The 133,606-nt window shown below is 44.0% G+C and overlaps 3 protein-coding genes across 9 annotated transcripts; 2 read left to right on the plus strand and 1 right to left on the minus strand.

Moving 5' to 3' along the window:
• Positions 1–35,775: 35,775 nt before the first annotated feature.
• ndufaf6 (NADH:ubiquinone oxidoreductase complex assembly factor 6) lies at positions 35,776–53,324 on the minus strand. Of its 5 annotated transcripts, XM_056286302.1 has the most exons (10): positions 53,164–53,324; positions 52,948–53,067; positions 52,433–52,532; positions 51,142–51,264; positions 50,306–50,362; positions 48,640–48,742; positions 47,374–47,507; positions 41,010–41,111; positions 39,662–39,718; positions 35,776–36,433 (listed from the first exon to the last, which is right to left on the minus strand). In XM_056286302.1, exons 2-10 carry the CDS (start codon positions 52,959–52,961, stop codon positions 36,305–36,307), a joined length of 819 nt encoding a protein of 272 aa, XP_056142277.1. In that variant the 5' UTR covers positions 52,962–53,067; positions 53,164–53,324; the 3' UTR covers positions 35,776–36,304. The 5 variants fall into 5 exon arrangements, with proteins under 5 accessions (XP_056142277.1, XP_056142276.1, XP_056142278.1 ...); XM_056286301.1 differs by lacking the exon at positions 53,164–53,324 and having other exon boundaries at positions 52,948–53,154; XM_056286303.1 differs by lacking the exon at positions 53,164–53,324 and having other exon boundaries at positions 52,429–52,532; positions 52,948–53,083.
• A 128-nt stretch (positions 53,325–53,452) lies between these two features.
• Positions 53,453–98,468, plus strand: nagpa (N-acetylglucosamine-1-phosphodiester alpha-N-acetylglucosaminidase). 2 transcript variants are annotated; one of them, XM_056286596.1, is made up of 12 exons: positions 53,453–53,582; positions 62,356–62,561; positions 63,378–63,645; positions 67,605–67,744; positions 70,040–70,148; positions 74,170–74,298; positions 74,927–75,132; positions 77,465–77,512; positions 78,162–78,290; positions 79,746–79,877; positions 94,023–94,104; positions 96,172–98,468. In XM_056286596.1, the coding sequence occupies exons 1-12, from the start codon at positions 53,500–53,502 to the stop codon at positions 96,452–96,454; spliced, it is 1,815 nt and encodes a 604-aa protein (XP_056142571.1). In that variant the 5' UTR covers positions 53,453–53,499; the 3' UTR covers positions 96,455–98,468. The 2 variants fall into 2 exon arrangements, with proteins under 2 accessions (XP_056142571.1, XP_056142572.1); XM_056286597.1 differs by lacking the exons at positions 94,023–94,104; positions 96,172–98,468 and adding an exon at positions 86,484–86,924.
• An 11,330-nt stretch (positions 98,469–109,798) lies between these two features.
• On the plus strand, positions 109,799–125,004 carry tp53inp1 (tumor protein p53 inducible nuclear protein 1). 2 transcript variants are annotated; one of them, XM_056285804.1, is made up of 4 exons: positions 109,799–110,339; positions 113,084–113,457; positions 118,743–119,226; positions 121,409–125,004. In XM_056285804.1, exons 2-4 carry the CDS (start codon positions 113,334–113,336, stop codon positions 121,656–121,658), a joined length of 858 nt encoding a protein of 285 aa, XP_056141779.1. In that variant the 5' UTR covers positions 109,799–110,339; positions 113,084–113,333; the 3' UTR covers positions 121,659–125,004. The 2 variants fall into 2 exon arrangements, with proteins under 2 accessions (XP_056141779.1, XP_056141780.1); XM_056285805.1 differs by lacking the exon at positions 109,799–110,339 and adding an exon at positions 110,392–111,500 and having other exon boundaries at positions 113,115–113,457.
• Positions 125,005–133,606: the final 8,602 nt, after the last annotated feature.

Raw genomic sequence — 133,606 nt, forward strand, 5'->3', positions numbered from 1 at the left:
CTTACCTTCTTTATACCAACATCTGACAAATGCCTACAATGGATGCATCAGCAACCCAGAAACCTGCCCTGAATGGCTCACAACTGGTACCACCTACCTACTTTCCAAAACAGAAGACACCAAAAGCCCTACAAACTATCGTCCCATCACATGTCTCCCTACAACCTACAAGATCTTAACATCCATCATCACTGGGAGAGTTTACAAACACCTGGAAGAAAAAAACCTACTTCGCATAGAACAAAAAGGGTGTCAAAAAGGGAGCTATGGCTGCAAAGACCAGCTTTTAATAAATGAGGCCATCATTACAGAAGTAAAAACGAGGAAGAAAAATCTGACAACAGCCTGGATAGACTATAAGAAGGCATTCGACTCTGTACCCCATGACTGGATACTAAAATGTCTTGAAATCTACAAAATATCACCAATCCTTATCCAGTTCCTAACAGCAAATATGGATCAGTGGAAAACAGCCCTTGTTTTAAAATGCACAGACGGGACGTTACATTCAAGGCAGATCAACATCAATAGCGGCATATTTCAAGGTGACTCTATTTCTCCTCTCCTCTTTTGCATAGCTCTTACTCCACTATCCTCCCTCCTGAACAACACCAGCTATGGTTATACTACAGGGTCATGCACTATTAACCATCTAGTCTACATGGATGACCTGAAAACCTTTACCAAGAATAACCAAGAACAAACTGGCCTTTTGACCATCGTAAAAGGCTTCAGTGATGACATCAAAATGAGTTTGGACTAGACAAATGTGCCAAAGCTACATTCAGAAAAGGAAAACTTACCACCACTGAAAACATCCAAATTGACCTAGACACCACCATCCAAGACCTAGAACAAGAAGGCACAAGTAGCAACAGCAAAAACAACAACAACAGAGTCAAGGTCCTGGCCATGATTCCTACCACCCACTGTCAGCAGCCACAGCCCTCCACAGTGTAGATGAGTATGAACCCAGAGGTCCAGGTCAGCACCTGTATCAGCGCCATATCTCCTCCAGTCACCCCGAGGAATCATCAGCCACCAACACTCACACCTCCCTGTCCTAGCAGCCCCAGCATTATACAACAGACCCCCAGTACCACTCCCATCCTCACCCCACACCCAACAGCTTAAGAAGCACCCACACACTTCCTACAGCTATCCTCCACCTGAGCTCTGGCCCAGTAATTCAATGTAATGGAGCCAGCACACTGACTCAGCAACAGGAACTCCTGGTTAACTTCAAGGTCCTTCATCAAGCAGAGGAGCAGATGAAGTCGGACGCAGCGGTTCAGCAACCTCCACTTCCTCCACTCCCTCAATTCCCTCCAGCACCTCGGACAGTTCCCCGCTCTCATGTGCAATAGCAAGCAGCCTCAGGCCCCCTCCGAAGCCAGCCAGGGGCCCCAAAACCTGAGCAAGCACCCCACCATGTCCTATGCTAGTGCCCTACGCGCCCCGCCCAAGCCCCGAGCTGTTTGGCCCAAACAGGTTAAAAAAGAACAGCGACCCACTGTCCCTCTTACAAGAGTTGAGTATTGGAAGTTCAAACGGTAGCAGTGGATATGTGTCACCGCCCCAATTTAATCCCAAAGTATGTAATGACTGATGAGGATATAAAAAAAAAGAAAAAATCGCAAAACTTTCACCAAAATCAGGGAATAGCATGAAGTGATTTTACAAATTGTTTCTATTTATCGTTTTTTTTTGGGGGGGGGGGTTTCCCCCCTGTGATGGCCTGGCGGCCTATCCAGGGTGTCTCCCCGCCTGCCGGCCATGACTGCTGTGACAGGTGTTGTGTATGTGAGTACCGTGTTTTGCTGTTTTTACGATTACGACAGTTGACAGCTTTACGGGAGTGTGCGTTGGGAAGTAAGGAAATGTTATGTTGCATTGAACTACTGTGTGGATGTCCAGTTTTGTTGTCGGCTCACTGAATATAACATTAGCGAAGCGAGATGGCGGAGTTTAGTCGAACGCCGCCGGCACCGTTCTTGGCTGTGCCCGGCGACCCTCCCGTCTCGTGGACCGCCTGGTTGGATAGTTCTGACACTTATCTGGACGCTATGAACTTTTCCGACATCACCGACAAGCGGAAGACAGCAATACTCCGCCACTGCCTCGGCCAGGAGGGACAGAGGTTATGTAAAACAATTTCAGGAACCGTTTCCCCGGTTGCCTCCTACGCAGACGTGGTCCGGTTGCTCCCTCCACGACCATTTCGCTGGTAAGCAGCAGTTCCAGCAACGCCGATACCGCCTGAGGAAAAGAGCCCAGCTGCCTGGTGAGTCGGTCACAAGCTACGTGGCCAACCTGAGGGAGCTAGCGGGCCATTGCAGCTACGGTGAGCTGCGTGATGAAACGGTCAGAGACCAGCTAATTTGTGGGACGTTGTGTGACAAGACGAGGGAGAAACTGCTTTTGGAATCAGACGAGTTGGCACTTCAGCACGCGGTCAACATAGCGCTCCAGGTCGAGTCAGCTCTAGATGCGCCTCTATGTTAACTAATAACCCGCCGCGCAGCCAGAATTGTGTGCGCTGGTCACGTCCTTCTCTGCACATAGCGTGGATTGGGACAGTGATATTCTCTTGCAGCAGACACACAGGCAACTTAACAGGCGGTGTTGTGGCAATTGTGGGGCTAGCTCTCACAATACTAGGGCGCCGAACTGCCCGGCTTGGGGACAGAGATGCAAGAACTGTAACACATTTAATAATTTTCCCAAAATGTGCTGCTCAGCCCCTGCTAGTAACACTGTTCAGGGCAAGTCCCCAGCGAACCCATCTGACCACACTGTGATTCAGCATGTTTCCAACTACCATGTTGTATTCAAATCCTGCACCGTGCAGCTAGGGGAAGAAGGCTTATCTCTACTATTAGGCTGGTTCTGCAGTTTCGATGCTCAACCTTAACACTTATAATTATAAGTTTTTTGCTCATATGCCACTTAAACCACCCTTCACTTACCTGTGTGGTTACGGCAGCTCTAAGATCACAGTAGTCTAGGCACTCTCCAGCTCCCTGTGCACTACGGCACCACTCACCTGCCATCCTTCACATTCCAGATCTCCAAGAGGGGCGCTAACATCGGCCTTGACCTATTCACTGGGTTGGGCTTCTCCCTGCATGACGACAATGGGGCAGCTATACTTCAGGTCACCACCACGTGGCAGCCAGATGGCCTGCACTCTTTGATGGACTGGACTGTCTAAGAACTTTTACACACAAGCCCTTGGTGAGGGATGATGTGAGCTCCGTCATCCAGCCCCTACATCGGAGCCTTTTGGCATTGCGTGAGGGTGTGACAAAAGAGCTTTAGTCACTGTTGGATGACGCCATCGTCCCAGATAAATATCCCTTGCCCATAGCTGAGGAGCTTACCACCCTATTCCACGGTTCTACAGTTTTCACGAAGCTTGACCTACGGCAAGGATATTTGCAGGTGCCTCTGCACCCTGACAGCAGGGATCTTCCATTGTTTGTAACGCACATTGGCATGTTCAGGTACGTGCGCATGTCTTTTGGTCTAAGCTCCACCCCCAGCTGCTTCCAAAAGGTCATGTCCAGAAGTCCGCGGTGGTGTAGCGGTCTAAGCATCGGCTTTGTGTCGATGCAGTTGCCCACTGGGGACTGGGGTTCGCGCCCCGGTCTCGTCAGATCCGACTATGGCCGGACTCGATGAAGCAGCAATCGTTGGCAACGCTGTCTTCGGGAGGGGGGCGGAGTCGGCTTGTGTTCGTCACGTGAATGCGTCTCTGTGTGTGTCGGAAAAAGCAGTGGTTCGGCCTGGAGTCGCCTTGTCACGAAAGTGGGGAGGCGTCTCCTTCGAGACTGCCGGCCGGAGAGATGCAGTTGGCGAACGCATGCAGTACGAGGGTGGGTGTTTGAATTAAAATAGGGATCGATTGGCCACTAAATTGGGAGAAAAAAGGGAAAAGTCAGAAATAAATTTAAACAAAAGGTCATGTCCACTGTCCTTGCTGGAATACCTGGGGTGGCAGTGTACCTCGTCCATGGCGTGGACCAACACACTCATGACGAGCGTCTCCACAGATTTTTCAGCACCCTGCTGCACCACAACCTGACCCTGAACAGTATAAAGTGCCCCTTTTCAGAACCGCATGTCAAGTTCGTGGGGTTTCGTGTCTCAGCTAGGAACATTTCTCACCTCATGTCGAACATCGAGGCCATCCACCGCATCCTGGAGCCAGCGTCAGCCTCCCAGGTGGCCTCATTCATTTTGGAATGTGCTCATTTTAGAATGAGCACATTCTAGTCTCAGCCCGTGCAAGTCACACACAAACTGGGGGCTGCCACATTCAGACCGAGTGACGGTTCACGTTGGCACGCCAGTTGCCTCAGGAAAGTGCCTGCACCTCCTCCAGTTTATACACCTGAGTCTCCTCCACATTCCACTACAGTAACCGGCCGGTCTGAGGTATTGCCAGAAGAGCCCACTCCCGACCTTCCAACTGAGCCTCAGGAGCCAGAACCAGAACCGTTCGTCAAGGCTGAGGGTCGGTCTACAGGGGTACGGACTCCCCCTGCCCACCTTAAGGATTTTGAAACCTCTTTCCATACCTAGGTCTGTTTCTCTCAGGTGAGTTAGCCTCTGGTTGAGTTATAATAATTGAGCATCTTTGTGTTACAGATTTATATAGGAGGGGGGGAATTTTGTGTATGTGAGTACCATGTTTTGGTGTTTTACGACAGTTGACACTTTTACAGGAGTGTGTGTTGGGAAGTAAAGAAATGTTATGTTGCATCGAACTACTGTGTGGACCTCCAGTTTTGTTGTCGGCTCACGGAACATAATAGGCTCCAGCATCCCCACGGTCCTGAGAGCAGGGTAAGCGGTTTGGATAATGAATGGGTGAATGGATGCAAAATAATAATAATAATCATCATCATCATCATTATTATGATTATTATTATTACATTTATGTAGCGCTTTTCTAGACACCCAAAGTGCTTCACATTGAAGGGGGTAACTCACCTCAACCACCACCAATGTGTAGCACCCACCTGGGTGATGCACAGCAGCCATTTTGCACCAAAAGGCTCACCACACATCAGCTTGAGTTGGAGAGGGAGGTATGCTGTTATTCCCCAGTCTCCTCACAGTGAGCCTATACTGAGTTTTCACAGTTGGCTAAACTCCTCTTCATATCATCTCTCCAAGTAACAGGCAATAGTTGTTTTAGGCAGATTTAATATGAAGAAGTTTGAAACTGAAAAACGGTAGAGTAAAATAATAATACATGCAGTAATACATTACTGGCAGGAAAGCAGGTAAGTACAAAGGTAAGTATGATAGTAAAAAATATACAGGTAGACGCGTGAGGTAAGTATGCGATGCCCAGTTCAACCCAACAGCATGTTTAGTCACATGGTAACAAAATGTTAGCAAATTCGAACCAATTATAGAAAATGATTAATCAAAAACATTAATATGATAATGATAAACTTACTGATAATGCCACCCAAAGGTCTGGAAACAAAAGGATGGCTGAGGATTATCTCATCTATCAAAACACAGGCTCACTCCGCTTTTTTCTGCTGAGTAGGAGGGACTTCCTCTCTGAGACTCTTCTTCTATGCTACACAGAAAGTGCAATTACTAAATTACACGCAATACCATAAACAGCCACTATGTGGCGAGAACTTAAACTTTCGATGGAAAACAGTTCCAACACAGGAGGAATCACTGAGGTTTGGTGCATTAATGTCGTGCTGCGGAACTTCCGAGTGTGTCTGTTTGCCTAAGAACTTCCGGTACAACCGGATGCTTACGTCCTACTGAATCATTAGTTAGCGGCTAACGTATCTGTCCGAAATCTTAATTTCGTCCAAAAAATTAATGAATCAAACAGGGCAAAAAGGGGTGTTCAAGTATCAACGCCGTGAATCAGGCTTCACTGAGCACCATTGTGTGCCACAGTGTGCGAATTCGGCACGCTATAATTCTCTTAAGTTTTCATTCATTCCCTAGTAACTGCAAGGAAATAGCTTAGTGGCTAGCGAAGATTCTGAGGGACTCATTTACCGTCACCAAGAGTACAAAAGTGTGTAGTCAGCATTTTGAACTGGGTGATTTCTCTGTACCAGCTACAGATTTGTTAAGGAGGCTCAATAAAGGAGCTGTTCCCACACTTTGCGTGGAATGAGTACTCCAAACCCGCACCCAGGCTAGGTGTGTGGGAGCACTGGGAGCATCCTGCTGTCGCCCCTGTGCCAGCTCTGGACTCCTCTTATAATGACCTGGATGTCAGCAGCTGCCTGCAAGAGCATGACTATTGCGTGGCTCCTAATCCTGCCGCTTTGGACGATGTCCTGGCCCAAAACGAATCAATAATGAGGAAACCAACAGAAGTGCTCCAGAAACAACTAGAGACCGTCCAGCTACAGTCCAAATTCAGCCTGAGGCAATTTGCAGGTTCTGATGAGGACATTTGGTTTTACACCAGGTATGTCTGATTTGTATCATTTCATTTAATTGCCCCTGCCAAATTAACTCACCTGTTCAGTCTCTCCAGTGCTCGCATTGTTCTACTGATGCCGTTACTCACCCTCGTAGTTATCGATGTAGCTCAAAATATACCTCTAAACCCCTTTTCTTTTTTGCTCATCTGAGCTACCGAGGAAGCACTCACAATGCAATGTACATCGTTGACCGTGATTTTAGGGAGGTCCTGCAAACAGCGAGGGTAAAACAAAGCCGTCTCTTCTTTCAACAAACCAGACCGGAAGTTGTTGTGCAAGTATTTGTACGTCGGAAGTCGAACGACGCCATCTTATACACCCAGGCTATTACATAGGGGTGGCCAGATGGATAGAGCCAGGTTGGAAATTTTGCCAGGACACCAGGGAACCCCTTACTCTTTGTTATAGGTGCCATGGGATCTTTAATGACCACAGTGAGTCAGAACCTCGGTTAACGTCTCATCCGAAGGACGGCATCTCCAACAGCACCATGTCCCCGTCACTGTACTGGGATATTGGGATTTGATATTTGTTTTTTCATTAGGGCCAGGGGGAAGACTGCCCCCTACTGGCCCACTAACACCACTTCCAGCAGCAACTAAATGTTCCCGGGCGGTCTTTCATCTGAGTACTAGCCAAGCCCATACGTGCTTAGCTTTGGTTATTTGGCAGAGCCAGGGTACATACGGGGGGGGGGGACAGTAGTGATCCACGATGGCACACCAAAGAAACACCTCTCATGTATGAGGGTATATGAGAGTTTCAGGTACCAGCAACCTCAACTAAAATAAATCACATGGACAGACGAAGAACGCATTATGGAAAATGATAGCCGAGCAATGTTTTTAAAGGACTTTTAATCAAGCGGGGAAACTTTTGTCTTTTTTTTTCAAATCTTCAGGAGTTGAATGCATGTTGACGGTATCAAAGAAGGTTGAGTCAGTTCATCTGGATCCAACGGTTATTTCAATAAACGCTGCATCCGGATGAACTGATTCAACCTTCTCTGATTTTCTTACCTGAATTATTGAGCATGCATCAAGACATGTTGGCGGCATGTTTTTCCCTTGGGCAATCTTAGTACCAAGTAAGAGCCAGCTGACTCCATGAGTGAAATGTTAAATTAACAAAAATATAATACCGTAACGAATTCGGGGACAGTCTGGGAGGTCGTCGCCACAGCCGGGAGGCGAACCCGTGCCCCCCATTCCGCAAGCGACAATGTTAACCAGTCGACTAAAGGATCCGACCCGTTAGTTAAGGACCAACGTGTCTACTTATCCATGAACGTTACACTACCCCACTCCTTTGGGAAGCGCGTCCCCGCATATCAGCTCCCTCGCGCCTCTGGGCGCATGCGCTTCCGATGACCTCACGGTCTCATCATCCCACTTCTGACACCAATGTAGCGAATTCGGGGGCAGTCGGGGAACCGCCACGGCCGGGACGCGACCCCGTGTTTCCCACTCCGCAAGCGACAACGTTAACCAGTCGACTAAAGGGTCCGACCCGTTAGTCAAGGACCAACGCGTCTACTTATCCATGCACGTTACACTACGTATGAATAGAGACTGATAATGGAAGGCTCTCGGAAAAGCGGTGGAAATAGATTTTGAGTAGTTGGTGTTTAGCGGTAATGCCTCGTCTCGGTCTGTTTTTAAACTTGGGGACTGATTTCGAGGAGAGAGGACGATTCCTGTCCGTCAGCCCGTTATCACCCACCTCAGCTTGGGAAATGGACCTTAAACATGCTTTGGAAACCGTCTTCTGTAGCACCTGTTTTTGGGTAAGATTAGCTAAAAATAAACCAGTTTTCTGGTTGAGAGATGTATTCCTCTGGCCTCTAACACAACCATCAAGCTCCTTTGGCTTGGCTAATGACAGCTTTTGTGTCCTCTCGCTTGAGGCGGAGAGGATCAGCAAGGAGTCCCCTGCATCTGGTCCAGTTAGCACGAAGATTTACACTTGTGTGGTTTCACTTCCCCTGATATTTCAAGGCAGAAACGACACACCAAAGACTTCACACACACACACACACACACACACACACACACACACACACACACACACACACACACACACACACACACACACACACACACACACACACACACACACACACACACACACACACACACACACATTCAGTGGCAGGGTACCAGCCCTTGTGACACCTTTTTCCAGCCAAAGCCTTTTCAGTTTTATTCGAAAAACATCTCACATTGCGCCTTGACTTTTCCATTATTTCATCAAGCAATCTTTCGTATTTTCATAACGTCTGGAAAGTGTAATCACAGTGCCTGGAAAATACATAAATGGCTCCTGTTGAGCCAAAGGGATCTGTGCACTTTCAGAGTAGGCCACACAATGAACTGAGCCGCACCACTAGCCTAGAAATTGCATAAACTGCTGAGAGTTGAATAGAAGATATGCGTACGTCATATCACACTAATGGACTATATTATACCCGGACATGGAGGTGTCTGAATGGGAGAAACAGTCTAATAATACTGTATTCAAAACGTTCAGCGTAAGCAGCTGTGAAGGGATCTGAGAGAACAGCCATCGTTTGGCCCAGACTAAATATTTTGTTTGGTGGATCTTTCTGAAAACGTTGAATACCTAATGTGGACTCAGGTGTGCACCAAAGTAATCAAAAAAGTGTGTGCGTGCGTGCGTGTGCGCGTGCGTGCGTGCGTGAAGAAGGAATACAAACCCTGGTTAGTAGGGTAAGGGCAGAGTGCATGTATTACTGATGTGAGTGAAATGGCAGGGGGACAATTGAAGGAAAATGTCAAATCAGAAAGAAGGTTTAGAGGAAGCTAGGGAAAGCCAGGTCGAGAGAGCCTGAGCATTTATTGTCATCCTCAAAAGAAACCTCGACAGGAATGGAGGCACTGTTTGCAGGAGTCAAACCCACAAGTATGGATAAAGCGCAGCTGGTCTTACCACAGGCCATCTTCCTCATCGTTCACAGCGACCCTCTCCCAGCCAGAGACCTTCGAGTATCTATTTTTGTCAACGTCCGACAGCCATTCTGCTGAGCCTTGTTTATCTGGTGAATACATGGTGGTTAAAGGCACTCTCCTGCTTGGCATGGATACTGTTTGGGAGCTGTCTTTTGTAACCACGGTCTCCTGTATGTAGTCTTAACCACAGAGGACAGCCACTGGGTGAGTTGGGGGGGGGGCTCCTATCCAAAGACGCCTTGATCAATCAATCAATCAAGTTGCATTTTATATAGCGCTTTTCTAACTGCAACAGCCACTCAAAGCGCTTTACGACCGTTGTTTGTTTATTTATTTTATTTTTTGACCCCCCCCCCCAATTTTTTCCTCCCGAAATGTACCTGGCCAATTACCCCACTCTCCGAGCCGTCCCGGTCACTGCTCCACCCCCTCTGCCAATCCGGGGAGGGCTGCAGGCTACCACATGCCTCCTCTGATACATGTGGAGTCGCCAGCCGCTTCTTTTCACCTGACAGTGAGGAGTTTCACCAGGGGGACGTAGCACGCGGCGTGGGAGAATCACGCTATTACCCCCAGTAAGGCTGCTGGTGTGCTTTCCAACCCCGTTATTGTTCTCTTTTTCCTGCACTCTGCGATCTAATGCCCTGTTTAGCACGACGATAGGAGGCACGCTGAAACATGATGATACAAACAGACACGTTCCTGCTGGGAATCAAACCCATTTCCGTGCTGTCTGCCTCGCTGTTGTCCATGCAAGTATTTGACAAATGACAATGACGACAATATCTGTGTGTTTCACGTGTTTGTGGTGTTTCGCCTCCTTTCTTTTTGTTGGGTCAGGAGAGAGAGAGAGAGCAGGGTGGTGCAGGGAAAGCTGCCTCCTTCTCCATGAGCCACATCAGTTGCAGGGGATTCTGCGTTGCGTGTTTACGCTGCGTTCTGGCACGCGACACACAAGCTGCAGGCAGGCGCCTCGCCTCGAAACGGAGCAAAGACACACTGAGTGAGGCCCACGGGTCTCAACATTCAAACACACAGACACACACACACACACACACAAAAGACCATCCACAGACAACAACAGCAGCAGCAACGATGAGACAATTTCAGTGAGACAGATTTCATCAACATATCCAACAAAGGAAAATGGTTTTGAAAATAAAAAGAAGCCCTTCATTGAAACAATCACAGAGCCTTTCTCAACCCGGAATAATGTTTTTGTTCTAAATTGAACACATATCTGTCACAGCATCACCCTGCCTTTAGCAGTACCAGTCCCACACGCTAGGCAGCTTCAGATGACCCCAGGCCTCGGTTGGCCCATTCTCTCTCCTCATACAAAAAAAAAAAAATCAGCGTTATTGCTCATTAACATTCAGAGAATTTTTTTTCACACTTTCATGTGTTTGATCCATTTTGTTTGACGGCCTTGCATGGTGGATTTATGGTGTAAATCTATTTGAACTGGGAGTGATTCAGCTACGAGGGCGATAATTAGCAGAGTCTGGAGATTAAACCTCAACACCTGTCAGGTGCAGGCACATGGGAACACAATCCAGCAGCCAACAGAGACTGAAGACCCGGGTCTGCACTGTTTCAATATGTGTGTTTGGTTTTAGAGAGCTCACTTTCTGGTCTAACATGGGATAAAAGCCCCTATCATCACAGTAACATCTAAACTCCACTGCCATGACTGCACTGATGACCTTCTGCCTCCCGCTGAGTCCAATTCAATTCAATTCAGTTCAATTCAATTCAATGCTTTTGTAAAACAAGCCCCAACCCCTTACCCCGTTGGTTGTAATGTTTTCTACCCCATCAGTGGTTGCTGTGCATCATAACTACCTACCCCATTGGTTTTAATAGTTCAAATGCTTTCTCCTCATTGGTTGCTGTCCACGGAAACTAGGAGCGTGGCGCGGGGCAACGTATACTGTGTGTTTTTCTTTGTTGAATCACGTTAGCAGCTGAGGAGTGCGCGACGCACGAAACAAGCTTGTACTGCTATGTATTAAACGTTTTTTCCTACATCTATATTGATATATATATATGCTAATATAGATATTATATGCTAATTATATATCTTATATATATATGTGTGTGTGTATGTATATATATATATATATATATATATATATATATATGCTAATTTGGTGGCCAGAGATGCAAGTGCAACCATAGCACAGCGTGGTAGAGTTGATAAAGGGGTTGGAGTAGGATGAATACATTATACACAGAAGGAGTTGGGGCGGGCCTCGACTTGGCCGATCAGCTCAGCTCCTCTCATACCCTTTACATGCCCTGCTGCACAGCATATTGCCATCTTTCTGATGGATGGATAGGGAAGCCTATTAGAGCAGCAATGCATTCCTCCAAGGTTAACTTGGGTGTATGATATCTGATGGCAGTAAAGTCTTCCCCTGTACTGGACTGTATCTTCCAATAATGTATTCAGTTCCTATAGATTTTGACCAAACAAAATATACACAATTCAAAGCACGCGGATCATTATTCCACAGCCTGGCTGGCATAATTTACCAATCGCCATCAGTGTTTTTCTCATTGTGCGCAAGCCCACAGAGATTGAAAATGGACATAATTTTGGAAAGTTTTTACTGATGGATGCATCCTATTCGACCAGACAGACATCGCCCTTGCCAAGTTTGATTGAATGTTTTGTGCATCCTGGTGATAAACTGTCTTCGGTTCACATCAAATTGAACAGCCACATATCAGCATTTTTTTTTTCTGACTAACTTAGTCAGAACGTTGCATTCAGTTAGTTGTTGCTGTTGGTTTAGTGATTTATTGCAACTGGGTCAGATGCATAGGCTAACATCCATTAAAACACCCTTGGATAGAGGTTCCCGTGCGCCCCCCCCCCCCAAGACTTATGATGGCACCTGCGTCTCCGCTCAGGCATGGTCTGAGCCGGCGTAGGCGTAAAGGCAATTTCAGTCCAAAGTGGACACCTAAATTGTACTGCACCTGCAGATGTGCATTAACATACCCCCAGCTATACCGCCACACGCATCTCGTTGCAGATGGGTTCCTTTCCATCCACCAAGTGGATTTAGGTGGGAACAGTTCACCTTGCACCCGAGGAAATTGCCAATCAGCCTGCGTTTGTGTCTCTGCCAGCCGTGCAGCAGCATGAGAGCAGAGCCCTGAGAGACTATAACGGTGCAACAGGGACGCCCTGTATTTACAGCAGTTGACATCCTTGTTTGTTTTTCTTCTCTTCGAACAGACCCTGTTGTCAGACGCCAGAGCAGACCTTAATTCATGACTGCGTTTACTCGTATTTTTTTCACGACAGTGAAAGTAATGCAAAGCCTGAGATGAAGATAAAGGAGTTGCCGCAAAATTCAAAGTGTTCCTCTTCCTCATTTTAATTGTCAGCCAACGTGAAAGGAGATGTGGATCTCCTTGGCAACCAATCAGATCAAATTATTTAGTCAAATTTGTTTTGTGCCTGGTGTGTAGGATTTGTGTGTGTGTGTGTGTGTGTGTGTGCGCGCGCGCGTGCGCGTGCGTGGGCGCCATTTCTTCATTTTGAACAACACATCCTCATATTTGGATATTCTTTATTGCTCTCCCGTAATTTACATCAATAATTATGTTGGTCAGGTGGAGTTTGTCCTGACGTCTCATCCCAGCCTGCAGCAAAGCTGCTCCATCAACCACACAGAAGCGAGGCATTGTGAAGACGGACAGGCACACACGTACATTCATTCATTCTCTCTCTCTCTTTCTGTCCCCCTCTCTCTGACACACACGCGTGTGTCATAGAGAAAACAGACAGGAAACAGACAGGAAAATAAACAGACTGAATTACACAGACAGACAGACAGACAGACAGACAGACAGACAGACAGACGTCTGAGCTGTGCTTTCGTGCAAGTGTGGAGCGGCTGAGCCGCCGTGCGTTAATTCAGTATGACACAAAGACGTTGTGCAGAATTAAATATTGTGTACGAAATAAATAAAGAGTGTAGACTTCCTTAATCATCCATCCAATTAAAGTCTTCATCCACATAAGCTACTTAACGGTGGGCAAACATGTCAAACCTGAAGACTGAAGCCAAGAATTAAGTTGTCACAACTTTGGTAAGAAAGGACGGCACCATCAAGGCTCTCCTTCCATCTGTACATCAGGGCACTAAAACACGGTATTTGGCTGCTAGGGGACTGGACATTTTAAAAGAAAGAAGCAAGGAAATAAAGAAAACTAATAAACAAGTCCTTACAGATCTATTGTTTTGGACCGGTTGACAAAATATAGCAAACACAATGTAGAGAGTGTGAAGCGCCGAGATTCAGCAGCGGTGTCCTAAACATGCTCATTCCGGAATTTGGTGCAATGAATAATAACGCATGTTTAATAACGCCTTCTTTCGGCTTGTTCCCCGTTTCCCAGGGGTCGCCACAGAGCATTTTACAGTTTCCATCGGTACCCTGTGAGGGCACAGCACCGATGGCGGTCCTTGTTAACCCGGGCCTTGACCGATCCGGTATGGTCTTGTCAATCCCCATGGCAAAATTTTACGTCGGATGCTCTTCCTGACAACAACTAACCCGATAGACGGGGGGGTGTTATGTCTGCACACATCGACAGTGCTGCATTTGATGTGGTGCTGTTCTGTTGTGCTGGGATCGATTGGTGATGCCTGCGGGCTCTGGGTTGTTTGATCGGGTCTGCCTGTGATGCTGTGTCAGTCTAAATAAAGAATGCAGCGCTGTGTCCTGACGTGATTTCTAAATACAATATTGGCGACGAGGATGGCTGATATCTCTCTCCCACCACCTGCCCCCTTCCTGGCATTACCTGGCGAGCCTCCGGTACCATGGACTCGCTGGCTACATAGTTTTGAAAATTACATCATCGCCTCAGGGCTCGACGACGTGAGCCAGGCTAGGAAGACGGCTCTGTTGCTACACTGCTTGGGAGCAAAGGGTCATCGTGTGCTCGGGACTCTGGGGAACGTCACAAACTTTGACGAAGCTGTGGGACTTATGAGCACCCATTTCGCTGCTCCACAGAGTGCCCTCCTTCGGCGATTTATATTCCGTCAGCGACACCAACTGCCTGGTGAGTCTGTGCGGCAGTATGTAGCTAATTTGCGAGGGCTAGCTAGCTCATGCAAGTTTGGCGCGCTTCAGGACGAGACGGTTCGCGACCAGCTAATCGAACACACCAACAACGCAAAGGTGCGTGAGACTCCTGCTGGAAAAAGACGATCTGCTGCTGTCCAGAGCAATTACCATCGCACTACAGGTTGAGGGAGCAGCTGAGTGTGCTGCTGTGCTAAATACACAGCAAGTGGCCACCTCCAGTCAAGCTGCCAACGACTCCTCCCTCTACTCACGGCTGCCCCTCGGGACGCAACCCAGCCAGAGCGAGGCGGGCGCCGACTCCACTGGGGACGTCTTGCAACTGCAACGACGGCGTTCTCGGCCCCGCCCTCAACAGTCCTGTGGTAACTGTGGGTCTCGGTCTCATGTTTCAAGGGCTCAGAACTGCCCTGCCCGTGGCCAGACATGCCGTAGCTGCGGTAAGCAAAATCCCTTTGCCAACGTCTGTCGATCTTCCCCGGCTGGGTCAGAGGGCCACACCCCCCAGTCTTCAACCGCCGTCATTCACAAGGTGAGCTCTGGGCCAGTGTCATTCAAATCATGCACAGTCAACATTAATGATGTGTGCATCCCCCTGCTGTTGGACACCGGTGCAGGTGTGTCTCTCCTGAATGTTGACACCTACAGTCAATTTTTCGGTTCACTGCCACTGTCCGCACCCTCAGCTGTCCTCTGTGGGTATGGTGACTCCAAAATCGATCTGGTTGGCTCTCTCCAAGTGACTGTCCGCTATGGAACCAAGCTGGTGCCCAATGCAGTTTTTCATGTGGCACGCCGTGGGGCCAACCTGATGGGCCTGGACCTGTTGTCCGCTCTGGGGTTCTCCCTCTTAGACACAAGGGGGGCAGCAATCCTGACTGTTGCCACACCTTGGCAGCAGAAGTGGCCATCGCTGTTTATGGGGCTGGGCTGCCTCTCCGCCTTTGCCCATCAACCTCTCCTCAACCCTGCTGTGAAATCTGTCATCCAACCACTGCGCCGCATCCCGTTGGCTCTCCGTGATGGGGTCTCCGCCGAGCTGCAACAACTGCTGGAAGCTGGCATCATTGAACCGGTGGACGCGTCACCTTGGGTCTCAAACCTCGTGGTGGCTAAGAAGAAGTCGGGGGGCCTGCGTGTCTGCGTCGATCTACGTGCAGTAAATAAGGCAGTGGTCCCTGATAAGTATCCACTGCCCACCTCAGAAGAACTCACTGCTCAGTTCTATGGCTCTGAGGTGTTCTCCAAGCTTGACCTCAGACAGGGGTACTTACAGGTGCCCCTCCACCCCAGCAGCCGAAACCTCACAGCCTTTGTGACACATGCAGGAGTGTTTCGCTACACCAGGATGCCTTTCGGTCTCAGCTGCGCCCCTAGCTGCTTCCAGAAAATCATGGTCTCCGTGCTGGCTGGCATACTGGGCGTGGCCATTTATCTGGACGATATAGTGGTACACGGGCCCACCAGTGAAATCCACGACAAGCGCCTCAACATGGTCTTCGCAGCCCTGTCCAAGCACAAGCTAACTCTCAATGCTGAGAAATGTGTCCTCTCTGTGCCAGCCATCGACTTCGTGGGGTTCCGGCTGTCAGCGAGCGGTGTAACTCCACTACAATCCAACGTGGACGCCATTCAGGCCATCCCTGAGCCCAGCTCGGCCGCCCAGGTCGCCTCCTTCCTGGGTATGACAAGTTACTACCTGAGGTTTCTTCCCCAGTACTCTGCGACCACAGCCCCCCTGCACCAGCTGCTGCGTAAGGACGAGCCATGGGTGTGGTCAAAGGCATGCAGTGATGCTGTGCGTGATCTCAAGACTCAACTGACTTCACCACCAGTGTTGGCTCACTTCGACATCTCCAGCTCCACCTTTGTGACCTGTGATGCGTCAGCCACAGCGATAGGGGCTGTGCTGTCTCAAACCCAGAACGGTGTGGAGAAGCCCATCGCCTTCGCCTCCCGTGCCCTCAACCTGACCGAGCAGCGGTACTCCGTGGGTGAGCGTGAGGCGTTAGCCTGTATCTGGGCTTGTGAAAGGTGGCACCTCTACCTCTATGGCCGCTCCTTCACCCTCAGGACAGATCACCAGGCCCTGACAGCGCTGCTGTCCACATCTGGGACAGGCCACAAACCCCTGAGGTTGCACTGCTGGTCTGACCGCCTCTGCCAGTACAACTTCAGCCTGCAGTTCACCCCAGGCAGAGACAATGTTGTCGCCGACCTGCTCTCTCGCTCTGTCTCCAGCCCCAGCTCCACAGACGGATACTGACTGTGTGGAAAAGGACATTGTCCAAATGCTACACACACCCCTTCAGGCCACTGTCTCTCTGCAGTAGCTGAGGGCAGCCTCCGAACAGGACCCTGTCCTCTCCCAGCTCCGCACCTACATCCAGAACGGCTGGCCTCACAAGGTCCCAGAGGAGCTGGCTGCGTTCGCCCGAGTCAGACAGGAGCTCTCCTGCTGGAACGACACCTGCATGGCACGTGGGTTTTGCACAGTGGTCCCAGCTGCTCTCCGTGCACGTGTTTTGAATATGGCGCATGAAGGCCACCTGGGCATTGTGAAACTGAAACAGCGCTGCCGAGACCTGGTGTGGTGGCCGGGGATAGACAGAGATATTGAGGCTCTGGTAAAGGACTGTTCTGCCTGCCTTGTGAGTGGCAAGACTGGCCACCAGGCTCCCCCACCCCTGCAACCTCTCGCCTGGCCCCCTGGGAACACCTGCAGTTGGACATTTGTGGTGAGATCCATGGAGTTCCCCACCACCAACGCTTCATGGTCGTCGCCTACGATCTACACTCAAAATGGCCTGAATTCACCACTTCCGGCACTGTGACCTCACAGATCATCATCAACTTCCTGGACTCTCTTTTCTCTCGCTGGGGCCTCCCAAAGACCATCACCACTGACAACGGCCCTCAGCTGGTCTCTGCTGAGTTCACTGCTTATCTCGAAAGCAAGGGCATCCGTCATATACGCACTGCGTACTACCACCCCCAGGCCAATGGCGGCGTTGAACGTTTTCACCAGTCACTGAAGAACGGCCTCAGAGCACACATGGCCCAAGGGTGCTCTTTCACGCAGGCCATCCGTCACACTCTGCTGCACTATTGGGCCACACAGCACTCGACCACAGGCGTCTCCCCAGCCTCTCTCATGCTAGGCCGGGAACTGTGCATGCCCCTTGACAGGCTCCGCCCCTCCACACCCCAGGCACCTCCCTCTGGGGTCAGAGCCTCAGTCACTCGTCAGCAGACGCGGATGAAGCAACGGTTTGACCAGTCAAAATGAACCAGGGTGCCAGACACCGAGTGCCAGGTCCTCTCCTCTCCAAGTCACCCGTCAGCTGGGCCCAGCCACTTACCTCCTCAGCGATGGCACTCGGTGGCACTCCAGTCGTCTACGGAAGGTGTCAGCTCCGCCACACACAGCTGGTGACACAACCTTAGCCATTCCCTCAGCATGGCGAGACGCCCCGGGGCTTCATGCAGCTCCTACACGGGCCCCAGACATTTCTGGGCCTCAGCTTCCCCTGCCTTCTCCCTCCTCACCTCGGCCTGCCCAGCCTCAGGCCGCCCCGCGACCTGTTCGCACACATTTACGCTCTGGCCACCTAGAGGACTTTGTGTCAACCTTTCATGTTTGAAATCCTGCCGGGGGGGGGGGGGGGATGTTATGTCTGCACACATCGACAGTGCTGCATTTTATGTGGTGCTGTTCTATTGTGCTGGGATCGATTGGTGATGCCTGCGGGCTCTGGGTTGTTTGATCGGGTCTGCCTGTGATGCTGTGTCAGTCAAAATAAAGAATGCAATGTAGCGGTTGTGTCGAGCGACAGCGCTGTGTCCTGACATGATTTCTAAATACAATAGGGGGGGGGTAAAGCGCTGGATGCCATCCCAGTGTTCATAGACTTGCGCCCATGGCTTTCGCCCTGTGTACACGGTTAGGAAGCTCCTGGTTGTGCGTCGTCGAGAGCGTGGCTTTCAGTGCCTGGTGGACTGGGAGGGCTACGGTCCGGAGGAGAGGTCTTGGGTCCCCGCCAGGTTCATTATGGACCTCATCAGGGATTTCCACCAACAGCATCCTGAAGATCCCGGGCCATCAGGTGCTTGTCGCCCTAATGCATGTTGCAATGAAACATGCAAAACAGTGCATATTTAATAATTATTTTGCATTAAACAGTGTCGTGTATAGCCCTAAAGCTACTGGTTGCGCACAATCTAGACCAGTGATTCCCATCAGCACTACACTGCAATTTAAAACCAGGTTTCCCATTTCTCTACGGCGAATAAACAATCATTTATGTTACGAGAGTGCATAGATGATGCACTCTTGTAACAAATTAAAAGTATTAAACAGGGCTGTCTTTTGCTGCTTCGGTACAGCTGGCTATCAGGGTCACAATGAGGAAGAACCCACAAAGCAGACTGACACAGGTAGTAAAAGCTCCAAAAAAGGTTTAATCAGGCAAGGGAGATCTATGGCACAGTCATAAGGTCGATGTGGAGGTAGCGACTCGGCATTAGACTTGTTAAAGACCTCCTTTAAATCCCAGTAGCACAAGGGAACGCCGGAAAGATCAGAGAAATCAGTCTCTTGATCTTTACTACCAACAGGAGGTGGAGCTGAAGAGCGGCTGGGGAGAACAATGTCTCTCGGGAATTTTCACAGGAGCCAAAGAAATAGGAACAGTCACTTCCATCAGGAAGTAGCGATGAGAACAATCACCTCCCCATTCAATAATCTTACCAGTAGACCAATTTATGTGAGGGTTGTGAAAGACCAGCCAGGGGTGCCCCAAAATCAGAGGCTGTTGGGGGGCCCGATAGAGGTGAAAACCAAGCTGTTCAGTGTGAACATCATCAAAAGTGAGACGAATGGGAGGTGTTAATGAGAGATCCTGCACAATAATCTGCCGTAAATAGGATCAGATAGAAGCCGAGGAGACATTCAATTTTTGGGCAAGTTCAATGTCCATAAAGTTGGCGTCAGCCCCAGAATTCGCCAGGACTGGCTGACGAAGAGTGAGGGAGACATGAGAGACACTCTGAGCACGTTTACATGCACACTAATAAACCGGTCATTATCTGATTTCTGGAGTTACCTGATTACTCAAGTAGTCATGTAAACAGCATAAACCGATATTTATAAACCATTATCGGATTATAAGAAATCGGATAAACACATCTAGTTTTTTGCCTAATTATCCGTTTATTCAGCGCATGTATACAGCTTAATCTGGTTTCTTTCGTTTTATTACATCTGCGCATGTGTAAATATCTAAAAGTGGATGTAGTTTAAAAACACAAGAAGAAGAACGTGAGCGGAAGCGGTTGCGTTAACAGCGTAAAGATGGCGAGCAGCAGCAGGAGCGGCGGGAAGCAGCATTTTTGGAGCAACGTGGGGACAAACTTCATGTTAAATGAGATGAAGGACATGGATATCCTTCATCTCTTAGATGGGAGGAAGTATCGAAATGGTGAAATCCTTAAAAAGGTGTCCACGAAAATGGCCGAGGCGGGTTTTACCAGAAGCGTGGAACAGATTCGCTGCCGCTGGAAAGCAGTTAGACTAGCTTACTACAAAGCTAAAAGCAGTTAGACTATTTTACTACAAAGCTAAAAGACATAACAACACGAGTGGGTCGGATCCAGGGACATGCCCATATTTTGATGCTCTTGAAGAACCTTTGGGTCATAGACCTTTGTCAGTGGCGTAGATGTGAGCTTTGTTGACGAGCCTGGCCAAGGGACCGATGATGAAGCCTCGTCTATATCATCACCAGGTGGGCCTGAGTAACGTTTACGTTATTAAATCTTTTGACGGAGTCAAGCCTCCCTGTCTTCCAAGAAAAACTTGGAAGACAGGGAGGCTTGACTCACCTGTCGCAGCCGTTAAGGTTTGCTTTTGGTAAATGCTTTTGCGCCTGTGTTATTCCTTCAAATTTATTCAAAGGAAGTGTATTATATGAATTTGTTTATTATTGTATATGGTATATTATTGTTTGTTATGGATCGCGTTGATTTCTGGTGTGATAGAAGCTTGGCGTGCACCTTTGCACACGGCCCGTTTGTCATTTGGGACACGTGATGTGGGACGGGAGTAGTTGGGACACTAAATGTCTTTTGACCGCTATTTAAGTTCGTTTCATGCCATGAGTGTTTTTTCCCTCCATTTCGTTGTTATGTTAATTTGGAAACAAGTTTGGAACATTTGAGTTTGTATATAAAGGTAATTATTTTTGAAGTGACGAGTGGCAAAGTTTTTGGTTTTTTTGGAAGTGGGTCAACGCTAGCCCCGTCTTCAGAGCACGCGGCTTTTATCGTGGAAAAACCGACACATTTAAAGTCAAAAGACTTTTTGGATCGAAGAAACTATGTGGATCGAAGAAAAAGTGGATTTCCTTCAAAAAGAGCCCAGTATCGGCGGAGTTGTGAGTAAGATGGTTTTCGCTCATAATATGGATTGAAGTGGAGCCGCCGAGCTCGAAATAAGTTGCAATAAGGGAGCGGCGCTTCCTATGCGCCCAATAAAAGGTGTGGATGTTTTCGCTTTCGGCCACGAGTTCTAATGCAAAGTGAATAAAATATATCGTGATCCAATGTCTGTCACTGGGAATGCGGATGAGGCACACTGATCAACAAGTGCATCGCGCAGGAGGAAGCTTTGCGTTCTAACGCGGAAACGCAATGAGCTCAATGCCTTACTGTAAACGGGAAAATAAAGACTCTATAGGTAAACATGTTGTGGCTTTCAATATTTGGCGGAGTTCATGGATTTGCAAGTGGCTGTACAAGATCTTTCAAACCAAGAGGAAAAAGAGGCGGATCATATGGATTGATATGAACCAAAATTAATCTTTTTCAGAGACTTCTTAAATGGTGTTAAAAAATGGATGGATGGGGATGAGGAGCAAGAGGAAGAAAAGGTGAATTAGCCATTGGATGGGGGATGGTGGTGGAAGAAAGTGTGTCCCAAAAAGCCTCAAGCAAGGCGCATAGCAAATCCTCCAGCAGCAAGGCCCCCAGTGCATCTTCTGCTTGTTTAAAGGCTAAAGCAGAATGTGCTGCTCTGATGGCAAAAGCTCAAGCATCGGAAATGAAGCATGCTCTGGACATGGAGGAAACCCACCTTAAGGCAAGGAAGGATAAGCTCGCCATGGAGGCTGATTTGGCTGCTGCAGAAGCCAAAATAAATGTTTTCATGGAGTCTGGATCCTTGCACACTGGGCCTGCACAACTACCACCATCATCACCAAGGATGCTAAAATCAGAAATGAAAACGCCAGAACACCAGTTGGAAATTTCTGGAACATCTACTGAGTACATAGCTCCAGCAACAACTCAAAAGGCTCAAAAACCTCAAACCTCTGAGGCAGCAAGCGTTTCCCCACCAAGCCACACCATGCAAAGCAAAATTCAAAAGCAAACACTTGAATCATTACCAAGGAGTTGGAGACTCAAATAAAAGTGAAGAAAGGGGTCTCACTGATGTCATGAGGAGACAAAATTAAATAACTGCAATGCTGGTTAAGCAACAACAATCATCTCTTCTTCCTGCCAGAGAAATTCCTGTATTTGGTGGGGATGCTCTGCAGTACTGATCATTTATCAATGCTTTTGAACAAGGAATGGAATACAAAATGGACAATGTGCAAGATAAATTGTTCTATTTGGAACAATACACAAAGGTAGCACCCAGACAATTGGTTCATAGCTTCCTGCATATGGACCCAAAGAGGGGGTTCAGAGAAGCAAAGGAGCAACCTGAATGGCACTTTGGCAATGACATGAAGCTAACAGCAACACATATGGATAAACTCCTGAATTGGCCTTCAATAAAAGCAGAGGATGGGCCAGCGTTAAGATCTTATGCGCTGTTTCTGCAGAGCTGCTTTAATACAATGAAAGAAGTCCATTTCATGGAAGAGCTGGAAACGCCATCTTACTAAAGGACAATCATATCCAAGTTGCCTTTTAAGCTTTGAGACAAGTGGAGAACCATTGTCAGTGACATTCGAGAAAACAGCAGAAGGCGAGCAAAGTTGAAAGACCTTGTTCAGTTTGTGGAAAGACAGTCACGAGTTGTTTTGGATCCCATTTTTGGTGACATACAAGACCTGACTGATAACAAAGGAATGTTAAAAGCAAAAATACCAACACAAAGACCCCCCTTAAGACCAGCCAGTGGGGGGGGGGGTAGTTTTGCTACTACTGTTGCAGCAGTGTCAGAGCATATTGAAAGCAAACCAAAGGTCAACCAAAAGGAGAAACACCAAGAATCTTCAAGCACTCTTGGGAAGCCCTGCTTATATTGCTGCTAAGGCCACACTTTGGAGTTTTGTGGAACCCTTAAGCAGAGACCCAACAAAGAGAAAGTGGAGTTCATGGGAAATAAAGGTCTGATTTGGATGTTTGGGAAAAGGGCATATGGGCAAAAATTGTAAAAACCTAATGACTTGTCAGACTTGCCATCAAAATCACCCCAGCATTCTGCACATTGACACGAAAGATAGAATGCAATCTCAGATTACCAAGATAGAATCTAGAGAATCAGCCATGTCAAGTCTCGTTTCCCTGGATGCTGGCAGCCATACTGGGGTCGGTAATAATGAATGCAAGCTGTCTATCATGCCTGTTCAATTGAAATTGTGCAAAGACACCAAAGTTGTGCAGATGTATGCTTTCCTTGACCCCGGAAGCACTGCAGCCTTTTGCACAGAGGAATTAATGGTCGAGTTAAACACCGGTGGAAAGAAAATGAAAGTTCTTCTCAAAACTATGGGTCAGGAGACATCTGTGCCCAGTTACAGGATTTCTGGAATGGAAATTATAGGGATTTACCCTATAATGATTAACCCTAGACACTTGAATAGTATTATTACGAGTCAGATGCTTTTGATTGTAACAATGTCTTACAGAACACATTTAAAAACAAGCAGCACTGTATCAGACAGCATAAAATCAAAACAAATTAGGGTAGACAATAAAAAGTTAATACAACAGATAAGTATAAAATCATCAAAATACCAAAAAAAAATCTTATTGAATTAAATAAAGGGACACCATTTATTTGAGAGGTGTGCAAATTCTACAAAGGAAAGCATGAAGGCCAATGTTGGCACAATTTCAAAATAAAATCCCAGATGGCAACTTCTAGCCTCGAATTGCTGCGGTATCAACTTGAGGAGCTGTGAATTTTCAGGACAATGTTCTATTCCCAGGCCTCAACACTCTTGCTGACAGATATTTTCTATTGGGGAGGTTGCTGATTTTGCAGAGCTGTTTAAATAAACCGCCTTTCATGTTTGACAGGTCTTAGCTGGTGCTTCCTGTTTTAAAAAAAAAAAAAATTCTGATTTTTTCCCTTTTTCTCCCAATTTAGTGGCCAATCGATCCCTATTTTAGTTCAAACTCCCACCCTCGTACTGCATGCATTCGCCAACTGCATCTCTCCGGCCAGCAGTCACGGAGGAGACGCCTCGCCACTTCCATGACAAGGCGAATCCAGGCCGAACCACTGCTTTTTCCGACAGACACAGATACGCATTCATGTGATGAACACAAGCCGACTCCGCCCCCCTCCCGAAGACAGCGTTGCCAATTATTGCTGCTTCATCGAGTCCGGCCATAGTCGGGTGCTTCCTGTTTGCGTCACAGGCGATACTTGTGTCATTTGACTTTCCATTCATTTTATCAATAGTTATTGTTTCTTTTCTCCAGCTCGTCTCCCAGAGATTTCACCAACTGCAGTAGAAGTGCCCCATCAAGAAAATTGAACCTCCCCTTCAGGACACCAATTACTTGTTCCGGAAGAAAAAAACATTTTAACAGTTGTATAACCCTCCCTGGGTCTTTCTCAGGGCTTGTTGGGGGGGGGGGGGGGCTTAATTACAGCCATGGAATTTCAGAGACAAATTTCGTCTGTCAATTGCCTGGTCTGCAGAGGACTGTCTGATACAGGAGATGAATCAAGTTTGACATCACTTTTATCTCAGGTTAGGGACTAAATTACTCAACTGCAAATCTTTTATGTCTGACGACAGCTTTACTTTGGCAGCTTCCTGTCAAAGTAAAGCTGTACTTCAGTCCGTCTCAGCCTGAGGTGTAACCGATTCTCCAAATCGGGCTATGGTTAAATGTAGCATACAAGTTAATCCCAACTATGTGCTAATAAGTACGTTCACATGCAAATGAGGAATCTGATAACTGGCAGTTATCAATTTTATGCCAATATGTCAATTATTGTGTACACGGATATTGGCAATGCAATTTCTCTGCATCATGTAGCCGCATGTACATGATTCTTTGCACAATTGCTGTATACGCTGACACATTTACCATTTCCCTTGATCTTTCTTTTTAGCATGAGCAGTGGACCTCTATCAGTGTAGTTTTATTTTTGGTGTTACTACACAAAGAGCTAACAACGCCACAGATGCCATCATCATCAGCTTGACCTCTTCGGTAGCCTGCCAGTTGTGTTTATTGTCATCAGAGAAATGCAGCTTCCCCATGACATGGGCAGTTTCACAAACCAAAAGTAAGTCCGGGGATCTTAAATGGGTTTTCAATACACTGATTAAGACCTCACCCGATTTTGGGAATCAGATAAAGGCGGTCACATGACCATTTCAATAATCTCAGTATTTACCTAATCAGGGCAAACTCAGAATACTAGTGTGCATGTAAATGCATCCAAATGACTGTTTACCTGCACACAATAACCCGATTTAGATCCTGTTGAGAGATTATTCAATTAAGCTGTTTACATTAGTTTACAGAAAACCCTTCTCCTCATATTCCCCTTTACATACAACAAGGCAGATAATGATGGATGAGCACACACCTAATCTCCCTGTATGTCCATTTCCTTTCTGTTTTTAAGGCCAAAGAAAGGATTTCTGTTGCAGCCATATTAATATTAGTAAAACTTTTAAACCTTAGAACAGTTTCAGACTTGCCCCAAGAATGCACAGTTATTATTTTGTATCTATCATTATTGAAATGACAGTTTCTCCAATACCAGATGAGTGCCAGTCTGACTGGTTGTGGTCCCTTGTCAGATGACGGAGAGAAAATTAACAAAAGTTGTCAAAATGTCCTAACAGGATTTAAATAACTCGAAAAATCATGTTAAGACCATTAATTTAATCTAATATTGGGAGTTTTGGTTGTGTAAACAGTTTCTCTGAGTACCAAGAGTGTCTGGGTTAATGTTCCAGTCAATCACTTAACCAGCACATTATACTTATTAATTATATTTATTAGTGCCTCACACTTTCGATAGTGTGTTATGTGAAATCAGCAGGGGTACCATTTAATCGTGATGGAAACTTGTGTACACATGGATTTAGATGACACAATGAAACCACAGCTGGGGTGGTAAATGGTGCTTAAGGACTCACTTTTTCCACACGTGCTTATATTTCCATCAAGCCATTTTCAGGTGAATTATGACATTGCAAAAAAGTAAAGCTACACAGTGCAGAAAAGAAAACTTGTAGCACAAAGAGAAAAAAATCAATTCCCATCGGAAGAAAAATTGATTTGTCAGTAGAGCTTGTGCAACTGTCAGGGTCAGGGATTTTGTTCCCAGTGGTACCAAATACACTAAAATATAGAGAAGGCCAGAAGGAGTTACATTGTGTCTTTGTAGATTTAGAGAAAGTATACAATAGGGTGCTGAGAGAAGAGGCGTGGTATTGTATGAGGAAGTCGGGAGTTTCAGAGAAGTATGTAGGAGTGGTGCAAGATATGTACGAGGGAAGTGTGACAAGGTGAGATGTGCGGTTGGAATGACAGATGGGTTCAAGGTGGAGGTCGGATTACATCAAGGATCAGCTCTGAGCCCTTTCTTGTTTGCAATGGTGATGGACAGGTTGACGGGCAAGATCAGGCAGGAGTCTCCATGGATGATGATGTTCGCGGAGGACATTGTGATCTGTAGCGAGAGTAGGGTGCAGGCTGAGGAGAGCCTGGAGAGGTGGAGGTATGCACTGGAGAGAAGAGGAATGAAAGTCAGTAGGAGCAAGACGGAATATTTATCCATGAACGAGAGGGAGGACAGTGGAATGGTCAGGATGCAAGGAGTGGAGGTGACGAAGGCATATGAGTTTAAATACTTGGGGTCAACTGTCCAAAGTAACGGGGAGTGCAGGAGAGAGGTGAAGAAATGAGTGCAGGCAGGGTGGAGTGGGTGGAGAAGAGTGTCAGGAGTGATTTGCGACAGAAGGGTACCAGAAAGAGTTAAAGGGAAAGTTTATAAGATGGTTGTGAGACCAGCTATGTTATATGGTTTGGAGACAGTGGCACTGATGAAAAGACAGGAGGTGGAGCTGGAGGTGGCAGAGTTGAAGACGCCAAGATTTTCATTGGGAGTGACGAAGAAGGACAGGATTAGGAATGATTATATTAGAGGGGCAGCTCAAGTTGGATGGTTTGGAGACAAAGCAAGAGAGGCAAGATTGAGATGGCTTGGACATGTGTGGAGAAGAGATGCTGGATATATTGGGAGAAGGATGCTGAATATGGAGCTGCCAGGGAAGAGAAAAAGAGGAAGGCCAAAGAGGAGGTTTATGGATGTGGTGAGGGAAGACATGCAGGTGCCTGGTGTGACAGAGGAAGATGTGGAAGAGAGGAAGAAATGGAAATGGATGATCTACTGTGGCGACCCCTAACGGGAGCAGCCGAAAGTAGTAGTAGAGGTACCAAATACACTAAAACTATTCAAAAAACAAGGTGGCTGGGAAATGATAATCTCCTGGCTTTCATCACCATAAAACAACCACTAACATAAAAGCTAAAAAGCATTTATCCACAGTAGCCCTTTAAATGTCCTTTTACTTAAATAATTCAAGATTTAGTTTATTGTCACATTATGTGTCTGCATACTGTGAAGTTTGTTAAGTTAACTTTTGGTGGTGCCTATAATACAGTTAATACGGTAGCCTGTTTTGTTAGTCACTTCTACTGCAGTCTTTGAGGTAACCCTGCTGTTAGGAGGAAGGCGCGCTGCTAGTAAAAGGCACTTGTTGAAATGTTTGGTAGGCTGTGGCCACTTGCTGTTGAGAGCGCAAATAAAACTCAGTTAAATAAGTACAGTTGTCTTATTTGAAACTAACATTGGTAGCAGAGGATGGCTGCCTCGAATGACTTCATCAAATCCCGGAGGGATTTGATGAAAAGAAGCCGTATGAAAACTGGAAAAATGAAGTGGAAATATGGAGATGGGTGACGAACTTGGACAAGAAAAAGCAAGCGTTGGCTGTGGCTCTATCGTTGACAGGTAGAGCAAGGGATACTGCTTTAGGAATAAATGTAGATCTAAATAAGGATGATGGAATGACCACTTTGATTGGGGAACTTGACAAGGTTTTTTTGAGAGAAGAGAAGGACCGGGCTTACGAAGCCTATTCTGAGTTTGATCGAATATCGAGGGAAAATGGTGTCTCGATGGTGGACTTTATTGTTGATTTTGAACAGAAATGCAACAGGATCCGTAAATTCGAGATGGTTCTGCCCGACGCTGTTTTGGCGTTTAAACTACTGGATACAGCAGGTCTTGATGTGAAAGACAAGCAACTGGCATTGACTGCATGTGGTAAGCACACTTTTGATGATATGAAGTCAGCACTGAAACGCATATTCGGAGAAAAACATGAGCAGAAGGCGGGAGCCATTAACGTGAGTCAGGATGCAGCCTACTACACAGATCAAAGAAAACCGCACCCACGAGCCCAAAGTGTGCAAGCTAGAGGACCACTCGCAGGCACAAATCCACTTGATAAGTATGGAAGACGAACAAAGTGTGGGATCTGTCAAAGCACATTCCACTGGGTGAAAGATTGCCCACATAAGAAAGAACATGTAAAGGTGACAGAAGAAAATAAATGCACAGAAGAACCTGATGAGTGTAATGTAACGCTGTTTTGTAAGGAATCGGATACGGAAATATTAATGGTTGAGGCTCTGGGATCAGCTGTCGTTGACACGGCATGCACAAGGACTGTTTGTGGTGAAAAATGGCTGAATAACTATGTAGGGCGACTAAATGAGAAAGACCTACAGAAAATAGTTAACACAGAGAGTAGCAAGCCTTTCAAGTTTGGGGATGGGCAAGTTGGACATTCGACAAAAAAGGTCAAGATACCAGCCAAGATAGGAGAAACAAAATGCTGTATAGAAACAGAAGTGGTCCCATCTGACATCCCTTTACTGCTGAGTAAAATGTCGCTAAAGAGAGCAGGAGCTGTGCTGAACTTGGAGAACGATACAGCAATAATGTTTCAGCAACCGATAGCTCTGGAGATGACCTCCTCAGGACACTACTGTCTGAACATAATGGATAATGAGTCCCCATGCGATACATATGAGAATGTGGTCCTGGCCATCACAGAGAATATGACTAAGGAACAAAAACACAACGCTTTACTGAAACTTCACAAGCAATTCGGACATGCATCAGTTGACAAACTGAAGAAGCTGCTGATAAATGCTGGAAACACTGATGATGAGAGCACTGCTATTCTAGAAGAGATAGTAGGAAAATGTGAGATATGTCTTAAGTACAGCAAACCTAAGCCCAAGCCTGCTGTTGGTCTGCCCATGGCCTCCCGATACAATGAGACTGTGGCAGTACATTTACATGAGCTAGAACCGAATGTGTGGTACCTGCACATTATCGATCACTTCACACGCTTCAGTGCGGGTGGCATTGTGACCTCAAAGAAACCAAGTGTGATAGTGAAATGCTTTGTACATTCCTGGATCAGTGTCCATGGTCCACCGGAGCGTCTCTTCAGCGACAATGGCGGCGAGTTCAATAATGAGGAAATAAGAGACATGGCAGAGAACTTCAACATCGAGATAAAGACGACTGCTGGCTATAGTCCATGGAGCAATGGCTTGCTGGAACGCCATAACCAAACGCTCACAGAGATAATGCTGAAGGTAAAACTTGACAACGGAGTTGACTGGAAAACTGCACTGGATTGGGCACTCATGGCAAAGAACACAATGCAGAACGTACATGGCTTCAGCCCACATCAGCTGGTGTTTGGACAGAATCCGAACCTTCCCTCTGTGTTAGTGGATCAGCCACCTGCTTTGGAGGGAACTACTATGAGTGCATGGGTGGGACAGCACATAACAGCATTACATGCAGCAAGGAAAGCTTTCACAGAGGCAGAGTGCTCAGAGAGAATCAGAAGAGCTCTACGAAAGCAACTTCGTCCAACAGATGAGAAGTATGAAACTGGGGACAAGGTGTTCTACAAAAGGACAGACTGTTGAGTGGAAAGGTCCTGGAGTCGTGATAGGACAAGATGGGGTGGTGATCTTTGTACGCCATGGTGGGACCTATGTCAGGGTTCATCATGCTAGGCTGCGGAAGGCTGATAAGAGTGACATAAGTGCTAGTGGGTGTCTAGAGCACCCTGGAGAGAATGTTACTGAGGGCAATATGAATGTACCTGTTACTGATAGTGATGTGGATGTTGTTAACAATGACAGTGGGAACATACTTGGTACTGATTGTGACATAAATGTTGATATGAACAGTGACGGTGAGGCTGGGGGTGTTACAGACAATGATACAGATGTCACTGAAGGTAACAATCATAAGGATAATCAACAGACAGGCATAAGGGTAGGAGCCTTCCTAGGGCTGAAAACAGGTCAAACAATCAGCTTTGTGGATAATGTAACAGGTGCGTCTCACAGAGCTAAAGTGATGGGACGAGCAGGAAAGGCTACAGGACATACATTAAAAAAAAATGAAATGCCATTTCTCCCAGCCCACAGCAGTGCAACAGAAAAGATACAAATATATATCTAAAAATTAACTAAAAACAATACAACTAAAAACATAAAAACAGAGAACAAAACAAAAAAGCACAAACAGTTAGCAACACAGTCCATTCAAGTGCAACACAGTCCATTAAAGTGCCATTTCAGTTCAATGTTGACAGCTGGTGTCTTGTCAGCAAGTGACCAGCACTGATGGAGGGGGGCGTGACCGTGGTGGGGACAGTTTGTTAATGATCCTGACTGCTTGATCCTGACTGCTTGTAGAAGCTATTTAGCATTCTGCTGGATTTAGCACAGATGCTCCTGTACTTCCTGGACGGCAAGAGGGAAAACAGGTTGTGAGAAGGGTGGTGGGGATCCATAATGATGCTGGAGGCTCTGCGAACACAGCATTGATGGTAAATCTCCAACAGGAAGGGGAGAGGAGCACAAATGATCCTGCTAGCTGTCTTCACTATCCTGTTCAGCTGGTGTTGTTTGGTCACTTTGCAGTTACTGAACCAGGGAGTGAAACTGTAGGTTAGAATGCTTTCAATGGTGCCCTGTAGAAGGTAGTGAGGGTTGGAATGGGGAGCTTGCCCTTTTAAGTCTCTGGAGGGAATGGAGCCGCTGTAGGGCCTTTTTAACGATGGCCAAGGTGTTAATGGTTGAGGTCAGGTAGTCTGCCAGATGCACTCCCAGGAACTTGATGTTACTGACCCTCTCCACAGTTGCACCATCGATGGTCAGCGGCATATGATGGTGCCTGCTGGTACTTCAGTTCAGGGGGAGGTTGTGGGATTCGCACCATGCCATTAGCTGCTCCACCTCCATCCTGTATGCAGAGTCATCATTATTGCTGACAAGACTCACTACTGTTGTATCATCTGCAAACCTTGATGAAGTGGTTGGTGTCAAATTTGGGCAGTACAGTCATGGGTTAGCACGGTGAAAAAGAGGGGACTTGTTTATTTCATGATGCATGCTCAATAATCCAAGTGTAGAGTCCCTGAAAAATTGAGTCAGTATAGAGACTTTGTTCCTCATACGGCTACACACTAGAACACACATGCAAGCAGGGAGTGGTGGCTTCTGCATTTTCCCATCCTGCTGTCTTTCCTCCAGGGGCAGCCAGGAGCAGTGGGCAGCCCTTTCCTTCGGCACCGGGGGACCAATTCCAGGTGGACATCCATGTCGTGGTGAGGGACAGGACAGGAGAGCGTACTGCATGTTTTTGAGGTTCTTTTTTATGTTGGAGCATGGGGAGAACATGCTAAGCTAACTCCACACAGAAAGGTCCCTGGCTGAGCGATAACCCACCTGAGTATGGGGAGAACATGCTGAGTACACACAGACAGCCACTGCACACTGACAGGCCTTGGGAGAACATGCAAACTCCCCCAGTGCTAACCCCATCCCAGGCAGGAATCAAACCCAGGACCTTCTTGCAGTAAGGCAACAGTGCAAGCACTGTGCCATATCTGGGCACAAGGTTTAATGGGATAAATGTTTCATCACTCATCTACAGTGGTGCTTGAAAGTTTGTGAACCCTTTAGAATTTTCATAATTCTGCATAAATATGATCTAAAACATCATCAGATTTTCACACAAGTCCTAAAAGTAGATAATGAGAACCCAATTAAACAAATGAGACAAAAATATTATATTTGGTCATTTATTTATTGAGGAAAATTATCCAATATTACATATCTGTGAGTGGCAAAAGTATGAGAACCTCTAGGATTAGCAGTTAAATTGAAGGTGAAATTAGAGTCAGGTGTTTTCAATCAGTGGGATGACAATCAGGTGTGAGTGGGTGCCCTGTTTTATTTAAAGAACAGGAATCTATCAAAGTCTGATCTTCACAACACATGTTTGTGGAAGTGTATCACGGCAAGAACAAAGGAGATTTCCGAGGATCTCAGAAAAAGCTCATCAGGCTGGAAAAGGTTACAAAACCATCTCTAAAGAGTTTGGACTCCACCAATCCAGTCAGACAGATTGTGTACAAATGGAGGAAATTCCAAACCATTGTAACCCTCCCCAGAAGTGGTCGACCATCAAAGATCACTCCAAGAGCAAGGCGTGTAATAGTCGGCTAGGTCACAAAGGAACCCAAGGTAACTTCTAAGCAACTAAACGCCTCTCTCACATTGGCTAATGTTAATGTTCATGAGTCCACCATCAGGAGAACACTGAACAACAATGGTGTGCATGGCAGGGTTGCAAGGAGAAAGCCACTGCTCTCCAAAAAGAACATTACTACCCATCTGTAGTTTGCTAAAGTTCACGTGGACAAGCCAGAAGGCTGTTGGAAAAATGTTTTGTGGATGGATGAGACCAAAACAGAACTTTTTGGTTTGAATGAGAAGTTTTATGTTTGGAGAAAGGAAAACACTGCATTCCAGCATAAGAACCTTATCCCATCTGTGAAACATGGCGGTGGTAGTCTCATGGTTTGGGCCTGTTTTGCTGCATCTGGGCCAGGATGGCTTGCCATCATTAATGAAACAATGAATTCTGAATTATACCAGCGAATTCTTAAGGAAAATGTCAGCACATCTGTCCATGAACTGAATCTCAAGAGAACGTGGGTCATGCAGCAAGACAATGACCCTAAGCACACAAGTAGTTCTACCAAAGAATGGTTAAAAGAAGAATAAAGTTACTGTTTTGGAATGGCCAAATCAAAGTCCTGACCTTAATCCAATCGAAATGTTGTGGAAGGACCTGAAGTGAGCAGTTCATGTGACGAAACCCACCAACATCCCTGAGTTGAAGCTGTTCTGTATGGAGGAATGGGCTAAAATTCCTCCAAGCCAATGTGCAGGACAGATCAACAGTTACCGGAAACGTTTAGTTGCAGTTATTGCTAGACAAGTGTATGTGTGTGTGTGGGGGGGTCACACCAGATACTGAAAGCAAAGGTTCACATACTTTGCCACTCACAGATATGTAATATTGGATAATTTTCCTTACAAGTAAATGACCAAGTATAATATCTTTGTCTCATTTGTTTAATTGGGTTCTCTTTATGTACTTTTAGGACTTGTGTGAAAATCTGATGATGTTTTAGGTCATATTTATGCAGAAATAGACATTGCTAAAGGGTTCACAAACTTTCAAGCACCACTGAAATTGACTCAGTCTCAGCTGACTGCAGGTATCCCCAACCTAGTACAAGTGGTCATTGTAATGGTCATGGCAATTTGCATGTGAAACTGAAATGAAATGAAGTGATCGTTGTTTTTGGTTGTTATGCCACCGTTTTGTTTATAAGGGTGGGGATACCTGCATACAGTTGAGACTGAAGAAGTCACATAGATGAGTGATGAAACATTTCTCCCACTAAACCTTGTGTCCAGATGAACTGATTCAACTTTTCTGGGTTTCCTCAGATAACTTTCCAGTTTGACGTCACTTCCTATGTTATTATGAATTCATGCAGTGTTAAGATTCACATCTGCCTAAAATGGCATGTATTCTTGAATTGTTTTTAATTCTACTACTTTCCCCACTCAAAGATTAAAAGGTACTTTGGATTAAAGTATTACCAAACCAACCGTACATGCACAATTTCATAGACCCGCCTACGTAAATAGAAATGACTGCTTACTCTGAAGAGGTGCTCACACTGTAATGCTACATTTCACAGACCATAATTATGAACAGGAGACAAGGTATGGCCCAATTAATGCCTCCTGTTGAGGGCCAAGTCTATTCACAATGAAATCCCTGTGTTTTGTAAAGCCAGTAAGGGTTTCCCAAGTTTGTCCATGGTAATTATCTCTGTGCTGACAAGTGTTAAATTACAGCACAGCAGAGGGAGTCTCATTAATGCCCTCCATTACGAAGTGGTCAAACCAACAGGGCATAACCTGACGGCTGCCTCCACTCTTAAAACTTTGTTTGTTTTCTGGAAAACTGGCTGCAGTTCTGTTGGCTACTGTTGAGAGCTGCCTTGTACAATCACAACAGATAAAGGAAGTTGGATTAGGATGAATACATTATAAATAGGTGGAGTTGTGCGGGCTTAGACTTGGCCAATCAAATCGGCTCCTCTCATTCCCTGTAAACATGCTGTGGTGTAGCATATTGTCATTTTCCTGATAGATGAAGAATAAAGTCTATTAGAACAGCTCCTCACTCCATCTTGGTTAACTTGGATGTATGCAATTTGGCAGCTGGAAATTCTTTCCCTGTACCGCTACCTTCTTCCAATTATATACTCCATTTCCATAGATTGTGACAAACAAAATATAAGTAATTTGAAGCAGGATGCAAGAAGATCAACATCAAACGGCCTTGCTGACATAACTTACAAAATGCCTTCAGTGTTCTCACATTGTACACAAACCTACAGAGACTGACAATGGACAATGGTTTAAGAGACTCTGACATGGGAGTGAATTTTTCCTCCTGTCCCGATCCTATGACTCAGTGAAAAAAATTCTCCTATCCTGTCCCACTCGTGGGATTTTTAGTGAAATTGATTCCTGCAGGAATCTTGTCACCCAAGGAATTCCTAACTAGACGTCAGTCTCTAGTATAGACAGTTTGTAGTACAGTGGATACATCTGTCTGGATCAGACAGACATTCACTTAGCCAAGTTAGGTTGAATTTTCCATGTGTCATGATGAGTACAAGCAGTCTTGATTCACATCAAATTCAGCAGCCCACAGAGATCTTTTTTTCTAATAACTTATTCAGAACGTTGCATTCAGTTAGTTGTTGCTGTTGGTTAAGTGATTTATTTTAGTGGAGTGAAATGCATAGGCTACCATCCATTAAAACACATTTGGATAGACATTCCCGTGCATCCTTGCCTAGACTGCTGCATGAAAATAGCTCAATGCACCCGTGTTTGTGCTTGGACTTAGCCTGAGCCACACAGGTGCAGAATTTCAGGCCAAAATAGACACCAAATTTGTACTGTGCCATCAGAAATGCATTAACACACAGCCAACTGCACCCCATCAATTTTGGTGCAGGTGGGTTCTTTAAGGACCACAAAATTACCAAATGGGCATGGGTGGGGAAAACCTTGCGCCTGGGGAAATTGCTGATCAGCCAGCGTTTGCCTTGCACCAGCCCTAAATGACAGCCCATTTGCAGTTTTCTGTTAGAAGCTGCCTCTTAAAGCACAGCTTTGTAGCGTTGGATGCTGGGAACTGCCCGACATGTCCAGCTTTTAAATGTTGGCTAATGAGCAGCTTTACCACAGCCATGGAGATAAAATTTCTTGCCCAATGGCAAATTGACAGCAGCTTTTAAAAGAACAGAGTATGTCCTTCCCATTAGACTAGCTTCTCAGGGGATTCACTATCCTAACCTCACTGTATGCCAGGATGAGTTATATGAAAATGTCACAGAGGAAAGTAGAATCACAAAAATCAAGAAGAAAAAGACTGCACTTACAAAATGAGTTTACTTCACATTAGTTTAATAACTATATTGGCAGTTTGATTATCACTTTACAACTATTGACTTCTATTATTGGTGTGTATTTTTTTGATTGCCTAAAGGTATTTTGTGCAGTTTGGTTTAGTACATGTACGCAGATGCCATATTCTAATGGATAACTGCAGAGACGTGATACTGCACCATAGCTGTGGTAGGTTCAGTACGGGTACAACATGATTCTTATGCCGTGGGAAACCTCTGTTCTCTCAGATAAGTCACCCCACCATGTCAGCACACACTCAAGGCAGTCACTGGCTGACAGTCAATATCACAGTTGACATCACCGGTCCCTTCACCTCATTTCTTTTTTTCTTTATGACTTCAGCAGCAGTGCAGCGCTCCAAAACAAGCCTGTATTCCTTCGGGGACCCAATGTTAAGGCAAGGTTTGAGGAGGATTCATCTCTCTGAACTTGAAGGCTGTAGCCTTGGGATCCTTTGTGTGAACTGAAATAAGGGAGCAGAGGGAGACTTTGCTGTCATCAGTAGCTCCTCTTCCAGGAGCGGAGGTACAGCTGGATGGGGAGGAGGGGGTTTCTGTTTTGCAGGCTTGGGTGAAACACATCGAAGTCCACCTTCCTCACTCTCTGGAGGTAGTCCTCCAACACCACCTGAGACAAGAAGACACCACAGAGGAAGAACGATAAATAGTAAGCTGTGACGCAGAATAGACCAAACATTAAAAAAAGACTCCTGTATTGAATAGGAATATACCTAATAAATAAATTTCAAAATGTAGACACAACGCATTTAAAAAGCATAATATTCTATCTACTACTTTCGGCTGCTCTCGTTAGGGGTTGCCACAGCGAATCATCCGTTTAAAAAGCATAATATAAATATGATAAACAGAAGAACACAAACAATAAAATGAGAATAAAATATTAGAAAGAGAACATTAGAAAAAAAAGCAAGTGTAAAATGAGTTTTCAAAAGCGATCTGAAAGATGAGGATGAAGAGATTAGTCTGATGTCAAAGGGATGATCACCCACAGACCTGAGTCTAGACTTTTATTAATACAAGAGGGAGCTGGCCTGAAGAGCTCAGGCTGTGCACTGACTCAAAAGGTGTTAAAAGTTCAGGTATGTCTCTCTCCGTGTCTTGAAAGACATCACTTTATTCATGAAAATCCATCCATCCATCCATTATCCAAACTGCTTATCCTGCTGTCAGGGTCTCGGGGATGCTGGAGCCTATCCCAGCAGTCAATTCTATAAAACTCAGAGGCAGCCAATTCAGCAAATCTAAAACGGGGTGATACCCATGGCAGGATATGGCCCTTGATCAAACAGATCACCGACTCAGATAGTGAGCCGATTAAGAAACTCGGAATAGACGTTGCCTATTAACATGGGGATCGCCGGTTCGAATCCCCATTACCTCCGGCTTGTCGGGCGTCCCTACAGACACAATTGGCCATGTCTGCGAGTGGGAAGCCAGATGTTGGTATGTGTCCTGGTCACTGTACTAGTGCCTCCTCTGGTTGGTCGGGGCGCCTGTTCAGGGGGGAGGGGGAACTGGGGAGAATAGCGTGATCCTCCCACATGCTATGCTCCCCTGCTTTAACTCCACCATCAGATGAAAAGAAGCAGCTGACAACTCCACATGTATCGGAGGAGGCATGTGGTAGTCTGCAGCCTTCCCCGGACCGGCAGAGGGGGTGGAGCAGTGACCGGGACAGCTCAGAAGAGTTGAGTTAGCCAAGTACAACTGGGAGAAAAAGGATGACCCCCCCCCCCCCAAAAAAAAAAGAAATTCATATAAGAAGACCTGAATTCCAAATAAAATTTCTATGACTTTCCCAAATCTTCAGAGATTTGAAGAACAAAGAAAATCAGAATTCTATATGATTTTCCCGGGACTGGGTATTTCAATTTTTGTTATTTCACAACTGTTCCAGGATTTTCAGGACCATATGAACTGGTTTACAGGAGCTTACTTGTCTGTTTCAGTTCCCACGGGGATTAAACCAAGAGACGAAGAGACTTTGGACCGTGATTCCTGCTGTTTCAGAAGCACATTGCATGCTTAAGCTGAATGCAGAATTGCTTGTTGAATTATTAAGTTTTCAGTATGGAGAGAACACGTGTGAGGCCATGAGGGGTTTCTCACGTGGGGAAACACACTGAGGTGGAATAGTGTCACTCACACACACGTGTGTGTATATGTGTGCGCACGCGCGTGTCCATGCAAATTCACAGACACTTGCTTAGTGACACCCGCACAAAGCCATACAAATAAAGTCACACAGACACTTACACACAGACACAGCAAAGTAATGCAGACCCAGGTGGCAACTTCACACTTGGGAGGACCTCTCAAAACACACACAACCACACAAGCACATATGAACGCACGCACAGTCTGACACACAAACACACACCGATTGGCGCCTTCCCAGTGTAAAAAGAAGCATAATTGCACAGTGGGAAGAGGAGTGAGAGGAGGAAGCCTTTAATGTGTAGAGATGACAGGGGAGCACAGTGCTTCTTGGTCATGTATTTATAGACAGCCCAAAGCCCACCAAGACAGCCTCACGTTTTCTGGAAACCAGGCAGGACAGGTGGAGCACAAGGGGGAGAGGCTGTTGTGATTTACATTTCTCTCTCATCTTTCTCGTTCTCGCTCAGCCTCTCTCCCCTTAGAGATTACAGCTGCTATGTAGCAGATTTCCGGCATTGTTGAAACGATTGTGTTACATCATCCCTATGCTGACTGACCCTTAGGTCTCGTAATCCTGTTTACATCTGGTATTATCACGTGACATGGATCTGTTATCTGGATAATGACCAGTCCCATCCTGTTCTTTGCATTTATTAACACCTGGTGTTTGTACACATTGTGGTTGTGTTTGATCAGATCTCATTTTTGCACATGCTAAGAAAAGCAATTGGATGGAAGGATGGCAGGTCTGTCTATTGTCATCCAAAAAATGGTCAAATGAAAGAAGCATCAATTATTTTTGTTGACTTTATTTTTTAACTTCTCAGGAACAACATGAGCAGCAAGTCGTTTGCCGAAACAGTACCCCCCCCCCTTTTTTTCTCCCCAATTGTACCCGGCCAATTACCCCACTCTTCCGAACCGTCCCAGTCGCTGCTGCTGGGTGGCACTTTCTTTCTAATGCCGACATGCTGTATGTGTTTACACCTGGCTACTACTGGATTGGATCAGATCCCAGATTTGCTAATAAACTGCAGTGGTATTAGTGCTCGCAAGTTAAACAGTCTCTGATCCATTTTCTCAGGTTAAAAATGTAACTTTGCCCTGCAGAATGGAAAGAAAAATGTTCTTGTTATTGCCTATGTTTTTCAGGGTCTTCTGATTCGATACTGCCAAAAAACTCTTTATATACGTAACTATGCTGTGACAAAGCAGATTGGTGTGACGGCTGATAAAATACAGCACATTTTTGAAAGGTTTGGGTGTTTTTAAATAGAGCACTGCTTTCAGAGGAGAAAATAATAAGTCACAGGCTTTGCAAAGCTATGTAATTTCCAGGTTTACTGGACCAACTCAAACATAACCTGGAGCCCACAGTGTGAATCCTGCAGCGATCATACTCCCCTCTGAGCTGCATTTTATGGCTTCTGCCACATTTTAGCTTTCACAATGGTGAAATCTGCCTGCATGTCACACTGCTGTGTCTGTAAATGGCACCACTTGAAGTTAAATGAACAAGCTGTGACTGTGCCCATTTTAATCAGCAATCTGAGTCAACACCCTCTCAAAATGGAAACGCGCAGTAAAGAGGATCTTTAAACATAGAAATGGTACTGAGCATCGTGTTTAGTTAAGCCAGCCCCGAGAGTGTTTTGATAGTTGTTCGGTGACCTACCGTTTGGAGAAAAGCTGGTGTGGCAGCCACTGGGACGTCCTTGCTGAATGAACGTGCCTGAGGAGATTGGGGGGAAAAAAACAAACTCAAACACACAACCCAATTAACCATTTCTGAAACAGTCCTGTTCCCTCCAAATCCTCAGCCCCCCCGACTGTCCTACAGCCCAAAATGACTCAAACCTCGCAGGGCCCCTAGACCCAAACGCCCTGCCCGAGGACCCTACAGCCTTACTAGGTCAGTATCAGTAATTGAAATTACTTCCTAATAGACACACTTCTGTGTACTAGCGTTTGTCTATGTTTTTTTTACATTTTGCACACATTTTAATCTCCAGCTGTTCTCCTTTTATCTACTTTCTTACTCATATTATTATTATTATTATTAATGTCAGAGCACAGCACTTAGTCAAATTCTCTCTCAAATGCAGATACTTGGCAAATATAAAAGATTTTGACATTAACAATTTTCCCTTTTAAACATTTTCCAATTTATGTCTTCTTTATATATTTGCATAGTCTCTGTTTTTTAAGTCTTTTTTAGATATGTGGAACAGTGGAAATTCTACAATATTATCTCCGTGGCTTGTGGGTGAGAAATTGTTCAGTAAATTGTAGGGTCAACTGTAAGGTTTGATACCCAAGATGTCAATCACTAGCAAGTTGCCCTTAAGCAAGGCACCTAATTTTTGAGAGTTGCCTACATGCATGTCAGCTACGTCTGTCACAGAGCAACAACTCTGATTAATTTCTTAATGACATTCTGAAATGAGAAATGTCTTTTTCATTCATTTGGCCAGTTATCTATGTCCTAATCTACTTTGGTCTAACAATGTATGCCGAAAAAATGTACAAAATGCGCACAGTCTTGTATTCTCACCAAAACAACCAACACGATCTGATCTTTACGATATGATCGATGATGAAATATAGGATAATTTATATGATAAATGTGATAAACGAATGTCAAATAAACGAATCTTATTAATGAAAATTATCAAATGTCATAATTTTCAATCCATGAATCAAGCTGCTTTGCCAATGTGTGTATTAATTGCCGTAAATCCGCTGCCGCCACCACCACTGCCGCTGCCAACGCAAATTGCCACAAAATAAACTCAATTTCGCAAATAAATCAAATGTTTACTTGGGTTTTTGAAATATTTTCTGAACCGTACAATCCTTGGAAAGTGCTGATTCTAAAGATACCTTTCTTTTTGTTCTACAATGAGTATTTCTGGAGTTTTAAGTGAACATACAAACATAGACTCTTGCCTTATATATATATATATAATATGTAGTAAGATAAGAGCAAAAGGTTCTGTGTTGCACTTTACTTTTGTACATACATGTTGTAGGTGCACATGGGCTTGACTGGCAATGTCATACACGACATCTCGCACATTCTTTTCCCGGCTCCCCCGGATGAAATCTTCTTGTGATGCTCCGTGCTGGTGGCAAACACACACACACACACACACACACATATGTTTGGTCCATCTGCTGTGTTGTTTAACATTGTACCACTGGTTAAACCCGATGTTTTAAAGCAGCGGGAACTGGATGAGACCAAATGGACTGTTTTCATTGACATCAACTGGGGCCATACAGCAGAATATATTATAATTTTCTTTGGGCTCTGCTGTTATTTTGTGTATTGGGGAAATTTTGCCTTTATTAGACAGGAAGGTTTAGAGTTACAGGAAGAATGGGGTTGAAAGAGAGAAAGGGGAGGACATGAAACACAAATCCCATACCAGTTTCTAATACCAACTAGTGTGGCAACATGTCCAATGCTTTTTTTCCCCATTCTTGTTGACTGTTTCTTCATGTAGGCCTGTGTATGTGTCAAGTTTACAATCCCCCCCCCCTTTTCTACCCAACTGTACTTAGCCAATTACCTCACTCTTCTGAGCCGTCCCGGTCGAACTCCACCCGCTCTGCCAATCCGGGGAGGGCTGCAGACTACCACATGCCTCCTCCGATACATGTGGAGTCACCAGCTGCTTTTTTTCACCTGACAGTGGGGAGTTTCGCCAGGGGGACGTAGCGCGTGGGAGGATCATACTAGTCCACCCAGTCTGCCCCCCCCCCGAATAGGCGCCCCGACCAACCAGAGGAGGTGCTAGTGCAGCGACTAGGACACATACCCACATCCGGCTTCCCACCCGCAAACACGACCAATTGTGCCTGTAGGGATGCCCGACCAAGCCAGAGGTAACACAGGGATTCAAACAGGACATCCCCGTGTTGGTAGGCAACAGAATAGGCTGCTATGCTACCCGGACACCCTCAGGTTTACAATCTGTCAACACCAGAAAAAGAGAGGAGTAAACCAGTGGTAAAATAGCTTTTTTAAAACAGCTGATCCATGCTTCATTGAGTTTTGCGCTGATGATGATTTTAAACTTATCTGTTGTATTAACTTTTTATTGTCTACCCTGCTTAGTTTTGATTTTATGCTGTCTGATACAGTGCTGCTTGTTTTGTTTTTTTAACTGTGTTCTGTAAGGTGTCCTTGAGTGCTCTGAAAGGCACCCACAAATAAAATGTATTATTATTACTTCTTTCACGTTCCCTGTTTTACATCCTGTAGAGCCGGGTCCAAACTATGGACCTGAGGCACTATAGGGCACAATAATAATATATGTTATTATTATTATTATTATTATTTTCAGTGAGCAGCAGTCTTTCACTGGCTATACAACTGAAAAGGTGGATACAGTACAATGGAAACATCAGATAGGGAGGAATCAAACTTCCTGACTACTGTCCTTTAGCAGAGGAAATGTCCCATTCCTTTATTCTGAATCCATCCCACACCGCAAGAACGATTTAAGAGAGAAAGGAGAAAAAACAAAAACGCCCAATATAGAAGGCTTTAAAGATATTTCCATTTGGTAAAGCATGTTCATTAAATCTACAACTGCAATCGTGCAAAAAGAAAGTCTTGAAAGGTGTGATTTGAGACCTGATGTGATAAGACCTCTTGTATTTTTGTGTCCTCACTTGTACATACACTACCGTTCAAAAGTTTGGGATCACCCAAACAATTTTGTGTTTTCCATGAAAAGTCACACTTATTCACCACCATATGTTGTGAAATGAATAGAAAATAGAGTCAAGACATTGACAAGGTTAGAAATAATGATTTGTATTTGAAATAAGATTTTTTTTACATCAAACTTTGCTTTCGTCAAAGAATCCTCCATTTGCAGCAATTACAGCATTGCAGACCTTTGGCATTCTAGCTGTTAATTTGTTGAGGTAATCTGGAGAAATTGCACCCCACGCTTCCAGAAGCAGCTCCCACAAGTTGGATTGGTTGGATGGGCACTTCTTTGAGCAGATTGAGTTTCTGGAGCATCACATTTGTGGGGTCAATTAAACGCTCAAAATGGCCAGAAAAAGAGAACTTTCATCTGAAACTCGACAGTCTATTCTTGTTCTTAGAAATGAAGGCTATTCCATGCGAGAAATTGCTAAGAAATTGAAGATTTCCTACACCGGTGTGTACTACTCCCTTCAGAGGACAGCACAAACAGGCTCTAACCAGAGTAGAAAAAGAAGTGGGAGGCCGCGTTGCACAACTGAGCAAGAAGATAAGTACATTAGAGTCTCTAGTTTGAGAAACAGACGCCTCACAGGTCCCCAACTGGCATCTTCATTAAATAGTACCTGTTAGAGCCTGTTTGTGCTGTCCTCTGAAGGGAGTAGTACACACCGGTGTAGGAAATCTTCAATTTCTTAGCAATTTCTCGCATGGAATAGCCTTCATTTCTAAGAACAAGAATAGACTGTCGAGTTTCAGATGAAAGTTCTCTTTTTCTGGCCATTTTGAGCATTTAATTGACCCTACAAATGTGATGCTCCAGAAACTCAATCTGCTCAAAGAAGTGCCCATCCAACCAATCCAACTTGTGGGAGCTGCTTCTGGAAGCGTGGGGTGCAATTTCTCCAGATTACCTCAACAAATTAACAGCTAGAATGCCAAAGGTCTGCAATGCTGTAATTGCTGCAAATGGAGGATTCTTTGACGAAAGCAAAGTTTGATGTAAAAAAAATCTTATTTCAAATACAAATCATTATTTGTAACCTTGTCAATGTCTTGACTCTATTTTCTATTCATTTCACAACATATGGTGGTGAATAAGTGTGACTTTTCATGGAAAACACGAAATTGTTTGGGTGATCCCAAACTTTTGAACGGTAGTGTATATTGACCCTAGGCTATTTTCATTGTCATTTCACTACCTTAATTTTTAAGCTCTTAACTTGGTCATTATAAAGACTAGCCATGTTTCTAGTCTAGGCTATCCAGATCTTCCATCATCTCATATGATAATACTTACAGATTTTTTTATATTCGCCTTTCTACCAAGGAAAAAAAAGGACTGCATCTACGGCATTATGTTTTTACATATATCGCACCATAAAATGCTGGCAGTGGCGATATTTTTACATCATTGTACAGGGGAGATTATCTGGAATCTGGCAATACAAGAGCCATGATGGTGGGATACTTTACGACTTAGTAACTAGAACTAATATGTGCTTAGTACCTCACTGAATCGCTGGATGAAGAATATGCTTTATTTGAAACAGATAAACATACAATACTTATATACATCCTGCACAGTTGAAAATAAGTAAGTGAAATGTAACTGTGTAAATTGGATGCAAATAACATAAAGAAAATAAAGAACAAGGGACTATATGCAGAGGTAATTTGCAGAAGTGTGATCTGTCTTCATAACGTGATTACTTCGGTATGTATAAATATGTGACTAGCATCATTGCAAAGCTCCGCATCTGTTCTTTTTCCATGTCTATGCAATGACAAGCTCACAAGTGATTCAAACAAGACTCATGGGTGTGGAGATGCACGCAGAGCTGTATGCAGATTGCAGCTAGGATTAAATTTGATGTAAATTCAAAATTATATTTCTCACAACGCTTCTTCACATAGAGATACTACTAGCATCGTTGGAAAGCTCAAGTCATGCTGTTTCATTTGATATGTGCTCTACCTCGCTGCAATAAATACTTCATAAGCGATTCAACTGAGAACAAGGGATGTGAATTTGGATGCAAATTGTGTCTGTTGGGCTCTAAGGGTTATCAGAATCAGAATACTTTATTCATCCCCGAGGGGAAATTGGGTAAATACAATTTATTAAAACTTTTTTTTGGGGGGGGGGGTTGTATGCACAGCTGAGGTTTACTTTAGTAGATGAAACCGTGAAGCTAGACAGGCAGTCAACCAGACTGAGCAAACAGGGCACCTGTCTGGGGATGACTGCACATTATGTCAGGTCAGAGCCAATGAAGAAAAAGAAAGAGAAAGCCACTTTATTTTGTCATTGTAGGTTACAATGAAATGTGTTCTCTATATCTAACCCATCCTATTGTATAGGAGCAGTGGGGAGCTGCAGCGCCCGGGGACCAACTCCAGTTCTTCTTTCCATTGCCTTGGTCAGGGACACAGACAGGAGTATTAACCCTAACATGCATGTCTTTTTGATGGTGGGAGGAAACCGGAGCACCTGGAAGAAACCCACGCAGACATAGGGAGAACATACAAACTCCACACAGAAAGGACCTGGGATGGCCTGGGGTTCGAACACAGGACCTTCTTGCTGTGAGGCAACAATGCTAACCACTGGACCACCATGCTGCTCACACGCACAAGCGAGCTGTCTGTCCAAATGAAAACAGTACTCCTTAATCTCTCCAAACATTATCCGACACCACAGCTAATATCACATATGTTAGAAGTGGGTGGGAAGTCTGCAATTATTTTAATGATGGTCTAAGATAAAATGGGAAAGTATAGTTAGACTCTATGCCTATCCAATTAGGACACCAGCAGTTGTGCTCTGTTTGGGTCCACAACGTACCTTCGGCCCAAGGCTCTAAAATAATGGGCCATTTATTTTTAACCACAGAATACAATGTGAGAAACAGCTGTGGGAGTGTTGGAGTGAGCTGGATTGGGGGGGTGGGGGTGGTTACTTCAGTGGGAACATTATGGGGTTGGGTGGGGTGCATGCTGACCTGCAGCACCACAAGGAATAAATGGGAGTGAGTGTAGAGATGGTGTAAGGGTCGGGACACATAGTACGCCCTTGCTGGTCTGGGATCTGTTTGCACCACAATCATCTGTATTCCTCACATCTTTCTGCTCCATCCTGCCTATCAATCTATTATCATATATATATATATATATATATATCAGAATCAGAATCATGTTTATTGGCCATGTACGTTAATACATACATGAAAGTTGACTCCGGTTTTGTGGCTCTCTCAGTGTACTTAACATAGAATACCAACACTACAACACAACAATCTTAAGATATATACACAAGGATTGACTTATACACGTGAAATAAGAGTTGATAAGGTGCAATGGTTCAGAGAATAATCAGAGATGCTGAAATATAAATGTTAGCAGGTTACTTACATACATGTATTTTTCTGTGTATTTTGTTAAGCTATCTATTATCTATCATATATCCATTATCTATATAAATCAATACATCTACCTTTATATATTTTTCATATCTATTGTTTATGATATATCTATCTTCTTTTACAGATTATCTGTTCTATCACTCCCTAGTGTAGCATCTATTTCTCTGTCTGTCTACAATATCAGTCTGTCTGTCGCTGTATGTCTGTTTTATCTGTTTCGAGAGTGGACAGCCATGATCCAAAATTTGCAGGTACAAAAAAAAAAAACTTATTTTTCTACCAGTTTTTTCCTTCCCTGCCAGCATCGTGCTGTCAAACATGATCATTCTGGAGACAAAAGAGAGTTTTACTCCACCATATATTGGGATGCTCTGACCTGTGACCACTTTCCTATTCGTAGATTGTTATGGCGATGAGTTTGGTTCCTCTCATCGTGAATCACACTGGATAAGAGAATCAGCTAAAGGGCCAATCCAACTTTTAATACATCAATAGTGCCCCCTTTTGTGGAAACTACAGAAGGTAACCTGAGGTAAACTTGCTGGGCAGGGAAAGTAGAAGTGGACTTCATTATTGAGTCCCTTGAAAAAATTAGATTGATGATGAGTTTGCCAACTGTCCTTGCTTAAGTAATTTAAGAACCAAACCCTTGCCTTCTGTAATGTAGCATCAGACAAACATCTGCACAGTCCCCCGCCCCCCCTTGTTTTTTATGTGGGACACATGGCCCAGAGAAAGGTTGTAGATTGTTTGCGGCGTTTGTCTTCAATGTGTCGGTGTATTAGAGGAGGACGGTTTAGTGTTGGGGCTTTGTGTTTTGCCAGATGGAAATATGTAACCATTCTTGTGCTTGAATGTGATTATAGAAATGATTTGGAAAAATATCAGCTGCCATGTCTGTATATGCTGGCGTTGTGTGTGGCTGCCGCTTCTCCCTCTTGTAGCCCCCCTTCCCATCCAACCCTGTATGTCTGTGTTATGTTTATCTGTCGTCTTGTTTCACCCCGTTTATTGTAAAGCGACTTTGAGTATTAGAAAAGCGCTATATAAGTTTAATTTATTATTATTATTATATGTAAGAGCAATCATAATGTATGTATTTACTTAATTATTCTAATCAGCTGCAACCTCGCAAAGCTCTTCTCTCCCTTTCTTTCTCTTCTCTCTATAAATACATGCACACACGCACACGCACGCACGCACACACACACACGCATGCACGATGGACTGACTTACCAGCATACAGATGTCCATGGGCAGGTAAACCTTGCGCCTGCTGCTGTGGTATGGAGTGGCTCGCAGACACGTCACAATGCCATTGGCCTTACCGATATGGCTCGCCGCATGGTCTGCATGTACATCCTTCACACCTGGGAGGGAGGGAGGTAAGGAAGGAAAGAAGGATATGCAGTCAGGTACACACACATATGTGAAAAAAAAGAGTAATAGTCTACAAAAGCAGATGTAAGGTTTGCCAAGCTTTGTAGAGGATGCAGAGTGGTGCTTGTCGCAGTAGGGGGCACATGTGGCTGTTTGGTTAACATTTTTCTTATCTCTCTACTTCAATCTATTATGTTGGGAATGGAGGTCATTTATAGGTAGTTTAATATAATCATAACAGCCATGTGGACTACTACTACTACTTTTGGCTACTCCTGTTAGAGATCGCCACAGTGGATCATCCATTTCCATCTCTTCCTGTCCTCTGCACTGTGCACTGCCCTCTGTCACGTCAGCCACCTGCATGTCCTACCTCACTACATTCATAAACCTCCTCTTTGGCCTTCCTCTTTTCCAGTTGCCTGGCAGCTCCATATTCAGCATCTTTCTCCCAATATACCCAGCATCTCTCCTCTGCACATGTCCAAGCCATCTCAATCTTGCCTCTCTTGCTTTATCTCCAAACCGTCCAACCTGAGCTGTCCCTCTAATAGTATACTCGTTCCTAATCCTGTCCTTTGTCACTCCCAATCAAAATCTTAGCATTTTCAACCCTACCACCTCCAGCTCCGCCTCGTCTCTTTTTGTCAGTGCCACTGTCTCCAAACCATATAACATAGATGGTCTCATATGTAGAGACACATAATTGTCATGTGGACTCTTCCCATAAAACGTTGATCTTTTTAACGATACTTATTCGTAAACAGTAAGACTGACGGGGTTGGGAGTTCCTTTCCCACTGAGGCGACCTATTAACATGCGCACATTCATGAAACTGTAAGGCTCTTTTTGATAAAAGCTTCCAATAAAAGCCAACAAATAACAGAATAAACTCATGCATGAGGAAACAACAAACATACCAACTTACACACAACCAAACAAAACAACACCATTACAATGACGACATCACCGAAACACACACACAAAGCCATCCATACATATCACAGCCAAGCCTACCTAACAACCAAAAACCTTTTACTTCTCAGATCCAAACACGGGTCACACACACAATTGGGCAGAAAAACAGACAGACAAACAGCAAGACAGACACACGTACCTTACCTAAACACTCCAGTAACAGGTAGAGTAAGGAGGACTGTGTGTTTTCTGAGTAGGCTTCCAGCTCCTGTAGGTTCCTGTAGGCTCTGTCATCTAAGTCCTTCTCCTGGCGGGACACACAGAAAGAGAACACACTTGATATACACAGCTTGAAGACTTCTCACCCTCTAAGTGAATCACAATATGATTTCTAACTAAATCACATCACTCTATAACTGATTATCATTCTACACTACAACTAATATCACAATCCCAGAAAGTTGAATCAGTCCATCTAGACACAACATTTAGTGGGAGGAATGTTTCATCATTCATCTAAGTGACCTCATCAGTCACGACTGACTGCACGTATCCCCAACCTTACAAACAGCACAGTTGCATAACGACCAAAACAGCTGTGTCACAATCAAAACCAGCGATCCGTCTGATATGCAAATTGCCGTGACCATTAATTAGAGTTACACTGGCCACGTGTACAATTCAGAGGGTTGGGGAATAGTTGCAATCACAGCATTGTATGATGGTAACAGATGTACTCTTAGGTTCCCCCTCGGTTCGGGGTTGGTTGTTCCCTCTTCACATAAATGGTCTCTTTGACTCCGTTTAAACCAGTGTTCCTCCCTATCAAGGATGTGCACATCCTCATCCTTGAAAGAGTGGCCACTGGCCTGTAGATGGGTGTACACAGTGGAGTCCTGGCCTGATGCATTAGCTCTTCTATGTTGTGCCATCTTCTTCACCAGAGTCTGTTTGGTTTCCCCGGTGTACAATTCATGGCAAGCCTTCCCGCACTTAACAGTGTACACAATATTGCTCTGTTTGTTCCGAGGGACCCGATCCTTGGGGGGACCAATTTCTGGTGCAGTGTGTTTTGGGGTCTGAAAGCAACTGAGACGTGGTGTTTGGAAAATATGCATCTCAACTGTGCCGACACTCCCGCCACATATGGAATCACCACTGGTTTATGCTTAGACAGCTGTTGTCCTTCTCCTCTTTGATCGGCTGTTGCACTGTTTGGGCATCTTCCTGGCTTTGACAAAGGCCCAGTTAAAATAACCACACTTAACCAGGGCCTGTTTAATGTGGGATTTCTCCCATTCCCCAGCCGCTGTGTCGGTGGGGACGTTGACAGCTCGGTGGTGTAGGGTCCTGATGACTGCTAGTTTGTGTTCCAGTGGATGATGAGTCAATCCTTAAGTACTGGTTAGTATGTGTTGGTTTACGGCAAACATCAACAATCAAATGTCCCCCATCACCAATTGCAATTTCACAGTTAAGGAAGGCTAACCTGTCGTTATGCAACTGTGCTGTTTATAACATTGGGGATGCCTGCGGTCAGCTGAGACTGACGAAGTCCCTTAGATAAGTGATGAAATGCTTCTCCCACTAAATGTTGTGTCCAGATGAACTGATTCAACTTTCTGGGATTTCCTTACCTGGATTATTGAGCATGCATCAAGACATAATATCACAATGACTGGCAACTAGACCATATTCCTTTATAGGTGAACATTATTTTGCACTAAACTAATCTCACAGTATGACCATCAACTAGACTAAACACACAGCGGCCCTGTTTATGAATGACTACACATGAAGAAAGTAAGAAGGTAAGAATGAATGAAGCAAGCAAGCTGTTTGTCCAAATGAAAAGAGTAGTCCTCCTTACTCTCTCTTCTATGATCCTCAGTAACCATCTCTTTGTCAGGTAGTGTTCCCTCACCGCCTGCAAAAACAACAATCCTGTGGTTATAGTGTGTGGCACAGTGTCATTCAGTCAGCTCAGCCTATCTGGGTACATACAAGAACTTCCCTCTGAGGGATGCTCACAAGAAATACATGCAACATAACAAAAAATTACAATGTAGAATATTTAAGAATATCTAACTGGGGTGTCCTGGTGGCTCAGTCAGTTAGATGCGTACCACATAGGCTCAGGCCTGATTGCAGCATCCCAGGTTTGATCTGGCCACAATACTTTTGCTTCTCGTCGTCCCCTACTCCTGTGTTTCCTGTCTATCTCTATGTCTGGCCTGTCAAATTAAATAAAGGCAAAAAATGCCAAAAAATACCCCAAAAGGAAAAAAAAAAGAGTAGACAGTTGAGAAAGTTAACATAGGGAACAGTAGGTCTCCTTTGTTCAACATGCAAAAAGCAAAACTAATGATTTCACAATGTGGAAAAAATATGTACTATGAAATAGTCACTTTTTTTTTCTACAGCAGAATATAAACACATCAAGTCTCATTCCAGAGAAAGCTACACAAAGTGACACTTGCTTTTACCAAACTTTTGTTCATGTGACATAATGAGTAGCCTTATAAAATAAAGTTCTTTCTTTTGTAGCCCTTTGTCTTTTCCCTCCAAAAAGCTATGTTTAAGAATATACCAATTTTTGATTAAATTCCGTCAATTTTCAATTCATTTTTTCAAATTATTTACATCGTGTTTTTCAGAAAAACTCCTTTTGATATAACATTATGAATCCTGTAGACAGCAATTTACCTTCCAGAGCTCTGTGCTGACTGGCTGCATCGGAGGCTCATCTCGATAGATCTCCCCAATGGCTGTCTTCCAGAACTGCATTCGCATTAGTCCAATGGTCTTCTGGGAAACTGAGTCCTTCACCTGGTGAAGGAACAAACACACGGGGGCGAAAGTTTGACAAGTCACTTTAAAAAGAACTGAGAGCTGTTGTCTGAAGTAGTATTCAATGCCATTTTTATTGCACAAATCAGGAGTTGTATTTCTGTTTTTCAGTTTATTCCTGCTGATCTAACAAGTGTTAAGATATATACATATACTTATTTAATACTTATTTAATATCCACCCATCCATCCATTATTCAAACTGCTTATCCTGCTCTCAGGGTCGCGGGGATGCTGGAGCCTATCCCAGCAGTCATTGGGCGGCAGGCGGGGAGACACCCTGGACAGGCTGCCAGGCCATCACAGGGCCCACACACACACACACACACACACACATTCACACCTAGGGACAATTTAGTATGGCCGATTCACCTGACCTACATGTCTTTGGACTGTGGGAGTAAACCGGAGCACCCGGCCCGGAGGAAACCCATGCAGACATGCAGAGAACATGCAAACTTCACACAAACGACGGCCCCCAAGGTTGGACTACCCCAGAGCTCTAACCCAGAACCTTCTTGCTGTGAGGGGACCGCGATAACCACTGCGCCGCCCTACTTATTTAATATATACTTATGTAATAATTTATGCATGTTTTTGCTTTAACTTGTGTAACCAATAAGTGCCTCATCGAGTGGTTATTGTAAATCTGTTATTGCTTGTCTACTCTGCCCACTAAACATCTATTGCACACCTTCTCATGCTGGAAGAAGGATCCCTCCCCTGATGCTCGTCCTCAAGTCCCCCCCCCTTTTTTTCCCTCCGAAGCAAGGTTTGGTCTGTGGAGGTTTTTTTCCCCCTTCATCCAAATCGAGGGTCTAAGGCTACATTTACAGTGTCTAAACACCTGATTCGGATTTTTTTTTTTTTTAAATATTATTTGTCCAGGATATTTACAGCAAGCAATCTGTATTTGGACTCTGTTTACATGGTCATGCATTGTCTGTTACATGCATGCAACACAAAGGTGTTGCAGGAGTCTAATGTGATTGTAAAGCCTTAGGGATTAAATTGTGATTTAGGGCTATGCAAATAAATTTTGCCCTAACAAGTAGTGGTAGTACAAGTGGGAGCAATAGTAGCGATAGCTGTAGTAATCCCACCTGAACATTATAACAAGTTCATCCTGGCTGTGCTACGATACCTGCCTGAGCCAGCTCCACGTTGAGGGCTCTAAGCGCCAAGGAGGAGCGCCTGGCCTCCTCAGGTAGGAGGAGAGAGCACACAAACCCGTCATAGTCTCTCGACCTGGAGCAAAGAGGCACAAAAACTGGATAAGAGACGAGCTCCGTCGAACAGAGCCGCAATTAAACTCACTGGTATTTGCATAAACACGAACACTATAAAACAACACATTCCGTTCCAAGTCGTCTGACCAACTTTAGTTGCATGATAGTTTTGTAATTGGGTTTATGGCTGGAAGTAGACTCTAGTTTTTAGTTTTTTTATTTCGCTTTGATTCTCAACCATATAAAGATGTCTGCATCGAAACACATGATATAAGAGCGTCATATCGTTGCTCGTGTCCACGAGTAAGTCCAAAACGACACGTAGCGATGCTAACATGTAGCACGCAAGTAACATGGGAATCGGGCACCCTTTCGTTGCCGTTAGTACATTGCTGCGAGCAATTCAACACATAAGCGAGTAGATAACCACATACCTCACAATTTCCATACAGTATTTCTCATTGTGTTGTGAATCCGCGGCTGAGTTTGCTGCCGTTCTCAGACTCTGTATTTCAGCGGGTCTTTGGAGACAAACATTATGCGGTGGTATCTTTCTATGGAGGGCGTGAAACGACACATTTCTGCAGGTTAATAATCCATACTTGCCAGATGCCATGGTCCCCACACACCAATCAGTTCATGCTACATACCCTTCAACTTTCACCCTTACTCTGTGCCACACCAATTACGTTCCTCCACTCGGTTTCCAAGTTCCGCTTGATCTTTGTAAAACTGTTAAAAAAGAGAGAAAACGGATGCATTGCAAAGCAAAGGATGACCGCCGAGTAAGAATGATACGCATGAAATTTCACAAGCCTCCCCATGAAACATTATTTCCTTGAAGACTGGTGACGGTAGAGTAAAATAAACCTGACGGGTGAACCGGTCCGGTCATGTGACTGCTCCGCTCGTGTTAATCGGATGAGGATGTGGGCGAAAGAAGGCGGACAGCCCACACCTCCAGTTTAGTTTCTAATCATCGCCATATGGAACAAATACCTGGGAAATGTCATTATTTCTGGCTCCTTTTGTGGCTCGGGGTTTGGCTTTCGGAGACCGAAAATATTGGGTAAGGCAACTTTCTTGAAGCTATGTTTGGTAGCCATTAGCCAAACCACCCAAACTTTGCCACGATATCTTGTGCAGTTTGTGTACGTCCCGTGCGTTTCCTATTTGTAAGGTTACTGCGTTTGTTTTACTGACCAACACCCTTGAAATGTTTTGTTGTTGTTGGAGTATTTAATTTTCCAAAACATGTTTTGCAATGGGCATTTCAACCACATTGATCCATCCCCATGCCTGCCTCATCAACTCAAGTCTTATCTGGGGGTTATTTGAGTGTGTGCAAAGTCCGCAAACTTTACTCTTCCGCACACACACGTCTCACAAGTCGGCCAACCGTCATCTGACCGACCAGACTTTACCCAAGAAAAGTAGAACCAGTTCTGGGATTTCTACACCTCGGTTATTGAACATGCATTGAGACATTCTGAGAGGTACATACAAATACTTTGTCGTGGCAGCTTTCTTGATCTGTTTCAGCAGCAACTTTCAGATCCTGTTACCCATGCCACACCAAAATCATGATAAACCAAGCGCCCAACGTGTCTTGTCTTTAGTATTTTGCTACCAATCTATGACGTGTCTGCTTTGCACTGTTGACAGTTTCCCATCCATCCATCCATCCATCCATCACCCGAACCGCTAATCCTGCTCTCAGGGTCGCGGGGATGCTTGAGCCTATCCCAGCAGTCATTGGGTGGCAGGCGGGGAGACACCCTGGACAGGCCGCCAGACCATCACACAGGGCCCACACCTTCATACCTTGGGACAATTTAGTATGGCCGATTCACCTGACCTACATGTCTATGGGCTGTGGGAGGTTTGACAGTTTCCGTTTACTTCGAATACGTTACTGCAGTAAAACACATTGGCCACAAGGTGGAGGAGCTGTGTCATACTCGTGTCTTTCCATCTTCCCCTTTTGGTTTTCATAAGTCAAGTCAGAAGAAAGAAAGAAAGAGAAAGAAGTCAAGAAGAGGGAATTTAGGCCATGTTTAAACACCACTCCCTATCGGGAGCAGTGCAGTGTGTATATTATGAGTCTATTATTAGCTATAATGTCATGATGCATAGAATGTTGTGTTAAGTAATCTATGATTTGTTCACGTTGAAATAATGAGAGGACTATAGCTGCATCTGTGTACAAAGACACCATTTGCTTGTAAGGCAAACGTGATAACCTCTACACTATGGAAACGGGTTTGCGATGCATGCGTAGAACAGACATTCCTCTGGGCAAGCATTTCTGCCCTGTTGATAGTAATTATATGTGCTGGATGAACAATGGTTCCATCTGAGTCATGAAGCAGCTGTTTGGATTAAAGATAACCCATGTCATATTTTAACCAGAACAATTTATCAAATTGTGTTGTTTAATTTAAATGTGAATACTCGGCGTATTCAGAGATTTTTTTTTTAATGTGAGGGTATGATTAAGCATGCTAACTACGTAGCTATAGTAATTATTTGACAGTATATGGAGTTAATCAGCAGTGCGGTGGTGCAGTGGTTAGCACAGTCGCCTCACAGCAAGAAGGTTCTGGGTTCGAACCCCGGGGTTGTCAAACCTTGGGAGTCATCCCAGGTCATCCTCTGTGTGGCGTTTGCATGTTTTCCCCATGTCTGCATGGGTTTCCCCCGGGTGCTCCGGTTTCCTCCCACAGTCCAAATACATGTAGGTCAGGTGAATCGGCCATACTAAATTGTCCCCTAGGTGTGAATGTGTCGGCCCTGTGATAGACTAGCGGCCTGTCCAGGGTGTCTCCCCACCTGCCGCCCAATGACTGCTGGGATAGGCTCCAGCATCCCGCGACCCTGTTTGGGATAAGCAGCTTGGATAATGGATGGATGGAAGTCAAGTCAAGATGTGTTTAGATGGGAAGCAACTTATAGATTTGGAAAGAAACTAACTCACTCACTAAGACATTCACATACTTACAGTTAGAAAGTCTTTCTGTACAGTTTAGGAGGGGATAAAGAAAAATTGCTTGCAGGACTCTAAAGTGTTGAGCGAGGCTTGAAAATGACAATGTAATGAGGTGGAACATACCTTTTTCCCTCCTACTATGAACCAAAAATCCTTGGTAAAATATGCCTTTATACACCTCATATTTAATGAAAATGTTTAAAACAAGACCATGTGTCCCCTGGAGACCTCTTTCAATCAAACACTGCGGGAAGTGAGCGCTGGCAAAACTACCAAGTACCTTCTCTGAGGTCCACTCTAGTATGTTCCCAGGGCCCTTTGTTCCTTCAGTCATTTTGAACTGAAAACAGCTCCATGTTCCATCAGCCCTATGTTCTCTCCACAGAAAAAGAACAATAACGTCCATACCTCTGTTACAATCATAAACATGCATAGCATATGTTCAGTAAATGATATCTGAAATGATGTTTATGGACATGCTGCTTCCAAACATACTCTCTTATTCAAACATACTTGTGTGGTACATTACAGTGAACAAGATTAAAATCTGTTCCGATATAAGGAGGCTTTAAATGGGTTTCTGCATTTTATTTTATCTCAACTTTGCAACAATCGGGTAGAATATAATGATGGATATTAGCGTGTTTAGTGATGTAATGACCCCAACTGTGACCTTAGAGACCCTGTCACAAGTCCCCTTAATGTGTTGTATTGAGGGAACATAGGGCCCTGGGTGCTAGGAGGAGATGCTCAGTAGTTGTTGTTTACACAATGAGATAAGTTTTGCAACGTAAGAAACATTCGTCCTCCTGCTTTCTCTTTATTTATATTGTAGTAATCTTTTGGCTACTCCAGCTGTCTCCATCTCTTCCTGTTCTCTGCACTGTCATCTGTCACGCCAGCCACCTGCATGTCCTCCCTCACCACATTCATAAACCTCCTCTTTGGTTTTCCTCTTTTCCTGTTGCCTGACAGCTCCATCTTCAGGATCCTTCTCCCAATATACCTACCATCTCTCCTCTGCACATGTCCTAACCATCTCATTCTCACCTGTCTTGCTTTGTCTCCAAACCATTCAACCTGAGCTGTCCCTCTAACATACTCGTTCCCAATCCTGTCCTTCATCACTCCCAGCGAAAATCTTAACATCTTCAACTCTGCCACCCCCAGCTCCGCCTCCTGTCTTTTCATCAGTGCTACCGTCTCCAAACCATACAACATAGCTGTCTCATTGCCGTCTTGTAAACCTTCCCTTTCACTCTGCCTGCACTCTCTTCTTCACCTCTCTTCCGCACTCCCCATTACTTTGAACAGTTGACCCCAAGTATTTAAAGTCCTCCATCTTCGCCACTTCTACTCCTTGCATCCCCACCATTCCGCTGACCTCCCCTTGTTCACTCATATGTATTCCGTTTGGCTTCTACTGACTTTTGTTCCTCTTCTCTCCAATGCATACTTTCACCTCTCCAAGCTCTCCTCAACCTGCTTCCTACTCTCACTACAGATCACAATGTCCTCTGTGAACATCATAGTCCATGGAGACTCCTGCCTCATCTCATCCATCAACCTGTCCATCACATTGCAAACAAGAAAGGGCTCACAGCTGATCTTTGATGTAATCCCACCTCCACCTTGAACCCATCTGTCATTCCAACCGCACACCTCACCACTGTCACACTTCCCTTATACATATCCTGCACCACTCCTACATACTTCTCTGCAACTCCTGACTTCCTCATACAGTACCACACCTCCTCTCTTGACACCCTGTCATATGGTTTCTCTAAATCCACACACACAATTTAACTCTTTCCGACCTTCTCTATCCTTCTCCATCAACACTCCCAAAGCAAACATCACATCCATAGTGCTATTTCGTGGCATGAAACCATACTACTGTTCGCTAATAATCACCTTTCCCCTTAACCTAGCTTTCACTATTCTTTCCCATGTATTCATGCTGTGGCTGGTCAACTTTATGTCTCTGTAGTTACTACAGCTCTGCACATCACCCTTATTCTTGAAAATCGGTACCGGTATGCTTCTTCTCCACTCCTCAGGCGTCCTCTCACTTTCCAAGATTGTGCTAAACAATCTAGTTCAAAACTCCACTGCCTCCACAGGTATGTCATCTCAACCAACCAGCTTTCCACTCTTCATTTTCTTCATAGCTGCCCTCACTTCATCCTTGCTAATCAAACACACTTCCTGATTCACCATCCCCATATCATCCAACCTTCTTCCTGTCTCATTTTCTTCATTCATCAGACCATCAAAGTACTCATTCCACCTTCTCAACACACTCGTCACTTGTCAGCACATTTCCATCTCTATCCTTGATCGCCCTAACCTGCTGCACATCCTTCCTAGCTCAGTTCCTCTTTCTAGCCAATGGGTACAAGTTCTTTTCTCCTTTGTTAGTGTCCAACCTCTCTTACAACTCGTCATATGCCTTTTCCTTTGCCTTCTCTCACTTTGCCTTACACCGCATCTCCTTGTATTCCTGTGTACTTTCTTCATCTCTCTGACTATCCCACATCTTCTTTGCCAACCAGCCATCCGGCAACTCTTCACTACCACCCAGTGCCTGTTTTAACTCCTCCCTGAACTCCACACAGCAGTCTTCCTTCTTCAACTTCCACCATTTGATCCTTAGCTCTGCCTTCACTCTCTTCCTCTTCTTGGTCTCCAAAGTCATCCTACAGACCACCATCTGATGCTTCCTAGCTACGTTCTCCCCTGTCACCACCTTACGGTCTCCAGTATCTTTCAGATTGCACCTTCTGCATAAGATATAGTCCACCTGTGTACACCTCCCTTCACTCTTTTACATCAACCCGTATTTCTCACTCTTCTTGAAATACGTATTCTCCACAGCCATTTCCATTGTTTTTGCAAAATTCATCACCATCTGTCCTTCCACATTCCTCACCTTAACATCATGCCTATCCATCACCTCTGTTCCCTTCACCAACATGCACATTGAAGTCCGCTCCAATCACTGCTCTCTCTCTCTCCTCCTTAGGTACACTCTCCACCACTTCATCCAACTTACTCCAGAATTCTTCTTTCTCTTCCATCTCACACCCAACTTGCGGGGTATATGCGCTGATAACGTTAATCATCACCCCTTCGATTTCCAGCTTCATACTCATCACTCTGTCCAACACTGTCTTCACCTCCAACACACTTTTGACATACTCTTCCTTCAGGATTACCCCTACTCCATTTCTCTTCCCATCCACACCATGGTAGAAGAGTTTGAACCCACCCCTGATGCTCCTGACCTTACTCCCCTTCCACCTGGTCTGTTGCACACACAGTATATCTATCTTTCTTCTCTCCATCATATCAACCAACTCTCTCCCTTTACCAGTTATAGTGCCAACATTCAAAGTTCTAACTCTCGCCTCCACAATCCTACCATTCCTCCTCTCCCACTGCCTCTGGACATGCCTTCCCCCTCTCCTTTTCCTTCGCTCAACAGTAGCATAATTTCCACTGGCACCCTGCTGGCCAACAGTACCGGTGGCGGTCGTTAGTAACCCCGGCCTTGATGATATGAAAATCTGATTTATGATCTGCATATTTGATTTGGCAAAGGTTTTACGCGGGATGCCCTTTTTGGGGGGGGGGGGGAATCCCCCCCTTTTTTTTTCTCCCCAGTTGTGTCTGGCCAACCACCCCACTCTTCTAAGCCGTCCTGGTCGCTGCGCCACCCCCTCTGCCGATCCAGGGAGGGCTGCAGACTACCACATGTCTCCTCCGATACATGTGGAGTCGCCAGACACGTCTTTTCACCTGACAGTGAGGAGTTTCACCAGGGGGACGTAACACATGGGAGGATCACGCTATTACCCCAGTCCCCCCCCCCCCCCGAACAGGCACCCTGACCGAACAGAGGACGCGCTAGTGCAGGGACCAGGACGCATACCCACATCTGGCTTCCCTCTGGCAGACACGGCCAATTGTGTCTGTAGAGATGCCTGACCAAGCTGGAGGTAACACAGGGATTCGAACCGGACATCCCTATGTTGGTAGGCAACGGAATAGACTGCTACGCTACCTGGGATGCCCTTCCTGACGCAACCCTCCCCATTTATCCGGGCTTGGGACCGGCACTAAGAATGCACTGGCTTATGCATCCTCAATGGCTCAGTTATTCATTCATATTGTCGTAATGTCCAAATAAAATGCCAAATAAACAGGTAATTTCCTTTGTCATCTCTATTTTGTTTCTGTTTTGTTTCTTCTCTTTGCTTTGACTTATACAAAGTAGATTTAGCTTTTGTTTCCTCTCTGGTCATACCTCTTCTTCATTCTATTGGTTGGTGGGAGTAGATGTGACAATTATAAGCTGTTTGCTTTAGGTTGCTGCAAAGCTGACATTATACATTGCTTTACATTGCGCTTGTGTACAATCTGCAATTGATGCACATGGCGGTTGTGCGCCCTACTTGTGCCATTGTTTTGGTCAGACTTTTTGTGAACGTTGTTCGCTTTATCACTTGAGAATGAGAAAATCCGCTGATGCCGCATCACTTTCAATTCCTTTTGAGGCTTTCGTTTGTCTTCATATTTGTAAAAATTTTCACAATGTCGACCGACGGCGAGGTGTGTCACGTTTTCTGTTGGCAGTAGAACGCTCGTGTTGTCGCAGTACTCCACATAGCCATGGCAGTGCATGCCATTATGGATTGTGCCTTCAAGTTAACCATTTCTTTTGTATTTGAAGAAGCTCTTTCTTTGTTGACCATGTGATCTGGTCCAGATATTACACAACTATTGTTTAAAAGTGGCTCTGGAGGTTCCCTTAGCCTGAACTTTGAAGCTGCCAAGGTGGATTGTTGTATGGCTACTAGCCAACAGCCAAATATTGGCAAGTGTGACTGGCTGAGCAGTTTCCAGAACATTTTATGTTAAGGTCTACTGTGTGTAAACAGATTAGGGCAGGTTTGTTAGATTCTGTCCCAGGTGCCTCCATCTGGTAGGGCTCTTGTGTGTGTTGTTAGATTTGGTGCAGCATTTGACAGTTGATAAAATAGGAGTGCAGAGACAGCCGTCTTAGAAACATTCTCACTTATAGAATAAATTTCTGAACAGTAACTCGGACCTCATGTAACCTCCTCTAGGGGGGGAGTCCAACTAACTGGTCCCTTGGGCAGGTAAACAATAATGATTTTGACGCCGCCATTTCTGGGTGCTGGGTTCGAAACCCAGGGTTTTCCAACCTTGGGGGTCATCCCAGGTCCTTTCTGTGTGGAATTTGTATGTTCTCCCCATGTCTGCGGTGGGTTTTCTCCAGGTGCTCCAGCTTTCCCCACCATCAAAAAGACATGCATGTTAGGGTGAATACGCTTGTCTGTGCCCCTGACCGAGGCATAGCAAGATGAACTGGAGTTGGTTCCCGGGTGCTGCACGGCGGCTGCCCACTGCTCCTAGCTACACAGCTAGGATGGGTTAAATGCAGAGCGTAATTTCCTTATGAAGGATCAATAAAGTATCTTAAAATAAAAAAATAAAAAATTTCCATTAAAGAATAAAATCAATGATTGCTGAAATCAACGAATGCCCAATGGCTACTGAGCTAGGCTCCAGCATCCAGCGACCCGAGTTCGGATAAGCGGCTTGGATAATGGAGGGATGGATGGAAAAAAACAACAACAAAAAAAACAAAATTTTCTTGGCTCGACTGAAACAGCCCAGCTAAAAGTGACAGGTGAATCCTGGTGTGTACCAGCCACTGTGACTGGTATTGAATGTCTGTGGTTACCTTGTTTAAAAAGAAAAAAAAAAGGTACATCAAGTTTTTCCTTGACAGCCAAATCGTAGTCAAGCTTGTTTTGTATGTACCTGTTTTTTTTTTAATATATATATATAGTCTCATTTCCTCATACCATGTTTGATATGAAGGACATTGTGAAGAACTTGTTAATAAATAATTCCCATCAATAATAAATGTAATAAATCAATTGCTGCGCTCAACAAAACATATCACCGCACATGATGTTATATTGATAAGACTCATTAACTCACAGAAAGTGTATTGAAATCGAAATGCAGTCTGTTGAACCAAGTCAACAGAGCAAGTTTAACCTTTCCTATCATGAAGTTATTTACCGAATATAGTGCTGAAACCATATTTCGTTTCTCTTGAACTGCAGTTTCAGTCGTTGACATTTGCATGATCTCCAGCATGTTCATAAATGGCTGGCTCTCACTCTTGCTTTCTGTCTTTTTATTGCTTTTCCTCTGTTGCACAAACCATATCTATTTCATAATTATGTAGACATGTATACAGTGCAGTTAAGGAGAGCAGCTTAAGCAGGTATACATTCACATCCTTGCACAAGGACATGTCGGCATGGCTGTAGTGGGAATTGGACCTGTGATTTTTAGGTTTAGAAGCCAGCTAGCTTGAACCATTAAGCCCCCAACAATTTAAACTAACAGTCGTGATCTTAGATGAATACATAGCTAGTTATATACAGATACTCTTAGAGCCTTTTGCGTATGTGTTCCTTCCCAGACATCTTGGCTTTTCTGCTGTAGAATGTTTTTTTTTATATCGTTTCTTGTGGGGGGGGTTTGTTTTTGACTTGAGCCTCACTCTAATTCAGAATCCTTGTGCATGCTAAATTGCTTGGCAATTAATATGAGTTCATGGCAGCTCACTGAGAAACACAGTAATCACACACACACACACACACGTCTTAAACTAATGATGTATTCTACCCTCTATTTCTTACCTCCATCTATTTCCCATACTGCTTTGCAAAACACTTCTTCACTAACCAGGTTGATAAGAGGGCTTTCCAGAATAAGTTTTCTTGCCTAAATATCCTGTTTGCAGCATCTCCATGGACGATGACCTCCTGCTGCCCTATGCCCAGGGCCATGGCCCCTCTCACTCTCACCGCCACGTCAGGGACTGCCAGCTCCTCACCCATGGCAATGTGACCTACGAGAGCTGGCCCTCCAGTAACCACAGTGGTCTGCCAGTGGCCGAATCTTCTGTGTTCATAACAGAGGTGCCAGGAACCTCCCGCTGGGTCTATGGTTAGTCACGACTTTGGATATATCAGCATTTCAATCACTTAACAAGCAGCACAGTGGTGCAGTGGTTAGCATGGTCGCCTCACGGCAAAAAGGTCCAGGGTTTGAGCCCTGGGGTAGTCCAACCTTGGGGGTCATCCTCTGTGTGGAGTTTGCATGTTCTTCCCTGTCTGCGTGGGTTTCCTCTGGGTGCTCCGGTTTCCTCCCGCAGTCCAAAGACGTAGGTCAGGTGAATCGGCCGTACTAAATTGTCCCAAGGTGTGAATGTGTGTGTGTGTGTGTGTGTGTGTGTGTGTGTGTGTGTGTGTGTGTGTGGGCGGGCCCTGTGATAGACGGGCGGCCTGTTCAGGGTGTCTCTCCACCTGCCACCCAATGACTGCTGGGATAGGCTCCAGCATCCTGCGACCCCGGTTGGGATAAGCGGCTTGGATAATGGATGGATGGATCACTTTAACAAGTCAAAAAGAACCTTTAATATGTAGACATTTGACTTGGTGACGCCAATACAGAATTATTATTATCATCATTATTTTTTTAACGGTTCTTACAGACATACGCTCTATGGGGAGAGCAGGACATGGCATATTTAATTGCAATGAATATCTGCAGAATAAGCTTCAGTGCCTAGATTACCAGCTTCAAGCATTGGCATTGCCATTTGTATTAATTCATTTAAATTTATTCTCATAATATGTACTTTCATTTCATAAATATAGAAGACCAGCATACTCACGTATTGTCTGCCACCAGAAAGCTGACTGTATACTTACTTTTGATACTAAAGAATATCTACTCCATCTGCCTGTTTCCTGTCCCAAGGTCACATGACCGTGGTCCATGACCCCCTGCAGGTGGTGTCAGTACTTGAGCCAGGGGGACCAGGGGGCTGTGGGATTAACCACAGGGCCCAAGTGGAGGAGACGGCGAAGGCTGCTGGCTGCCTATATGCCCAGAATGGAGGCTACTTCCGCACCAAGAATGGCCAGTGTCTGGGCAACGTGGTCAGCAATGGGCACGTAGTGCAGAACAGCGGTGGGGTGCAGAACGCCCAGTTTGGCATTAGGCGGGACGGCACACTGGTATTCGGGTGAGAGATCAAGAATGGGGGGGGGGGGCTGATTGTAATCTTCCCCTCATCCTCTAAGTTTGCTGAAGGTTATTATTCCCATACATATTGCTATTTGCAGAACCCATTTTTTCCCTATACATTGAATTTTCCCACAACTCTGTTTGATGGTGAAAGTTAAGAGTCAAAACTGAGGGGCTACTCCTTAAAAGCAAACGGTGCAGAACGTTTAGAAAGAGATTAATTTGACCAGTTGGAAATTTGTTCCATAGTCCATGGTTTAGACCAAAGTATATACTGTGGCAAACCAATATACTGTGTATAGTATATGAAATACAGTGTATAGGATTGCTGGCAAATGATCAGCATACGTCTCTCCACACGTTCTAGTAAGGGAGAGATTCCCTTAAGAATGCACACTGGATATCAGAAGAAAACACAACCCTCTTTAAGTTTATAGTAAAAAATTTGACATCGGGGCGCCCCGGTGGCTCACCTGGTGGAGCGCATACCACATGGGGCTGAGCCCTTACTGCAGCAGCCTGGGTTCGAATCCAGCCCGGGCCCTTTGCTGCATGTCATCCCCTCTTTCTCCCCTGCCTTTCCTGTCTCTCTCTCTACTGTTGCTGTCGGATAAAGGCAGAAAATGCAAAAAAAGCAAAAAACAAACCTTGATATCTCAGTGTATTTTAGTCCCATTGAATCAGACTTTCTTTCCCTTCCTTCCCCAATATTCAACAAATTTAAAGTGAAACCAAAAAAGAAAAAAAGACTGCTCACATTTCTGACAATTTATTGAAAATTGAAAACTAAAATATATGTTTTACTTTTCTGTGCACACACACACATATACAGTGCATCCGGAAAGTATTCACACCCCTTCACTTTCCCCACATTTTGTTATGTTACAGCCTTATTCCAAAATGGATTAAATTCCTTTTTTTTCTCATCAATCTACACACAATACCCCATAATGACAAAGTGAAAAAGGTTTTGTAGAAATTTTTGCAAATTTGTTAAAAATAAAAAACTGAAATATTGCATGTACATAAGTATTTATACCCTTTGCTATGACACTCAACATTGAGCTCAGGTTCATCCTGTTTCCACTGATCATCCTTGAGATGTTTCTACATCTTGATTGGAGTCCACCTGTAGTAAATTCAATTGACTGGACATGATTAGGAAAGGCACACACCTATCTATATAAGGTCCCACTGTTGACAGTGCATGTCAGAGCAGAAACCAAGCCATGAAGTCAAAGGAATTGTCTGTGGACCTCCAAGACAGGATTGTATCGAGGTACAAATCTGGGGAAGGGTACAAAAAAATTTCTACAAATTTTAAGGTCCCGAAGAGCACAGTGGTCTCCATCATTCGTGAATCGAAGAAGTTTGGATCCACCAGGACTCTTCCTAGAGCTGGCCGCCCAGCCAAACTGAGCAATCGGGGGAGAAGGGCCTTGGTCAGGGAGGTGACCAAGAACCCGATGGTCACTCTGACAGAGCTCCAGCTTTCCTCTGTGGAGATGGGAGAACCTTCCAGAAGGACAACCATCTCTGCAGCACTCCACCAATCAGGCCTTTATGGTAGAGTGGCCAGACGGAAGCCTCTGCTCAGTACAAGGCACATGACAGCCCGCTTGGAGTTTGCCAGAAAGCACCTAAAGGACTCTCAGACCACGAGAAACAAGATTCTCTGGTCTGATGAAACCAAGATTGAACTCTTTGGCCTGAATGCCAAACGTCACATCGGGAGGAAACCAGGCACCTCTCATCACCTTGCTAATACCATCCCTACAGTGAAGCATGGTGGTGGCAGCATCATGCTGTGGGGATGTTTTTCAGCGGCAGGAACTGGGAGACTAGTCAGGATCGAGGGAAAGATGAATGGAGAAAAGTACAGAGAGATCCTTGATGAAAACCTGCTCCAGAGCGCTCAGGACCTCAGACTGGGGCGAAGGTTTACCTTTCAACACGACAACGACCCTAAGCACACAGCCAAGACAATGAAGGAGTGGCTTTGGGACAAGTCTGTGAATGTCCTTGAGTGGCCCAGCCAGAGCCCAGACTTGAACCCCATTGAACATCTCTGGAAAGACCTGAAAATAGCTGTGCAGCGACGCTCCCATCTAACCTTACAGAGCTCGAGAGGATCTGCAGAGAAGAATGGGAGAAATACCCCAAATATAGGTGTGCCAAGCTTGTAGCTTCATACCCAAGAAGACTTGAGGCTGTAATAGCTGCCAAGGGTTCCTCAACAAAGTACTGAGTAAAGAGTGTGAATACTTATGTACAAGCAATATTTCAGTTTTTTATTTTTAAAAAATTTGCAAACATTTCTACAAAACCTTTTTTGCTTTGTCATTATGGGGTATTGTGTGTAGATTGATGAGAAAAAAAGGAATTTAATCCATTTTGGAATAAGGCTGTAACATAACAAAATGTGGGGAAAGTGAAGGAGTGTGAATACTTTCTGGATGCACTGTATATCCATATATATCAATACAGATGCAGGAAAAAAAAGTTTTAATATATACACTGCTATGTGTTAAAACTTTTTTTTCCTGCATCTGTATTGATATTCCGCTCCGCGTTAGTTGAGCAGTTCTATCAACACCATTGATGGTTTCGGGGGGGAAAAACGATATATATATATATATATACACACACACACACACACACACACACACACACATATATATATACACACACACATATATATATCTATATATATACACACATATATACACATATATACATATATATATATATAATCCAGTGAGTCAAGTAAATTCTTTATGAGACAGTACAAGCCTGTTTAATGCCATAAGCAATCATCAGCTGTCAATAAAGCTTTGTTGACAGCCGATGATTGCTTATGGCATGAAACAGGCTTGTACTGTCTCATAAAGAATTTACTTGACTCACTGGATTGTTTTGCTCCTTGTTTGTTTAGCACTTTCCCTGCCATTGAGTGCTTTTTTTAACAAAGTTATATATACATGTGTGTGTGTGTGTGTGTGTGTGTGTGTGTGTGTGTGTGTGTGTGTGTGTGTGTGTGTGTGTGTGTGTGTATATGTTTATGAAATTCAAACCCTCTTTATAGTTAACAACCACGCGCCATTGCTTCCCCCCAACCCATGCAAAGGATTGGCAACCCAAGAAAAATGGCGCTTAGACACAGATATTTCTGGCATGATATCATAAATAGTAGCTTGTGAAAAACGGCACGTGCAGACACATGGGCACAAACACATTCATATAGCTAAAGAAAGAGCTAATTGTGTAATACTGGTACAAGCTGAACTACCCACCCTCTTCACTCACCACTATCACTATCGCAACCATTACACACACACACACACACACACACATACATAAGAGAAACAGCGCCAGCTATCCTGTGTACATAAAATACCTGAGGTGATTCAGGAATGTATGCCATTCCATCAAAAATGAGTTTTGAAGTGGAAAAAAAAACAAACCAGAGAAGACAAGCGTAACAGCTAATAGTGGAAGGTCGTCTGTCATTCTGACAGATATGGTTTTATACGGCCAAGATAGCCGGCTAGTTCAGTACATCCAATATTTTAGAGGTGCAAAATCCATGTTTCCATCCATATGTTCAGCAAATTTGAAACAAATCAGTTGTGTCTCCATCCACTAGTTTTTAAACAATTAGCCAATCTCCATGTATGCAGCACTAGCTACATCATTAAAAACATTTGAGAGAAAAACAGAGCAGATGACAAAAACTCGTCCCTGGAGAAATTAAAAAACGTGCTTACACCATTCTTTATAACCTCTTTATCTACACTCCAAACCTTTCCTCTATGTAGTGAAGCATATTATTATTATTATTATATTTTATTATTGTTTTATTATAGGGGTTAATTACATTACATGTCACATTAACATGGCACTCGCTATCCCCCCCCCCACACACACACACACATATATGCACACACACACACTTAGGTACCTGTCTGAGGATGACGTTTTGGACAAGACCAACCCATTCGTCCAGCTGGTCAGTGGTGTGGTTTGGTTAATCAGGAACGGCGAGGTTTACGTCAATCAGAGCCTGAAGGCAGAGTGCAGTGAAACCCAGGAGACAGGTAAACCCACAGAACGCAACAGAGATGAGATGTTATAAGATGCATTTACACCCGGGGTTTCATTGAGACTTTAATCAGAACTCACTGAGAGTTGGGTCTTGCTGCACAGAAATCAGTTGATTTTTATGTCTTTGGTTTTGTGTGTGTGTGTGTGTGTGTGTGTGTGTGTGTGTGTGTGTGTGTGTGTGTGTGTGTGTGTGTGTGTGTGTCTCACAAACTACTGGACCTATGGGCCTAAAATGTTTGGTCACAATTATTACTGTATGATGAAGAACCTCTGGTGGTTGCAATGATTTAAAACCTTCAAAAAAAGCTTGTTCTTGCTATTGCCGCTCCCTCTCTTCATTCACTCTAGCTGACTTGACCAATGCTGCTCTCTGTTGCTGCCTGATCTGAGTCAACCATGCGTATGCGTGACTCACATCTAAGGTTGACTCGGATCAGGCAGCAAGATGATCAGAAGTTATCTATCTAATTTGGATGCGACCAGCCACAATAGGTATTCAAGAAATAAGAGTGGGGGGTGTCCGGATAGCATAGCGGTCTGTTCCATTGCCTACCAACACAGGGATCAGCAGTTTGAATCCCCATGTTATCTCCAGCTTGGTCGGTGTCACTACAGATACAATCCGCCGTGTCTGCGAGTGGGAAGCCTGATGTGGGTATGTGTCCTGGTAGCTGCACTAGTGCCTCCTCTGGTTGGTCAGGGCGCCTGTTCGGGAGGAGGAGGAACTGGGGGGGGGGGGATAGTGTGATCCTCCCACATGCTATGCCCCCCTGGTGAAACTCCTCACTGTCAGGTGAAAAGAAGCAACTGGAGACTCCACATGTATCGGAGGAAGCATGTGGGAGTCTGCAGCCCTCCCCGGATTGGCAGAGGGGGTGGAGCAGCGATGAGGAAGGCTCAGAAGAGCGGGGTAATAGGACAGGTTCAATTGGGGAGAAAAAGAGGGGGAAAAAAAAGATTGAATTTTTTTTTATCTTGGTTCACAAATCACACTCAGGCAAGACATGTTCCCGACATGTCTCCAGTCATCTAGACAATTCTTTAACATACAGGATTAAGTTCTTCTTCATCTCCCCACAAGTCGTCATCATAAGTCTCTTGCATAGATACAGGCTTAAAATGCAAATCTGAAATATGTAAATGTCACAAAGCTATAATATCACCGGCTGTGTTTTCATAAAACTATTGTTCAGAAGAGGCAGTGTTTAGTGCCAAAGTGCTGTAAAATTTCAACACTAAACCAAATGAATATTGGATGGATCTGGTGAGAAAATAGCCACTGTGGCTGTAAGGAGACACTGTCACTAAACAACCCATTTATCAAGGAAGACGTCTCAATGGAGAACCGATCAGCCTGCCAAACCACAACCTGGGTTAACCGCTGAAAGACACAGGAGGAAACGGGAAAAAGGCAATGTGGTGGAACTGTATCCCCGAGTATTGGTGTATCGCAGTTTACATAATGCAACAACTTGACCCTGACTTTGGGCTGACATCACTTCTATTAAACAGTCTATACATGATGCTGGCATATTTGTAGAAGGAAGGTTCTTGTGCCCTAACTGATGTCCAAACTCGCTGTTTTAAGGTTGCTATCGGTTGGTGCACAAACACAGTGAAGCAGGAAATGGGAATGACAATTTTTCCTTGTAAAGCCGTATCATTTGTTTGCATGATCTAGAAACTTCAGCTAGTTAACACGACCTTTTGCATGACCTCTATCAGACATTCATAACAAACTCTTTAGAGGCATCCTGCTCTGTACTCTGCCAGCTTGTTGCATTGTTGAGATCTTAGTCAGTTTTGACTGATAATTAAACACACTACTTCATTCCTAAGAGCACTGTTGCACCTTGCCTTTTCCTCAAAATATTACACAGGCATGTCTGACTAATAGTTTCAAAAATAGAAAGTCAAATGTTAGAGAGGCAACAGAATTAGAATTTAAAGCCTGCAGGCTTTTCTCCCTAAACTCAAAGTTATTCACTTCTTTACAAATTTAACATTTATGATACTTTAATGTATGTGCTGCAAATCCCTGTAACTGAACTGGCTAGAAACTCTGGGTGGAGAAGTGAGTGTTACTCTGTCAAAGTACCCTTGAACCTGACAGCCACCTACTTCAACAGTGAAATATTGGAGTAAACAACTGAAGACTAGTTATAATGGAAAGCTCCCAGGAAGATGTAACTTAAAAATACCATATCATCCTTTTTATGTCTAGGATTGTAGCTATCGTTACCTTTACTGACCGTTAACAGATAACTTGTCTCCTTTACTCTGACCAGGCACATTCCGCCATTTTGTAGATGTGGTGTCAGCCAGGACAGCAGTGGGACATGACGCCGAGGGCAGACTGGTCCTGTTCCACATGGACGGACAGACGGAAGTCAGAGGGTGAGAAACAGACAGGAAGGGGGGGGGCATCTTCATTTTCAGGTGTTTAGCAACAAAAACTCCTAACCAGAGAGACTAACAAGTGAGTTTAGGGCCATGGTTTAGGAGACTTTGATAAGAAATATGTTTTTATTTATTCATTTTATTTTATTTTGTCATCATAGGTTAAATGACAGACTTTAATCCATGCCAGGAGGGAGGGCTTTAAACTGAGTTACAATTAGTTAATTTAATGATATACTTCACAGCAATAGATAAGATAATGGATAACAGTAGTACACTTTATTATATTATAGAATAACACAACATAGTACAAAATAGTATATGCAGTAATTTGATACCATACATTGTGATGTGATATGATAGAAAAAAAAACCCATCATGCATTACCACATAACCTAGTATCATATAATGCAGTGTGATTTATCACATCATTAGATACAGACACATTGGCAGTTGCAGGAGTGGAACCTACAGTAAACAGGATGTACCCACTGTGTCAGTACCACCAGCTAAATGCTGTTTGAAAAATAACTTGTCATCAAAAGATTTGATGAGGTTAAGTTTTTCGTTCCCTGTGGCAAGAATGCAGCGTGCGGCAGCAGCAAACAGAGCAGAAGACAACCGAATGCCCTGCAAAATACGTGGAAAATTGTGGTTTGTGGCTGCTTTGTTAACTTTAGTGAACCAGCTGTCTGAAAACAATGTAATTTGCTCATACGATAGTGAAGGTGGCCGATGATTTTTAAGACAAACTCTGCAAATTTGACCTTTTTTTTCCCCTCATTACTCTCAAAATAATTCTAGCAAGGACTACCAATCATTATTTGAAATAACAAAATGCTTAAATTGTATCAAATCAAAATCAAATCAATTTTATTTGTATAGCCCAATATCACAAATTACAAATTTGCCTCAGTGGGCTTAACAGCAACACAATATCCTGTCCTTAGACCCTCTCATCGGATAAGGAACAACTCTCTAAAAAACCCCTTTAACAGGGAGAAAAAATAGGAAGAATCATTAGGGAGAGCAACAGAGGAGGGATCTCTCTCCCAAGACGGACAGCGTGCAATGGATGTTGTGTTCACGCAACATAATGTAAAACACACAAAATGTATAACATTTTCATCCTAGTTTTAATGTAATACTAGTATTTTCTTCGGCGGCACAGTGGCGCAGTGGTTAGCGTGGTCACCTCATAGCAAGAAGGTCCTGGGTTTGAGCCCCGGGGTAGTCCAACCTTGGGGGTCGTCCTGGGTTGTCCTCTGTGTGGAGTTTGCATGTTCTCCCCGGCCCTGTGATGGCCTGGCGGCCTGTCCAAGGTATCTTCCCGCCTGCCGCCCTCCAGCATCCCTGAGAGCAGGATAAGCGGTTTGGATAATGGATGGATGGATAATATTTTCTTTTCTTTGGGAAGGGAGTATATAAATGAAGTCACTTATTTCATGTTTAGGAGACTAGGTGGAGGGTTAGAGATGGAGAGACGTGTGGGCATTGGACTCTGATACATCCGATATTTTAGATGCTGTTAAGTTTAATGTTTTATCTACAGAGGCTGACCAGCCTCTTGAGGGGAGTACAATGTCTATTGGTCCGTTGGCTTTACAGGGAAAGATGTTAAACGCCTTATCAGGTACCTTGCCCCGACGAGAAAGAAGAAAAAGGCTCAAAAGTCATCACCCAGTATTTGTATATGAATTATTTATAGCTTATTGATTTGTGAAAACATGAGATCCATTTACACCAGTTCATGACCTCAGAAAGCAAGGGTTGTTTATCTTTGTAATAACCCGCCACATATCGAACTTCGGCTTCGTTTTGTGTTTGTGTTTATAAGTGTTACCATATTGTAAGCTAAAAGAAGAAGGAAGCCACTGGAAGGTTGACGGCGTGTCACCAGGGGACGCTATAGTGCACTTTTGATTTTGAGTTTCAGAAATAAAGAGAAAGAATTGAACTTGGGTCATAGGAACAGATTGAATCAGAACCATCAATGAGGAGAACGATGGGAGACAGCAGAGGTATGAGTAGGAAGAAAGGAGAGGTGGCGAGAAAGAAGCAAAGGTCAAAAAGAGAGAATCGGTGTTAGAGAGAAAAACAACCGTGTGATGGTTAAAGTGAAGAAGAGGGACATAGAGAAACGCTTCTCTGAAAGAGGAAGTGAAGTAAGATGTGATGGGCTGTAAGGCTCGGGCCACATGCCCTTCCAAAAAAAAAAAAAACCCCTCCCCCATCCATTAATCTGAAATCATCAATTCTATTGATCTCTTTTTCCCCCCACACCTCAGTACGTTGACCCCAGAGATCCTGAGAGATGCATGTTTTTTTTAAAGAATTGGCTTCGGTAATCACCGCAAGGTGACATGTCCGGATTTGCCTGTGGTCTGCTATATATCTCCAGTCAATATGAGCCTCCCACCCAGGTCAATAAATCAAAACCTCAGTCAGCTCCCGCTGTCCAGCGCTATCTGAACTTGCATCGATGACCTTCTCATCAGACGCTGACCTCCTGTCGCGGATGATTAATTCCAGTCTATACCAGTATATTCTCTTCTCCCAGGGTGTATTTAGTGCAGCGCTCTGGGAGCATGCATTGTGTTGTGTTGTATTGTATTGTTAGACGGTTAAGGGGGTTTCTGCAGGCGTGTCTGCTGTTGTCTTCACAAAACCTCTGTGAGCTAAGAGATACATAACGGGTTTACAGTCTGTTACAGTAAGGTAACACCTAAAGGTCTGCCATCTTTATTAGATCTAATTCTCATTCATTTAGCTCGTAGTGGTCATATTTCCAGCGTGGATTCACTCGGTGCAATAGCAGAATAAACTTGGGTTCCTCAATCACTAGTTTGATAAGCTACCAATAATTAGAAGGCCAACAGTTGACAGCATTCCTTGGACTACAGAATGATCATCTTATAGTTAAAAGCTTGAAAAATGATTTGAAATTTAAAAGGTTGCTTTTCTTCCAAACACAAACGGCATCTTGTTATCTAAACTGGTATAAGAATCGTAGGTTTGGTGCTCGCTTAATCACTAATAGACCAACTCTTTCAATTTATGATAATAATAATAATAATAATAATAATAATCATTACATTTATATAGCGCTTTTCTAGACACCCAAAGCGCTTCACATTGAAGGGGGTAACGCACTTGAACCACCACCAATGTGTGGCACCCACCTGAGTGATGTACATTTGTCCTCGCTTTTTTCATAGTTCATGCAAAACTTGTGGATGGATTGAAAATATGAATGTGTAATAAATGCTAGAAACAAGTCTGTCTATGAGTAATGCACCATCACACCTGCAGTTGCTGCTACTGTTTTCCTGCACCCCTAAGAACTATAGTTGTGCCCAGGACACATTTTAATCTGCCGGCTCAGTGTTTTTGTCTTTATTTTTGTTTTCAGAGCCAAACAAGTATCGGGGTGCCTCACTGGCAATGTTTCTAGTCCGTTATGCCTGTTGGCTTTAAAAGGGTCATCAGTTCTTATCTCTACCAACCCATTATCAGTCCACCCTCTATATAGGTCAACGTGAGTCCTGTCTGGACAGAATTTGCATCCTGGGGGAGGCCTGGTAATGTTTTAATATGCTGATCAGTATAGCAGTATTTTTGATTATTACAGATTATGCCAGTTACCAGGCAAAATGCCTGTCATTTAATTGGCTTTTTTTTTTTCCTTAAGCAAACTCTCACATACTGTGACTGTCTAAAATGACGGACGGAGTTTCATACAATTGTCAAGTACTTTGTGGCGTAAAAAGATGACCGAAAAAGTATATGAAGTATCCGTCACATATCTTTCAATAAAAATCATCAATGTGCAAAATGTGTGTAAAAACTGCATTATCAATGTTGTGCTGTAATATCTATCCATTTTGAAGTGGCTTAGACCATATTTGATTTTGCTTAGTTTATAAGATTGCACCAAGTCAATGTCTTTATTTATTTATGTTTTTTGCACTGTCTGTATGTGACACTGGAGACAATGTGGTTTTGCCTGTCTTTGCAGTATGAATCTTTGGGAGGTTGCAGAGTTACTTAAGAAATTTGGAGTGGTCAATGCTATCAATCTGGATGGAGGCGGGTCCTCCACCTATGTGATCAACGGCTCGTTGGCAAGCTATCCTTCTGATCACTGGTGAGCCAGTTAAATTACAATTACCAAAAAAAAAAAAACCCCACATGATCAGACATCTACTGTATGTTTTCTTCACTTAGTGATGCATTTGCTGAATCATAAACGTTTTTCTCAGTTAAAAAAAAAGTTTTCTGTATTTGTTCAACACATATATACAAAATTTGCTGAGACAAATGCATTTCATTTGTTTTACCTTGTGATTTCAGTGACTGTAACGGCCTTTTATCTCCTGTTTGAGTCCACATTTTGCACCTACTGTCATATAGTCAGTTGCCATAAACTCAACTCCACATTATACAAGTGTGGTTTTACAAAATGTTTATACTGATTCAAGTTGCGTAACATTCACTTGTATGTAAACGTTTTTTGTTTCCACTGTTTACAACTCTCAGAGTACTATCTAGATCTATACCCATTTTCTGTAATTAGCTCCTATTACACTGTTCTCTAGCTTCCTGACAGTGCAGTAAGTCAGAATCTTAGAGAAAACCCCCATTTCCACTTGTTTCTGTCCTTCACTTATGTTTAATGGGGCCTGTGTGATTCTTTGTCAAGTTTCTTGTACTATATAGTAAAACTTCGCCTTGCTCCCCGATCCCTCTTCCTCCCCCTACACCCCCCTCCCTAGCACCCCGGATAGTAGGTGGCGCTGTGCTCGGCGTGTCTCCACAGTCCTGTGTGTCCATCCACGCCGCTGCCAGCCAGAGGACTGCAGCGGACACGGGCGTTGCTTGGATGGGCGTTGCGAGTGCCACAAGGGTTGGCATGGCAACACCTGCAACAAGCTGGTCTGTCAGCCGTCCTTCTGCGGTTCTCATGGCATCTGTACTGCGGGTAGGTAAGAGTGGCGGTCCGACAAGGGGATGGGGGTGGATCTGAGAGGGGAAAGGGGGCAACTGAGAGGTGAAGGGGTGCATCTCAGAGGAAGGGGTGGGGGTGAAAGCGAAAGAGGTGGATGTTAGGAGATGGAGTTGGGACATGAATGGCAGTTTGCTATGTAAAAATTTTCCTATTCTAGCGTAGAGATTTTCATTTGGATCCAAGGGATTGTGTGGCTCTGACCTTTGACCGTCATATTGTTTCATCATTGGTTGTTCATGATATGGGTGATCGAAGGAACATAGCTTATCCTAATAATGCTGTGATTGTTAGTTACTTGGAAAAGTTTTCTCAGCTAAATGCCTGAAATGATAGTGTCCACTTGATTAACATGTTCCTTTTGGAAATGGGACCTCTTGTTGACAGTTTCAAGTCCAGTTTTGTAGATAACGTTGCCACATATACAAGCAATGCCAGACACACACACGTGGAGGAAGCGGCGGTATTGACATGAGTTTCGGTGGAACTTGGAGACACATTTAACGGTTCATGAGGACAGTTGGTGTGATTACTGTCATAGCTTTGTCCCCACAAGACAGAGAGATGTTTGTGCTTTTGTTGAATGATAAATCAGGAGGTGTATTCCCAAAGATGATGAAAAACTTACCATAAAAAAAACCTTTTGCTTTGTTATTGAAGTAAGGAGTCATCCTGACATTTTTCCTTCCAGAATGTTTTTCTGAAGTATTTATTAAAAGAAGTTAATAATTATATTATTTTCTAGATGTATTGGGGCTTCTTAGTGAATTGCTAGTTCATGCATTTTAATTTAGATGATCCCCGTTAATAGAAAATTAACATACAAGTCTGATTCCCCCCCCCCCCCCCCTATTTGCGGCACGGTTGCTCAGTGGTTAGCACGGTCATCTCACAGCGAGAAAGTGCTGGGTTCAAGCCCCAGGGTAGTCCAACATTGGGGGTCGTCCCGGGTCATCCTTTGTGTGGAGTTTGCATGTTCTCCCCGTGTCTGTGTGGGTTTCCTCCGGGTGCTCCGGTTTCCTCCCACAGTCCAAAGGCATGTAAGTCAGGTGAATCGGCCATACTAAATTGCCCCTAGGTATGAATGTGTGTGTGTGTGTGTGTGTGTGTGTGTGTGTGTGTGTGTGTGTGTGTGTGTGTGTGTGTGTGTGTGTGTGTGTGTGTGTGTGATGGCCTGGTGGCCTATCCAGGGTGTCCCCCCACCTGCCGCCCAATGACTGCTGGTATAGGCTCCAGCATCCCCGCGACCCTGAGAGCAGGATAAGTGGTTCGGATAATGGATGGATGTATAGATTGTCCCCCTTTTTTCTCCCCAGTTATATTTGGCCAATTACCCCACTCTTCTGAGCCATCCCAGTCACTGCTCCACGCCCTCTGCCGATCCGGGGAGGGCTGCAGGCTACCACATGCCTCCTCCGATACATGTGGAATCACCATCCACTTCTTTTCACCTGACAGTGAGGAGTTTCGCCCGGGGGACGTAGCACGTGAGAGGATCACACTATTTTCCCCAGTTTCGAACCAGCGAGCCCTGTGTTGGTAGGCAACAGAATAGACCGCTATGCTACCCGGACTCCCGTCTGTGATGTTGTTTGACTTGATTTCATAGATTAGATCATTTTTTCATTGTCCTACTTAAACAAATTTGTTGCCAAAGCCTGTACATTAAAATACAAATTCAACTCCAAACATTAAAATATCATATCAGATCATCACATCAGAATGCAGCTTCACCTTTATACATACATACATACATACATACATACATACATACATACATACATACATACATACATACATACATACATACATACATACATACATACTACATACGTATACACCTCCATACAGGTACACATGGGTGCACAGGTGCTAAATCATACCAAATACATATGATCATGACATTTTATGTGACATGGGTACACATACATATATGGATAAGGACCATCACCGGGATACTTTATTTAAAGCTGCTGACAGAGAGGACAAATCCTCTGCCAAAGGAGGTCCCCCCCCCCACGCCCCCAAGGCTATCAACCTATATCTGTGGCCGAATAGGAGTGGGTTGAAAAATGGGTTGAGAGAGTGCCCTGGGTCATGTGCTATATTGAGCGTTTTGTTTGTGATGGCCTTGCTGTTGAGGTCTGAAAGGTTGGGGATGGGAAGGCCGATGAATTTTTGCCATGTTCAAGAGAATAAGGTCTTTACATTGCTGTCTTTTTCTTTTCTGTGTGTGTGTGTGCGTGCATGCACGTATACGTGTGTGTGTGTGTGTGTGTGTGTGTGTGTGTGTGTGTACACACTGCAGTGGGCTGTGCCTGTGATGCTGGATGGAGAGGACAGAACTGCAGCCAAGGTAGTCAGCTGTTCACGTGTTCATTTGCTCTCTCGCTCGGTCTCTCTCTCTCCCTGTATAATGGGGTGTGAATGCATGCAGCTGCTGTTAGCAAGTCTTGATTTGTTGGGTCGGGTGATGAGCAGAGCGAAGCGCCAAAACACCGTGTTAGTGATTGAAGGTCATATTTGCACAAAACCTTAGCATAAAACCTCAATTCAAAAGACTAAACTGTACTGTACCTGCCCCATTTTTGACCCTGTAACCCTTCAATACACTTTTCATATTGGAGTCTATACACATATGTAGCAATGCTCACCATTTGTGGCAGATCTAAAACAGTTTTTAGTTATTTTGCAGTATGTGGCATCTCTTTCCAGAGTGAAGCAAGAGTAGAATAAGTATCTTTATGCGCAACCAGTGGTAAGTCAGGGATCTCTACTAGAGTGCCCTGATAATATCCATTTGGCCATAACATAATATTCATTATATCATGTAATATAATTATTTCATATAACATAATATCCATTAATGACCATATAACAGAAACAAAAATAGTAATGGTAATAAAATAAGGGCTAAGGAGAGAGGCAAAGGAAAGTTTTTTTGGGGGGGGTTCTTTTTTTTTACATTTACAAAAACTAATCGGTTTCTCTCCTATTTTTCAAAGAATGCTCACCGGGTTTCTATGGGGACGCCTGCAACCAGACATGTGCCTGCACCAACGGAGGCTGGTGTGACCCCGTCCATGGACATTGCACCTGCCCCCCTGGGTTCCACGGCCACTCCTGTGAACAAAGTAGGCCAGCATGAGGAGTTTTGTCTGTGACTATTGCAAACACAGTATGAATTGCGACAGTTGAGAAAGTATTTTTTTCCCCTCTTTCTTTATTTAGTTTTTTCTTTGGCATATATTTTTGGAATCAAAAAAGCCATAATGGGAAAACAAGCCGCTAATATTGGCACCTGAATTCTACATCAGGCCATCAAAATGCTTCACTTTTACTTTTCACCTTTTTCTCTTTCAAAAGTAAAAAAAAAATCCCTTTACATTTTTGTGAAATGCATATTGCTGTTTCCAAATTTCATTTCCAGTATTTCGTTAATCATGAAAAAGCTGTGGGGGTGGTTAAGGCCAATGAACTTTCAGTGGATTATGCATTTACATTTTGTCATTTAGCAGATGCTTTTAGCCAACGCAGTTTATAAGCAATTAGCAGCTAAATTTGTGTATTACCAATAGACATCTCAGAGTGTTAAATACTGATCATGTCATAGCCAAGAGTGCATGTCATGTCATGTGCATTTAGTGTAAGTACACAATAGGCCGATCACCAACAGGGATGCCAGTAATAGTGGAGGGGGATTCCAATTACATGTTAGCTGGACAACACAAAGATTAGTTTAACACTCATTAATCTATAACATCTATAAATTAAGGTAGGCTTGGAAAAGGAACGTTTTCAGGCCTTTCTTGAATGATGTGAGTGAGTATGTAACTGATGGGAGTACGTTCCACCATTTTTGGGCCAGGTGAAAGAAAAGTCTGGCTCTTGGAGCTTGTCACTTTTTGGAGTGGGTATACATAGTAGTCTACCAGAGGTAGAACGAAGAAGGTGAGCAGGAGTGTTACATATTGATATGGGTTTGCAGGAAAATTGACCTTGAACTGCCTGGTCAAGCAACAATCCCAGGATTTCAAACCCAAGGAATAACCAAGAGGTGTGAAAAAGACTTTAAAAGCATTGTAAGTGTGTGTGTGTGTGTGTGTGTGTGTGTGTGTGTGTGTGTGTGTGTGTGTGTGTGTGTGTGTGCGTGTGTGTCTCCACCTCTCTTCTTTGGCAGTATGAATAAACAGCTGTGGCAAATTAGCCTTACTATGCTAAGTTTTGTTGCATCCACTTCCTGTCTGTCCTCAGACGTGGAAGAGAGGAGCTGAGTCCTGAGCTGGAAAAATGTATTAACGGCTTTGATATGTAAATTGGGTTTTTGCCATTAATGTTTCTGTCTGTTGAAAGTTTCGCTGAGGAATGTCTCAGCGCTGACTGTAGCTCGATTAAAGTTGCATTTAACCAAGTGAAATTACAACTCCACTGAAACCAGTCCTAATGAAGTTCTCTGACAACTGCGTCCTGAGTCTGCATTTATTCTGATTATTCAGTTGTCTTTATCTCTATCTCGTCTTCCTCTTTTCCTTGTCTCTCATTCACACACTTTGCGTCTTTAAATTGCTGTCTCTCCCTCTCTCTCTCAGTCTGTCCTCTGGGTTTCTATGGTGCCTCCTGTGCCGAGGAATGTCAATGTGAAGACTTGTGCCCATGTGACCCGGTCACAGGAAACTGCACTGTCTTGATCCAGGGAGAGAGGAACTACACCTTACACAGAGGTATGCTCACAACACACAATACACATACCAGCCGTGCTGCTTAAATCTAGATTTATGCTAAAATATCGGTGCGTTTGTGAGCTTTTGTGATACATTGACACTGATGTGGGTGCAAGTGTTTGCCTACATACTTGCCTGTGCCCTAGAGAGCAGTGTCGGGTTTATGAAAAATTATATTATTATATGATATTATCTATTATTTATTTATTTTACTTTTATTATATTATTTAATTATATATATATATATATATATATATATATAAATATAAAATTTTACATTTATTTCTGATTTTTCCCTTTTTCTTCCAATTTAGTGGCCAATCGATCCCTATTTTAGTTCAAACACCCACCCTCGTACTGCATGCGTTCACCAACTGCATCTCTCCGGCCAGCAGTCTCGAAGGAGACGCTTCGCCACTTCCGTGACAAGGTGAATCCAGGCCGAACCACTGCTTTTTTTCGACACACAGTCTGGCCATAGTCGGATCTGACGAGACCGGGGCGTGAACCCCGGTCCCCAGTGGGCAACTGCATCGACACAAAGGCGATGCTTAGACCGCTACACCACCACAGACCCTATATTATATTATAAAATTATTATTAAATATAATTATTATATATAATAATTATTATTATTATTATATAACATATTATTATATTATGTAATTATTATTATTATTATACAAATTTTACCGGAATAGCTGAAGAAATCCAGAGGTGGACACAAGGAAAATAAACAGAAGAACAAAACAGAGTAACTAAACCTGGGTTTATGTGCACTTTTTGGTTCATTCTTTATTGTGCTGGTTTGCCTTTCATTCTGGATTTAGTTCGTGTATATATTGTGTTGGCTGTTTCGTCCCTGGTAGTGTTTTGGTTTCATGTTGTACTTGATTGGTCAAGCAAGGTCCTTGCTTGACCAATCAGCATTCATAGGGTCTGGTCTCTGCAAGCCTTTTATGAGACACTATCACCTTGAAACCCTTTTTGTTGGTAGACAGATCATTTACTGTCCTCAGAGAGGAAATTATATTACTTTTAGTTGCGAAGCTTGAAAGAGATTAACATAAACCTACAGAGCCATGTCCTAGCCTCAATGAGAGGGAGAACATATGTACAGGGTCCTCTCTTCTCGTGGAGTACCCAAGAATATTTTTGCATTTAGGTCCATCTTATCCTGTTAGTGCGCATACCTGTGGAGGCATGGAGATGTTTAGGAGAGATGGCAGTGGAGTTTTTAACTAGATTGTTTAACACAATCCTGGAAAGTGAGAGGATGCCTGAGGAGTGGAGAAGAAGCATACTGGTGCCGATTTTCAAGAACAAGGGCGATGTGCAGAACTGTAACAACTACAGAGGTATAAAGTTGATCAGCCACAGCATGAAGATTTGGGAAAGAGTAATAGAAGCTAGATTAAGAGGAGAGGTGATGATCAGCGAGCAGCAGTATGGTTTCATGCCACGAAAGAGCACCACAGATGCGATGTTCGCTTTGAGAATGTTGATTGAGAAGTATAGAGAAGGCCAGAAAGAGTTGCATTGTGTCTTTGTAGATTTAGAGAAAGCTTATGACAGAGTGCCGAGAGAGGAGGTGTGGTATTGTATGAGGAAGTCAGGAGTTGCAGAGAAGTATGTAGGAGTGGTGCAGGATACATATGAAGGACGTGTGACAATGGTGAGGTGTGCGGTTGGAATGGCAGATGGGTTCAAGGTGGAGGTCGGATTACATCAAGGATCAGCTCTGAGCCCTTTCTTGTTTGCAATGGTGATGGACAGGTTGACGGACAAGATCGGGCAGGAGTCTCCATGGACGATGATGTTCACGGATGACATTGTGATCTGTAGCGAGAGTAGGGTGCAGGTTGAGGAGGGCCTGGAGAGGTGGAGGTATGCACTGGAGAGAAGAGGAATGAAAGTCAGTAGGAGCAAGACGGAATACCTATGCGTGAATGAGAGAGAGGACAGTGGAATGGTCAGGATGCAAGGAGTGGAGGTGACAAAGGCATTTGAGTTTAAATACTTGGGGTCAACTGTCCAAAGTAACGGGGAGTGCAGTAGAGAGGTGAAAAAGAGAGTGCAGGCAGGGTGGAGTGGGTGGAGAAGAGTGTCAGGAGTGATTTGCGACAGAAGGGTACCAGCAAGAGTTAAAGGGAAAGTTTACAAGATGGTTGTGAGACCAGCTATGTTATATGGTTTGGAGACAGTGGCACTGACGAAAAGACAGGAGGTGGAGCTGGAGGTGGCAGAGTTGAAGATGCTAAGATTTTCACTGGGAGTAACGAAGAAGGACAGGATTAGGAACGATTATATTAGAGGGACCGCTCAGGTTGGACGGTTTGGAGACAAAGCAAGAGAGGCAAGATTGAGATGGCTTGGACATGTGTGGAGGAGAGATGCTGAGTATATTGGGAGAAGGATGCTGAATATGGAGCTGCCAGGGAAGAGGAAAAGAGGAAGGCCAAAGAGGAGGTTTATGGATGTGGTGAGGAAAGACATGCAGGTGGCTGGTATGACAGAGGAAGACGCAGAAGACAGGAAGAAATGGAAACGGATGATCCGCTGTGGTGACCCCTAACGGGAGCAGCCGAAAGTAGTAGTAGTAGTTATCCTGTTAGTGCGCACGCACACACACACACACGGTCACTCATGGCATTGACAGTTGGGATTTTCAGCAGCTCTCATGTGTGCACATAATTAGTTTAAAGGGAAAGTTGTAGCTTAATTATGTGTTAATTGATAGTGATTATCAGTCCCTGGTTTTTGCATGCTAAAGAAAGATACTACTACTACTACTACTACTACTTTTGGTTGCTCCCGTTAGGGGTTGCCACAGCGGATCATCCGTTTCCATCTCTACCTGTCTTCTGCATCTTCCTCTGTCACACCAGCCACCTGTATGTCTTCCCTCACCACATCCATAAACCTCCTCTTTGGCCTTCCCCTTTTCCTCTTCCCTGGCAGCTCCATATTCAGCATCCTTCTCCCAATATACCCAGTATCTCTCCTCCACACATGTCCAAGCCATCTCAGTCTTGCCTCTCTTGCTTTGTCTCCAAACAGTCCAACTTGAGCGGCCTCTCTAATATAATCATTCCTAATCCTGTCCTTCTTCGTCACTCCCAATGAAAATCTTAGCGTCTTCAACTCTGCCACCTCCAGCTCCACCTCCTGTCTTTTCATCAGTGTCACTGTCTCCAAACCATATAACATAGCTGGTCTCACAACCATCTTGTAAACCTTCCGTTTAACTCTTGCTGGTACCCTTCTGTCGCAAATCACTCCTGACATTCTTCTCCACCCACTTCGCCCTGCCTGCACTCTCTTCTTCACCTCTCTTCTGCACTCCCCGTTACTTTGGACAGTTGACCCCAAGTATTTAAACTCATATGCCTTTGTCACCTCTACTCCTTGCACCCTCACCATTCCACTGTCCTCCCTCTCATTCACGCATAGGTATTCCGTCTTGCTCCTACTGACTTTCATTCCTCTTCTCTCCAGTGCATACCTCCACCTCTCCAGGCTCTCCTCAACCTGCACCCTACTCTTACTACAGATCACAATATCATCCGCAAACATTGCTTCCTCTTCTTGGTCGCCAAAGTCATCCTACATACCACCAACCTATGCTGCCTAGCTATATTCTCCCCTGTCACCACCTAGCAGTCTCCAATCCCTTTTAGATCGCGCCTTCTACATAAGATATAGTCCACCTGTGTGCATTTTCCTCCACTCTTGTACGTCACCCTGTGTTCCTCCCTCTTCTTTGAAATATGTATTCACCACAGCCATTTCCATATCATGCTAAAGAAAGATAACCATCCCTTATTCCTTTGTAACTTGACTATTTAGATATGAAACTATTCTTATTAAGATTATAAATATTGTTGGGTACAGAGTATCCACAATAGATATTGTTAGATGCTCTTTTTCACTGTATAGATTTGGGATTATGTCCTTGACTTGGTGGGATGGTCAGTATAAAACAACCTAGATTCCTAGTATGTGCAAACATACATTGCTTTTAGGGAACTTAAACTATATCTATCTATCTATCTATCATTGATCCATCTATCATCTATTTATCTATCTATGTATCTCTATCTATGTATGTGCATGTGCGTGTGTGTGTATGTGTATGTATCTATATATGTATATACGTATATACATCAATCAGCCAAAACATTAAAACCACTGACAGGTAAGTGAATAACATTGATTATCTTGTTGACAATGACAACTGTCAAGGGGTGGCATATATTAGGCAGCAAGTGAACAGTCGGTTCTTGAAGTTGATGTGTTGGAAGCAGAAAAAATGGGCAAGCGTAAGGATCTGAGACTTTGACAAGGGCCAAATTGTGATCGCTAGACAACTGCGTCGGAGCATTTCCAAAATGTCAGGTCTTGTGAGGTGTTCCTGGTATCGGTATGCAGTGGTCAGTACCTACCAAAAGTGGTACAAGGAAGGACAACCGGTGAACCTGCGACAGGGTCATGGATTCCCAGGGCTCATTGATGCATGTAAGGAGCAAAGGCTAGCCTTTCCGGTCCGATTCCACAGAAGAACTACTGTTGCCCAAATTACTTAAGTTAATGCTGGCTATGATAGACAGGTGTCAGAACACACGGTGCATCACAGCTTGCTGTGTATGGGGGTGCATAGCTGCAGACTGGTCAGAGTGCCCATGATGACCCCTGTCCACCACCGAAAGCGCCTACAATGGGCACATGAGCATTAGAACTGGATCATGGAGCAATGGAAGAAGGTGGCCTGCTCTGATAAATCATGTTTTCTTTTGTATCATGTGGACAGCTGGGTATGTGTGAGTCATTTACCTGGGGAAGAGATGGCACCAGGATGCACTATGGGAAGAAGGCAAGCCGGCAGGGGCAATGTGATGCTCTGGGCAATGTTAGGCTGGGAAACCTTGTGTCCTGGCATTCATGGGGATGTTACTTTGACACGTACCACCTACCTAAACATCATTGCAGACTAGGTACACCCCTTCATGGCAACGGTTTTCCCTGATGGCAGTGGCTTCTTTCAGCAGGATAATGAAACCCTGCCTGCAAAAATTGTTCAGAAATGGTTTTAGGAGCATGACTAAGAGTTTAAGGGTGTTTGCACTGGCCTCCAAATTCCCCAGATCTCAATCTGATTGAGCATCTGTGGGATGTGCTGGAAATACAAGTCCGATCCATGGAAGCCCCAGCTCACAACTTAGAGGAATTAAAGGATCTGCTGCTAATGTCTTGGTGCCAGATACCAGAGGACACCTTAAGAGGTCTTGTGGAGTCCATGCCTCGACGGGTCAGAACTGTTTTGGTGGCATGAGGGGCACCTACATAATATTGGGCAGGTGGTTTTAATGCTTTGGCTGATAGGTGTGTGTGTGAGACACACACACAATTTATCCATATACATGCGCAAGTTTGTCTTGGGGTCTTGAAGGGTTGAAGGGTTTATTCTGTGATGGGAGGTTGACACATGGTGAAAGAATGTCACAGCACTCCTTGATTTCCACTCAGCTGATCCAAACCATAGAAACATAGAACCACAGAGCCACTTACTTCCAAAACCAAACCACTTCAGCTGTGGACCAACTGCTAATTCTGCTCTTCAGAGCTAAGTGGAGCAGCACACACACACACACACACACACACACACACACACACACACACACACAGAGTACATACATAAAGATGTGGTACGATTTCATGTTGCACATTGTTATGCTGTATTTTTAATCATGCTATTTTTCATTTATCATGCTGCATTTAGTATTTTGTTAGCATGCTACCTTTTATAGGTTGTATTTTTTGAGCATATTGCGTTTATTTAGCTGGCTATGTTTTGTAGCATGCTATTTTTATGGAAGGTGCTGGGTTCTTAGGTTTTGTTTGTTTTTGTTTTTTCATTGCATTTTGTTTTTCCATTACTTATGTGGCAGTAGTTTTCCTGAGAAGCTGTGCTTTTTATTATGGGCTTGCAGTAACTCATTCTCTATTGCATTTCCAGAGCCTTGTCTGTAGGCTGCCATTATTCTGCTGTGTGTCTCTCCGTCGTTCTGTCCAGCTCACACGCTCCGGCTTCCTCCCTTTCATTCACTTCTTCTCACTCACTCACTCACTCACTCACTCACTCACTCACTCACTCACTCACTCACTCACTCACTTTCTCTCTCTCTCTCTCTCTCTCTCTCTCTCTCTCTCTCTCTCTCTCTCTCTCTCTCTCTCTCTCTCTCTCCCTCTCTCCCTCTCCACTGTTCTTAGAGTAACTTTGTAAACATTTTATTTTTCTGTTTCTCTGCTCTCTCTGTTGATCTTAAAGCATTCCAGTGCCTGCTATATTATACTCACAGGGAATGGAGCCCTTAACCTTGGCAGTGTTAGTGCCTTGCTCTGCCTACTGACCTACATGGGGAATAGACCCCATTGGCCACAGAACACTCCACTTTTGTCTACTTTTTTTGAGCTAGGATGTTGTGTTTGTTAGTACTCAAAGAGCATCAGTTGCTCTTTGGTTAACACAGGAAATATTGGCAATGAATGCATAATCCCAAGCCAATATAAGATAATCTATTGAACTAAGGTCTTTTTTTTTTTTAGGTCAGTGAGATATAATTGGAATAGCTCCCTGGAGAGGAGAAGTGGGGTTTTATTTGGTGCCATCTTTGACATATGAACACCCTCACACAGCCTTCGGAACCATGTCTGCTCATAGATTTCTGTGCACCCGAAGCGGTTCTGCATAAGACGTAAGACAGTCACTTGCAACTTGCAGGTTATCACTGACTGCGCTATCTCTGACTCTGCTTTAACTCACTGAGTTTTTTCAAGGCTGACCTTATACACACACACACGCACGCAACACACACATACACAATCTCTATATCTCTGACATACAGATAGTATTGTTCTCACAGCCCTGCAACATGTAGTGCAAAGATAAGAACGGGCTTCACTCCCAATCTTTTTTTTTTCCAAGCACACTGAAGAAGGCACTACGCCAAAACATGTCTGTGCTGAGAGGTTCTGACAAATAAAAATGATCAGATTATCCAAAGTGCAGCCTTTTCTTGCTTTACACGTGTGTACACACACACACACACACACACACACACACACACACACACACACACACACACACACACACACACACACAAGCAAACTTAGGTTAAGTGCTTTTTAGAGCTTGTGGTCCTCTATCTGATGAGCTGTGTCTGTATTTCTGTCTATCGAACTGAATACATTACTGACTGAGTGAATAAATTAATATATAACTGACTGACAGAGGAGTATAAATTTTAAATGTAAATGAAAGCAATGTAGATATTAGCCACAACACCATCAGCGTACTCATACTGGTCAAGTTTAGTACAGATAAGAATATATGAACTATGCACACACAGCAGTAGAACTTGATGACATTGCATCACTATAAAACATGTTGACCAAAAGTTGAAAAGTAGAAATGTTGGGAGTTTGAAGAATATGAAGCTATAACAGCGTTGATGGACCGATGGAGGGACTGCAACCCCAAAACGGCAATGCAGATTTAATATGCGGCCTATCTTACACTAGTCTGGGGGGGGGGGGGGTCTGTTTATATTCAGAGCTCTTCTCACTGTCCTCAGCTATCACCCAACCCAGCTGGACAGAAATAAACAAACCTGCAGGGTGTTCAGTATAGCAGTCTGTGTACACTATGCTCCGTATCTCTGTCTGCCTGTCTGTCTGTCTGTCTCTGCCTGCAAGAAAGAGACTATGTGTATCAAATGTAAGTGTAGGGTGAGCAAAGGTCTTCTTATTTGCATTGAGAGACTGGCAAAAACAACCCTGTCTTTGTTCTTTAACAGGTGGTTTCCTTGTCAGTCAAGCTGCGTTGAAAAGTATTGACCAAACTGGGATGGCCGAAAACGTGAATGAATATGCAGATGTTCTCAATACCTGCAATAAATATTGCCTCCTCTTCTTGTATTACAGAGATGGATGTCTGATACCCCTTCTTTTTTCCGTACATAATCGTTAAAGGGTAATTCTGGTATTTTTAAACCTGGGCCCTGTTTTCGCATCATTTGGGGTCAAAATGACTAATAGGGACAACATTCTTTGGAATTTGTCCAGTATTGAGTGAGAACACTTCAGCCTGCAGCCACAAAACAGGCTGCAATGTAATCCTTGGAGGCAGTTGCACCCGTCGAATACGTCCAATAAAAGTGCTTGGTTTTTCCACTGACAGGCTCAGATTGTTATTATAAGTGTCTGACAACATTATGGAAAGGATCCCTACAGAGGTGAATCTTTTTCTTTGCATGTCACTTCTTCCGGTTTGAAACCGATTGTCGGTTTCATAAACTGATTGCCATCCTTACACATCAGGATGTGATCCCAGAAAGTTGAATCAGTTCATCTGGACACAAAGTTTAGTGGGAGAAATGTTTCTCGGATTATGGTTAGGGTTACCCTTTAACAGGGAACAGCCACAAAGCAATTGGAAAGGCATAATTCTGGAAAAGTTGTTTTGACAGGCTTTATTTATTTATCTAGTTATTTGTTTTGTTTAGTTATTGGGAGGGTTGCGTGAGAGGATCTCACTCAAATGGAGAAAAAGTCAGGGTTCCAGAGGCCACATGATGCCATCTGCATTTTTGATTAGCCAATCAGTCACAGCAAGATTCATATTCTACAGACAATCATGACAACAGCCGCGATAAAAATTAATAACATACAGCTGAAAGTTAAATTCCCAGCATCTTGGAAAGAGTTACTACAGGGCACACTGACTGAGCTGTAGGAGTTTCAGTATCTGAGAGTTGTACCTCTCTACTGAAGGAGGCAGCTACTACAGCCGACTGTTATGGACACAAACCATGCATGGCATGACCACCTTTTTCCCCCTTAATCAGCACAAACGGCTAAGGCAAATATTTTGTCTGCAAAATAAAGGCGTGAAACAAAAACGTGAGCGCACTGTGTGAACTCACTCTGAGCCAGTTCAAGTTTTATTGTATGTGGTTTATCTCATCTGTGTACAGTTTAATGACATGCAGCTGGCTGCGGCGTGCTTGCAGTCTTTCTGCCTCACATGTACATACAGTCGGTGTGAGCGACTGTATGTACAACAGCCCTGTCTGAAAGGGCGATATGTACTGTGACTGTGGTTACCATGGTGATGTGGCTGAGTACGAGGTACAGCCGAGTACTATGGGCAAGCTGTGAAGTACCCATTATCCCCCTGAAGAGCGTTCTCAAAGGGAATTGGGGCTTTTACCCAACCGTCAACAACGCAGGTGTGTTAACTAAATTGTTCCTCCAAGCAGTGGACATACAGAAGATCAACGATACCAAGGAAAACAAAGATTGCCAACAAGCTACCTGGTTAACGCAGGAGCTGCTGCCATATTAACCAAACAAGGACATAATGGTGGTGTAGATGCAAAGCACAACTCTTTTTACAAAATTGTGTTTGTTCCCTTTTAAAGACCTGTAGATTTTGAGAGCTGTTCAGTGCATTTGCAACCCATCGTCTCATACGTGTACACACAAATCCCTAAGACAATCCCAAACAGTGGTTGTGTTACTTTGTGAGCAGAATAATTATGGGATTATGGCGTCTTAAGTTTGTAAAAGGAAGTATGCTGACTATTGGCTACACATTTTCAATTGAGTAGCTAACATTACATACACAGATCAGCCAGAACATTAAAACCACCTGCCTAATATTGTGTTGGTCCCCGCTCCTGCCACCAAAACAGCTCTGACCCATCGAGGCATGGACTCTACAAGAGCTCTGAATTTGTCCTTTAGTATCTGGCACCAAGACGTTAGCAGCAGATCCTTTACTCTTGTAAATCGTGAGATGGGGGCTCCATGGTTGGACTTGTATTTCCAGCACAGCCCACAGATGCTCGATCAGACTGAGATCTGGGGAATTTGGAGGCGAAGGCAACACCTTGAACTCTTTGTCATGTTCTTTAAACCGTTCCTGAACATTTTTTGTATTGTGGCAGGGCACATTATCTTGCTAAAAGAGGCCACTGCCATCAGGGAATACCGTTGCAATGAAGGGGTGTACTTGGTCTGCAACGATGTTAAGGTAGGTGGCACGTGTCAAAGTAACATCCACATGAATGCCAGGACCCAAGGTTTCTCAGATTAACATTTCCCAGAGCATTACTCTGCCTCTGCCGGCTTGCCTTCTTCCCATAGTTCATCCTGGTGCCATCTCTTCCCCAGGTAAATGACACCCACACACCAGGTAAACGACGTGCATGCTCCCGGCCGTCCACATGATTTAAAGAAGAAAAAAAAACATGATTCATCAGACCAGGTGATCTTCTTCCATTGCTCCATGGTCCAGTTTTGACTCTCATGTGCCCATTGTAGGTGCTTTCAGTGGGGGACAGGAATCATCGTGGGCATTCTGTCCGGTCTGCGGCTACGCAGCCCCATAAGCAGCAAGCTGTGATGCGCTGTGTGTTCTGACACCTGTCTGTCATAACCAGCATTAACATTTTCAGTAATTTGAGCTACAGTAGCTCTTCTGTGGGATCAGACCAGAACGGCTAGCCTTTTCTCCCCACGCGCATCAGTGAGCCTTAGGTGCCCATGACCCTGTCACCGGGTCACCGGTTGTCCTTCCTTGAACAACTTTTGGTACGTACTGACCACTGCATACCGGGAACACCCCACAAGACCTGCCATTTTGGAGATGGTCTGACCCAGTCATCTAGCCATCACAATTTGGCCCTTGACAAAGTTGCTCAGTCGCTCAGTTAACACTTGCCCATTTTTTCCTGTTTGCAGCACATCAACTTCAAGAATTTGACTGTTGATTTGCTGCCTAATGTATTCCACTCTTTAACAGGTGCCACTGTAACAAGATAATCACTGTTATTCACTTACCTGTCAGTGGTTTTAACCTTTTGGCTGATTAGTGTATTATTTACATTTTGACCCAGTTGGGCGCTTAACATTGACATTGTGAAATAAATTCAAGATTAACTTTATTGTTCCACAAAATAGAAAATTTGGCTTGGGCTTTAAGCCATGCTGCAGCTGTAGAAAGCAAACATTCCACATACAAAATGTACAAAACATTCCACATCCATTCCACATAAAAAACATACAAAGGTATTAGTAAACAAACAGACAGCTAGGTTCCTAAAAGCACCTGTAGTCAAACAGAAGAAACAAACACGTAAGTTAAAGAAAAAAATTGCACAAATCCCACCAAAAAAAAAAGTGTCCATCCTGGCCTCGTCCTTTTATTTGCTGCTTTTTCTCCAGTTTAGCAGAGCTGAAGCTAACTTGTCTGAATCATGTTTCTAGTGAACCATTAACCCTGAAAAGAAAGCTTGTATATTAAAAAAGCCTAAAAACTTTTATCAAAAGATTGATTTGTTTGAGCACGTGAATGGTGATAACGCACGCCTTACTTGCGTCACCATCGATGGTGATTCTGTGACATCCTACATCAAATGAATCCTCCTTGGCAATACCAAGTGATACAATATGAGGAAGAGGCTAAGAGATAATAGTGGTGGGGGTGCAGAAAAATATTTTTCAGTTTTTTTCCCCAATGAGAAATATGTTAATTTAGGGGAGGGGGGGATCTTGAACATAATACAACAGCATATATTTTTAGTTGCACTCACTCAAACATTTTTTGGAGCATTCAGCCCCGGATAGCTGAGACCTATGGGATTCATCTGCCCAGTGGAGTGGGTCTTTAACAATGAGGTTGCTTGGTTGATATTGACACATTTTAACATCCTGCCCTGTTTCCAGTCACTTCTGTGGGATCCAGTTTGGATAATCATTAACCTCAATAATTTGGCTTAAGTATACCGAAGTATGCAAACAGCTTTTTTTTTTATTTTTTTTTTTTAACCTTTATTTTTTCAAAGTTGGTCAACAGAGCCACAGGCTGTGTTTCAGGATCACCCATCTCCACATTCATACATCTGAGAACTGCGCAGTCTTCTACTGTCAAGAATTTTTAATTAAAAACCACCAGAGGCCAAAACTGGAGGAGTCAGCTGTGGACGCTGTAGATTCTTGTGGATTATTTTGAAGAGCAGCTGTAGCTGAAAACACAAGCAGGCAATGGGATTTAAGTAGTATAAGAATTTAATCAGACCATTGGATATGAAGGAAAGATGAATGTTTGAGAGAGAGAGAGTAAGATGATAATGATGATTTTTACAGATAGTCTGAAGGTAGATTCGGCTGAGCCAAGGTCTTGGAAGTCAAGCCAGGTCAAGTCAGTGTATTTATAGGGCACATTTAAAAACAACGAAGTGTTGAATATAGTGCTGTACAGAAAAGTCAGGTATACACATGTAATGTAAAAGGAAGAATATAAATGGAACAAAAAAGGCACAATCGTACAACATATAAAATGATATCATCATTGGCAGTCACTCGGGGCCAAGTATGACTGTCCTCCAGGTGCTTGTGGGTATCCTTGCAGGAGTAAGCCTGCTTGTGACAGCTTTTTACGTGGAGTGGCTGATGCGCCTTCAGCCACCACATGGTCCTTGGCAGGGAATGGCCAGAGTCCAAAGGCATGGAGAACCAAGACGACTGGGGACCACCCTCTGTTGCAGCCTTCATCCGTGCTGTTACGACCTGGAGACATCTTCCGCCAGTTCTGCCCTTGAGGTCTTTGTTGGATTGCACTTTGTCTGAAACCAACCCCTTGACCTATCTGCCTTGGGTGACCCTACCAGGAGCCAAGCTCCAGACGGCATAGCTCTTGGGATCATTGGTACACGCCAGCTTCTCCACCACAGCAAGGTGGCGAACCAGGAGAAGAACATAAAATAATATACACAGAGTACAACATTGGATGCAACAATGTTTTATGTATACTCAAAAAGCCAAAGGAAAAAAAAAGATGGGTTCTAAGGCAGGATTTGAAAAAATATCAGTTGAATCGGCGGACCTAATAGAGATGGGTAAGCTATTCCACAGTTTCGGGGTTACAATAGAGAAGGCATGATCTCCCTTGGACTTAAAGTGGGACCATGGAATAGGCAGGGTCATCTTGTCAGATGATCTTAAGGGCCTGGAGGTGGAGTAGGGTTCCACGTAATGCTTTAAAAACAAATAAAAGAACCATAAAATCAATTATGTATTTGTGTTTGTGAGGTGCCAAACATGTGTCTCTGCAGTCTAGACGTAAACTTTGCTGCTTTGCTTGCTGGGTAACCTTGGCTTGCAAAGGCTTACAGAGTTGCAGATGTGTACATGTCCAAAATCTCTATAGCCTGTTGACAGTCTGGGAGCCATGTGTCATAGTACCACTTAACTGGTTGGGCAGAGAAGAATATCTGATAGTGTGACATCAACAGTAGTGGGGACCAAGGAGCTGATGAGGCATACACATGAGCACAAAAGGGTACAAGACAAAAAAGTGCACTATTTTCTTCTTTTGTTTAATTTCCTTGCATCCATTTTCAGATTTCTTAAACTATTCCTTTGTAACTTGGTTTTGTAAATGAGACACTACCCTTGAGGGCAATGTCACGTAAGTAATATGTGCAAGTATGTAGGCAAACACTTATGTGCACATCAGTTTCAACACAATGCATACGCCAGCAGACATATTGGTTTAAATCAGTTTTAAATCCTTAAGAATTTGACAGTGGTCATTTTCAGGGAAGTCCACAATTGTGAGCAGGTTATAAAAAAGAGAAAGCATAGTCATATCTCATGTGTATGAATAGTACAGTATGATTTAGGTTTGTGTTAACTCATTGCCAAGTCAGTGACTACTAGTATGGAGTTCTGATCAGTTTAGAGAAGCAGGATATATTCTGTGACGTGCCAGCTGTTAACACAGTTCATATGCAAACGGTTCATTAAAATTAATGGTTTCTAAGCAAATGAACTAAGTTCTTTCACTGACATATGTGGAAGGATGGCTAATTACAAGGATGTGTAATTTTATCAATGTCTAACCTGAACTGTTTATTTCAGTGTATGCCAGTATATCTGGATTTTGTTGTCACCACCATGATGCCAGAATGCTGCAGTTGTGAAATGGCGGTGGCTCTTCCATGGCTATGGCTACAGATAACGATCGAGCACTTTTCTAGACTAACCTGCTTTTTATCGTCATTGTTACTCTATCCACAGCAGGCCACTGTCTGGCCAAAGAGATGTTTACAGTGTGGAGACGAGAGGAGGCCGTGCACAGAAATAAGCCTTATCTGTCTGAGTAAGTGTCAAAGGTCAAGTCAGACTCTCACCACCCCACCCGCACTTCTAACTGCTGATCTTTGTCCAACATTGGGAGCCACACTTGCACCATCCATCTTTGTCAGCCCATTAGTCCTCTATTCAGTAAATTGCTGGTCTTCACAAATGTTAACGTTCAGGCCTTTTGCCAACACTGTCAAATAGGACAACATGCTATAAAATTAGTGGAATTAGTGGGAAAACTTGTAAGGACTGTAAGTGTAAGCTTTATAGGCCACAGATGTTAAAAAAGCAATAACCTGCTCAAATTCCAACCCATCTGTTCAATGAGAAAAATCATGAGTATGATTTATACAAAATGTCATAAATGTAGTGGAGGGAAGTCAACTTTTTTTTTTGTTGCAAAAACAAAATTTGGTAGGGTGCTGACCAAACACAGACAGCTTTCAAGACTAAAGCTATCCTACATTTCACAATTTTTGTAAACTTTTTTCTTTTTTGGGGGGGGTCTCCCCCCCCCTTTTTCCTCCCCAATTTTATCTGGCCAATCACCCCGTTCTCTGGGCCATCTCGGTCACTGCTCCATGCCTTCTGCCGATCCGGGGAGGGCTGCAGACTACCACATGCTTCCTCCGATACATGTGGAGTCGCCAGCCACTTCTTTTCACCTGACAGTGAGGAGTTTCACCAGGGGGACGTAGCACATGGGAGGATCATGCCATTCCCCCCAGTTCCCCCTCCCCCCTGAACAGGCACCCCGACTGACCAGAGGAGGCACTAGTGCAGCGACCAGGACACATACCCACATCTGGCTTCCCGCCCGCAGACACGGCCAATTGTGTCTGTAGAGACGCCTGACCAAGCCGGAGGTAACACAGGGATTCGAGCCGGCAATCTTCGTGTTGGTAGGCAACGGAATAGACTGCTAAGCTACCCAGACACCCACATTTCCCAATATTAAGGGACAAGCTCACATCACAGCCACATCGCCATATGATGGAGTGACTGTAGGAACACTGTATGTGAAACCGCTCCAATGTCCAGGTCCTGTGTTTGGCCCCCATGTCAGACTCTGCTTCACACATAAACAAGGCTGGATACATTCATCAGCCTCTTTACCTTTCACATGCAAGTTAGGCGTTGTGAGGCGTTGCCATGGTTTCTTACAAGCACTTTGTGAAGGGGGCTTTTCTGGTCACAGATGGCGGGGGGTTGTTTTAAGTCCCTTCACCCCCCTCCTTATTGTTTATCTGTTGTTTAATGAGACTCATTTATAGAGAACACGCGTTGGTTCACAGCTAAAGCCTGTGTAAGCAGTTGTAACATGAAGGGAGCTTGCTATGTCCATACAAGCATGGCCGCTAAAAGGGTTCCACCAGGACAATTTTGTGTTCAGAGTCTTGCTTAAGGGCACTTGGGTTGAAAATTATAAGCAGAGGAGAAGCTGTTGCTTATCAGCTATTCCTGTTGATCCAGGAACTCGAATCAACGACCCTGTGGTTGGAAAACCACCCTCCAGGCTGTGCCCGCTCCCTCCCTCCCTCTTTCTCCTCTTTCGGTTGTGATTTTCCTTGCGCCCCCCACAGTCCCCTTCTTGGATCAACAAGCACCCCCCTCCCCTCACAGCTTTCTTATTTCATCAGGTTATTGTTCCTCTCTCTTGAATGCAGGGGTTTGCATGGGCAGCTTGGCTAGCATTCTTCTTTGAAGCTGCTAAGAACACAGCTACCTTTGTGATGAGAGAAGAAAACTGCTGTCGCTCCACACTCCTTTCACCACCAGAGCATCTTCCTGTCTAATCCCGTCTGTCCTCAGTAACTTTCCAGCAAATACTTACAGTTTTTCAAGTTGCAAATAATAAAAACTGAAATGAAATTTCAGTTTAAAAAAAGTTTTAAAATTTATTTTAACCTCCACTTGGATGCAAAAATGGCAAATATTTCATGCATGACCATCAACTGATATTCAAATGTAGATTCTGACTTGCTGAATATATTTTATCTTAACCTACTTACAGGCCTGTCTACAGTTATTTTTATTTCTGCTTAATGTCAAGTCAAATTTAAACTTCTCCCTCTGTCCCCAGGCAGACATGGCTGATAATTTCAGTCACCCTGGCTTCTCTGCTGTTGGCCAGCTTGGTGCGTCACCTGACGCGGGACTGTCGGAGGTCAGTGGAGGCCCGCCTCGCTGAACGCCACGATTACTCCTACGTGCCGCTGACCAACATCAACGGACGTGGGAAAAGTGCCAAGGGAACAAGAGAGCGGTCGCGCCCTGGTAAAGGGGATTTGGAAATGGACGACTCAGACTCTCAGGATGAGATCTGGACTCAGCCGCGGTCAGGAACCGGGTTGGTAGCACTCTAAGGACTGGGGATCATGAGCGGAGGTACTCTCTTGCTGCACAGTGGGAACACATTGAGGTTGTAGATGGGCTGAACTCCAATGATAGTTAAAATAAGAGAGTCAAATATGGAACTGAAATCTACTGATACAAGGAATATAAATGTTGAAGATGAAAACACCGAAAGGGCTGTGCAATTAACACATCACAGATACAATATCTGCACTAATATTACAGTGCACATTATCACGTCAACACATTAATTCATTGTCACAGCACCAGATTATCACAGCAGCATACTATCACATTAATTTATCATCTTAGCAATACATATTCACCACAACTGCCTCCAAAACAGAGCAGATATGATTTATGAAGGAGAGTTTTGTAAAGTATTTGGAGTCCCTGCTCTTAAAATCCATTTCTGCTTAGGAAAAAATGACGATGGCCATCTTACACACACAAAACAAAACAAAAAAAAAACAAAAAAAGACATTAAGACAGGAAACCGCACACCTCTGAAATTTTGTAAAACATTGACTGCATCAGCAGCAGGTGTGTCAGGGTTGGAGGTTTCATTCCCACTAGGGCAACCTATACTAAATGTGGCCAAACTTAAATACTTCCGCAAATGTTATGAAAATTTCAGCAATACATTGCTACAAAGCCACATTACTGCAGCAGTATGTTAATAATCCAGGTCTTGTTCAAAAGCATGTTTGCAGGCCCGGGGGTCACTATAGAAAGAATAAAATCTCCACAGCCATCCATTATCAATGCAAATGCCTCAGCATAGATAGAAGTATAAATGAGTATGCAAGGATGAGAGATTTAGGGCATCGGATATCTTTGGATATCTAACTTCCTCCATCTTCTCTGGAAGTATTCCTGCCATGGTGTACCTACTTAACTACACTTGACCAAACTTAACCTCTCACACACTCCCTTTCATATTTTAATCCTGTCAATCAGACCGCATCGAAACAGTGTTGAACCATGAAGGAAGTGTAAGGAGTCAAATGAGATGGACCCTTTCTAAAACGAAGGCAACTGATGTGGGTCCAGAAGTCTTGGTGTGTTAAGGATGTGTTCCTACTCAAAACAGCAGATCAGAAAAGTGTCACAGTGCAAAAGGACATCTACATTCCTCCTCGTGATCGCATCTTTTCAGTCTTATCTGACTGAAAATGATTTGTTGAAACGATCAAGAGGCAGAAGGTCATCCTCATCCTCACCCCCACAGCACTGCACTGATGTGACTCTTTTCCTGTGGAATCATCTTCAACACATTTTTCTTAAAAACTTTTGGCATTCGGTCAGATGTCAGCTCAAAGAAACAACCTACAAGTCTGAGGAACAAGGAAGAGGGTTGGTTTTTATCCATTTATAAAAGGAAGTCCTTTAGAAGAAAAACTGCCAACCTCGTGTCTCTGTTCTAGCCATGCTGATAGCAGATCAATAGGACAGTGTTTTCTCCTTGCTGCCATGCTGACAGGTGAGAAACGAACTTTGAACCTCAACCAGGAAAACCCCGTTGTTCAGACCCACCAAAGTCCTCTCTGGTGGTGGAGTTTTTAACAAAGGACTTAATGTAAACACCAGCATTCAGGATATTGTTTTATGGTTATTGACTTAGATCCCTATTTGTGTTACTGGGATGTTAATGGGAACCATGTTAAAAGACAGATCTTAATTTGTGGGGATTTTGTTAATCTTTTTTCTCTGATCTTCACAATCCCTTTGCTTCAGGATGCCACTTTTGAAAGTTGTCATTATTTGCAAAAAGGTGGAGAATTCTTACTGTGCATTCTTACTGTGCAATACAACTTTTTTTTGTGTAATTAGCAGAAATTTCTGGTGAATTTCATCAAACTCTCAATATCTTATAATCAATTTCTTGTTCATGTTTTATCTATGTATCAGTGTGTATCATGATTTGGATCCAGCTGGGACAATGGCTGAAGATGTTTCTCTGAAACAGGGTGAAACCCTCATACCAGTTTTGAGTCTTTATCCTCCTCAAGTGCTTAAAGCAAGTTAATTATTAACAGTATTTAAAAAAAAAAGTAATTAAGAGTTTCTATTTATTTCCCTCCTGAACTCTGCATTTACTGCCAATAAGCTTATCCAGGATGCGATGTAACATTTTCATGATTTTTTATTCACACTCATTTTTAGAAAGTGGTAGTAAGTTTGTCAAGCAACTGGACCCACTCTGTTGAACTCAGTTGTGCACTGTTGTTTTCCAAATACTTGGAGAATTCACCACTGTCCCATTGCGCTATAACTTAATATTTGCATTTTTTATGACATTAGAGCTCTGCAGGCGGTTTGGGGAGAACAAACAGGCTTGTCTCTGAACAGCAAGAGAAATGGGGAATCGGGTGTAAATGTTGTCAAGCTGCCGGTTTCTGATGACTGTCACGTATTTAAAGATGGTGACCTCATGGTTTGAGGTAATTAATTTATCGGAAACCAGTCCCACAGAATCACATAAATCACTAAATACAATAAATGGACGGTCTCAGTGGCATTAATGCAGCAGAATAACTTACTTTTCGCTGTTGACACACATGGTACAAGACCTCTCATAAGGTTTAACGGAGGCCTGTGCGAGGTGTGCTGGAGAGGTGACTATACATATTCTCCATACATACATGTGACATTAATGAACATTATTTTTCTTTCACTAGAGACTCCTAGGAAGCCACAATCTCTTCCCAACCATTCATTTAGTCACAATCTGCCAGCAGTCCTTTCATATTCATTCATTCAGTCATTCATTATCCAAACTGCTTATCCTTACTCAGGGTCGTGGGGATGCTGGAGCCGATCCCAGCAGTCATTGGGTGGCAGGCGGGAGACACCCTAGACAGGCTACCAGGCCATCACAGGGCCCACACAAATACACACACACACACACACATCAAGGGACAATTTAGAACGGCCGATTCACCTGACCTACATGTCTTTGGACTGTATGTCCAAAGTGTGTGTGTGTGTGTGTGTGTGTGTGCGTGCATGCATGCCTCACACCAAGAAGGTCTTGGGTTCGAGCCCCGGCGTAGTCCAACCTTGGGGGTTGTCCCGGGTCGTCCTCTGTGTGGAGTTTGCATGTTCTCCCCGTGTCTGCGTGGGTTTCCTCCGGGTGCTCCGGTTTCCTCCCACAGTCCTTTCATATATTTAAGCAAAAACAAACTGGACCACTGTAACCTAGCTTGGCGAGGCATGAAATCTTCATTTTAGCTTGTTTACATCACAGATTTTCTTTTGGAACTGATGGATCTTTTTATTCTTCCCTCCATGCTCTTTCATCCTTTCTGAGAAAGCATTTATATGTTCATTTTCTGAAAAAAAAGAAAATTCTTCCCCACAGTCAGAAAAGAAAATCCTTTTGACCCCTTGAACTTCGTGGCAGCCTTTGTGCCATTCTTCCATATCTGTGCTCCCATGCTTTGGCTGCCTGGTGAGAGGAGAACGCTGGGGGATTTACTTTCAGGAAACAAAAACAGACATTGGGAATTACTTTTGCTCTGTGACAGCGGAGGCTCAGTGTCAGGTTGCTTATGATAACTTTTAAAACAATCACAATCTTAACTTCTCATTGAGTTTAGCTGTATGTATGAGGATTTGTTATGTTGCTGTTGGAGAACGAGGAGGAGACTCTGAAATCATATATAATTTGATCACACAGTGTAGTCTCCATTTTCTTTTCACAAGACTGAGTCTTTTTTTGTTGTTGTTGTATTTTTTCACCCCTTTTTCTCCCCAATTGTATCCGGCCAATTACCCCACTCTTCCGAGCCGTCCCGGTCGCTGCTCCACCCCCTCTGCCAATCCGGTGAGGGCTGCAGACTATCACATGCCTCCTCCGATACATGTGGAGTCACCAGCCGCTTCTTTTCACCTGACAGTGAGGCATTTCGCCAGGGGGACGTAGCGCATGGGAGGATCACGCTATTCCCTCCAGTCTCCCCTCCCCCCCGAACAGGCATCCCGACCGACCAAAGGAGGCGCTAGTGCAACGACCAGGACACACACCCACATGCTTCCCACCCGACGACACGGCCAATTGTGTCTGTAGGGACGCCCGACCAAGCCATGGTAGGCAACGGAATAGACCGCTACACTACCCGGACGCCAACTAACAAGTCTTTTGACTTGTAAGCTCCCATGTGTTTATGTGTATGCTACACACTCGACTGTGCACCAGTGACTATAATCCGGTTTTCCACCTTTGACTCATGCAGCAGTAAAACACTGATGTGAAAGTGTCCCCCTGCCTCAAAACATTGTTTTTCCCCCCTGATCACAGTGTGTGTGCGTTTGCACTGGCACGTGTAAACCACATTGCTGCAATTTCAGGTTTCTTCTGTTTTCTTCTCGAGTGTAATGTGGTTATGGTCATCCGAAAACGGCCCTTTTTGTCATTGTAATGATACATGTCATTGGGGAAATAACAAATCTACTCAGTCGCTTTTTTCTTGTTAGAAAAAAAGAAAAATTGATTCAGACAGATGTTCGTTGTTTTACCTGAGTGTACCTTTTATATAACCACAAGAAAACCAAAGTTCAAGTGTAACGGGTGTTTGTCTCTTGTGATGTAACGAGCTCGCAGCAGCCTGCCAAGAGTCGGTCTGCTTTGACCAGAAGACCCGCTCAGGTTGGGCTTTGACCTCCGGGGGTCACCGTGTTAGGAGGGACCTTTCTGCCGGCTAGTAGTTCACTGGAGCGTACGGTCAACTTCTGACTTTGAATGTGGCATTTGAACGAGTCGGCCCGACGACTAGATTTGGAATCCACACTCAGCTCTCACTTTGCCCTGAACTGAACTCTCAGTTAGCGCTGGTTGATTTACCCCCCCCCCCACACACACACACACACACACCCCACCGTAGGTTGTCTGACCTGGTCTCTGTTTTGTGATTGACTGGTGGTTAGGGCTTTGCAAGCGGCTCATCTTTAAATGTTGTTTTCTGATATTTCTGTGTACCGGATCCCCGGCCGACAGGTGCAGAAGCGCCCATGCGTTGATGCTCTTGTGCAATAACCCCCCCCTCCCCACACACACACACACACACACACACACACATGATTATGTAAGAGCTTAGATAAGAGTCGTGACTACACATTTGCATTTACCATTTGACCAATAGTAAAGCGTACATTGAGGCGAGACCCTATGCTGTGTCAAAGTGGAGTGGGACGAGTTAAAAAGACACACCGTTAAGTGGGACTCCTAGCATGGGACCTCACTCTTCCGCTACAAGGGACTAACATATTTGTAAGCACTCGAGTATTTAACAAATGTGAAATACCTTACATGGCAAAGAATGTAATGTACCCGGATGGCTCTGGGCATTTTTTTTTTTGGCTTTTCCCCCCTTTTCCCCCCCAAATTGTACATGGCCAATTACCCTACTCCTCCTTCTGAGCCATCCCAGTCGCTACTGCACCCCCTCTGCCGATCCGGGGAGGGCTGCAGACTACCACATGCCTCCTCTGATACATATGGAGTCGCTAGCCACTTCTTTTCACCTGACAGTGAGGAGTTCCACCAGGGGGATATAACGCGTGGGAAGATCATGCGATTCCCCCTAGGCCCCCCCCCCCGAACAGGCGTCCTGACGACCAGAGGAGGCGCTAGTGCAGCAACCAGGACACATACCAGCAGACACGGCCAATTGTGTCTGTAGGGACGCCCGACAAAGTAGAAAGTAACACGGGGATTCGAACTGGCGATCCCCATGTTGGTAGGCAATGTAATAGACTGCTATGCTACCCAGACGCCCCTTTTTTTTTCTTTTTTTTTTTACCTCAAAAAATGTTGTCTTAGGAAACATTCTTGACCAAACTCTACGGACACCACCAAAACAATGCAGAGACTGTGAGCGACATACCTCGCATATCTTCCCCTTGCGTCCGACCAGGCTCGTGAACATGTTTTGTGTTGCTGAGCAAACGGATAATTAGGTATCGGCCTTACCGAATAAACTGTCACATAAACGTCTTAATCTGATGGTCCTGAACAGCTGAAGGTTAGAATTGGTGGAGGCGTATCTCGCTCCTTGCCTGTATATCTCTCTCTTTTTTTTAATTTGTTTGGTCATGTAAACACTTTCGTCTTTGGTATGAACACAGATGTTTGCACAGTGATACAACACAATATTATGATTATTAATCGTTCATATAAATGGATGGATCAAGTTTTTTCATGCACGTCAATGCCATCAACACACAAGACTGTTGAATATGCACGTGAGGATATTATTTACTTCAGTATATGTCTGACACGCATGCACTGTGGGGTGAAAGGTCACAGAGGAGTGAATATGGTGTTGTTTACACAGTAATATGTACATAAGTAATGGCATTGACAGCGCCAGATCAGTTTGAGTGTGACAGTGACACAGATTAAAATACCAACAAAAAACTATGACGCGATGCTTCAACGTCTTTGGTTCGGTGTCAAGATGGTCTGTCGGGATTAAAGTAAATCAGGGTTGCTGAAGCACATTACATTACCTTTTCATCATGTAAAAGTCAATGAATTACTGCCTTAGTGTGGGGTTTTTTTTTTTTGTTTTTTTTTAAACAGTGGATATCATACAAGGTTCATGTTAAATGGTTGGAAGCATGTGGCGAGATGTAAAGCACTGCTCAGGTAAGCAGGCATTGAGATTCATTCTGTTTTCATCTACAAAGCCTGACCTGCTTTTCTTTTTCTTTTTAAATTGTGGCCAAAATAATTGTTTCGTCAATCACTTTTTCACAAATAAAAGATATTTCTCTATCTTTGCCCTGCTATTTTGTGTTCTTTTCAGGTGAGATGACGAGGTCAGTGTGAGTTTGCGTGACATGCAGGCGTCATTAGCCTCTTATCTAGGCAGCCATTGATGGCCACCTTACTACGCATCGATGGACAGAGTGTTCAATAGTCCTGTTTGCATTGACCATCTGTGGATATAAAGAACAAGTTCTTCCAAGGCAGGGACACTCACTCTGCTCTCTCTTGTTCTCTCTCTCTGCTCTCTCTCGTTCTCTTTCTCACACACACATAGACATACTCTCTTGCTCGCTCGCTCTCACGCCCTCTCTCTCACTAACGCTCTCTCTTGTGCCACTCCTCTCTGTCTCTTGCTCTCTCACACTACCTTTTTCTCTTGCACTACCTCTGTCTCATACTACCTCTCTCTCGTGCGACCTCTCTCTCACACACACACTACCTCTCTCTCTCGTGCTACCTCTCTCTCTCACACACACACACTATCTCTCTCATGCTACCTCTCTCTCGCTCTCTCTTTCGCATCTCACGCTTTAGCTTCTGTTTCCATGACAAAGAATTTATTTTATTTTTTGTGTTTTGTTTCCAGATGACCAGGATTAGGATTTCGACTTGATATATCTGACTTGATGCCCACTTAGACATGAAACACTACATTTAGGAAAGGCAAAGTCAAACGTTCATATTAAAGACCATTTTCAAAAGTATACTTTGATAAAAACGTAAAAGTCAAAACTAATATGTGAAGTGTAGAATATTTGAGTAAGCAGTGTCAAAGTATATGTATACAGGAGGTGGTAAGACGTGTCTGCAGAAGCACAGCAGGTTGCATTATTGTGCTGTGTCAAAGCTACTATGACATGTTTGAGATGAATCCTTTTCACAAACTTATGAAAGCACAAAAAAAACTATGGGAGTAAGAACACATTTACAATTATAGACGAATTACAGTGTTTTATATGTATTTTCATTTCATTATATTACTATATTTTATAAAATAGATATCGAAAGACATCTGTAAATATACAGGAGATGGTCTTCCTAGGGCCATGACTGGAACTTGAACCAAACATTAATCCTAACATTAATCAGAAGTTAATCACCTCATAACCACCTCAATCACCTCCCTAAAAAGTATTAGGTTTCTAAAAGTCATCATCATTCAACCAACTCTGCTCAAGAATTTTTTTTTTTTTATACCAGCAGCCAAGTTGTTGGTGATGTCACTGTATTGTAAATTCAAATCCTCATTTTGGAGTAGATGTCTGGGCGGTCTGCTGTCATGGTCTTTTTTTTCTTCCCCGAACTATGATTCAACATTCTTGATGTGTTTGCCAACAGTTATTTTGATGGAGCAAGAAAGTGGGCTGGGACTGATGACTTCATGCTACTGTTCACTTCTTTCAAGTACTTGGGCTGAAGTGCGGCAGCAAAACTACTGTCCATGAGAATGACTGGCGGGATGTCCCGACCAATGGGTAACTGCCTCACCCAGGTATGTCCTGCCTCCCTGTCTTCTCTGTTCTGATGCAACAGCACAGAAAGATGTCACTTTTCCACAAGTTTGTCAGGTCCACCATTTGGAAAAACTCACAAAATAAACAGCAGGAAATTTCAACATCATCCTACTTCTCAAAGGATTGTGGGTAGTACTTGACTCACCCAATAACAACAGTAAGGTTGTCTGGACTTTCTGTAGGAGATTACTGAATATGAAACTTCAGGTAATTTTTTTTTCAGATGACATTAAATACAAATATTATGAGTTAATCAGATTTAATTCTTTCTCTCTCTCTCTCCCTCCCTCCCTCCCTCCCTCCCTCCCTCTAGAAAGCTATTAGGTTTCATCCATAACACCATTTGTCATTTTAACTTCAGTTTGTCTTGTCTTGGCACGAGCGTCTGTGTGTGTGTTGCTGTTGAACACGCACCCTTTGCATGCCTCCCTCACTTGGACGCTGGTTTAGTTACGAACCCTCGTCCAAGGGGTCAGGCAGCGAGCGTCACACACAACCTGACCCAGATTCCACCCTCAAGTTGTGACGGCTGGAAGATATGAGGCATTAAAAAAAAAGGCAGCTTGTTTGTAAGGACAGGGAGCCTCCTTAGGAAAGTCCCCCTTGTCCCCACTGAAGAGTTGGTAAAAAGAGACACTTGGGGTTACTCATAATGGCAAAATAAATAAAAAATTTGTTCCGAGAAGAAGCTAAAAGAAACGATGGTTCTTTTCACTTGATATTAGGTAACCTCGTGCTTTGGCTGATGAAATAAAAGCACAACAGATTGGATCGTCTTGGGTTTACGGAATATCAAATGGCACGTCTCAGGTGGTGTATTGTTTCTCAGATTATATGACAATGTACAAAGGGTGACACAAATGGTAGAAGGGGGTGAGGTGGATCCTAGATTTCCAGGAATTTTCAGATAAAGATCACAAATAACCTGAAGTGTGCCCGTGGTTATAAGTGCACTCATCTGCCTTTTTGGTTTCAGTGAAAGGTTGATATCATAGCAGATTTCTAGCCTTGGGTGAGGTTGCAATGGAAAGAATGCATCCAGTGTGCATCAGCAACCTTTGTGTTTTTACTGCATAGTCTCTTCCCTTCAGTTTAAACACACAGTCCCAACCAATACAGCACTTTCTCAGGGCCTTTGACATGGCCTTCCTTTTGTTTCCCCATTTTTATTTTTTCACTATTTCCCCTCCACCAGCTGTCCCCTCCAAAATGAATCCACCCAAGCCAAAATAGCCCCTATTCAAAGGGTTCGAGTGCATGTTGGGCAAAATATTTATCGTTTTATGCAGGGCGATAAATATAGCTCATGGTCCTGCATTGCTCTTTTGCGCTATTTCTTGTTTCCCCTGTAAAATGTACCTCATGTCATCCTACGAATCTGTGTTATGTATGTCTGCACAAATGTCATGAGTTTTCTGCACATATTTTGTATCTCACACACCAAGGTGTTCTGATTTTAAAGAAAAACAAGAAAACAAACCACAAAAAAAAAAAAAAACCCTGACCAAATTCAGTGTGAGATTGGTGTGTTTAAGTACGTAATATAAACCCCCATTTCTGGTTGCGCGTCCGTAACGACGGGGTTATTGACCTCTGTTCTCCTAGCATAGGTTGATATTGTGCAAGCGATACAGAGACTGTGCACACCAAACATGTTATGTAAGGACGCAGCGTTGGGGGGGGGGTGTTTTGAAGCCTGAGCATGATATGCAATGATGGAAATTTATTAGTTCTGTAAAGATAGTAGCTTGTTATGTCAATGGACAAAACGTTTTGTCCTGCATGCAACCCCCCCCCCCCCACACACTTTTTTGGGGGGGGATTTTTTCCCCCTCTTTCTCCCCAATTGTACCTGGCCAATTACTCCACTCTTTTAAGCCGTCCCGGTCGCTGATCCACCCCCTCTGCTGATCCGGGGAGGGCTGCAGACTACCACATGCCTCCTCCGATACATGTGGAGTCGCCAGCTGCTTCTTTTCACCTGACAGAGAGGAGTTTCACCAGGGGGGCATATTGCGTGGGAGGATCACACTATTCCCCCCAGAACAGGCGCCCTGACCAACCAGAGGAGGCGCTAGTGCAGTGACCAGGATGCATACCCACATCCGGCTCCCCTCCCGCAGACACGGCCAATTGTCTGTAGAGACGCCCGACCAAGCCGGCGGTAACATAGGGATTTGAGCCGAAGATCCCTGTGTTGGTAGGCAACGGAATAGACTGCTACGCTACCTGGACGCCTTACACACACTTATTTTTCTGCACTCGCAAGGACCAAAACTGACAGCTTTCATGCCTCTAACCTTCATCAGAACTACATGCCTAACCTCAACCCATACCCTAACCTTAATCTAATCCTAATTCTAATTTTAACCCTAAACCCAAGTCCTACCCCTAAAATCAGAAGTTCAAAAATATCCTCACTCTGATGGTTAAATACGTCCTCACCAATATAGATGAACAATAACACACACACTCATTAACAATTTGTGTGCTTAATCACATCAAAATGTCAGATATAAAACACATAAATTAGTTTGTATAATAGTTTGTAGTGAGGACAACTGCTCACTATCACTGTCTCTGTCCATCTTTCTCTCTCTCTTTCATCCAGAGATCTCTTGTTTTCAACAAACGACACAGTAGCATTCTTCTAGTCCATGAAAAAGGGTGTTTGTAGGTCACAAAAACATCATTGATAAATTGAGGGTGATGTAATCACTGCTATAAAAAAACAAGGGCAGTAAGGGGACATCTTATCAGTGCTGTGATGTCAACACAAAATAGGTGTGGCCTCAGTGTTTGAGAATGGAAAACTCACACCCAATGACATCCTGTTCTGCTGTGTCTGTGTTTGTATTTTCGTTCAACTATATTTTCAAAGACTAGTTTGAGTTTTTACCCATAAAACTGAGGACATTTTGGCCGGTCCTCACTTCTTTAAAAGGTCTATTTTGGGGTTTGGAGATGGGTTTAGGCCTAAGGTTAGCGTTAAGATCTGGTAAGGGTTTGGGTTAGGCATGTGGTTAAGATGGTTAAGGTTAGGGGGCTGAGGATTGAATGTAGTCAGTGAGGATCCTTACAAGCATAGAAAAAAAAAGTGTGAATAAGTGCCTTTTTCTGTTTTTCTTTGATTGATTTACAATGATTGTTAGTCTGATTCATACTTGGGTCACCTTATCTGTTTGAGAAGAGGCCAGAGGGAAAATATTTGGCTTTCCAGGAAATGTGTGCTCTTGCTGTGTGGATAAATATCAACCACCCAGTGACCCCTCAAGGTTGCGAGGTTAGCAGCAGGTCAGCCCTGCAAATCCAATTGACATCAGGTTAGGGTCACTGTAACCATGAGAAAATCCTACCTCAATGGGCAAGGCAGTGATACTTCAACAGGTAAAGCAAGGCAATAACAATTCCTGGGTACCATACCCTGTTTAGCTCAATGGGTAAACCATAGTAAACAAATTACTTCATAACAAAAATCCACCAAGTGGTCTAACAAAGTTAGCTATATTTAAATCCCCTGACAGCTCTAAAACCCCCAGTGACGGAGTGGCGTGTGGACCAGCTGTCCCAAGTTAGGCTAATTAAATGGGGACAGATATATTGGATCCACACCCCAAACTAAGACACACCAGCGCAAGAGAGAGAGAGCGCTGAGGGGATGCTAGCCTCTTTAAACCTTATTCGTTCAACTGTGTGTTGATGACAGTTCGGTGCTCATTTTTGTCAGTCCTTCAATGACAACCATGTCTTATTGGGCGTAGCTACTAATGTGGGGTTACATTTACTATATATGAGTGGCTGACTGAGAAGCCCTCGAACAAAATTACAGGTTATAGCATGACAACACATTAATTGTTGAATCATCCATCCCAGACATTATGTAGGGCGACTAACTTCCTCCTTTCAGCAGACGTTCTTTGTTTTGGAATCAAGCTGCATTTTGCATGTTGACATCGAAACACGTGAGGTTATTTGGACAGGGAAGTTTATGCGGCAAAATGCAGAAAGCGCTGACGAGTGTTTTTAAGTGATAATATTCTTTACTCATTTCATATTCTGTGTTGGGTTATGATCAGTATTGTGTTGCTTCTGCTTAATTATAAATGGCCATAGTCACACTTGACTGTGTTTTGTATGCAATGAGCTTTGCTCTTAAAAGTCAGATTGAACCTTCATGGTGGACTGCGTTGCTGAGGTTTTCACTGAAACATGCCTTCCGCCGTCCACACTAAATGCAAAATGTAATTAAAGACGTTTGAGTCATTAATTTTAGTGTGACGTTTCAAGTGGCCAATGCATCTGCATAGAGCAATAGTCTTAACTAAAATTAAATTGTGAATGGACTTATTTTCCATCCCTGATATTATACAGACAACTCAAAATTTCCAACATCCTGAGGATGTCAAAAGTCAGGAGAACATCCTCAGACTGTGGATGTAACAAGTCTTTGTGTATCATGAGAAGAACCTTTTATATGATGGAGAAGTGGATGGAGAAAAGGAATTAGCAGAAGAGGCACAGACAGGATTTCTGATGGTAACCTAATTTTTCAGGATCAGTGCTAGTGTCAATTTTTCTTGTAGGCCTTTTGTCCCAAACTAATACCCTCCCCTCCAGATTGTCAATGCAGATGGGGGGGAGGGTCATAATCTTGGGAGCTTGCCCCACTTCCAAATTTCCCCCTCTTTTTACTATGGGGATTTGTTTAAATCACTGGTGACCTAGACAACATGTACTAAATTTGCCATTTTTATATCCTCTTTGTCATCAGCCCATTTTGGTCGGGAACACCAAGAACCTGTGCTCATGTCGGGGACATCAGACCTCGAGTCATCCTATCTCACTTGAAATGATCCCTCCACATCTCATGTTGTTTGAGGAAGGGCAAGCAGATGTTATCTTGGGCCCAGATCAAATGAGTTACTTGTGCAGACTCTATCAGGTCAGAGATGCATTGATGCGTGGGCTTTTTTTTGGATGCCTAAAACAGTGGAACAAGTCAAAGTGAAATGCAACCAGCTGAACTCAAACTGAACAACGCCACAAGTCGACCTAAGGACCAACTCTACAGTTTACGGTAACATTTTTGTGGTATATTGAGCAAATCTCAAGCCAAGACAGATGAACGCTACACCCCAAAAGTGCAGGCAGGGGTGTATGCAGCGGAACCGGATGTCTGGGTGCATTTCGAAGGCCGGATGGGTTGCTCTCAGGCCTGCGGAGCTTTGCCCAGTCATGTCCTTTTCTGGAAACGGTCACATGCGTTGGTGACAGCCCGTCATAGCAGAATCGCAACCTGTGATTGGCTCAGGGCTCGGCTGGTACCTCCCACGGGCCGTCCATCACGAGCACACTGTGATCAGCTGTTGGTAGTCCACAACAATAACACCAGGAGCAGTCGGGACTTTGGATACGACCGAGGGAACAAGCAACACACTGTGACTCCGAATGTAAAGTCCCTCCAACTAACGATTTATTTCTTCTGCGAAGAAACTTTAGATATCCATTTTTCTTTTTTTTGGGGAAAAATAAAGAATCTACCTCAGTATCAAAGATTTTTATCGCGTTTTGTTTTTGTGCTGTTTACATCTTTCCTCCGTGCCGCAGGTGAGTGTCGTTTCTTTGTTGTCCCGTCAAAGCCAATCTTACTTCTCAGTTGCCGTTTTTTTATCTTAAAGAATCGAGCAACGGTTGCGTTTGCCGTTACGCACGATGTATATGATGAACAAAGGGAGCAGATTAACAGTCAGCAACGAAGCGCCTTTTTTTCTACAGCACAATAGATTTTTCAGGCCGATCGAAGAAACTGGTTTATCTACAGCGAGCTATGTGTTGATTTTTTTTTAACTGACCCAGTTAAGCATCCTACTTATGGTTTCGTGCGTTCTTTAGTACGTGTTCGATCACGGCTGTCTTTTTTAAGACAAAAGATATTGCGTGTTTGAAAGAAGTTTTGCATCGAAACCGTCTGTGGTACGCCCTACAGGGGTGTAGGGTTACAGTCGAGTCCCCTCCCCTTCCTCTTCTCAACAAAACCCCCCACAAGAGGCGTACACGGCGGACTGATCCGAGTTTTCACCGCTGATTTCTGGAACTAGGGACCAAATTTCGCAGTCTTTGCCGATTTGAACGATATAGATAACAGTGTTTATAGCCGGGTCATCTGCTAACCAGTTCCGCACAGGCGTCTACAGATCGACATATAGGCTACAGCCTTTTTTGAGCTCCTGCAAACTACACAACGCACTTTAGCTTAATTTTAAATCGAAAATTTGATGTAATCGATAGTATGTTGTTGCAGTGGCTGTCTACGGCCATCGCCCAGCATCCGAGAAACCACTTCAAACCGTTTACCCAATGGCAGACGGGCTCGGCCGCGCTCACTTATAACGCGGGTTAACATTTTAATCTCGTCGTTTCAACCCGATCGGAGATAAACAAAATCAGGCGTGAATGATTTTGTCAGAGAGGAACAGGTGCAGGAGATTATAAACCAGACCGTCGATCGGACGAGCAGGAGATAAAACCGTATCCAGCCGTCGGATAGAGAAGCCCCCCCCCCCCAACAGCCTCACTTCACAGCTGCTCTCCGTGTTTGGCCTCGGAGGAGTGAAATTCGGCCTCTACAGGAGTGTGAGGGGCGACGATTACGATGAGGAAGGACACACAACAGCTGTTGATGGGCGACAAATGTCCTTAGAAAAATACTCCCGGGACGATTTTGTAGACTGGCACGTTAGTTTGAATGGCAAATGAACTTGTACATAAGTAAGGTCTTGTATATGCACTTGACAAACCGGTTTTCTGTGATGACTGGTGTCTGCAAAACAGACGGTAAAAAATTACCAATGTCTCAGGAAACGCTTGTTTGCACGCACCTTTTATTCCAGCAAATCAATTCAGACAGTGAACGTCAATTTACCTTTACTACCATATATAGGCCAGGAACCCCACTGGTCCTATGGGAGCAGAAAGGAAGGGGGGTGGGGTGTTACACTTACTATCTGCAGTCATCGTCTATGTTGTGCCAGGAGACAGGATATTGTCCCAACCCTTATGAGGCTCTAATGTCAGCTTGATGATGACAAATCTATTTTCAAAACAGTTTTTAATAAGGAACATCGTCTGACCAGGCCTGTACCTGCAAACCCTACGACCCGGAACACACACCGCACTCTCAAAGCTGCACTAACATTATCACAATTAGTTAAGGATTTATTCACAAAAGCTAATAGGCCTACCATCTCAGGGGAAAACTGAATAAAACACACTGTTTGATACCTCTGAAATGTAAAGATTCCAGTCTGAAAGAGAGGTTTTTTCTTTTTGGGAGTGTTTCCTTATCTGATGAGAGGGTCTAAGGACAGGATGTTTGTTGCTGCTAAGCCCACTGAGGCAAATTTGTAATTTGTGATATTGGGCTATACAAATAAAATTGATTTGATTTGTGTCAAATAAGGACTACAGTGTTACAAAACAATTTATATTCAAATTTGATATTCAAGTAGGGGACATTTTTTCAAAAGATGGGTACTGATGATATAGATGAACCTCATCAACTCTACCTGCCTTGATAACACTTGTGCAATGACTCCCTCACAGTTTACAAATGGCACATACTGACACCTCACAGGGACAACGGGACCTCAAACAAATTAACATGGTAGCACACCCTGTTTACACTTGGTTTTAGAATGCATTTTTTTTGACTGGATCACAAGTGGATAGCGCTAACTACAAGTGTAAACGACCACCAAAACGTATTGTGAACCGGTTACTCAAACCACTTGCCGAGGTGGTCTGGGACGCATTTGACCGAATATCTTTTGTAGTGTAAATGCTAATGCATCCTGATGCGTCCCCGGCAAGGACGTAACAGGAAATCTTCCTTCGGAATAACGAAATCTGATCACAAGCAATCAGCAGGATGCATTTGGAGACGCATCATAGACACAGGTGTAAATGGCAATGTGTTTCACTGTCCCCTTTTGAGCCGATCGCCCAAAATGTATTTTAAAACCAAGTGTAAACCAGGTCAGAGAGACACAAGGAAGAACAAGAATGCATGCAGTGTAAAAGGAAGAGTACAGCAAAGCCATATGACAATATTTAAGAACTAATAATTGTGATTATTGTCAGCAATACTAATACCCATCTTTGTAAAGTGTACATTCAGGAAAGTTTAAGCTGAATTCTGATTATTATATTTAGGTCACTTTTGTTCATCGCCCCATGTGGATACAGAGCTTGAAATCTTTGTAAAACTCCAATTGGACTTCTTCAGTAAACTCTTCTTTGCTTTCTCCCTGTCTCTCGCCACTCTCTCCTTTCACTGCATTTCTCCATCACAGGGCATTTCTTTGTATATTTGCACTCATCAAGGTGACTTGGACGTGGAGCTATGTCTGGACTGTGCCCAGTGAGCCTCAGATGATCCCAGACCCAACCATATTGATGCACTTTAGCGCCTTTCCGGAGCCTTCCCTACGCGGCCCAACCCGCAGCTGATGACCAAAGCGCCCGTGCCCGGACTCCACCCTGAGCCTCGCGCTGCCGCCAGCTCCACCCTCGCCCCCCCGCCAAGCCCCAGGAGGTCCCAGGATGTTCCAGAGGTTCACCAGTGTTTTGTTTGGGGACGATGCAGAGGAACTGAGGCAGTGCAGTGGGCCTGGAGACCAGAAGGGGGAAGAGGATGATGAAGATTGGATTCTGGTGGACTACCTGGGTGAGCCTCACACAGGGAGGGTAAAAACCCGGGCAATGGTATGGTGGCTGTGTGACGCTGAATTTTTATAGAGGCCAAAGTGGCCTATATTATAGATAGACTGACTGAGTACAGGTTAGTTTGATGGCAAAGAGGCTAGCAGAATGGATAGGTTTACTTGCTACAACCGGTTGAATGACCATTAAGTAGATATTTTTATAGTGGCACACAGGGAAGTTTGTCAGTGAGATTGCATAGAAGATAGACAGAAAGCTAGAGAGACAGAGGCCGGAAGACAGACAGACAGCAGATGAGAGGGAGACAGTACAGGGGAGGCTGGCAGATAGGCTGATGCTGAGCGAGGGGGGGTAGAGGTGACATACAGACAGACATGCAGATATACAGACAAATGGATGCTTAGAGTCAAACATCTTAAATCTAAGGCAAACAGAACAGCGCTGATGATTAAAATCACCAAAACACAAAATCAGGCTTATTTATGGTGACCAAATGCTAACACTGTGATGAGAGAAGGCAATGCACCACAAACACACCTGCAGATATGCTTTGCATCTGCAGGTATATACAGGTAGACCAGGCGACACTAGGAAATGTCAACATCTCAAAGCCGTTTTGAAGAAATATTTATCTTTGTGCTGTAAGGCTAGAACAAACTCCTGCTATATAGTTTATGTTATTCCCCTGGGTCCTCTCAGCCCCATAAACCAAGCTGAGAAATCTACCTCAGGCTGATGGGCTCCACTTTAGACACAGACACAAACCTTATTGCTACACACACAATACGATATCGTTCAATCTCAATTTTATTGAAAGTCAAGTAAGGTTGCACACCGAACTTTCTAGGTGGGGAAACTCAACATAAAGACACAAGGACATGAACACAATGTTAAGTAGAAAAAACTAATAATATCAAACATTTAAAAACCAAAAAAATTAAAATAAAAAATCCGTCTATCCAAAATTAGCAGGATGTCTGCCCAATATACTAGTGAATAAGGTTATAATAGTTATTTGTCTGCAAACGATGTAAAAAAAGAAGAACTTAGAAACACAAAAGGACCCTAAGAAAGTATTTTTTTAGTGAAGAGCATAGACTATGATATGGATCTTGTTGTGAAAATGAACCTTGGTCTCTCACGTACAAACACACAGAAAAATAATATTTAAAAAAGGACTCTAGCATATTACCATGTAAAAATGTAGAACAGACAGATTTTCATGTGGCGCCATCTTAACCTCTGGGTGGCCACCTGGAAAAAGCCTATGATCATACCCAAAAAGTCACAGAACGCATCAAACAATCCACTGTGCCCTGAAGCACATTGGACAACACCTAGGTGCTAAAACTATACAAAACTGTCATCACAAACAAAACATTATTTTTATTTATTAATCAGAGCATCCACAATAATCACTCAAATTAGCACGGGGGCGGAGGGGGGCTCGTAGAAAAGTTTACGGTTTGCAGCTGTCTCTCTCTCTCTCATTGACTGTCCCTTCACGTCCCTGTCGTTCCCCTTCTGTCTGTGGATTGCTACAATGGGGCAAAATGGAATTGGGGCCGAAAGTTCTATTTACAACCATGAAAAGCAAGCAGGCTAAGACACCGAACTAAGTGACGTGGTCTGTCTGTCTATCTCTATCAATCTCCTCTACTACTAGCAACGCTTTTGCTACCTGTGCTGCTGCTGTCGCCACCCTGTTGATCCGCCGAAACAACTGTGGCCTGCATAGGGTCTTACTGACCTACTGCTTTGAAGAAATTCAACTAATTTGATTGTCCTTTTGACATTTTCAGTTTCCTCCTTGTTGCTGAGGGCATCCTAATTCAAATCACAGTAATACTAGCTCACGTGACATACACAAAACTTACATGCTTCAGGTGTCACTGAGTGACCTGATGTTACTCTTTTTTTTAATCCGATTTAAATTGCATCCAAAATAGGCAAACACCTGGTTTACAAGTAACTTCAATGGCAAAAAAGAATGAGAGAACAAATAACATGAAATATTACACAAAATGTTGATAGTAACAAAGAAGGTACCAATCCAATCAAATAGGTGCCGGTCCCAATCTGAGCGGTCTCTGACCCTGTTCCGATGGGATACGGCACAAATTAAGCCCTGGTCTTACCACAAGTGACCTCCTCCCCACCCCTATGGCTTCCTCCATTCTCTTGTCTAACAGATGTGAGAATATTTCAGGTCAGCGGGCAACCTGTCTGTCTTTTCCAGTTTTGTCAGTTTATGGATGCTCCAAACTGTAAACAGGTCAAACAAAGGCTCCTAAGGAGCTGGGAGAGTTAAAAATAGGCCTCTCAATGCTGCTAGGGTTACTGCTGTAGGAGTGTGTTGGAGACAAACATGTTTGGGCACAGAGCCCGTTCCAAAATTGTTTCCCTGGAGCCAAAAACCTGTAAGACACGCTGGATACTTAAGACAGACTTGGTTTTCTCCCAAATGCTCTATAAATGCTCTCCACAAAATTGCTCTGGGGATTATACAAGAGTGAATTTATTGGTAAAGACCTGCGATTTTGTTATTCTGGGCTCATTGTTTTGATTTTTTATGGGTGACATGCACAGGCACATACTTTTTCTAACATAACTTTCGGGTTGTAATTAGTATTATAGGGAGAATTTGGGTGCTGAATAGCGTGGTGCATTGAGTTGCCAAGGCTTGATTTGATTTGACTAATGTGGAATAATTTTGTTAAAGAGCTTTCCTAGAATATATTTTCCCCTCCGGAGTAAAAAAAATATTGGTTTTGTGAATCGGAAAATGTAGCTAGGTCTCACGGAGTCAATTTTGATGGATTGTTGCCCCAGTAAACCATAGCCCACTAGTCTTAGCAGGTTAGACTGGCTGATTCTTGTTGCCTAGTAGTATATGAAGAACCAAGCTATTGTAATGTACTGCAACCAAGCGTGTCAGCTATGCCGCTTTGTTTGATCTGCAGAGACAAACGGCGACACTAAACATCCAATTCTGATATGGTGGTGTTCGCGTGCCCATGATTGTCAGCAAGGTCGCCAGTGTTGAATTCCTGTTTTAGCCAGTGTGTCCATTCACAAGGCACCAAGGCCCTGCTTGCCCATCTAAAAGCCATAAATATAACACATAATAAAATGTCTTCAGCGTGTAGGGAGTTGAATGGATCCAGCTTTATAATCCATGTGGGTCCTGTTAACCCATCCTCAAGCAGGTAGTGTTAGCACACAGTATTTATCAGTATCTACTATCTACTCAGCCATAACAGGATTTCAGTCCTTGACACCTGCAGGTCATACATGTCAGACCACTTTCTTCCATAACCCTGCTTTGTTGCATTGCAAACTTCATTTGGGATATCCAAGCCCTCTTGAGTGCACACACACATATGGGCTCTGGTGAAAGCCTGTGGATTACCTACTAATTGACTTGGACAGTGCTGAGGGCGGTGTTAAGCTGTTTTGTGGTCCTGCCTGTGGTGCTTAGTGGGATAAAGCGTGCAGCTCACCCATAGGACTGAGTCAGCACACAGTGGCTTGGCCGTGGTTTGGGGTAAACAAGGTTCACACTGCAAAATCCACCTGCATAACAGAGACCAGGATGGCACCTGAGTGTTATGTCTGTCACATGCAGAGTTGTGTTCCAAGTAGCCTCTCACATGCACGTAAACAAACCTGCAAACATAGAGAGACATAGACATTGTGAAGCGTAATATCTTTATCAACACTCATATGCTGAAATCTCGTGTGTCTTTATCATCTTCATCCATGATGGTACTTGACGTTTAACAGTTATCTTGTTTCACTGTTGTGATGTTTGCAGATTTTGCTGCTGTGTTTGCATTCTGCATGTAGGCTATTGATTCAACATAATCACCTTTTTACTCTCTTTTGCGTGGTGTTCATTTAGTCATAAAGTGTATTATTGTCACCTTTGCTCGTTTTTGCTTATGGTTGTGTCCTCTTTATCTGCTGCTGTAAGAATCCAATTTCAATCCAGGGGCTATTGAATTTCATTTAATATAATCTAATGTAAAAAAAATGAAGGCACATACACAAACGACACAGGCTCTTCATCCTCTGCACTCCATAAAGCAGATCAAACAGGGCCATAGTGCCAAGAGAGGATCCAGACTGCACTTTGGCAACATTTGGCCAAATGCCCCCTGATTAATTTCAGTTCTGTTTAAGGGCCTGCTGAGTTATTTTTGGAGTCCATTTTTAACTATAACAGCAGTGCCTATCTGCGCTGCTTGAGATCATGTTGCGTTCCATAACTTCCTGCATCTCTGTCAGTCATTAGGTGCTGATGCTGCACCTCTGATCAAAACAACAATCTGTCTATGGGGCCTTTGAGCAAATTGTCTGTTATGACAAGCTGCAGAAATGTCTTGCATCTTACTTTGCTGCAGTATTTAGAAGAATAATGTATGGCAGTACTAAAATTTGCTGGTGCATTATGTACCAAAGATAAAGTAGAGCATTTGGAGGAAGTTGTGGATACTTGGTGATAGCTTGCTAGATGCACATGCACCAGTGCAAACACATCCAGACTGAGTTAAAAATAACAAGATGCTGACTTGTTAAGCAAGACTTTGACACTACATCAGTGTAACTGGTTGTTTGGATCGAATCACTGATGCTAGATCATTCAGGTCCCACTGCCACCTACTGGAAGGTTGCCGGTGTGAGGTCATTTGTAAGCGTCGGAGTTTAATCTTGCCAAATAAGGACTAGCAGATTTTTACTGGTCAGTTTTAATAATTCTATGTTGCCCACCGAGTAGGACATGGCACATGCATTGTCAGGGGTCAGTGATTCAGTATTTTATAGTAGTTTGGTATGACCTATTTGATGGCTTAATGATACTGTAATGTTTTCCATTTAAATGTTCATGAAATGACATATATAGTATGCCATGTACACATTTCAGTAGAATCTCTAACATTTGAGTTAAGGGGCCCAACTTTTTTTCTATTTTGTTGTTTTCACCCCACTTGTCCATTTGATATTCCATGATAATCAGAATTTCCAAAGATCCTTAAATCCTCTTCTCTTGGTATTCTTAGACACCTTATGTTTTTGTATCCTTAGAACACTGTTCTTTGTCCCTTGTGTTTAGGTAAGCAACTGTACTCACATTTCTTTTTTTATAAACTTGCCTCCAAACGCTTCTGCTAAAAAAACAAAACAAAACAAAAAACTTGAAGTGACACTTTCAGAACATTGTCCTGTAAATTTAGATATTTTGTCTCTTACTATACTAATGCAGGCTCCTGTTGTTTATCTGTGCAGCTGAGTCCTGCTCTGGCCCCTGTGGCGATGGTCTCGCCCCATCTCCTGCTGACCCCGAGGAGGAGGAAGAGGACCTGGTGATGGTTCCCTCCCCGATGGCCAGCCCCCCAATCCGCTATGCCTCCTGCACCTCTCTTAACTCCACAGCTGACACCGATCCCGATGGGGGACCTGAGGAGGAGGATGTAGAGGAAGAGGAGGAAGGGGGCTTCCTACGCCTGGAAGCCTGCTCCCTGGAGGAGAGCTGGTTCATCACACCTCCTCCCTGCTTCACGGGCCGTGGCAGCCAGCCCGTCCTCCTGGAGACCAGCCCCTTGGAGAACCTGCTGATTGAGCACCCCAGCATGTCCGTGTATGCCCACCACAGCCCCCCAAGGCTGGCCCTCAACCCCTTACCCCACTCCCTCAGCCTAGGCCTGCTGCCTGGAAATGTGCCCAAGCCTCCAGCCTCCAATGGTGGGAAGGAAGACGTGCCTTGCCACAGGTAAGGCTGCCGGTTGAGATGACCCAGTCCTCCTGACGTTAACGATTTATGCACTTAAAGATTTTTAAGATGATTTGTATTTTGAATCACCAACCATCATAATCTTTACAGCAACAATTGTAGTATGTAAGCCTAAACTTGTAACTAAACAAAACTCAAAGTGAAACTAAATACTGGTAAACAAGGTCTAAACTAAAACCAGCAGGTACCATCTGAAGATTGACAAAAAGCCAATTAAACTAGAATCAGCTGTAACATAATTAACTATGTTGATCCTATATAAGAGGCACATGCAGGAGAACCAAAAAAGTTGCAACTCTGAACCCTCATGCAACTTCTCTGCTGCTGATTTCGCTTAATGTTCCTCGTTGTGGTATGCTAATTATTCTAGTTATTTGGTCTGTTTGACTGATTGGAATGAAAACCTGCATACACTTGACTCTATGGCACCAGGTCAGAGACCACTGCTAACCTCTAAACTCTGATGTACACTACCGTTCAAAAGTTTGGGATCACCCAAACAATTTTGTGTTTTCCATGAAAAGTCACACTTATTCACCACCATATGTTGTGAAATGAATAGAAAATAGAGTCAAGACATTGACAAGGTTAGAAATAATGATTTGTATTTGAAATAAGATTTTTTTTACATCAAACTTTGCTTTCGTCAAAGAATCCTCCATTTGCAGCAATTACAGCATTGCAGACCTTTGGCATTCTAGCTGTTAATTTGTTGAGGAAATCTGGAGAAATTGCACCCCACGCTTCCAGAAGCAGCTCCCACAAGTTGGATTGGTTGGATGGGCACTTCTTGCGTACCATACGGTCAAGCTGCTCCCACAACAGCTCAATGGGGTTCAGATCTGGTGACTGCGCTGGCCACTCCATTACCGATAGAATACCAGCTGCCTGCTTCTGCTCTAAATAGTTCTTGCACAATTTGGAGGTGTGTTTAGGGTCATTGTCCTGTTGTAGGATGAAATTGGCTCCAATCAAGCGCTGTCCACTGGGTATGGCATGGCGTTGCAAAATGGAGTGATAGCCTTCCTTATTCAGAATCCCTTTTACCCTGTACAAATCTCCCACCTTACCAGCACCAAAGCAACCCCAGACCATCACATTACCTCCACCATGCTTAACAGATGGCGTCAGGCATTCTTCCAGCATCTTTTCATTTGTTCTGCGTCTCACAAACGTTCTTCTTTGTGATCCAAACACCTCAAACTTGGATTCATCTGTCCACAACACTTTTTTCCAGTCTTCCTCTGTCCAATGTCTGTGTTCTTTTGCCCATCTTAATCTTTTTCTTTTATTGGTCAGTCTCAGATATGGCTTTTTCTTTGCCACTCTGCCCTGAAGCCCAGAATCCCGCAGCCGCCTCTTCACTGTAGATGTTGACACTGGTGTTTTGCGGGTACTATTTAATGAAGATGCCAGTTGGGGACCTGTGAGGCATCTGTTTCTCAAACTAGAGACTCTAATGTACTTATCTTCTTGCTCAGTTGTGCAACGCGGCCTCCCACTTCTTTTTCTACTCTGGTTAGAGCCTGTTTGTGCTGTCCTCTGAAGGGAGTAGTACACACCAGTGTAGGAAATCTTCAATTTCTTAGCAATTTCTCGCATGGAATAGCCTTCATTTCTAAGAACAAGAATAGACTGTCGAGTTTCAGATGAAAGTTCTCTTTTTCTGGCCATTTTGAGCATTTAATTGACCCCACAAATGTGATGCTCCAGAAACTCAATCTGCTCAAAGGAAGGTCAGTTTTGTAGCTTCTGTAAGGAGCTAAACTGTTTTCGGATGTGTGAACATGATTGCACAAGGGTTTTCTAATCATCAATTAGCCTTCTGAGCCAATGAGCAAACACATTGTACCATTAGAACACTGGAGTGATAGTTGCTTGAAATGGGCCTCTATACACCTATGTAGATATTGCACCAAAAACCAGACATTTGCAGCTAGAATAGTCATTTACCACATTAGCAATGTATAGAGTGTATTTCTTTAAAGTTAAGACTAGCTTAAAGTTATCTTCATTGAACAGTACAGTGCTTTTCCTTCAAAAATATGGACATTTCAATGTGATCCCAAACTTTTGAACGGTAGTGTAGTTGTTGTCTTCTTTGTTAACAGCCAGCGTGTTGTCTTAATACTCTTGTTTTTGCCTGTGTCTCCCCCTGTAGGTCAGAGGGGGCAGCTGTCCAACGCTGCACCAGCTTCCAGGCGGCCTGTTATGCTGCAGCGCTGTCTGCCCATGCTGGCCTCCTCCAACAGGTGCAGCAACAACCTGGCCGCTTGGCACCACGTGGCCAGCCCCTGTCCCGCAACACCATGCGCCGTCTCAACCTGCTGCGTCATCCCGGTGGCACCAGGCAGAGCAAGGCCAGCACCATGTACCTCCAGCAGCCCAGCCAGAGGCACCTCAACTTCTGAGGAGAGGGTAGCAGTAATATTCTTCTTCTTCTTCATCATCATCAATCTTCCCCCTTCTACCAGCATAACATACAGTTTGGGAAAATTATCACCACAATCCTTTGTCCCATGTATCCATCCATCCATCTCTCCTCCTGTTGGAACAGCTGGTATTCCCAGGATTTCGGGGAACATTTTCTTCTTCATAGACGCCATCATGTGTAGAATCAATGCTGTAGGTCACTTTACTCAATGGCAGGTTCAAAGTCTCCATGGCAGAATGGTCAGTGTGTTGACATCGCTTAGAGTGGTCATGTGATGTCACAGTGATGTGATTGGGTGGTAGTTGGGTCTCAGGGGTAATTTCGGGCCGTCTCGAGGTGCTGACATGCTTGGCAACTTTTTGGGCAACTTGACAGGACAACAGGAAGAGATGGGTGACGTATGGTTAAAATACACAGCCTTTGATAGCTGATGGTACAGTGTTTAAATGCGGACCCTTGGAAAAGTGTCCGTCTCCTGTTCTATAGGTCCTGTTTGGACAACAAGAGGTTGGGATGTAATCAATGCAAGAGTATTGAAACCTCACCTTTGGCAACGTTGATCTGCAAGATTGCCTAAAAAGCTGCCATTCGTATCATTAACTTTAGATAAAGCTGTCCTAGTATTGTGTTTTAGTGGCGTGCTGAGGTGATATCAGGGCAAGGATGCGATTCAATTACCAGCAACCAACTGGTAACTTAAGAGTAGCAGCCGTTTTGTAAGGTAGCCATCCATCAGTTGTTGGCCATATCCTATTACTAAGCTGTAGTAGGCTCTGAAAACATTGAAGTGGTTGTCAAATTCTGAAACTAACCATCCATAGTGGCTAATGGAAAAAAAACCAAGTCATTGCCTTTCCCAAGAATTAAGCTGGGTTCTCCTTTCTCAGAATTCCTACTTCTTTAGCCCCATCTCTGAGTCTTGGAAAATGATGCTACTGCCACTTGTAACAATGAAATCATGATGTTTCTTCAGACGGCTAAATTGTGCTCTTTAAAATTCAGCAACCCCCTTTCCTTTGTGCTGTGGGCGAACTTGCCTTTGACTTTGTAATTCAGTACTTTACACAATATTTTTTTGAAGAAAAAAAAGTAAAAATTACTGGGTTAAATATCACTAATCGCCTTGTTTTAATGGTAGCTTTGAGATGAAAAGAAATGTAAAATGTATTTAAAAAAACTTCCAAAATATTTTTTGAATAGAAAAAAAAACATATTACATATCAGTATGAAGTTGGTATATATGCGTCTATGTTATCTTGCATAGGTATGTTTGGTTATATTAGTGTGCAATTTGTTGCATGGTTGTAGAGTTGTGATAGTGTCCAGATGGTTAAAAAAAAGAAAGAAAAGAAAATGAATCTTTTGTTATTAATATCTTGTGTTTGTTCTTAAAATAATCTGCAGTCCACATCTCAGGGTCACAACCAATCACCTTTACGATATACAAAATTGCAGATTTACTTGATGTCTGATAATTGTCTTTGTGCATATCGGGAACTTTGCAAGTACATCCCCGGTATGCCTGCCCTCATGAAAATGTTGGTTAGCAATGATTGACTCCTTTTGCATCTCAAAAGATTTATCCTTGGTCCCAGGACTGTGAATAATAACTTTTATACAATCTCAATTGACTGTTTGATATCCATCAAGATGGAGTATAACTGTAGGTCCTTGTCAGCGGTGTTTATATATTTTGCTCAGTGTACCATACATGGTTTTAGAGTTATAGTTTATGCCTTTTACCAATCCTACTCTCTGTAGTTACTAATTTAGTTACATTTTTGTTAAAACTGTTAAAATATTTAAACCAAAAAGTAGAAAACATCTTTATTCTTGCAGTAGTTCATCATAGATTGTCTTGTTTGCTAACAATACTGACTTTGCAGACAAGCCCGCGCCAAATCCTCCAGGAATATTTCATTGCAAAGAAAGCCATCTTAATAATCAATAAACCTTGTATTGAGTCACAGAGTCCTATTTTGCTCAGAATCAGTGAAGATATATCTGCATATATATGGGGAATGAATTATCACTCGTTTTAAGGCAGAAATCAATATTTCTGGAATCAAGTGATGCTGTTTGAAAAGGGCTGAAGAGCTCTGCAAAGCTTTGTCATACTTCACTGGGGGGAGGCTCTTTAGTTGTTGTTTATGAGATTGTACGACTCAGTACAAGATAAAATCACATTAGATGGCGAGTCTTTGCGTTGTAGTTCTTAAGTCTCAAATCTTGTCTGATTTTAATTCTGTCTCTTAACTGACTTTTTTGTTTTTGTTTTCCTTTCTTCTGTGGTCATGTTGAGATGGGACATCCAGTCCAGCTGTGTGAGGTCATGGTAGCATTAAGAAAGCACTAACAAGCTCTTGTTAGCAGTCTGTGGTCTGGTGTAAATACTTGTGATGATAGTGGAGTGATTTCTTCCTGTTGTATCTTTCTAACCTCGTGTTTTCAAACGTCTCTTACTATCACGCTTGTTAATGGATGAGTAAGAGTTTGTTCTTTTTTTTGTTTTTTTAAGTTTTGTGTTACGATGTCGTGAAAAAGACATGAAGACAGACAGAAGGGGGACGGAGGGGGGCGGTGAAGACCCACCACGTTGTTATGGTGACAAGCGATCGCTCGGGGGATCTATCTTGTTTCTTCTCTCTGTCTTAGCTCTTGATCGTGAAACTAACAGGGATTTGAATGGGTGTTTTTTTGTTGTTGTTGTTGTTTGTTTTTTTTTGTCTTTTTCAACGCCTTGAAATTTGTTGTGGATCACGTGCCTTCCAGGTTGAAACATTTATAATGACAATGCATCGATGAAGAACTAACTTGAACTCTTTGCGTCCAGTGTGGACGTAATGGACATGAGAGAAAGAGAGAGAAAAAAAAGACGTCAAAAATCAACTATGCACCACTGGAGGAAGCCTCTCTTCACTCTCCACGACACGCCCAGCCCATGTACAGCTTTTCTAACGAAACAAAATGATGTAGCAATCCTGTTCTTGAAAGCGTGAAGAACGTGGCATTTTTTTTTCACCAAGTGTTTGACATTTTGCTTTTGTGTAGTTTACTGGAAATAATACAGCACTTTGCCAAAAAAAAAAAAAAAAAGGTGTAGGAAATTTAAGGTTAACTCTTTTTATTTATCAACATAACCTTTTTTTTCTTCAATGTAATTTGAACGTATGACAGGATCAGTTCATTCTGTTATGATTAAAAAAATTTGATTAAAAAGATTGGGGTCATCTGTTGTCAAACTGTAATAGTTAATACACGTGATCTCTTATTAGCCTCCAATAAATGTTTTCGTACACATTCACCTCTTGTTTTTTTCTGTTTTTTTTCCAGTAGTTACTGAGTTTATTTAGTAATTTAGGTACACATACATGCCAATGACTCCCATTTAGTCCAAAATTAAATAGTTATCTTTGTAATTTAATGCACTAATCGGTTATATAGATTGTACGCCTCTTCATTTCAGGCAAAGTGTTGCAGCGAATTGAGGGGGGGGGGCAGCCCGGGAACCGCCACAGCCGGGACACGAACCCGTGTCTCCTGCGCCACAGGCGACAACGTTAATCAGTCGACTAAAGAGTCCGACCGTTAGCCAAGGGCTACCGTGTCTACTCAATTGTGTACGTTACACTGTCACAAATAATTGTGTTGGTAGCGTAGCGGTCTATTCCGTTGCCCACCAATACGGGGATTGCCGGTTCGAATCCCCCTGTTACCCCCGGCTTGGTCGGGCGTCCCTACAGACAAAATTGGCCGTGTCTACGGGTGGGAAGCCGGATGTGGGTATGTGCCCTGGTCGCTGCACTACTCCTCTGGTCGGTCGGGGCGCCTGTTCAGAGGGGGAGGGGCTGGGAGGAATAGCGTGATCCTCCCACACGCTATGTCCTCCTGGCGAAACTCCACACTGTCAAGTGAAAAGACCCGGCTGGCGACTCCACATGTCTTGGAGGAGGCATGTGGTAGTCTGCAGCCCTCCCCGGATCGGCAGAGGGGGTGGAGCGGCGACTGGTACGGCTCGGAAGAGTGGGGTAATTGGCCGGATACAATTTCATATGCAATTACTGCTACTACTACTACCACCATTACTACTGCTGCTAACACTACCTTCTCCTGTCATTTACCAGTACTGTGATTGTTAATGTCTACATGGTGCGAACTACGGGGAGCTCAGCTCCCCTTAAAAAGACATGGACTCCCCTGAAAACGTGATTTGTGAAATTTGGGGGGGGGGGTTCTAAAAATATTGACAATGTGTTATTTTGACATGCAGTTTCAGTTTTGTGTATCGTCATCATCATGGATTATTATGTGTAAAATTGCGAATGTCATTCATTCATGCGTGACGGCGATTTAACACCAATTCACTTCAATAAAGAAAACTACACATGCTATTCTTGTCATGACCATCAAGGCGTGGCGGCGCTGCGGCGCAAATCAAACTCCAATCATGATCACATGTTAACTCAAAGATTCGTAGAAAAAATATAAACGTTGGAGGCTGAGTACCATTGACCTGTGCGTGAAGTCCTTAGCATTTTCTTTTTGCAGTTAGCGTCAATAGCCATGTCAAAAAGAAAACAAGGCAGTTTAATTAACTTTGGTTTCACTAAGAAATCGTGTTCTAGTGATGTTAGCATGACCGAGTCACCTGCTGCAAGCCCTGTGACCGCTGTTAGCACACCGCCCGCCGGGGTGCCAACGCAGCAGGAAGCGGAAGAAAAGTCCTATCTGGCTGAAGATGGTGGAGATAGTAACAGCTCGTCAGGGGAAGAGGCCGCGGTCGGTCACGATCCTAACCCCTCTTGCTCCTCTCTCCCGTCAAACTGGAACAGCCAGCAAAGAAGAGACTGGAAGAGCCGTTATACGTGGCTGTTCGTTAAGGACAGAAGCTTTGGGTACACCGCTTGCAGGGACGCAAAAACCCTTCTTCTGTCTGAAAAGGTACCTGGCACGCACTTGTCTGAGGAGCAGATTAACGGGGAAGTAAGCAGCACTGCTCAGAACAAGTTGCGAAAAAAGACATTGTAACGATTACGGATGAATAGGCTCGGTAGCCCTTGGCTAACGGGTCGGACCCTTTAGTCGACTGGTTAACGTTGTCGCCCGCGGTGCGGGAAATACGGGTTCGCGTCCTGGCTGTGGCGACGGTTCCCGGACTGCCCCCCCACCCCACCCCGGATTCGCTGAATTCCGTACCACGGGCGAAAACGTTAACCAGTCGACTAAAGGGTCCGACCCGTTAGCAGTGTCGGCGCTACGGGGGGGGCATTGGCCGGGCCTCGCCCCCCCAAATGAAAGTTGTGCCCCCCTACCAATTACCCAGTGATGATGTGAAAATTAGTACTTAAACATCATGTAAAAATTAAAATTAATTAATGCACATAGCACATTTAAATACATAATCAATGAAATAAAATGCTTAAATTTCGTGATTGTGGAGGAGCGGGGTTGGCAGGACACCGGAGCGGAACATCAGTGTGTGATTTTGTCCATTCAGGTGGTAATTGCGTGTGACACACAGGAAAAGGATACTTTAAAAACGTGGCAAAATCGACTGAGCTGGCTAGCTAACTGTAAAATCATGATGGATATAAGAAAATGGCTTTCTCGTGGTCCAAACAACAAGTCTACACCAGCAGAAAGAGAAAGGACAGATGCAGCAACAACACCCGAGAAAACAGTTGGGGCCGAGGCGGGTGCAACAAGCGAAGACAGTGCCGTTAACACCTCAGCGGCTACTGTTGGTCAAGTGGAGCCGCTGCCACCGGAGCCTGTCAACCACCCTTCCCCCCTCCTCCTCCATTCCCATCGGCTGCTTCTGCTGCTCCATTTGAGTTTGACAACTTCGCAGCTCGCATGACTATTTTAGAGATTGTTTGCTAAAAATACAAGGCGATTTACTTGGTCAGAGGCGAATGCTGCACGTTTTTTGTTAACGATGTTCCCAGCATTGGAAAAAACACGCTCTGATCGCGCAGAAGTGCCGGGGTGGGGAGGCAACGTATTGTGGGAAACACGCTGTCAGGCGTGGCTGTCTTGAAGCCGGCGCCTCGTCACAGGTCTACGCGAATTCTGATGGGTGCTTAGTTTGAAGATATTGCTTTAAATTCGTAACTTTGTTGTGGAGTGTTACACTTGCTCAAAAATGGCATACCTTACACACCACTTTTTTTTTATTAGATTCGAGGTTCTTTCGGCTTAGACATTTAGTAGCCTACTGTGACGCAGTGCAGCTAGCATACCAGTGTGTTGTTGTAGTGGACTGTTTGCTGCCAGTAAGCTCACGCGATCTGCTTGTAGCGTCTGTGCGCGAATGGAAAACAACGGGGGGAAAGAGCAGAGCACAAGTAAGGATTCTAAGCGCACATTCGAAGGTTAATTTAGCAAATAATTAATAATAAAAATTCACAATCGAAGAATATTCAAATATAGAATGTAAATTTGACAGCCCTAATGCTCATGCCCCCCCCGTGAAAACCGTAGGCCCGGCCGTCAGATTTGTTCTGGCGCCGACACTGCCCGTTAGCCAAAGGCTACCGAGCCTATTCATCCGTGATTGTTACAATATGTAAACATAGGGACAACATTGTACACAAGAGGGCCATTGAAGTGGCATTGACTAAGCAAAAGGCGATTCTGCCAAATAAATCATTGAGGTGAATTCCAAGATAATGGAGGAGACCGCAGCATCATTCAGGTCCGCCTATATGGTGGCTAAGGAAAGGCTGTCTTACAGAAAGCTCACCCCTTTAATGAGGTTCAGGAGCTTAATGGCGCAAAGGTGGGGACTGCACATAAATCAGATCACTCCTGCGCTGAGATTATAGGTCATATTGCACAGCAAATGCGAACGAAGTTTGTTTCGAATATTCGAGAGCTTAATTCAAAAATCAGCATCACCATTGATTAAAGCACAGTACACGGTCGTGCCTAACTCATCGTATACGTGAGATGTGATGTGAGTGGCGAAGGAGATCTGGAAAAAATTTTTAGACATTGTAGAGCTGACACAGGGCACAGATGCTGAATCCATTTACAACAGTTTGAGACAATGCTTTCGCACAGCAGGATTAGATGATGAGTTTTTAGGGAAACACATCATCAGCATCGCCACAGATGGGGCTTCAGTTCTCACAGGCAAAACCACTGGAGTCATTGCAAGGCTTAAGCGTGACTTTCCAAACATCCAGTCCATACATTGCTTGGCCCACCTTCTTGAATTGGTTGTCCATGATTCTCTGAAAGTGGTTGCTGGATGTAATCATTTCGAGTTTTTCATTGCCAAGCTGTATTCTTTGTACCACCAGTGCGCAAAGAATGTGAGATTGCTTGAGGAAGTAGCTGCAAATCTAAACATGCAGATTTTGAGAATTGGACAGATATTCACCATCATATGGGTGGCGAGTAGTTTCAATACTGTAAAGGCAGTCTGGAACAACTACCCTGCTTTAGCGCGCCACTTCAAAACTACAAGGGAGGATGCATCTCGCAATGACATCTAGAGGAAAAAATTCCTGGCGCTATACAAACACCTCACAAACTGGGTTTTTACTTGATGTGGCTTGCATGAAAGACATACTCAGTGAGCAGGGCCCGTCACTGAAATGTCAGCAACTTGATCTGGCTTGCATGAAATACATACTCCGTGAGCAGGGCCTGTCACTGAAATGTCAGCAAAGAGATATCACTGTAGTGGATGCCAGTCACTACATTCTGCAGTCTATTGATATACTGAAAGCAATGAAAGCGAGTGGAGGTAAATCCACACAGACGGCCGAACAGCACACGTCCCTGGGGCTGTTTAAAGATGTTCAACTAGTTAAGGGCATGGGCAAGATTAACCGAAATCAGTTTTATCAATCTGTGATCGACAATCTCACAAGGCAAATGCCAGAATCAGACCTCCTACAGATGCTGAAATAGGGATGCCAACTCGACTTTGTTGTACTCCGGGAGATTTTTTTTGGGGGGGGGGGGGTTCTGTGTGTTCGGCAGATCAGAATTGTCACGACAACCTATAAATAGTCTCACCATTTTCAAGTTCGGGTTAACGTTAATTGCAAGTATAAAATGCTTTCTGTAGCGAGGATACTAGCTAAGGTTGGCTGTAGACTAGCAACGACATGAACGTCGTCAGCTAGCGAGTGTGGCAGCATCACCCGGCGCCCTCGCGTACACGCTTGAACACGATTGGTTTAAGTGTGCACAGCACCGGTCTTCATAATAAGAGTCGCGCTCAGTAAAACCGTTGATATCAGTTTTAACACATTTTTAAATTTCAGATGGTCAACAAATCTCCCGGATTGGATTTGCTGCTGTCCGGGAGACTGGGGCCAATTTCGCGAGACTCCCGGCTAATCCGGGAGGGTTGGCAACCCTGTGCCGAAACCCCTGGACAAGAACTTTTGGCCAAAGGATCGGAATGCTTTGATTCTGTATGGAGAAAACGAAGTACGGGCACTTGCTAAAATGCTTGGAGAACCAGCTAGAGATGCGGTCGAGGAGTTCCGCGACTGGAAGTTACAAAACAGAGGACCAGGCAAAACGCTGGAAAAGCTTTGTATAGCAAGTAGAACATACCTTCCCACTTCAGCTGAGTGTGAGAGGGGATTTTCTGCCCTCAATGATACTGACAGCAAGACCTGCAATAGATTGCGTGAAAACAGCCTCTCATCGCTCCTTCTTCTGGATATTAATGGATCCCTGTTGGAGAGTTCCGACCCCAATGCCCTTCATCACATCTTGGATTAAGGCAGCTCTTCCACATCATGGATTTCTTGACGAACAGCAAAGGCAGCTGACCCCAGGCCTCTGTGGTTGATTCTGTATTGAGGTAAGGCATGCTATTCCCAATGTGTTGTGGCTGGGTTTGTTATAGGTCTACGTGACCCTCGATGTCTTAACTGAACGGAGGAATTATGGTGTTCTTCTGTAACCTGTGACGGGTAACTAACCGTTGGTGATGTACTCGATTGTAGGCAGCCTGATATGCTTTGTTTGTAGCCTATTTTATATAGAGGGAGTATGTCGTGTATCTACAGGATAACTGAATTATACAACGATCGCGGTGTATCTTGGTCTTCCTCTTTTATTTGCTAGACCGTAGTAACATTACAAAATGACCGCGTTAAGCAGGCACGAAAACACGAGTGATCCTCTTGCTCGGTCTTCTTCCAAGGGCGCGCACCAGAGTGGCGCGCGTACATTTATACAACATACACAACCAATAGACATCGAGAGTCGGAGGTCAAACATAAAATACATATTACTGCAAATAAAAACATTTGCTTTTGTGTGTATCTCCATACACTACACTACTCCCCTGAAATCTGAACCCAGTACATTTACAGTACAAAAACATTTCATTTCTTTTTTCTTTTTTTTTTTTTACATCTTTTCAACATTACATTGTTACAGCAACAACTGGGTTCTCACAGATTTAATCTATCAGGTGGCTTCACATAACGCTGCGGCCTCTGGACACCCTCTGCAACTGAGGAGGGAGCAGTCTCACTGGATCCTTACTGCACAACCCTCTCAGTGGATTCTGGAACGTTTACAGGCATTGTTACACATGCATGTGATACATTTGGAACAAGCCTCAGATCATCATCGGATTCATCTGACACATTACAGTTCTCAATCTCAGTATTGATCATTTGACTGACATGTCTCTTGTACACCTTTCCATACACTTTCACCAGATATGTGACAGGACCAAGTGCCTTTACAATGCATCCAGGCACCCATTTAACACCTTCCCCTCCCCTGTGGTTTCGAACCAACACCTTCTGTTTTGGCAGGAAGTGTCTGACTTGTGCCAACTTATCTGCTTGCTTTGACTGTTGACTATCCTGTCTCTGTTGCATGGACTCTGCGAAATTAGGTTTGGTGAAAGACAACCTGGTTTTGAATTGATGTTTGAGAAACAATTCTGCAGGTTTTTTCCCTGTAGTAGACTGCGGTGTACTCCTATAACAGAATAGGAAATTGTGTATGCAGTACTGCAACATCATATTGCTACTCTTTCCCTTTTCAAGAGCTGTTTTCAGGTTCTGCACCAAATGCTCTGCAGCCCCATTAGAAGCTGGGTGGTAAGGAGAACTCTTAATGTGTTTCACCCCATTGTTTTTCAGGAATGTTTCAAACTCAGCAGATACAAATTGTGGTCCATTATCAGACACAAGTTTGTCTGGAAGACCCCAAGTGGCAAAGTATCCCTTCAAAACTTCTATGGTCTTTTCAGATGTAGTGCTAGTCATCAAAGCTACTTCTGGCCAACGTGAATAGCTATAAGTGACCACTAGGAAGTTGAACTTTCCTTTCTGAGCATAATCTATGTGTATCCTCTGCCAAGGACGGTTAGGCCAGCTCCAACTGTGAACAGGAGCTGTGGCAGGTTGGTGTCTGTTTAACTGGCATGTCTGGCAACTGTTTACCAGTGACTATGTCAGAATCAAGGTTTGGCCACCAAAAGTGACAACGGGCTAATGCCTTCATCTTTACCATTTTCTGGTGATTTTCATGCAATTCACGTAACATCTGTGGTCTTAACACCTCTCTGGTATGATTACCCGGAAACCCCCACATCACAGTCAGATTCAACAATCAGTTCAGTGTTTCTTATGAAGTATGGCCTTAACTCATCTTCATTCAAATGCTTTGGCCAACCATTCAATGTGAAGTGCTTCACTCTCTGTAGTACTGCATCAGTCTTTGTCTGTTTTGCAATCTCTTGTGAGGACACTGGCACTTTATCCAAGAATGAGACCCTAAACACAGAACTATAATCTGAGTCTGCCTCTTGAGTCTGTAGTGGTAAATGCGATAATGCATCCGCATTTGCATGTTGTAAGGATGGCTTGTAACGTATGTCATACTGGTATGCTGGTAAAATTTATGACCACCTCTGCAGCCTAGCTGCTGCCAATGTAGGCACTCCCGTCTTGGGCCCTAGTATCTTTAGGAGTGGTTTGTGGTCTGTCAGCAGAGTAAACTTTCGTCCATACAGATAGTCATTAAACTTGGTCATCCCAAAGATGATACTAAGTGCTTCTTTCTCTATCTGAGAATAGTTGACTTCTGTTTTAGTGAATGTCCTAGACACGTAGGCTATAGGTTTCTCACTGTTGTCTGGAAACTGATCGTAAGGCGAAGCATCACATGCCAAAATTACAGGCAGTTTAGGATCATAATGTGTAAGCACTGTTGCGGCTACAAGCTGTGCTTTAGTACGCTCAAACGCCTCTCGACATTTTCTTGTTCAATCCCACTCTTTATCTTTATGGACGAGCTCAGTCATAGGCTTAATCTCACTGGACAGGTTTGGTATAAAGTTGCCATAGTAATTGAGCATGGCTAAGTACAACCTCAATTCTGTCACATTTTTTGGCACAGGAGCTTTGTCAATAGCCTCAGTTTTCTCTTTAACTCGGCGCACACCCTCGGCATCAATTACATGTCCGAGGTAGGCCACTGTTCTGAAAGAAGGCACATTTCTCTTTGTTAAGCCTAAACCCATGTTCTTCCAGTCTCTGCAACACTTTGATTTACCGTCATGTTATAATCTCTGCAAATGCGCACTGATGCATCTTTTTTCGGAATGCACACTAGCGGCGCAGCTCATTCACTATGCTGCACAGGAGAGATAATTCCCTCTTGTTCGAGTGCAATTAACTTTTTATCCACGGCTTCACGCAGTGCATAAGGCACTGGCCTCGCTTTGCAAAATTTTGGTATAGCATCCGGTGATACACGCAAGGATGCAGTGACGCCTTTTGCACGGCCTAGCTCTGCGTTGACAACTGCTCTGTGCTCTGAGCACACTTGCTCCACTGGGTCAGATGCGGCAACGCGATTCACTTTTGGCCAATCTAAGTTGAGCACTCGAATCCAATCATGCCCCATCAGCGCCGGTGCTTTACC

Source organism: Lampris incognitus, chromosome 9, assembly GCF_029633865.1.
Source record: "Lampris incognitus isolate fLamInc1 chromosome 9, fLamInc1.hap2, whole genome shotgun sequence".
Taxonomy (NCBI): Eukaryota; Metazoa; Chordata; class Actinopteri; order Lampriformes; family Lampridae; genus Lampris; species Lampris incognitus.

Bases quoted from the DNA above. Each gene is read 5' to 3' on its own strand.
- ndufaf6 (XM_056286301.1), bottom strand. From the start codon at position 53,129: ATGGCATCTGGCAAGTATGGATTATTAACCTGCAGAAATGTGTCGTTT. The intron at 48,743-50,305 runs GTAAGGAGGACT...GTGTCCCGCCAG, and splicing joins TGAGGATCATAGAAGAGAGA to GAGAAGGACTTAGATGACAG. The intron at 39,719-41,009 runs GTATGTACAAAA...CAATCTCCTCAG, and splicing joins CCCATGTGCACCTACAACAT to GCACGTTCATTCAGCAAGGA.
- nagpa (XM_056286596.1), top strand. From the start codon at position 53,500: ATGGAACAAATACCTGGGAAATGTCATTATTTCTGGCTCCTTTTGTGG. The intron at 63,646-67,604 runs GTGAGAGATCAA...ACACACACTTAG, and splicing joins GACGGCACACTGGTATTCGG to GTACCTGTCTGAGGATGACG. The intron at 78,291-79,745 runs GTAGGCCAGCAT...TCTCTCTCTCAG, and splicing joins CGGCCACTCCTGTGAACAAA to TCTGTCCTCTGGGTTTCTAT.
- tp53inp1 (XM_056285804.1), top strand. From the start codon at position 113,334: ATGTTCCAGAGGTTCACCAGTGTTTTGTTTGGGGACGATGCAGAGGAA. The intron at 113,458-118,742 runs GTGAGCCTCACA...TTATCTGTGCAG, and splicing joins GATTCTGGTGGACTACCTGG to CTGAGTCCTGCTCTGGCCCC. The intron at 119,227-121,408 runs GTAAGGCTGCCG...CTCCCCCTGTAG, and splicing joins GAAGACGTGCCTTGCCACAG to GTCAGAGGGGGCAGCTGTCC.